Source organism: Pseudorca crassidens, chromosome 3 (genome assembly GCF_039906515.1).
Source record: "Pseudorca crassidens isolate mPseCra1 chromosome 3, mPseCra1.hap1, whole genome shotgun sequence".
Taxonomy (NCBI): Eukaryota; Metazoa; Chordata; class Mammalia; order Artiodactyla; family Delphinidae; genus Pseudorca; species Pseudorca crassidens.
Genome location: NC_090298.1, coordinates 122820746 through 122964924, shown reverse-complemented (window position 1 = coordinate 122964924; position 144179 = coordinate 122820746). Strand labels below are relative to the sequence as shown.

Here is a 144179-nt window from a genome sequence, read left to right as displayed (position 1 = left end):
TAAAATACTGGAAATAACTACTGCAGAGCAGAATAAAGAAAAAAGAATGAAAAGAACTGAGGACAGTCTCAGAGACCTCTGGGACAATATTAAATGCACCAACATTCGAATTATAGGGGTCCCAGAAAAAGAAGAGAAAAAGAAAGGGATTGAGAAAATATTTGAAGAGATTATAGTTGAAAACTTCCCCAATATGGGAAAGGAAATAGTTAATCAAGTCCAGGAAGCACAGAGAATACCATACAGGATAAATCCAAGGAGAAACATGCCAAGACACATATTAGTCAAACTATCAAAAATTAAATACAAAGAAAAAATGTTAAAAGCAGCAAGGGAAAAGAGACAAATAACACACAAGGGAATCCCCATGAGGTTAACAGCTGATCTTTCAGCAGAAACTCTGCAAGCCAGAAGGGAGTGACAGGACATATTTAAAGTGATGAAGGAGAAAAACCTACAACCAAGATTACTCTACCCAGCAAGGATCTCATTCAGATTTGACAGAGAAATTAAAATCTTTACAGATGAGTAAAAGCTAAGAGAATTCAGCACCACAAAACCAGCTTTACAACAAATGCTACAGGAACTTCCCTAGGCAGGAAACACAAGAGAAGGAAAAGACCTACAATAACAAACCCAAAACAATTAAGAAAATGCTAATAGGAACACACATATCGATAATTACCTTAAATATAAATGGATTAAATGCTGCAACCAAAAGAAATAGACTGGCCAAACGGGTACAAAAACAAGACCCGTATATATGCTGTCTATGAGAGACCCACTTCAGACCTAGGGAAACATACAGACTGAAAGTGAGGGGATGGAAAAAGATATTCCATGCAAATGGAAATCAAAAGAAAGCTGGAGTAGCAATTCTCATATCAGACAAAATAGACTTTAAAACAAAGACTATTACAAGAGACAAAGAGGACACTACATAATGATCCAGGGATCAACGCAAGAAGAACATATAACAATTGTAAATATTTATGCATCCAACATAGGAGCACTTCAATACATAAGGCAAATGCTAACAGCCATAAAAGGGGAAATCGACAGTAACATAATTGTAGTAGGGGACTTTAACACCCCACTTTCACCAATGGACAGATCATCCAAAATGAAAATAAATACAGAAACACAAGCTTTAAATGACACATTAAACAAGATGGATTTAATTGATATTTATAGGACATTCCAACCAAAAACAACAGAATACACTTTCCTCTCAAGTTCTCATGGAACATTCTCCAGGATAAATCATATCTTGGGTCACAAAGCAAGCCTTGGTACATTTAAGAAAATTGAAATTGTATCAAGTATCTTTTCCGACCACAATGCTATGAGACTAGATATCAATTACAGGAAAAAATCTGTAGAAAAATACACACACATGGAGGCTAAACAACACACTACTTAATAACCAAGAGATCACTGAAGAAATCAAAGAGGAAATCAAAAAATACCTAGAAACAAATGACAATGAAAACACGACGACTCAAAACCTATGGGATGCAGCAAAAGCAGTTCTAAGAGGGAAGTATATAGCAATACAATCCTACCTTAAGAAACAAGAAACACCTCAAATAAACAACCTAACCTTACACCTAAAGCAATTAGAGAAAGAAGAACAAAAAAACGCCAAAGTTAGCAGAAGGAAAGAAATCATAAAGATCAGATCAGAAATAAATGAAAAAGAAATGAGGGAAATGATAGCAAAGATCAATAAAACTAAAAGCTGTTTCTTTGAAAAGATAAACAAAATTGATAAACCATTAGCCAGACTCATAGAAAAAAGGGAGAAGACTCAAATCAATAGAATTAGAAATGAAAAGGGAGAAGTAACTACTGAACCTGCAGAAATACAAAGGATCATGAGAGATTACTACAAGAAACTCTATGCCAATAAAATGGACAACCTGGAAGAAATGGACAAATTCTTAGAAATGCACAACCTGCCAAGACTGAACCAGGAAGAAATAGAAAATATGAACAGACCAATCACAAGCACTGAAATTGAAACTGTGATTAAAAATCTTCCAACAAACAAAAGCCCAGGACCAGATGGCTTCACAGGCAAATTCTATCAAACATTTAGAGAAGAGATAACACCCATCCTTCTCAAACTCTTCTAAAATATAGCAGAGGGAGGAACACTCCCAAACTCATTCTACGAGGCCACCATCACCCTGATACCAAAACCAGACAAAGATGTCACAAAGAAAGAAAACTACAGGCCAATATCACTGATGAACATAGATGCAAAAATCCTCAACAAAATACTAGCAAACAGAATCCAACAGCACATTAAAAGGATTATACACCATGATCAAGTGGGGTTTACCCCAGGAATGCAAGGATTCTTCAATATACACAAATCAATCAATGTGATACACCATATTAACAAATAAAAGGAGAAAAACCACACGATCATCTCAATAAATGCAGACAAAGCTTTCAACAAAATTCAACACCCATTTATGATAAAAACCCTCCAGAAAGTAGGCATAGAGGGAACTTTCCTCAATATAGTAAAGGCCATATATGAAAAACCCACAGCCAACATCATCCTGAATGGTGAAAAACTGAAACCATTTCCACTAAGATCAGGAACAAGACAAGGTTGCCCACTCTCACCACTATTATTCAACTTAGTTTTGGAAGTTTTAGCCACAGCAATCAGAGATGAAAAAGAAATAAAAGGAATCCGAATCGGAAAAGAAGAAGTAAAGCTGTCACTGTTTGCAGATGACATGATACTATACATAGAGAATCCTAAAGATGCTACCAGAAAACTACTAGAGCTAATCAATGAATTTGGTAAAGTAGCAGGATACAAAATTAATGTACAGAAATCTCTTGCATTCCTATACATTAATGATGAAAAATATGAACGTGAAATTAAGAGAACACTCCCATTTACCATTGCAACAAAAAGAATAAAATATCTAGGAATAAACCTACCTAAGGAGATAAAAGACCTGTAGGCAGAAAATTTTAAGACACTGAAGAAAGAAATTAAGGATGATACAAATAGATGGAGAGATATACCATGTTCTTGGATTGGAAGAATCAACATTGTGAAAATGACTCTACTACCCAAAGCAATCTACAGATTCAATGCAATCCCTATCAAACTATCACTGGCATTTTTCACAGAACTAGAACAAAAAATTGCACAATTTGTTTGGAAACAAAAAAGACCCAAAATAGCCAAAGCAACCTTGAGAAAGAAAAACGGAGCTGGAGGAATCAGCCTCCCTGACCTCAGACTATACCACAAGCTAGAGTAATCAAGACAGTATGGTACTGGCACAAAAATAGAAACACAGATCAAGGGAAGAGGATAGAAAGTCCAGAGATAAACCCATGCACATATGGTCACCTTATCTTTGATAAAGGAGGCAAGAATATACAGTGGAGAAAAGACAGCCTCTTCAATAAGTGGTGCTGGGAAAACTGGACAGCTACATGTAAAAGAATGAAATTAGAACAATCCCTAACACCATACACAAAAATAAACTCAAAATGGATTAAAGACCTAATGTAAGGCCAGACACTATCAAACGCTTAGAGGAAAACATAGGCAGAACATTCTATGACATAAATCACAGCAAGATCCTTTTTGACCCATCTCCTATAGAAATGGAAGTAAAAACAAAAATAAACAAATGGGACCTAATGAAACTTAAAAGCTTTTGCAGAGCAAAGGAAAACAAGACGAAAAGACAACCTTCAGAAAGGGAGAAAATATTTGCAAACGAAGCAACTGACAAAGGATTAATCTCCAAAATTTACAAGCAGCTCAGGCAGCTCAATATAAAAACAAACAAACAACCCAATCCAACAATGCGCAGAAGACCTAAATAGACCTTTCTCCAAAGAAGATATACAGATCACCAACAAACACATGAAAGAATGCTCAACATCATTAATCATTAGAGAAATGCACATCAAAACTACAATGAGATATCATCTCACACTGGTCAGAATGGCCATCATCAAAAAATCTACAAACAGTAAATGATGGAGAGGGTGTGGAGGAAAGGGAAACCTCTTGCACTGTTGGTGGGAATGTAAATTGATACAGCCACCATGGAGAACAGTATGGAGGTTCCTTAAAAAACTAAAAATAGAACAACCGTATGACCCAGCAATCCCACTACTGGCATATACCCTGAGAAAACCATAATTCAAAAAGAGTCATGTACCAAAATGTTCATTGCAGCACTATTTACAATAGCCAAGACACGGAAGCAACCTAAGTGTCCATCAACAGATGAATGGATCAAGAAGATGTGGCACATATATACAATGGAATATTACTCAGCCATAAAAAGGAACGAAATTGAGTTATTTATAGTGAGGTGGATGGACCTAGAGTCTGTCATACAGTGTGAAGTCAGAAAGAGAAAAACAAATACCATATGCTAACACATATGTATGGAATCAAAAAAAAAAAAAAAAAAGGTTCTGAAGAACCTAGCGGCAATACGGGAATAAAGACGCAGATGTACTAGGGAATGGACTTGAGGATACGGGGACAGGGAAGGGTAAGCTGGGACAAAGTGAGAGAGTGGCATGGACATATATACACTACCAAATGTAAAATAGATAGCTAGTGGGAAGCAGCCACATAGCACAGGGAGATCAGCATGTTGCTTTGTGACCACCTAGAGGGGTGGGATAGGGAGGGTGGGAGGGAGGGAGATGCAAGAGGGAAGAGATATGGGAACATATGTATATGTATAATGGATTCACCTTGTTATACAGCAGAAACTAACACACCATTGTAAAGCAATTATACTCCAATAAAGATGTTTACGAAAGTAAAATAAAATAAATGGCATCACAAAAAAAAGAAAAAAAACGATGTGGCACATATATACAATGGAATATTACACAGTCATAAAAAGGAACGAAATTGAGTTATTTGTAGTGAAGTTTATGGACCTAGAGTCTGTCATACAGAGTGAAGTAAGTCAGAAAGAGAATAACAAATACCGTATGCTAACACATATAAATGGAAACTAAAAAAAAAAAAAAAAAAAAATGGTTCTGAAGAACCTAGGGGCAGGACAGGAATAAAGATGCAGACGTAGAGAATGGACTTGAGGACACGGGGAGGGGGAAGGGTAAGCTGGGACGAAGTGAGAGAGTGGCATGGACATATATACACTACCAGATGTAAAATAGATAGCTAGTGGGAAGCAGCGGCATAGCTCAGGGAGATCAGCTTGGTGCTTTGTGACCACCTAGAGGGGTAGGACAGGGAGGGTGGGAGGGAGACGCAAGAGGGAGGGGATATGGAGATATATGTATATGCATAACTGATTCACTTTGTTATAAAGCAGAACCTAACACACCATTGTAAAGCAATTATACTCCAATAAAGATGTTTAAAAAAAAAGTAAAGGAAGAATGCGGAAGCAGGAAAAACTTAATCAAATTGGAGTTTTCAAAAGATGACTCTGGTAGCCTTGCGGAGAAAAATTACAAGAAGAACATGGATGAAGACCAGAAAAATGCAGACAGACCTCTTAGGAGTCTCTCTCTCATAGTAGAACTTGAGGGCGGGCTGTGGGTCACCAGCCAGAGAGTACTCCGTCTTTCAAATTAAAAGTAAGACACCATCCTCACAAGTGTGGAAATAGTTATAGGGAAACAAGGCAGAATATTTAGAAGTCCAACAATCCCACAAAACCTGGAGTGTGTGGTCATTCCTACAGCAGTAGGCTTACTATAAATACTTATTTAAAATATTTTTATTATAGATACTCAGAGTAATTTATTACTGGAAGGAGAATTCTTGTCTAACAAGCAGGTCAATTCCTATCAGGATTCCAAAACAAAAGCTTCTTATCGTCTTGAAATTTTAATCCAGTTGAGACTGCACAACTTCCTCCTGAAATATTAAAGCCACTCTACCTTTGTTGTCTCGACTTCACTCTCCACCCTTTTAAAGAAATACTATGGAAATGTCCTTTTAGAAAAAAGAGACAAACAAGACTGGGCCATTTATAATCCTGGGATCCTACAGATTTTTTTTTTTTTTTTTTTTTTTTTTTTTTTGCCCTGAATGATGCTTTAAAAGAAATTAAGCAATCTTTTTAAATCAGAAAATTTCAGAGAGAAATCTGAAATGTTTTCTCTCCTGAAAAATCAGACCTGGCAACACGAGGGCTTTCTTTCACAAAACAACCATTAGAGAACTGAGTGCAAGTCTGTGCTTTCAGACCTGGAACCCCTCTCTAGCTCACTAAAGTCTCCACCACCCGTACCATCTAGGCGTCTGAATTCATACACGCTACACCTCCTTGGTGTTAGCATCGGCAAGGTATGTTAGCCTCTCGCCCTCTGCTGACGATTCCATGCAGCTGCACAAAACTACCAAATTATTCCAGCCTGTTGATTGGAATAATTCGGTAGGTCAGCCACTCAAAAAACAAAATTCTTTACCAAAACCAAAACAAAAATTCCTGACCTCCTCCCAACATCAGATGATATGTATTCAAAAAAGGCAAACTGAATTTGGTTTTTTCACAGAGCACCATTTGAAAGGTGCACAGGAATGCCTGTGCGTTCATCAAATACAAATCGCTTATTTCAGTTTGGATTTATTTGTGAAGAGAATTCAGAAATACTTCATTTACATAACAAAGCTTTACTTTTTTCCAAAAATAGCGTATGCAATCATTTCCCACTATATTCCTGAATATGATTAAGGCGCATAAATTTCATCCTGAAGTTTCCGTGAGCTACATTGCACTTAATCATCCCAAAGGTTGTGATGCTAAACTAATGTCACAACTCAGTGCTCACAGTAGCCATCACAGGGGTCAAAACAAAACAAGAGGCTCTTTGTCACTGAGCTGCTGCCAAATGCAACCCCCCAAGCAAGGGAAATCACCGCCTCACAGGGCATCCCCATCTGCGTGCAGAGACTTTATAGCCCACTGCAATTTGATGCACTTCAACAGTTCTATTTGGAAAGTCATATATTCAATTAAAGAGATTCCTACTCTACTTTTTACCACTATTCTCTTCTCTCTAAAAGATAAAATATGACAAGAAAGCAATGCTTTGATCATACCCTGTAAGTTAATCACCAATTCCTAACTAGCAGCAGGAACAGCCAAAGAATACAAAAAGTTACAATTTTTGCAGCTGAATTGGAAGTCTAGGGGTAATTGCTAAGGGCACCCAATCAAAGACTCCCATGGAAATATGATAAAACCCACAGGTGTGTATGACCAATCCGAATTAGCAAAAATGGAGAGTTATCATTCTTACAGAAATTCTGTTTCATGCATTTCAAGTACAGCGTGGGATCCCAGCAGAGCTTTGCCCTATTAAGCAATTAATTAATGTAGAAAATAAATACTTCAACTACATATATTTGCTTGCAATGAATGTACTTTCATCTTTTAAATCCCCAGTTTCCTGGGAGTCCCTGAGACATTTTCAGGGGGTCTACAAGATCAAACCCAATTCTTAGTAATACTAAAATATTATGTGCCTTTTCCACTCTCATTTGCTCCTGTATGTATACAGTGGACTCTTCTAGAGGCCACATGATAAGTGATACGTCCACATACTGAATGCAGAAGCAGACCAAGAGAATCCAGCTCTATTCTATGAAGCCAGGCTTTAAGGAGATTTGCAAAAACGTGGAAAAATACCACTCTTCTCACTAATTTTTTCTTTTCTCTTTTTGGCCACACCGCGCGGCTTGCAGGATCTCAGTTCCCCTTGAACCCAGGCCCAGGCAGTGAAAGCCCAGAATCCTAACAAGTAGGCCATCAGGGAACTAAATTTTTTTGTTTTAGAAAGTATAGTTACTTCTTATAAAAGTATTGCTTAATATTAACATGCAGTGGGTTATTATTTCTTTTAAATTAATATTTTAAAATGTTCTCAGCTTTAGTTTCGAATAGGGTCAATTTCGATAGATATAATCACATAAACAAAAAGCTCTGTGGGATCCTCAATAATGGTAAAGGGGTCCTCTAAGACCAAAAAGTTTGAGAACCACTGTTTTAAACAGTTTTTCCTGCTGCTTCCTAGATTAAGCAAACTCTCAGAAAACTGGTTTGACTTTAAACAATCCTTTTTGCATCACGGATGAAAAGTGTGGGTCAAGTGTTCAGAGTTCAGCGCTTCAAGGCTCCAGCCGTCCCAGGATCCACGTCCACTCACCAAACCTACAGTCTTCACTTCTTCAGCTGAGGAATTCCATTCCATCCCACTTGCTAAAGGCCATGCTTTAGAGTGATTATAATAATCACAGCCCATCATTTTTTAAGATTTGATGAGGCTTACCATTTGCCCGGCATGTAGCCTTCCCCATCCCATTCATGAATTCTTAAAAAGTGCTTAGGACAGTGCCTGGAGTGTGGTGAGCCCTCATTAAACATTAGCGATGATGCTGGTGATGGCGGTGATGGTGGTGGTGGCCATTGCCTAACAATAATCCTGTGAGGGATGTACTGGTATTATTCCTCGTTTACAGATGAGGAAACTGAGGCACAGAAATGTTACCTGCTCAAGTTCACCCCGGTAGTAAGTGGCAGAATTGGCATTCCAACCCAATTCTACCTAAGTCTTAAGTCCACGGGCCAAGCACTTCTGCCACGCTGTACACCAGCGTTTCTCACACTTTACCATGCAGATGAATCATCTGCAGTCCTTGTTAAATGCAGATTCCGATTCGAGGGTCTGGAGTGGGACCTGGGATTCTGCATTTCTAACAAGCTCCCAAGCAGTACCCACGTTGCTGGTCCTCCTTCCACAGTTTAGAAGAAGATTGCACACCTCCTCTCATGGGCATCTTTAACCATTTCTTATTTCTGTGTTCATTTTCTTCCGTCTATACTCAAACATGCTTATCCTAAAAGTACTTTTCATCCACGTCCCATTCAACAAACGTCCCTGACCTTCATTCAACTTTTATTTTGTATGTTAGTCACTGATGCCCAGAAACTACCTTTTTTGTTGTTGTTTAAGTATATAGTTGATTTACAATGTTGTGTTAGTGTCAGCAAAGTGATTCAGATATATATCTATTCTTTTTCAGATTCTTTTCCCTTTATAGGTTATTACAAAATATTGAGTAGAGTTCCCTGTGCTATACAGTAGGTCCTTGTTGGTTATCTGTTTTATATATAGTAGTATGTCTATATTAACCCCAAACTCCTCATTTATACCTCCCCTCCTTTCCCCTTTGGTAATCATGTTTGTATTCTATATCTGTGGGTCTATTTCTGTTTTGTAAATAAGTTCATTTGTGTCTCTTTTTTTTTTTTTTTAGATTCCACATATAAGTGATATCATATATTTGTCTTTGGCCTGCTTCAATTAGTATGATAATCTCTAGGTCTATCCATTTTGCTGCAAATGGGAAAAAAACAAACAAAAAAAAACTACCTTTAGAACAAACACCACAATCATTCTTTTCTCCATCAGCTGAACTAGTGTTTTGAGCTGCCCACAAGGGGCACTGCCTGCCCATCTGTAGTTCAGGTTAGGCAGCAGCGTTGGTAGAGCTGTGGAACTGCATGATTACATGAACATATTATTAAAAATAGATGGGAATTGGAAGAATGAAATTGCAGGTGGTGACCAGAAGCATAAGTCTCAAACAGAGCACAAGTGATCCAGCAATAGCCATGATTAAGTAGGCCAAAATGAAATAAAAATGAGAACTCTTTGGCCTTAGTAGAGGCTTCATGACAATCAGCTGTGTTTGTTTATGAAAAACAAGAAAATTAAGACCTTGTCTGATTCCAAGAAACAGATTGAATATTGATTCTAAAGCCAAGTTATTATTGGGTAATTTATAATATTTATTAATTGCACCTTGAACAGAGCTCTGTCTCATCGTAGGTCACCTCCACACACACCTCTGGCAAAAAAGTCTCTAAAGCAATGGTATTGCACATGGCACACAGTAAGAAAGAGTGTATTCCTGTACGATGGAATCTAGTAGGATGCCATTTTAAATCACATACATGTATATAGTTTATTTGTAAATTTGGATAAAGACATATATGGAAGGGTGTTCACCAAACCACTGAGTTATTTTTACAGTAAAGCAGGGCTGCTGTCGAGAGGGGACCCCATGGAGGAGATATCTAGGTTCTGGTCAATATGATGGGAGAAATAACGACTTCATATGAGAAAGAGAGACAGTGTTTATTACATTTGTCCTATTCACCAGGGGCCTCCCTTTGATAACGCATTATCTACTGTTACCATGATTGGAAAGAAAGCCTATTTTGGAGACGGGTTAATGAGTTGGAGTTCAAATGCCAAAGCCAGACTACCTGGGTTCAAATTTTAGGCCTATCACTCACTAGCCATGTAAACTTGAATCCATTACTTCATGCAGTGGAATGCTCAAGATTGGGTGGGACAAGACCTTGAAATAGATGACATGAAGAACTCAAAGCCTCAACCTGATTCAATTATCCATGTAATTCCTGTGCCCACATAACACAGGTAATGCAAACGACGGTAGCAAGATTTAAAGCCAATTCACTGATCTCCAGTGTCATTTGGCATTTATGCACAGGAATAGCTCTTTCTAAAAAATAATTGGCTGGTTCTGAGTAAAGAACATACCCAAGGATCTTGGGAAGGGCCTGGCTTAGGTCAGTGACATGAGATCCTAAGGATTCCCCTTTCTCCCCAACCTATGCCCTGTCCCATACAAGAATAAAAGAGAACCCTCAAGCGCCATTTTAAAGATGCAGATCAGGTGATAACAGAGAGTTACTTATGACATAATAGAAGAAAAAGCAAATTTACAATAGCATCTAATGGTAACCTTTCAAAATTATATATGTGTACAAAATGTATTTGAAAGTATGCATATAGAGATATCTGGGAAGTATCATGTCTCTCCTTTCCATGCAGCCTTCCCTCAGAAACCCAGGAACACTCCTGCCTCTTAGCTTTTAAACCCTTTTCTGGACTTTGTCAGTGACTTATACCCCCTAGAGTTTCAGGGAGGTACCTCAACGGCTACAGCAGTAAAAGAGGGGGCCTCGGAAAATAGGACCACGATTCCACCCAACACTTGCTTCACACAGGACAGCTCCCCTTTCATCCGTCACAGTTATTGGACTTCTACCTACGATTTCATCTGAAAAAATGTTTTCCACAGCTAAAGTAAGTGTGAACATCATTGGCCGTAACATTAACATGGTACTTTCTTTACAACGTTTCCAATGATATAGTCTTATATAACATTACAGATGATCTTTTCACCAAAGTGCATGCTGTTTCCCCAGAATTTCTTCAAAGATCTGACAGGCCCTTCCTACTTCCTTGATTCTCCCACAATTTCTAGACTATCTTCATACCTTTTGTTGAATGATTGAAGAGTTCTTTCACTAGGACATCCATCTTTAGGGGAGACTCTCAACTAACCAACACCCCACAAAGTTCCATCAAAGACTAGGACTCAGTGGTCTACAAATCTCCACTGGCTCTGCCCATGACACCTGAAATCCTGTCTTACTATTATCTCCCAACCCAAAGGCACCTCCTTTTCAGAAGCATTTCCTGAAGCTATCAACAACCATTCTTCAAATGACATTTGATACCAAGGAATTACCAAATACAATATTATGCTCAAAAGTAAAGTAACTACATGGGCCTGGCTAAACTTAAACATCAGATACAGAAGAATAAAGAATGGGGCTGTCCAATTTGGAAACCATTAGCCACATGTGATTATTTCTACTTAAATAATTTAAATCAAATAAAATTTAAAATTCAGTCCCTCAGTTGTCCTAACCACATTTCAAGTGTTGAATAGCCACATGTGGCTAGTGGCTCCCATACTTGACAACGCAGATACAGAACATTTCCATCATCACACGAAGTTCTATAGGACAGCATTGATATAAAGGCCAACAAGCTTAACGTTCCATAAAGTGTTCTGAAGAACACTAGCCTGGTAAGACACCATGACTCTGGGTAAATTAATCTGGAAATTTCTGCATCCTAAACCCCCTGCTTTACCTATTACAATATTAATATTATAAAACTCCAAGATGGGGCGCTCCAGGATCGTGACGAGTTACAGCGGGGATAAGGGAGGATGAGGGTGTCGGCTACTTCTTTTAGATGCTAGGGAAGGCAGCTGGACCTGGATCCAAAAGAGGCTCTCCATATCGACCAGGCCCAGAGGACTGTCCAGCTGGAGGACTGTGCAGAGCACAGAAGGCTGGCCACCCTGTGCCTTTGGATTGGAGAATTTAACACATTTACATGTAAGCCATGTGGCTGACAGGGTCTTGGTGCTCTGGCCAGGTGTCAGGTCTGAGCCTCTGAGGTGGGAGAGCCGAGTTTAGGACATTGGACCACCAGAGACTTCCCAGCCCCACATAATATCAATCGGTGAGAGCTCTCCCAGAGACCTCTGTCTCAGCACTAAGACCCAGCTCCACTCAACGACCAGCAAGCTCCAGTGCTAGACACCCCATGCCAAACAACTAGCAAGACAGGAACACAACCCCACCCATTAGCAGAGAGTCTGCCTAAGATCATAATAAGTTCACAGACAAACCAAAACACACCACCAGACACAGTCCTACCACCAGAAACACAAGATCCAGCCTCATCCACCAGAACACAGGCACCAGTCCCCTCCACCAGGAAGCCTACACAACCCACTGAACCAACCTTACCCACTGAGGGCAGACACCAAAAACAACAGGAACTACAAACCTGCAGCCTGTGAAAAGGAGACCCCAAAAACAGTAAGTTAAGCAAAATGAAAAGACACAGAAATATGCAGCAGATGAAGGAGCAAAGTAAAAACCCACCAGACCAAACAAATGAAGAGGAAATAGGCAGTCTACCTGAAAAAGAATTCAGAGTAATGATAGTAAAGGTGATCCAAAATCTTGGAAATAGAATGGAGAAAATATAAGAAATGTTTAACAAGGACCTAGAAGAACTAAAGAGCAAACAAACAATGATGAACAACACAATAAATGAAATTAAAAATTCTCTAGAAGGAATCAATAGCAGAATAACTGAAGCAGAAGAATGGATAAGCGACCTGGAAGATAAAATAGTGGAAATAACTACTGCAGAGCATAATAAAGAAAAAAGAATGAAAAGAATCGAGGACAGCCTCAGAGACCTCTGGGACAACATTAAATGCAGCAACATTCAAATTATAGAGGTCCCAGAAGAAGAAGAGAAAAAGAAAGGAACTGAGAAAATATTTGAAGAGATTATAGTTGAAAACTTCCCTAATATGGGAAAGGAAATAGTCAAATCCAGGAAGAACAGAGAGTACCATAAAGGATAAAACCAAGGAGAAACACTCCAAAACACATATTAATCAAACTATCAAAAATTAAATACAAAGAAAAAATATTAAAAGCAACAAGGGAAAAGCAACAAATAACATACAAGGAAATCCCCATAAGGTTAACAGCTGATCTTGCAGCAGAAACTGTGCAAGCCAAAAGGCAGTGCAGGACTTATTTAAAGTGATGAAAGGGAAAACCCTACAACCAAGATTACCGTACCCTGCAAGGATCTCATTCAGATTCGACAGAGAAATTAAAATCTTTAAAGAGAAGCAAAAGCTAAGAGAAGTCAGCACCACCAAACCAGCTTTACAACAAATGCTACAGAAACTTCTCTAGGTGGGAAACACTAGAGAAGAAAAAGACCCACAAAAACAAACCCAAAACAATTAAGAAAATGGTAATAGGAGCATACATATCAATAATTACCTTATATGTAAATGGATTAAATGCTCCAACCAAAAGACATAGGCTGGCTGAATGGATACAAAAACAAGACCCTTATATATGCTGTCTACAAGAAACCCACTTCAGGCCTAGGGACACATACAGACTGAAAGTGAGGGGATGGAAAAAGATATTCCATGCAAATGGAAATCAAAAGAAAGCTGGAGTAGCAATTCTTATATCAAACAAAATAGGCTTTAAAATAAAGACTATTATAAGAGACAAAGAAGGACACTATATAATGATCCAGGGATCAGTCCAAGAAGAAGATATAACAATTGTAAATGTTTATATTTATAAATATTTATAAACATAAGGCAAATCCTAACAGCCATAAAAGGGGAAATAGTAACACAATCATAGTAGGGGACTTTAACACCCCACTTTCACCAAAGGACAGATCATCCAAAATGAAAATAAATGAGGAAACACAAGCTTTAAATGACACATTAAACAAGATGGATTTAATTGATATTTATAGGACATTCCAACCAAAAACAACAGAATACACTTTCCTCTCAAGTTCTCATGGAACATTCTGCAGGATAGATCGTATCTTGGGTCACAAAGCAAGCCTTGGTACATTTAAGAAAACTGAAATCATATTAAGTATCTTTTATGACCACAATGTTATGAGACTAGATACCAATTACAGGAAAAAATCTGTAAAAAATACACACACATGGAGGCTAAACAACACATTACTTAATAACCAAGAGATCACTGAAGAAATCAAAGAGGAAATAAAAAATACCTAGAAACAAATGACAATGAAAACACGACGACCCAAAACCTATGGGATGCAACAAAAGCAGTTCTAAGAGGGAAGTTTATAGCAATACATCCTACCTTAAGAAACAAGAAACACCTCAAATAAACAACCTAACCTTATACCTAAAGCAATTAGAGAAAGAGAACCAAAAAAACGCCAAAGTTAGCAGAAGGAAAGAAATCATAAAGATCAGATCAGAAATAAATGAAAAAAAAATGAAGGAAACGATAGCAAAGATCAATAAAACTAAAAGCTGTTTCTTTGAAAAGATAAACAAAATTGATAAACCATTAGCCAGACTCATCAAGAAAAAAAGGGAGAAGACTCAAATCAATAGAATTAGAAATGAAAAAGGAGAAGTAACAACTGACACTGCAGAAATACAAAGGATCGTGAGAGATTACTACAAACAACTCTATGCCAATAAAATGGACAACCTGGAAGAAATGGACAAATTCTTAGAAATACACAACCTGCCGAGACTGAACCAGGAAGAAATAGAAAATATGAACAGACCAATCACAAGCACTGAAATTGAAACTGTGATTAAAAATCTTCCAAAAAACAAAAGCCCAGGACCAGATGGCTTCACAGGTGAATTCTATCAAACATTTAGAGAAGAGCTAAAACCTATCCTTCTCAAACTCTTCCAAAATATAGCAGAGTGAAGAACACTTCCAAACTCATTCTACGAGGCCACCATTAATTACCCTGATGCCAAAACCAGACAAAGATGTCACAAAGAAAGAAAACTACAGGCCAATATCACTGATGAACATAGATGCAAAGATTCTCAACAAAATACTAGCAAACAGAATCCAACAGCACATTAAAAAGATCATACACCATGATCAAGTGGGGTTTACCCCAGGAATGCAAGGATTCTTCAATATACGCAAATCAATCAATGTGATACACCATATTAACAAATAGAAGGAGAAAAATCATATGATCATCTCAATAGATGCAGAGAAAGCTTTCAACAAAATTCAACACCCATTTATGATAAAAACCCTCCAGAAAGTAGGCATACAGGGAATTTACCTCAACATAATAAAGGTCATATATAACAAACCCACAGCCAACATCATTCTCAATGGTGAAAAACTGAAACCATTTCCACTAAGATCAGGAACAAGACAAGGTTGCCCACTCTCACCACTATTATTCAACTTAGTTTTGGAAGTTTTAGCCACAGCAATCAGAGATGAAAAAGAAATAAAAGGAATCCAAATCAGAAAAGAAGAAGTAAAGCTGTCACTGTTTGCAGATGACATGATACTATACATAGGGAAGCGTAAAGATGCTATCAGAAAACTACTAGAGCTAATCAATGAATTTGGTAAAGTAGCAAGATACAAAATTAATACACAGAAATCTCTTGCATTGCTATACACTAATGATGAAAAATCTGAAAGAGAAATTAAGGAAACACTCCCATTTACCACTGCAACAAAAAGAATAAAATTTCTAGGAATAAACCTACCTAAGGAGACAATAGACCTATATGCAGAAAACTATAAGACACTGATGGAAGAAATTAAATATGATACAAATAGATGGAGAGGTATACCATGTTCTTGGATTGGAAGAATCAACACTGTGAAAATGACTAAACTACCCAAAGCTATCTCTACAGATTCAGTGCAATCACTATCAAACTACCAGTGGCATTTTTCACAGAACTAGAACAAAAGTTTTCAGTTTGCGTGGAAACACAACAGACCCTGAATAGCTAAAGCAATCTTGAGAAAGAAAAATGGAACTGGAGGAATCTGACCCCCTGACTTCAGACTATACTACAAAGCTACAGTAAGCAAGATAGTATGGTACTGTCACAAAAACAGAAATATAGATCAATGGAACAGGATACAAAGCCCAGAGATAAACCCACACACATATGGTCACCTTATCTTTGATAAAGGAGGCAAGAATATACAGTGGAGAAAAGACAGCCCCTTCCATAAGTGGTGCTGGGAAAACTGTACAGCTACATGTAAAAGAATGAAATTAGAACACTCCCTAACACCATACACAAAAACAAACTAAAAATGGATTAAAGACCTAAATGTAAGGCCAGGCACTATAAAACTCTTAGAGGAAAACATAGGCACGACACTCTATGACATAAATCACAGCAAGATCTTTTTAGACCCACCTCCTAGAGAAATGGAGATAAAAACAAAAATAAACAAATGGGACTTAATGAAACTTCAAAGCTTTTGCACAGCAAAGGAAAACATAAACAAGATGAAAAGACAACCTTCAGAATGGGAGAAAATATTTGCAAATGAAGCAACTGACAAAGCATTAATCTCCAAAATATACAAGCAGCTCATGCAGCTCAACATCAGAAGAACAAACCCAATCCAAAATATGGGCAGAAGACCTAAACTGTCATTTCTCCAGAGAATATATGAAGACTGACAACAAACACATGAAAGGATGATCAATATCACTAATCATTAGAGAAATGCAAATCACAACTACAATGGGGAATCACTTCACACCAGTCAGAATGGCCATCATCAAAAAATCTACAAACAGTAAATGCTGGAGAGGGTGTGGAGAAAAGGGAACCCTCTTGCATCGTTGGTGGGAATGTAAGTTGATTCAGCCACTATGGAGAACAGTATGGAGGTTCCTTAAAAAACTAAAAATAGAACTACCATACGACCCGGCAACCCCACTACTGGGCATATACCCTGAGAAAACCATAATTCAAAAAGAGTCACGTACCACAGTGTTCATTGCAGCTCTATTTACAATAGCCAGGACATGGAAGCAACCTAAGTGTCCATCGACAAATGAATGGATAAAGAAGATGTGGCATATATATACAATGGAATATTACTCAGCCATAAAAAGAAACGAAACTGAGTTATATGTAGTGAGGTGGATGGATCTAGAGTCTGTCATACAGAGTGAAGTAAGTCAGAAAGAGGAAAACAAATACCGTATGCTAATACATATATATGGAATATAAAAAAAAAAAAAAGGTTCTGAAGAACCTAGGGGCAGGACAAGAATAAAGATGCAGACACAGAGAACGGACTTGAGGACACGGGAAGGGGGAAGGGTAAGCTGTGACGAAGTGAGAGAGTGGCATGGACATATATCCACTACCAAATGTAAAATAGATAGCTAGTGGGAAGCAGCCACATAGCACAGGGAGATCAGCTTTGTGACCACCTAGAGGGGTGGGATAGGGAGGGTGGGAGGGAGATGCAAGAGGGGGGAAATATGGGGATATACCTATATGTATAGCTGATTCACTTTGTTATACAGCAGAAACTAACATACCATTGTAAAGCAATTATACTCCAATAAAGATGTTTAAAAAAAAAAAAGAAAACTCCAAGACTCATGCTCTAGCATGAAATAGATCTGAGTTTGAATCCCAGCTGTGCCACTGATTTAGCAATGTGAACTTGAGCAAGTTCCTTCAATTTGTTTGTTTGTTTGTTTGTTTTATTGGAGTATATCTGCTTTACAATGCTGTGTTAATATCTGCTGTACAAGGAAATGAATCAGCTATATGCATACATGTATCTCCTCCCTCTTGGACCTCCCTCCCATCCCCCCATCCCACCCCTCTAGGTCATCACAGAGCACCCAGCTGAGCTCCCTGTGCTATACAGCAGGTTCTCACTAGCTACCTATTTTGCACAGGGTAGTGTATATATGTCAAAATCCTAATCTCCCAATTCATCCAACCCTAGTTTCTTCATTTGATAAATGGGAACAGAACTCCTTAGTATTGTCATGAGAATGAAATGAGATAATACATGTAAAATTTAGCAAAGTGCTTCACAAATAGTAACGTCTCAACAAGTGTAAGCTTTGGTTATTATTTTTTATTTGGCTATATATTTTTTAAAGTGCAAGAAGTCCTATTTAACACAGCATATACCAAATTTACTACCACCAAACTTTTTTAGAATACATGGAGCAGAGAAAAATAACTTCCCAAAAGACATCTGTTCCTAATCCCAGGAACCTGTGACTATTCACCTTACCTGACCAAAGGAACTTTGCAGATATGATTAAGGTAAGGATTTGGAGATGGAGAAATTATCCTGGATTATGCAGTGGGCCCAGTGTAATCACAAAGGTCCTTTATATAAGGAGGAAGTGGTAGGGTCAGAAGCCAGAGTCAGAGAAGGATATGCGACGAAAACAGAAGTTAGAGAAAGAGAGAGAGAAAGATGAAGATGATATGCTGCTGGCTTTGCAGATGAAGGAAAGGGTGAGGAGCCAGGAACTGTGGGTGACCTCTAGAAGCTGGAAAAGTCTCCCCTAAAGCCTCCTGAAAGAATGCAGGCCAGCTGTGACCTTTATTTTAGGACTCTCAATCTCCAGGACTATTGCATGTGTTGTTTCAAGGTGGTAAATTCATGGTAATTTCAGTAGCAGCAACGAGAAACTAAAACAGAACACCTGAAAACATCTTTCAATATACTGATGTCCCGTTGGGAGCCTGATCTGGTGGGAAGAACTGGAACTAGAATCAGGAATCCAGGGTCTCTCTCAGTTCAGTAACTAACAAGTTTTGTAACTACCAGAAAGTCAAAACCTCTGGGGTGCTTCAGTTTCTTCTACAAAATGATAACATTATCACCTCTTTTACCTAATATTAAAAATTTTTATGAAGGTAAACATTATAGACGTTACAAGAATAAATCAAACTTCCATATCTCAACTTCTCAATTACAACTACTGAATAAGGGCTAAAATAATGCATACAGTGGAAAGTTTTAAACTTTTGGAAGAATTTCCTGAACTTTCAACAAGGATTTGTGAGGGACTGAAAAGTGTTAAAAGGTTTTGTTTTAATGCACTGAGCAGAAAAGCTGATTGACAGTGTTTTGTGCCCAGGTTGAAACATTTGAAATCAAATTCAACCCCTCCTTCCTTTCCATCCAAACATTTTTTCTTTCCAGGATTTGGAATATGATATTATTGAGGATTATTTAAAAAAATTTTTTTTACTTTTTTTCCTCCCAAGAGTAAACATGAAGGGCAAGACCTACAGACACAAGAGCTGCCTCTCCCATTTTAAAAAGGAGGGCAAAGTCGGGGACTTGGGGATGGTGGTGTACTCTCCTTTCTAATAGGCCCCCGGGAAACTGCGTTAGCGTGAGATCTCTGAACACAGCACATTCCCTCCCCAGCCCATCTAGTCCTGGGATGTCTGAGACGTGTGCAACGATGCCACACCACCTGCTGGATTCAGTAGTCATGGAAACAACTCTAGGCAGTGCTGAAGACAGCATCACATCTACACTAGCCACTTAGGATGGGCAACAATGTGAAAAGAGTAAAATACCAAAAACCACTGAATTGTACATTCAATAGGTGAAGCGTATGGTATGTGAATTATATGTCAATAAAGCTCTTTTTTAAAAAAAAAGTGTGAAAAAAATTCACTGTACAAGGTGGATATAGCAATAAATTTTTGTTTTTTGTTTTTTGTTCTTTGGTTTTTTTTGCGGTACGCGGGCCTCTCACTGTTGTGGCCTCTCCCGTTGCGGAGCACAGGCTCTGGACACGCAGGCTCAGCGGTCATGGCTCACGGGCCCAGCCGCTCCGTGGCATGTGGGATCCTCCCGGACCGGGGCACAAACCCGTGTCCCCTGCATCGGCAGGCAGACTCTCAACCACTGCGCCACCAGGGAAGCCCTAATTTTGGGGGTTTTTTTTAACAACTAGATTTTCCTCTAAATGACGGGACACGTCGTTCAGTAAGAACACACAGCAAACTGTACCCTGAATAAACATACATCCAAAGTATGATTTTAACCATTCTGGGCCCATATATATATGTTAATCCTTTACTTGCTGTTCTCCGAGGACTATGGCCTCTACAAAAAGCAGACTGTCATCTTCACTGTGGTGAAATCAACCCTGAGACAGTTCTCTCTAGGGTCATTTTGGACAATCAGTGCCTCTCATTACATTACAACAAAAATCAGAGCTTCAATTACAATTTGCATTCTAACAATGTAAAAAGCAAACAAACTCTTGGAACCAAAAAAAAAAAACGTAAAAGAAAATACATCATCATATTAACCACAGCTGTGTTTTGATAGGACAAGAAATTTGTTTTTTTCAAGAAACGAAAGTTTAAGTTCTACAGAAGCCGGTGCAATGCAACCACCTTATGTTCTCACCATCTTCTTGCTTTCCAAAGGGGCTTCACATCTACATCCAAATTTTATCCTCCATAAAGTCAAAACACAAGTTATTAGCAAAGGCAAAAAACCCAGCAGGAAAAAGTCCAAGACAGTATGAAGAACAAAAGGCAACCACCTAGCAGCTGAGATTCCTGGATCCCAGCAGGTGCCCAGCTACCAAGGAACCAAGTGACCTAGAACAGGTCACTTAACACTTTCTGAGCATCTGTCTCCCAATCTGGAAAATGAAGTTGTGACACGAACAATCCAAAAGGGTCCCTTGCAGATCTAACAGTCTCATTTTGTAAGGAAGGGTTCAGATCTCCTGACTCCCAGTCTGTGGAATGTGAAATAGGCCGGCCATCCAGTGTGGAAACGTGTGCTAACACATAATAAATGGTTATTGATGTTAAATAACATGACAAGATAATGACCTATGTTTCCAGACTTGCCCGCTTTGTAACTAACAGCACAATCCATCTACTTCCATCATCTTCCCCACAGTGGACTTAAGAGCTACCTAACCAACAGCAGAAGCAGGAGGGAGAGGGAAGGGGCTGTCTTGTAGGAGCGGCCACTCAGACCCAGCCAGACTTACCCAACACTTTCCTTAGAGATGGAGTGTCACTCAGCTTTGCACCCGCAGCCTGGAACGACACTCCAAGACGCCGGACACGAAATACTGGGACAGGTCACTCAGGAAGGCCGCACAGCAAAAGATACTCCACAAAAACAAGGAACTGTGGTCCAGAAAGGAGCACCGTCAGAGGACTGGAGAAAGGAAGCTTCAGCAAAGCAAGACTGTTGTCCAAGGAGGAACCACCAACTGTGTATTACTGACCTTGGGAGTGGGAGCGCAGGGTGGTAAAGTGCGTGCATGTCTGAGAGCTCAGTTCTCTACTGCCCACGGAGACGGAACTGAGCATGCTCTACAAGCCAACAAACTGCAGCTGGTCAAGAAGCCCCACCTTACCCACTCTGCTTCTCCCTGAGCTCCGCCTGCAACCTTCAGAACCTGAAAATCCACAGGTGGAAGGAGGTTACTCTTAGAACCCGAAAGCCAGCCAAGCTAACTTCTTTGATGAGAAGCAGCTGTTTACTGGTGTGTTCGCTCCAGGCGCCCCTCGCGCAGGCATCATCAGCTGGTATCTTGTAGCGCAGTCATTGCAACTTCTTGCTTGTTCACCTCTCCAACTACATGGTAACTCCTCTAGAAAAGGGACCCTTCTACCACAGTGGGTTCCCAGGGGTTGGCATTGTGTTTGGCCCAGGGGAAGTGGCTCAACAAATATTCACTGAAAGAAAAATACACGAGATCTGGGTTAGTGCCCCAGGAGCCTGGGTGGGTGAGCCAGGCACATGCCTGCTTGAGGCATTGGAGACAGGTGCTTCCAGGGGTGGGGTGGCCCGAGAGCGAGAGGAAACCCAGGGATCCCCTTCTTCTCTCTCCACTGATGGATTTAGAGCCCCTATTTCTCTTCCAGGACTCATGGAACATCTCCCCTCCAGAACTCAAGGGTCTAGGGCCTTTGGTTCCCTCCTAGGACCAAGGGATCCCAGACTCTAATTCCACACCCCACACCTGCTTCACATAAGGTCCAAGCTCTGATCCTAGGCCCTCAGCTTCTCTCCGGGACCCAGGCATCATCCAGGCTTCCAATTCCCATTCAGGACTGGGAGACCCAATGTACCCATTCCCCCTACAGGACCGAGGGATCCCAGCCAGCCAGCTCCCACTCTAGACCCAGGAATCCCATATACCTATGTAGCTGGGATCCTCTCTTGGACCCAAGTGTCAGAAGCACCCAGCTCCTCTTAGACCCAGGGTGTTCCAGGTTCCCAACTTACTGCCTAGACCAAAGTATATCAGGTCCCCAGCTCCTGTCCTAGACTCACAATGCCAGGTCCCCAGAAAAGCAGAAAAGAAAAATACGTGGACTTTATATTCCCAGTGCCAAAGGGCTCAATACATGCTTGTTGAAGTGACCAATTTCATAATCGCAATGCTTAGAGAACAGTGAGTATCCCACAACGTCCTTAGTGGGGCAGGACAGCACACAGCTTACGAACACCAGCTCTGGAACCCCGACTTGGGGCTCAGACCCATGGGGGTCTCTATACCAACTCTCTCATCTACTAGCTGTGTGATCTACATTCCCACGGGTGAGTTATTCACCTCTTTATGCCCCAGGGTCATCATCTGTAAGAAGGGGATAGTAATAGTATCTCCAGGAGCTATCGTGAAGACTCAGGGCATAGAAAGCTTAGCACTGAGGATTCACTCAATAAATGATGGTTTTCATTATCTCCCCTTCCCTGGAACTGAGCTATAGGATAAACTTTACCTACTTTACTTTAGTTTAAGTAAACTAGTTTACTCTAGTTTAAGAGCTCACACCTAGTTCTGCTTTTATCAGAAGCCACTTAACAATCTTGGCCACTCATTTGCTTTGCCTGGGTTCTTTTGAGGATTAAGTTGTCTGAGGTCCCTTGTAACTTAAAATTAAAAAAAAAAAAAAAAGGCTCAGATTTTCCATTGTTTTGTTACTGTTTCTCAGTTTCCAAGGGTTACCTCTTGGCATCATCACTGTGGGTGGCGTCCCTGTCAGGGAAAGGAAAAGTAGCCTGGAACCCAGCTGAGGTATTTGGATGTGACAGCTGCCCTGCTGCTAGTGTCTTGGCAGGAGTGTGGAAGCAGAGGGGGAAGGCTATGATGAAAGCCCATTTCCAAGCTGGGGGAGCCAGGCAACAGGGGCAGCAAGTTCTGAATCCCAGCATTCTGGGTCTCCCTTCTCCCCACTGCCCTTTCCCACCTAGTACTGTCCTTTGGCTTGGTCCTTCTAGGTCACAATCTCTCCCTGGCTCCATATATATATATTAATCACAGTTTCAGAATGGAATATCCCCTCACACTGGAGGCTACTCAGCATTCTAAGAGCAAAAACATCTGCTCTTTACCTTTTCTCCATCCCAAATAACTTAAAAAAAAAACCAACAGTTTTATTGAGGTATGATTTACATACCATAAAAATCATTCGTTTTCAGTGTACAATTCAAGGTTTTCAGTACATTTACAGAGTTCTATAACCATCCCCACGATCCCAATTGAGAACATTTTCCTCACCCCAAAAAAGGTCCTTTGTGCCCATTTGCAGTCACTCCCATTTCCCACCCCTAGCTCCAGGGAACCACTATTCTACTTTCCATCTCTATAGATTTGCCTTTTCTGGGCATTTCATATAAATGGAATCTCACAATATGTCATCTTTGTGTCTGGCTTCTTTCCACTAGCATAGTATTTGTGAGGTTCCTCCATGTTGTAGTATTTATTCCTTTATATTGCTAAATAGTAGTCCATTGTATGAATACATCCATTTCTTTATCCATTCACCAACTGGTGGATAGTTGAGTTCTTTCCAGCATTTTGGGGTGAGGGTAAGGGGCTGTTTCCAGTTTTCATCCCAAACACTCTCAGTCTTTTTTCTGTATTGTACTTCTCCATCCACCTCACCTGTATCATTTTTCCCCAGGATCCCTTCTATCAAATAAGAAAGAGGCAACTCCCCAAATTAAAAAAAAGTAAGGAAACCTAACAAATGTCCACCACGCATATAATTTAATCCTGTATTTTAAATGAATATGCTATCAAGAAAGATCAAAATAACTTGAATTCATAATGTAAATAACAAAAATTCATATGATGTAATTCTTCTTTTAGGTTGGCTAAGTTACACTTATCCTTTAAATGGAAATGATGTTAAAACAAAGAACAGATACAAGCTACATATTACATTTGTCAAATATCTAGACGCACAAGTGCTGATACATCAAAAGACAAACAGAAACTTGGATTGGTTAATGAGGGTTGCCAAAGGAGAGAATTCCTTTTTGCTACAAGCACGTAGTCTCATTTTGATTTTTATATCTAATGATAATCCAGGAAGAAAACTCAAAAATTCACTTCCAATTCTCAAATGGTTCAGAAAACAATACGTATGTTTATGTGTGTATATATATGCAAGTAAGTGTGTGTGTGTGTGTACAGTGTGCACACAAACTGTTAAAAATTAGAAAATCAGAATGAAGTGTATAGGATAATTCTTTGTACTATTCTTGCTTTTTTTTTTTCCTATAAGTTTGCAATTATTTCAAAACAAAAAGTTAGAATCAAACTTTCATGCTGTTAAAACCTCCTTGAATCATTTAGCTTTTTGTCTTCTGTATCTTCAGGAGCCTTGAGCATGCCAAGTTTATAAGCCCTAATGTAAAGTAGTATTTGTTTTCTGGTCCTGAACTCATCTCTTCCACATACATCAGGTAGGACTGGCTCTGCTGTATCGTATAATTCACAAAACATTCATTTGCTCTAAGTAGTACTCAACGTGTTTCTCTGCATACTGCCCCCCCCCCCACCGTTTGCCTTCCTAGAAGATGGTGTGGGCCTCTTCACCCTCAAAAGTGGTTCTACTGAGGCTTAAGGATACTTCATTGTCCACAGCACTAACTGGGGGTTACCATGAATTGCTGGGACAAGACATTACCCCCGTTTACTGTTTCATAGATACAGCTACTTCCTACAGGGAAAGGAAAACAGAAAAGGTAACCCAGCACCACGGACAGCTTTCCTAATATTCACTACGTTTTTATTGAGTCAATACTTATTTGTTGAGTTCCGGGTCTTTGGGGAGATTTTAAATGTAATCCTTAGTTTCCAGAGAAAAACTGGTGAAAGCAGTTAGAACCAGAGCTCAGTCGTCAGACTCTGAGCTCAGCACACTTTCCATTATATGACACTAAGCATTTCTGATTCAGCACAGAGTAGGACACAAAATCCTTTCAATTCCACAAACCCTTTTCCCTGAACAATTCCAGCTCCTCTGACCTCCTCCAGAGTATCCTTCCACTGCCCATTATAAAATTTCAAGACTGGTTCTAGAATCATTTTATCCAAGAAGATTTTCTTTTCCCAACTTTAAAATGTCATTTTCTTTAAAATCTCGTAAATGTCTTCTGCATAGAAATTATTTTCCTTTTATTTCACTTGTCAGTAAATCCTTTAGGAATTCTCTCTGAAAAGAAGCCTAATTCATCATTTGGTTGCTTTAATCACCATCACTTGTTTAAGAGTCTTATTAGTATGTAAACTCATTCTAATGCAGTGCTCCGAAATACCTCTAAGAAATTCGCAATAGACTAAACTTAGAGTAATCCATAATTAGATTTTTTTAATAGGACTTCTCACCAGTAGCTTTTTTTCATTATCTAGCTCTGTGTGTTTGACCTCAGCCAGCCGTTGATGGGGCTGAAGTGGTGGTGGGGGTTTGGTAAAAGAAGAGGAAGCTCATCCCTGCAGAGGGGAGGGGAAAAGCAGTGTTGGTTCTTCCTTTAAAAATGTGGTTCCCCCAACCCGCATCATCATAATCCCCTGGGAACTTGTTAGAAATGCAAATTTTAGGGCCCTTCCCCAGACCCGCTGGCTCAAGCCACGCAGGTGATTCTAATACGTGCCTAAGTGTAAAGGACTTGGTTATTCAGATGTGGTGTTTGCTGTATTACAGACGGAGGTCTAGCTTTAGAAACAGCTAGTTGAAAATAATTGCCTTAACTGGCTCTAGTGACCCCCCAGGAACATAACTCACTTACATGTATGTTCTCCTCATTTATCATTGATGGGTATATTGGGGAGTTTTTTACTCCAAAGAGCTGACAACCTGATATTAGACTTGCTAATGAGCAGCAGCCACACTCTCCTGCTGCTTGTCACTCAGGGCAGGCAAGAAATAGCACACGCAGCAAAGAGCAGAGAAGAGTCAAACTTCTTCCACAGTCCGCTCTCAGGAAATAAGCAAGAGGAGGGTCCAGAGGTGTCAGTTGACACTGACGATGACGTATTTACTTCCTACACAAAAGAGCCAAGGCAGAAAGACAAATAGAAGCTAACGTCTGCGAGTAGAAGCTGGATGGAAAGGGGTATGCTGACAGCTGCCTTGACAGACTCCAACTCCAGCACCATGAACGGGTCCTTTGCTCACCTCCACTTTGCCGGTGGGTACCTGCCCTCTGACTCCAAGGACTGGAGGACCATAGTCCCAGCTCTCTTGGTGGCTGTCTGCCTGGTGGGCTTCGTGGGGAATCTGTGTGTGATTGGCATCCTCCTCCACAGTGCTTGGAAAGGAAAGCCATCCATGATCCACTCCCTGATTCTGAATCTCAGCCTGGCTGATCTCTCTCTCCTGATGTTTTCTGCACCTGTCCGAGCTACAGCATACTCCAAAGGTGTTTGGGATCTAGGCTGGTTTGTCTGCAAGTCCTCTGACTGGTTCATCCACACATGCATGGCAGCCAAGAGCCTGACAATCGTTGCAGTGGCCAAAGTATGCTTCATGTATGCTTGTGACCCAGCCAAGCAAGAAAATATCCACAACTGCACCATCTGGTCAGTGCTGGCAGCCATCTGGGCTGTGGCTAGCCTGCTACCCCTGCCAGAATGGTTCTTTAGCACCACCAGGCATCACGCAGGTGTGGAAATGTGCCTCATGGATGTACCCGCTATGGCCGAAGAGTTCATGTCAACGTTTGGTAAGCTCTACCCTCTCCTGGTATTTTGCTTTCCGTCACTCTTTGCCGGCTTTTATTTCTGGAGAGCTTATGGCCAATGTCAGAAACGAGGAACTAAGACTCAAAATCTTCGAAGCCAGATGCACTCAAAGCAACTCACAGTGATGTTGCTGAGCATTGCCATCACCTCCGCTATTCTGTGGCTCCCTGAATGGATAGCGTGGCTGTGGATGTGGCATCTGAAGGCCGGAGGCCCGGCCCCACCGCAAGGTTTTATAGCCCTGTCTCAAGTCCTAATGTTTTCCATCTCTTCAGCAAATCCTCTCATTTTTCTAGTGATGTCAGAGGAGTTCAAGGAAGGCTTAAAAGGCTTATGGAAATGGATGATAACAAAAAAACATCCACCTGCTTCAGAGTCTCAGGAAACACCCGCTGGTAACTCACAGGTCCTTCGTGACAATGTTCCATCTCCAGAATCCCCATCATCCATCCCAGAGAGAGAGAAAACTGGCTCTCCCTCATCCAGCAAAGAGAAGGCTGAGAAGGCAGAGATTCCCATTCTCCCTGATGTAGAGCAGTTTTGGCATGAGAGAGACACAGTCCCTTGTGTACAGGACAATGACCCTATCCCCTGGGAACACGAAGATCAAGAGACAGGAGATGGTGATAAATAGTTTCAAAGCAAAACAAATTGCGATTACTGTTATTTATTTGTAATGCTGCTAATCAGTATTGTTGACTTTGCCATAACATAATAAAATTACCATTAGGAATTACAAAAATGCTTCGCAGTCTGCATTTCCAAAATGTGCAATTTGGTAAGTAGGACACCGTATTAGAATAACTATGTTATAACCTGGTTATCCAAAGAACTAACTGTGTTGTTTGAAGATGCTTCTGTCACAAGTGATTAGAAAGGCCAGCTGTTTTGTCACTTGTCCACAATCGCTGTTTTAATGGGTAGTCCTTAGGACCAGCCATGTACTGGCTGGAGTGGAGCTTATCTGTCAAAGGTTCAATCTCTTTACGTTTAGTTTCTTCCTGAACCTGCTAACTCTAACTTCACCTATCAAACCTTACTGCACGTAACCAGAGCTCAAAATCTACTTCTACTTGAGATTTTTAACACATAAATTTTAATGAGTTATCTTCATTTGCTTAAGAAATGTTCATTTACTTGATGAAAATCCATACAGAATTTCCATGACTGAAGGTTGAAGAATAAGGAACATCACCTTATTCCAATTCTGGGCTAATTTCAAACCATGGCTTATTTTGGCTAAGTTTAAGTAAATTCAGACTTTGCCTTATACTAAAATCTGCTTCACTGATCTTTTTAAAGCACCTCTGTGAGTCTTCAGTTTCTAAGTCTGGGGATTTTAGCAGCCTATCATGATATTCTATATTCTGATTTTGAGAAAGAACTTAATAACCACCCTTAATTCTCTTCCCAATTAACTCCTCTTCCAAAGAGTAGCAGGAGACAATCTTCTACAAGCTGAAATCAATGTTTCTCCCAAAATCTTCTTTCTCTCAAGATAAACTATAAGCTATGTTATGGTTAACCATACCATTATGGTTAATGATAAAGGTATTAATTGGTGAATGTAACCCTCAAATATAAAGATGATCATCTTTTTTGTTAAATGAGCATTAAACATAGCCCTAACACTGAACATGAACTGTGCCCAACTTTTAAAATACCTCCGGGTTTTTAAGTTACAAAGACTATCAAGAGTAACCCAAGGTGGGGTGGGGGTAGGGAGTGGGGGACAAGAGAGAGAGGAAGAAAGGGAGGGAGGAAGAGAGAAAGAGAGAGTTAGCATGGAAAAGAGAAAATTCAATGGACACAAGACAGAGAATCTGGGTAATAGAAAACAAGGCAATGCAGAAAAAGCAATAAAATTAAATTCTGTGTTCCAAAACGTATTACCAGTATAATTTGAATAACAAGCAATAACTGTTCAATTTACAGCATGGTAAAGCATACCCAATACAGCAATGATGATGATAACATTTCTTCCCCTATTAAATATAATAAAGACATTTATCCATGATTCTTGGTTACTCTAATGGAATTCTGGGATATTTTCACTGAGGGGTTCTCTCTGAAAAAAAACAAAAAAACTGCATTTAGGGCAAGCAGTGGAGAAAATATAAAAATATGCTGTGGATGGAATTTCTTTTAATGTACAGTCTGTGGGTTTTTTGGTTTATTCTTTATAAATGGTCATGATTTGCTTTTTTAACACAGAAGGTAAGGCTTTTTGCCTTGGTTCATAACATATTTCATTTTAAGGCTCACAAGAGCACATACAGTTAATCCAAGTACCTAAAATACTGTCTTGTGAGACAATAGTTATGTAATTGGATTACCTTTAAAACTGTGATGAACTATTTGAATTAAAGATTTCTATGTTCATTATCTATAGTAAATGCACGATGTAAGCTTTCACTGTGTGACATTTTAACTTGTAAACAAATAAAAACAATTATGTTTTACTTCAGATAGTTTTGGAGACTTAAAGCTGTCTTTGTTTTGAATGCTGCTTTCGAAACCATCATTGCACAAGGGGGCTTTACAGGGAGGTCAGACCTTAACACTTGCACAGGTATCAGCACGCCAACAAACCATGTATTTTTAAAGAGCTTGCTGATAAGCTCCAGATCAAAATGAAGATATTGAAACACAATGTAATTACAATGACCCTGTCATTAAGAACCTAATGGGGGTTAGGGGGGATAAACTAGGAGTTTGGGATTAATATACACACACTACTGTATATAAAACAGATAAACAACAAGGGCCTACTGTATAGCACAGGAAACTATACTCAATATCTTATAAGGTTAAATAAGGGAAAAGAACCTGAAAAAGTATATACATATGTATAACTGAATCACTCTGCTGTTACCTGAAACTAACATGACACTGTAAATCAACTATACTTCAAGTAAAAAAAAAAGAACCTAATATACAAAGTCCTCACTCCCTTTAAGAAATCTGCATAGAAAAGTTTGATTTACACCTTACGGGAAACATTAATCCCAAATACTTTACAGCAAAAGTAGGAAATTAAAATAGGTATCACCAAACCATTTTCTTCACACTTTTCTATGGTGAGAAATGGAACATAGTGAGTATGCAAACAATATATGTGGAATCCAGAATAACAAAATAAAGCATTCTAGAAACTTCACCTTTGTAGGACAGTCCTATTCTATAATAGTTGTGTTCCTTTGGGCACGCATTTTGTTTCACTTCTGACAAGCTTCAAAATCACTCAATGGATTTATTAAAAAAAAAATCCTGTTAATTACCAATTTTATAGGTTAGACTTCAGTCAGATAACCCACTCCAGGTTTCTACATATAGAACTCACATCATCTCTGTGGTGCTTCATCATACATTTAAGCTAAGCACTAAGTCACAGAGATATGACTGTATTTTTGTATGTGTGTGATGCATGTCTGGGTCCGTACGCATACAACAAATACAAATATCGTTGTCGCTTTTTTTAGGTTTTGTTGCAATCATAGCAGGTGTGAGGTAACAGGGAAAACAATTTATCCTGTTAACATATATTTTTCTTAAACATTTTATTTATGTGGTAACTCAAACTAGGAATCTATGAAGGAATGAAATAGAGGGATCTTTTTAAACTGGGGAGGTAAAGCTAGAAAGAGCACTTGGGAATCAAAGGTAAGTTTCACGGTATGATGTGCATGACACATTGAAAGGAGTCCAAAAAGGCATTCATCATCAATATGTTAATATAAAAGACAAAAACAAGAAAACAGACAAAAATCAGCATCTTCTTGCTATGAAGCAATAAGATACTGCTAAGAGACTGAGCACCAAAATGGTTCTTCAAACTCCTTCCCTTTTATGATGCAGGCAATTTATTATATTCAAGCCTTTTAAAATGATGAGATTTTCAAAATTTAAACTTTCTTTGTGCCAAATTACATTTGCTGCTGCTTTTAAGAACAGGTTTAAAAGTATTTATAAATTATATAACAATAATCATATACAATCCATGTATATAAAAAGGGTTGGTTTATTGTAGTTCAAATACATAAACTGAACATTCAAACATCTTAAAATTAAACTTTAGAAACAAAAATTTAACATTCAAATAGGAGTACAGTTTACAGGGAACACCCAAGAAAGGTAATTTGTTGTCTAATCCAGAATATTGATAAAGATCACTTAATGGTGAATAAAATGTTTTTAACCAGCAGTCCTAGTCTGGTCAACATGTTAGTTATGACCGTGGTTCCATACCTGAGAAGAAATTACTAAATAAATCTTCTCTTAGGCTAAACAACAAGACTTGGCCTATAATTCAAAGGGGATAATCAAAGCACATAAGTGAACAAATAAAACTAAAGTGTTCTTTAGAGACAAAGGTAAAAGTATGTCCATTATAATAATCTTAGCCTCTGGAAGATAAGAATTCAATTTTCAGTGTTTTGTCTTTTACCCGCTTTAAAAAACAAAATCAAAACAAAACAAACCCCAACTTAGGTTTTTTTGGAGTCTGTGGTATCTGCATCTTGCAAGTTCAAACCACAAATGCTCTTACGTCTTGCATGTATTATAACACTGCTAGAAAGAACGTCACCAAAAGTCACTGACTTCCACACCTCATAAAAGGATAATTTTTTAGCTTCAAGATTTTAGATTTACTAGAGACAGCCTATATTTGAGTATGCAAGTCAGTCATGCCACACAAAGAAAAGCATAAATATTTCCAAAGTGTTCTCTGTTCAGAAACTGTTCACGGATGCTTCTCCTTCTGTTCATCAGATGGTTTTGCAATAGTTTGACTAATGCACATACATGTAAAAACCTGAAAATTGGCTCATGCAAGCGTTTTGAATTAACAGACACCCCTGTGGAAGAGTATTCAGAATTATTTTGTTGATCGTCTTGTGGGCTCTGATGCTGTGGGAGGTGGGGGTGGACCCCGGCGATCCAGGTCATCCACATATGCCACAATCAGTTTGCGCCTCTCCTCTGGCACACAGTCTAGTACTAGATACCGTTTGTCATTCTGCAAAATTTTTTCTACATCTTTCAGGTGCTGATCAGATTCCTGGATTAGCTTTTTGGATCTGAAATAAGAAAAGAAGTCCAAGAATTACTGACTGCTGTTCATAGGTCTTTCAGAAATGAGCTGGAAATGTCCATCTAGTTCCTAATTGTGTTTCCATTTTTTTTTTTTTTTTTTTTTTAAGAAAAATTCACTGCAGTGGTCACCTTTGTAAGTCGCCTCAGCAAAGACTCCAAGGAGTGAAAGGGCCTCAGAAGCTGAATTACCCTCCCACCCCTACTGGTGGTCCCTCCAGATCAGGGCTGAGGGTGGGTGGGTAAATCTTGCCCGTGCTGTACCTGTTCTGTGGATGAACAGAGGACTTCAGTCTGCGGGGCTGCCAATCCCAGCATCTTTCACAAGCTTTCACTTTCACATCTTTCACTAAATTAACTATAAAAATGTAGAAAGAAGTCTTACTTCACATCTAATTTAAAAGCCCAAGCTGATGCAAAACATTAAGGATCCTGACCAAAAAATCCAATCACAAAATACCTAAAAACCACACCCTCAGCACTATCTATCCTCCCGTGCACATACCCTTCATTAAGATATTTCAAATTTTTCTCTTAAAAGAAGAAAAGCTGGAGCATGAAACAAAAATGGTTTCCTGCATACTGATTGCTAAGCAATGTAAAATTGTTCTCCCGATGACAACTTGCTGGGGGTGGGGAACTACTGGGTATGTTACAGAGAAAATTTGTTTTAAAGCTCTGATTTTATAATTTAAAGTTTTAATTTAAAAGTATCCAGCAAACTGCTTTCCTCTGAGAAAAAATGTTTTTGCTGAGCTCAAATAAGATGATTTCAAGCTTTAGAATGAACACTGAATAGTCTTCAGAGGAGGCAAAGATAATTGATAGTGAAAGATTTTTTTTTTTAAGTCTCTTCATGAAATACAATTCTTATATATTTGGAAATACTTCTAAAAAAGCAGTGAAGTGAAAACAAAAGTATGTTTAAAAACTGGATGGGTGGGTAACACAAAATAAGAATTAACATCTGGGCCCTTTCTTTGAAAAAAAAAGAGAAAAAAGAAAGAAAAAAGGTAAGGGTAGATATGGGCTGTATTCAGTCTTTGATAAAGTTGCCTTCTTCTTATTCCTAAAAATTAATAATGTCAACATGTGTGTGAATGCAAAGTATGCTTTGGCCATCAGAGTAAGGACTAGTAAAGACAATGACTGCTGATATGAAACATTTCATTGCACACACCTATATGTTATAAATTTGGTCTCTTTCAAAAGCGTCCTGAAGTCAGCTTTGGCTGTGATGTATTTGTCTCTGATGTATTCTTCAAATTCTCTTTGTTTTTTCTGCAAAAAGACAATAAGATTAGGGGGGAAAATTCTACTAATTCCAAAATTAGTATCAATTATTTATTAAACAAGTAACCTGTAAGTCACGACATAAAATAATTCAGAAGAGAAAGGAAATAAGGTATGTTCTATCCATGTAACATTCATTAAAAAGGAAAATCTGCAGTGTACATTTTTAAGGGAAAAAGCAAGAATGAGAAACCATATAATATATTAGTAGTAGCTAAAACTTCAGGGCTTGCTATGTGCTACACTGTGCTGAGGGTTTTATAAGATATCTCCTTTACCCTTCATAACAACCTCAAGGGGTAGACACTCTTAAAAATAAGGAAATTAAGGGTTAAATGTGCATTCCTAAAGACTGTATTTATATCTTCAAGCACAAAAATAATGTGGCATAATTTATAAGATAATGCTCAGAACTTTAAAGTTCAACTGAGCGTTTAGCTCAGTAAGGGAGCTTTGTAAGGGAATAGCAAAGTATAAACTCTGAGCTTTAAAAAAAAAAAAAAGACCTTATTATCAATTCTAAAAATCAGAAAAGTTAGAGACTGAGACTGGTTCTCTCAGCTATCCATCTACCACTCTTTTCCAACCACGTATATTTTGTGGTCCACACATCTAAAATTCCACCTAATGGAGTAGGAGGGGGAAGAATATTAGATCATGGGCTATTTGGACTCTAGACCTAGAGAAACCAACCAGGACAGAATGATGGGAAGAAGGAACATATGAAGGCTGAGGGACAAAATGGACTGGAATAAGCTACACTTTCCTTGACATCATTCACTATTTCAGACCCTTGGTGAGTTCTTCTCCTACACAGGAGCCAGAGTGCACCAGAAGAGAGCTCAGCTTCTACAAACCTCACACATCTGAGGTTCCCCTACTCCAAAGTCTCTGGAGCATATAAGAACTAGAGATCATGTTATGTTTTTTTGCTAGCGTGGCTGTAAGAGTCAAGCACTTTGATAGCCTGGTACCAACTGCCAGGCTGAATAATATCTATCTAGTGGGACCTGACTATACAATAAATAAAAACTATAGCTTCATTAGTCTCTTAGAAGATCCCAAAACACAGGCTTAACCCCAAGGATTAAATTTTTAAAGTTCCTCTTGTGCTGTCTTGTTAATATACTGTACAAGAAAGAAAATATAAACTTGAAATTCAGATTTATTTCTCATACACTTAAAAGTTATTCACTTAAAACCATCAACTTCATTTCAGTCAAGATATTAATGCTGCTGATTAAGCACCCAATTAATATTTATAAACTGAAAGCAAATCTCAGACAAAATTTTCTTACCCTGTCACTGGAGGAGAACTTAATGCACCGAGGATCTTCCTTAATGATTTTTTTTACTTCTTTCCACGTGGATGTTAAGGTAATCTTTGAAAGACAAGTGAATAAAAAACATAAATAGAACTCACTTTTATCGAGGGGATCAAACTGCAGCACATATGGTACATAACATTACACTGACCTGCAATCTCTTGTAATGCCCAAGCATAACTGGACTAAGTTAGGGACAGGGAAGCAGCTTTAATGCAATTTCTTTTTGTTGGCTTGCCACAAGAGTTATGTTCATGGCCATACTTTCAAGATGACCTAAGACAATCACCTGCAAACCCTGTATCTCCATGGGCAACATCGTAACTTCTGAAGAAACCATCACCAAAGAGAGATCAGATAATAGGAGCAAAACCTGAACAGAGGGTACAAACTGCCAAACAAGAGGGCCACAGTACCAAATAGAAAATGGAGCAAAAGAAGGAATCTATTAACTCTATCATCAGGAAGCATCAATGATCACACACAGCTAAGGACATATGGAATTACTAAGGGAGCATATACGAACTTAAAAACTGCAAAAGGAAGTAACTTCTAAACAGTGAAAGTACCATCAACATTTTACTTAAGCAAATAAACAAAAAAATCAGAGAAGAAAGTGTCATAAAACCCATGAACTCCAGTAATGGGTCTAAAGAGAATGACATTAAAAGTCATATCAATGTTTTACTTTGGGAATTATTAACAAAGATTCACCTAGATTAAAGTAGAAAAGTAAGAGCCGCTTACTGCAGAAGTTTCATCCAAAAGTTGCCTAAAGTGCTCCCTCTTCTTTTTGGTAAGTGCTTCAATGTGTTCATTAAAAAGCTTCTCTTTCTCCTCTCTTTCCAACAAGGATCCAGATTCCCAGCGGTGATCTTTCCGAAGAGTCCTCCGAGTATCAGACCAGGACACATCTGAAGAACGTACCTAAAAATAGACAATGGTATCTATCACCAAACAGACTTACCTTTTCATTATTTCATCAATAAAAGACTCATGTATTTGGTTTAGGAACAATACACTTAATAAAAGAAGTTTCTGATGACTCCATCTTAGTCAAGCAGTCACTGAACATCTACTTCTTTAAGCCAGAAATCTCACCTCCCAGAGCTCACCTAAGTTATGTAGTATGGGTTTAGAGGTGGCAAGGATGAAGAGAAGATATCTCCCATCAACCGTGGTCCCTAAGAACTTTAAGTACCTAGGTACCTACTGAACATCTTACCAACTTCTGTTAGTAGTAGAAATGGATATAAATAAAAGAGGAAATATACCATCTCACAGCACAAGCAGCTCACCAGATAAAAAAATTTTTTCTTGAGCTCAATCTGGGACTTAACAACATTTATCAAGCACCTAAAACCATGTCAGGTGAACACTGAACTTGGCACTGGGAATACTAAATAAATAACACAGTTATGTCTTCCTTCAAAGGGCTTACTTTTTGTAGGGAAGATAAAGAACTGCACTAACATGTAGTAAGTGCTGCAAAGGCATATGCTGAGCACAAGTTTGGTAAATGGCAACAGTGAGATCAAATCTGCCCAGATGGGTCAGGATCAGCCTTACAGAGAGATACTTGAGTGTGCTCCTCAAGAATGACAAAGTTTGCCACTGTGGTGGGAAATTTAAAAGCATTATAGGGCTTCCCTGGTGGCGCAGTGGTTGAGAGTCCGCCTGCTGATGCAGGGGACACGGGTTTGTGCCCCGGTCCAGGAAGATCCCACATGCCACGGAGCGGCTGGGCCCGTGAGCCATGGCCGCTGAGCCTGCGCATCCAGAGCCTGTGCTCCGCAACAGGAGAGGCCACAACAGTGAGAGGCCCGCGTACCGCAAAAAATAATAATAATAATAAAAAAATAAAAACATTATAGGTGGAGGGATTGGCATGTGTAATGGTAGCATTCATTAAACTAAGTATGGTTCATTAAAGGTTAAGTTCAGCAAGGCTACAGCTTAGGGGGCAAGAGAGGAAACCAGAGGATAAGGTAATATGAAGGTAGGGAGTCAAGGAATGAACAGTTTCTTATATTATGCTAAGGAGCCTGAATTTGAAATGTAGGGAACTTCCAGAAGTAGGGAGGACCTTTACCTTCTTCAAGTAACAGGGAGAGTGACAAAATCATCAGATTTGCTTTTTACAAAGACTTCTGTGATTGCAATAAAGAGGATGAATTTGGGGGAAGCAGAGGCAGAGACAGAAAACAAGAAACAACTGTAATTGCCCAGAGAACAGAAAAAAGTCATTGAAAACAGATCAGCAGAAGCAAGGGAAGAAATCAGAAGAAGCAACAGGAGTGATGAGAAGAGCTTTCTTGAAAGAAAGAAAAGAAACAGGAGGAGAGACAGTGACGAAGAGAAGAAGAAAAAACAAATAGAACAGCAGAGTGGTCTGGGGGCATTCGGTGTAGGGACAAAAAACCCTACCTACCTCAACAACCCTGGATAATACAGGAGGATTTTCAAAAAAATCCCAGGGGTCAGTAAACCTCCAGTCCTACATTCCATACCATCTACATGTACAATAACTGATCATCACAATGATGACCCAAATCATCTAAAGATGAACTCATGTTCAGCACACTTTATCACTATGACATGCAAGTGTGTGATGATTTAAGATGACTTCATCAAGGATAATTTTTTAAAAAGCTTTGAGACTAAAAGACCATGAATTTTTATACAAAACATCAAACCTCTGAAAATTTTAAATAACTAGGGTTTTCCTATTCTAATGGTGTTAATACCAAGTACTCAATTTTAAAATACTTCATAGGTAACTTACTAAATTATATCTCTGAGTCAATTTAAAGAATATTAGAATGTCCACTAATAAGGTAATGTAATAGATTTCTAACATCCAGTACTTCAGAGAAAAAAGCAAAAGAGTAATACCATATCAGACAGAAGAGCCTTGAAATTCTGGATAGCTTCTTCTCGTTTGTGCTGTTCTCTCTCTCGATCTATTTCTTTTGTTTGTTCTGAACGAGCCTTCTGCACCTCTCTTTCTCTTTCTCGGAGGCTTGCCTCAATGCGGGCTTGCCTTTCAAGCTCCTTTTCTTTTTCTGTGTCTAAATTCTGTAAAAGTGAAATTACATTAACCTTCTTACTAACTCCATCAAAATATGCCTCCACAGAATAACTAGTTGGCCAAATACAAAATTTCAAACCTAGTTTTTAACCAATATACCTAAATACTCATTTCAAAGTCAACTACTAGAGAGTATTAGGAATACCAACAAGAAAAATTCTAAACCCAAAACAGTAGCAAATGGCTTTACACTGCAATTAAGAATTTTACTATTCCATGGTTACTATATGAGTAAACACAATGGTTACCTTGGCTATTTTTTCAATGTACTGTTTGAAAAGGTCTTCTCTCATTGATGAACTATCCACTGCTTTGTAACGTGGATCACTTTCTACTTTGTCTTTTACTTTGCTCCATCGAGACTGACTGTCCAAGTGATGATTAGATAATAGTTCAAAGAAATCTGATTTTATCTGTATTTCAAAACAGGTGTGAGGTGGGAGGAAAACAATATGCCGTAAGAAATTCCTCATATATAAATGTTTACAACTAGAAAAAAAGTTCACTTACCTTAAAGATGAGAATAACTTTTTTAATGCAGTTAGAGCAGAATTTTAGTAAAAAAGAATATCAGAATTGCTCTTTTATGAGAAATATAAAAATCAATACACATATAGGCTCTCATTTAAAATCTACCAAATTCAAAATAAATCATATCCTTCAATGAAATTATTCAAATATAGAAATAACTTTTTTAGGTTGTTTATAACTTCTGATCTCAGAACTGTCATGTTTTTATGAAGAATATGAATTTGCCATAAGATTCAGGCTTATGAACTAATGGCAAAAATACTTTAACATCAAGATAGCAAGAATATTTTAAAGAGCAGATGAATAAAACTGTTTGTTAAAATTAATAGGGGAATTTAGAAACAGTTGAGCACAAAGAGCAAGTTTTATTCATTACAAATCTGAAACTATACTGTCAAATGTGTAAAAACAAACAAAAAATAAACTTTTATATTTTGGTTTTAAAAAAGAGCAATGTTTTTACCTTTATATATAAGAAAATTATAGAATTTCTATGGTCATAATTAGTCATTTCTTAAAAAAACACTATATTCAGATTTCCTGTGCTCTTTAGCCATTAAACATGTATGGCTTCACCAGAATATGTGTCAATGAAATTAACGTTCTTAACAAATCAAGTACCAAGCTAGTAACATTATACTAAAGGTATTAAATAATATTAACCTTTTAGTGTCAACGTATACAATACTTAGAACGTCTCTTCCAAATTCTTAAAACTGGAAAAATTTGTTAGAATTGTTAAAAATTTTACTGTAATAAGAGAAAAATTTTACTTTAATAATATTTTTATAAGAATAAACAAGGCATTTGTCTTTATGCACTTTGAGGACCTCTTCTAAAATTCAGTCTCATTTAAATTATTATGTACTGCTACCAGGGAAGACATCCGAGGTAGCTAAAGTCATTTCAACAGAGGATTCTGACCAGGTCAAGAACCTCTCCTCCCCATAGGAAGTAAACATGCTGCCTTCCTACCTGACCAAGGGAGTGAGAAATCAGAAATGGAATCAGAATTTCTGTGTGGGCACAAAATAAATGAATCATTCCTTCTGCCTATTCCAACTCTCTCACTTCTCGCTGTAACCTCATTTCTCCTAATAGAGGATTAAAAGGGAGGTAGATGTCCTTTCTAGAAAACACTTGTAAGGTTATAAAAAACAGAGCTTCTGCATTAGAGAACTTTTTAAAATATGAGCTATTCAGCTGTGGATTTCTTCACTCACCTAACTTGGCTCTTGACTGTTAGGATTAATGAGAAATAACTCATAAGCCCAATATTTCTAGATGGCAATAAAGAAACTATACTTGAGGTAGCGATGTAACACAACTTTTCTGTTCATCTGTCTAACTTTGTATCTGACACAATGAACACCAAATTCCCAGATGCATGGGATAACTAGAAGGCAAAATTTACGTTAAATAAAACATGTAAGCTGCATCAAATAGGAATCTTTCTAAGCCATAAGAATTCACATTAACTTAAAAATATTTCAAACATTAGACATGAAGCCTATAAATATCATATAGTTTAAAAAATATATGATGTATAAACAAAGTGAACTTTAAATAAAGTTTAACTTCTTTCACTGTGGATATTACCATGACAGGCTACAAATGGCTTACTGAAGCTTTTTTTTTTTTGAAGCTGCTTTTTATATGAGAAGAATTATTTAACAACTGCATAAATGTCAATTTCCATTAGCAACAATTCAAGGTCCTACTGTCCATATTTTCTTCTCTCCAAAAATGGAAGTACCTTACCAACTAAGCTGTTTAGTTAAAAAGGGAGAAATAGTTTCCTCAGCCAAATGTACTGAAACAAAAATTGCTCAGCAGCTAATTCAAAAGAGAGGGAAGAGAGAAAAATGCCAACTTCATAAGAGGATTAACTCCATTATATGCAACTTCAAATCTGTTGTTCCAAAAAATAAATCATTTGAAACACAATTTAATAAAAATTGGTTATAATAATAAATTATAATCAAATAAACAAAAACTAGAGGGTAGCTACTTTGGTAAACAAAATAATCCAGTAAAACAGCTTTGGGGGCATTTTTTATTAAACTACCAGTGAAAAGCTACATGAAAATGATGATTGCACCCTTTAGCTTGAAAATGCCTACTAAAGGGAAAAAAGGATTTCACCAAAAGTCAATGCCCTTCACAGGTTTTTGACTCAGCAAGTAATTACCTTTAAATTTTTACTATTCAGCTATTGATTCAACTCTCCCAATGTTACAAAGACCAGTTAGGAATCTTAAGAACAAAGAAACTCCAATATACCAGTTTATTATTCAATTACACACAGCTAAAATGCCATTTTTAAAAAACGTACTGCCAATATACTTCATAAGAATAAATACACAGTGAAAGTCATGAAATGATAAAACTTCACTAACCAGATACTTCTCAAAATGTAAGTATAAAAAGTACATTTAAACCTTTATAAAGATTTCTGCTTTCATAAGCTAGTTAGTAATTGATTTTGTATTCTTTAAACTGGCTGAGAAAGTTTTACTTCGGTAATTTCCTTTTTTTTCAATGTAATAGTACAAAGATAAACCTTTAATTTAGAGAATTCAAATTTTACAATCAAAAGAAAGTAAAGCTGAATATATTAAGTTCATTTAGATGTAATGTCTATTTAATTTCTTATTTTAATTAACACATCCTGGGCACAACTCTCATTACTTCATAAGGAAAAAGACTAAAAAAAATGTAATGTACCGGAACTGTGGGAGGCTAAAGTGACCACACAGAGAGATATCAATTCTTTCCTCACTAGAGAATCCCATAATACTTTGCATAGCAGTGATTGACAGCTGTCAAACCAAACTGATTGACAGGCCACACAGCACAAAACTGTAAAGTCTACCCACTTGTTATAAAACAGAATACATAAAATAATTACCAAAAAAAGTGTTCAGAAAAAGAACATTAGTTACAAATGCAAAGAGAAAAACATTCAGTTTGTTTAAAAGCAATCATACAGTATCAATCATTTATTTACTTGGTTTTCTTTAAAAAAAATAGGTTCTTACTAAAAGTCAAAAGTAGCAAACAATTCATTGACATGATTCTAATTCAACAGTCAAAATGTTTATGCAGAGCTCAACCTTGCACATTTCCTCTGAGAAGCATAATCATTTACCAAAGACAGTCAACAGTGAAATAATTCTCGAAAAATCTACCTTGAAGCATAATAAATCAGATAATCAGGAAATTTCAGTTATTTCTGACAAAAGTTATTTCACCTAATACTGTTGCTATTTTCAATGAAAGAGGCTTCCTCCCAATAAGATTGGTGTTACTTCCATAACAACATTTCTTAATAGAATCTGTAATATTTTAACTTTCTAGAATAAGAGGCAATTTTAAATGTCAAGAATGATAAAGCTTCAGAGGTTCTTTTTCTCTATTCACAAAGCACACAGGGTCACTAAGGACAGTGGCTGCATGTTTTGATGGTTTACGCACCACTGGTGCCACCTCCCTACCAGTCTGCCTCCTCAGTGGTGAGCTCCTCTCCACTCCTGACACCACTGTCAAATGACATTTGGAATTCATTAATCTTTAATAGCTGACCTTTAATTCTGATAAGCAATAATTCATATGTAAGCTATGTTTACTAAAAGATTAGAAAGTCACCAAAATGCTATCTTTTAGAGGGCAAAAAATATAAAGAAGCTTTTTGAAAAAGTTAAATGTTACTACCTATAAAGAACCTTGAAATCTTAGCAGGTAGGCACCAGTGAACAGATAGGCCTAATAACCACTTCTGGGTTTACTGGGCATCCTAGTATTAATAAAATTTAAGAAAATCTATGCAGCTTAGTGACACTACTAAAATGTATGCATTACTGAAGTGAAGTGATAATATAAACAACTGTAAAAGTTAACTTAAAAAGCTAAACAATAAATGTGGGTCCTGTTATGTATGCCCATGAATGAGATTAGAAACGCAGCCCCAGTTCAATTCCTTCCCATTCACACTCCCATCAATCACACCACTGGAACTAAAACCATCTTACCTTCTCACCTCTGGTCTTCGAATCTTCTTTCTCTTTTTTCCTTGCAGCTGCCACAAATTCATTAAACAAGGCTTCTCGATCTTTCATCTTTTCAATTGCTTTGAATCTTGAATCTTTAGCATGCTTGGCTGCAAATTCACTAAAAGTAGCTCTGTAACAAAATGGCAAGTGTGCTAACTTTGGTAGAGCTTTTTCTACTTGTAGAAAGGTATAGCAGACGATACCATCTTCCCAGTAAGAATATGTGCCAACAAGACAATGAGTCCCAAATCTGCCTACAGAAAGGAGTGAAAGGGCTAAAGAGTGAAAATGTGGTTAGAGATCTGTATACTATCAGCATAGTGTTAGGGGGATAGACATCTGAGAGCAAAGAATTTGTGTACTTCAAGAGACTTCAAGAGTCCATCTATTTCCACCCTAAGATGAGGCTGAATTCTTGCTTCCATCCATGGTGGAGTAACTCTTATTGAATTAGCTCTCCTTCCATAAGCAACTATAAATCCAGACAAAATATATGAGGCAACTGATTTCAAGCAGTGGACAACAGGTAGAGTAAGACTGAGGTAAGAAGCCCCGTGGCACTGTGCCTCAGGACAATTTTCCAAAATGCAAAGAGGTAGAGTCCAAGCAGAGTACAGTGGTCCCAATGAGCTAGAAGCAGCAGAGATCAGAGTTTCGGTGCTAAAATGGCAGAGGAATAAGCTATAGAAAGAGGGTACTACCCCAGAAGAATACCATTTCGAAATCTCTCATGAATAAGTAGATAGCCAAGGCCAAGCTATAAAACAGCAGAAAGACCACTCCCGGTACCAAACTGCTACATGCTTAAGAGCAAAAAAGAGATACCAGACACTGAATAGTGCTGGAAAAAGAACAATATTAAGACAACAAAGCCCACAAAAGATCCACAAAGGAGACAAAGTCGGAAGTTTGACAAAAACTCCTTCCATTTTCTGAGATCCACACTAACAAAGCAGAAACTCAAACCTAAAATTAAAGTGACTGGCCTGCTAAAATAAGAATACACACTCTTGAGAGAAAGATAACAGATTCAAGTCTCTACCTATTATCCACAATTTCCAATATTCAATTAAAAATCACTAAACATACAAAGAAACATGGGCTCCATATGAAAAATTATTTTTAAGCCAATAGAAATTATCCCAGGATGCCCAGATGTTGTTTTAGGTACAGACAAATCCTTTAAAACTATTATAATTGGGCTTCCCTGGTGGCGCAGTGGTTGAGAGTCCGCCTGCCGATGCAGGGGACGCAGGTTCGTGCCCCTGGTCCGGGAGGATCCCACATGCCGTGGAGCGGCTGGGCCTGTGAGCCATGGCCGCTGAGCCTGCGCGTCCGGAGCCTGTGCTCTGCAACGGGAGAGGCCACAACAGTGAGAGGCCCGTGTACCGCAAAAAAAAAAAAAAAAAAAAAAAAAAAAAAAAAACTATTATAATTATATTGGAAGAATTAAAAAATATGTTCAAAGACATGATCTTAATGGATGAACAATTAGGGAGTTCCAGCAGAGATATGGAAAATTAAGGTCTATGAGGGCTAATGAAACTAAGTATTAAAAAATTTCTTCATGAATAAAAGGCATTTATAATGCTTTCACATATTTGAATATATTTCACCTTACATAATAAGAATTCACTCTTATAATAAACACTCCCATATTTAGCACATTTTTAGAGGTGAAAAATAAAGCTTACTTTCCCCTATAAAACTACTTATCTCAATTCAAAAATAGAACACCTCCGCTTAGGTATTAACACAAAGATTAAATTACTACTTTAATTATCAAGAAAAAACTGGCTGGTTAACTTTAGAATTTGGAGTTTAAAACATCAGCTGAAGAATAGGCATACTACTCACTGCTAACATTTGCTATTTTTTTTTTATAAATTTATTTATTTATTTTTGGCTGTGTTGGCTGCTGTGCGCGGGCTTTCTCTAGTTTTGGCAAGCAGGGGGGCTACTCTTCGTTGCGGTGCACGGGCTTCCCACTGCGGTGGCTTCCCCTGTTGCGGAGCACAGGCTCTAGGCACACGGGCCTCAGTAGTTGCGGCACGTGGGCTCAGTAGTTGTGGCCCGCGGGCTCCAGAGCGCAGGCTCAGCAGTTGTGGCACACGGGCCCAGCCGCTCCGCAGCATGTGGAATCCTCCCGGACCAGGGCTTGAACCCGTGTCCCCTGCACTAGCAGGTGGACTCTCAACCACAGCGCCACCGGGGAAGCCCTAACATTTGCTATTTTTAAGCTTTGCTAACCAAAGCCAGATTCTAACAATCTTTTTATATGCAACTGGTATTAACTCAAAATTTTTAACAAAAGGATACATTGCAAAACTGGGTATGTAACCACACATACACATACAATGGATATGTAACCATAATAAAATTATATGGTAAAATAAAAATGCATACCCCAGAAAAGGGATAATATGTAGTCCATTAAACCTATTTTCTTTTCATGATAAATTAAGTATACCTTGCTTTATAATTTTAAGACAAAAAAAGCAATTATTACTATGATTAAATAAACTTTTTAAAATGTAAAATCAATGTATAAAAGTGAGAATTCAATTATTTTATACATACTTATATTATTCAGAATAGGTTAAAAAATATGTAAAATATATCTATTTTTTTTACCAGAAGAGACTAAAATGAAGTTTTAGCATTAGATTCCCATACAGATGTTTTCATATGACTCATCTTTTAATTCCAAAAATGCTATTTTATAACAGACAAGGTAGAGAATCTTTTGCAGGAAAAAAGTGAGGTGGATAGTTGGTTGGTGGTAGGGGATGGGAAAGAGTATAGTGACTCGCAGTTGACCATAGGAGGTATACCTGAAATTTCCATTGGAAAAGAAAAAAGAAATAGAAGAAACAGGCACTAAAGTTAGGTAATTCTCCCCAGCCATTCCTTCTCTTGGAATAAACTCCAGTGCTTTATATCTATGAACTGTACTGAAGAACAGTTAGTGGTCTTTTCCCAATTCAAAGTAGCTCTATGGACGGTATTTTCTCAACTTTAAGTTTTTCCTCTTTGTTTTCTACTACTTACTAAAGTTGGTCCTAATCTCTATGCTAGTATTAAAATGCATCAACTTAGCAATACAGCACAATGTCCCAAGTGCTAAGACTTCCAGTTATGTGCCTGATGGTTTTACTTTCTGAAATAACCTGCATAGTAAAGATCACTTCAACAATTCTATCTGCCCCGTAAGAATATCAGTAGGGTACTGTGATACAGCAAGACTTAATTTGTCAAATCCACAAAAGAGAAATCTCATTGGAGTCTCAATTATTCCCAGACCCATAAAGGGTTTTTATAGATATATTTTGCTGAATCATTTGAAAATAACCTGTAGACATCATGAGACTCCATCTATAAACATTTCAGCATACATCTCCTGAGGCTAAATACTTTTTCTTCCATAACCACAATATCCAAGAAAATTACTAATCTCTAATATTATATAATACCAATTCATGTTCCAAGTTCCTCAACTGCCTTCCAAAACGTCTTTTATAACCCAGTCGCAATTGCATTGACCCATGAACTTACCCTTTTGATTAAGAAAAAGCCCAAGACCCCCTGGAAAGTCTGAAACTCTGTTAACCTCTGAAGAATATTACATTCTTTATGGTCACAAATACTCAGCTTGCTTTTATGAAATCTGTATTAATAACACCATTAAGTTTCCCTTCATTTTTCAAATATACACTTCTGAAAAAGTGTACCAAATACACTTTTCCAAACAACAATACTCTTCCCTGTCTCCACTGACAAAAGTAACTGTTTAAACAAGATAAACTTTTATAAAAAGTGCCATTTAACCCAGAGACTCCATGATTCTACCCCATAGTTTTAGAGATTCTCCATGTTCTTGTATACTCAAAGCAACTTAATATCTCTACAAGAAAGTGATTCTCCCTGTCTTGACTATTCTGTGTAATACTGGAACCCAGCTGAAATCCCACATTCACTCAGGGAAGTTACCTAATTTGCATATATCTTACTTTCCTTATCTGTAAAATAGGTAGGATATGAGCACCTGAATCACACTGGTTGTTTTGAAGACTGAATGAGATAATATACATACACATATGCATGTACTTTAACTGCATATATGTGTAAGTTCATACATCTATCTAAAATATCCAATAACTGATGCCATTATTATTATAATGCTAATAAGCACATAAGTTTAAAATGTCTCCTTTTCTTTAGCCCTTTACATATATTCAATATATATTAACAATTAAATGAAAATGTCAGACAAGACAATAATCTAGACACTTCGAAATTTTTGAAATGAAAGGTCCTTCACCACTTCAATTCAATCAAAATAATGTTCCCACTCTGCAATTCATTATGTGTAAAACTTAAAGAAGACAGGGACAGATTTTTAATCATTTACCAGTTTCCAGAGAAGGAAACTTATTCTCAGAGGGAAGCTTTTAAAACAAAGGTACCCTTTCTTGAAAACCAATGCTTCACTGAGCACCAGGGATTCCCTCCAAAGAACGAAGATTCTTAGAAAGGCAGAAACCAATAATGAAACAAGAAGTTCTTCATGTCCAGAAGTCCAAAAGATGTGTGTGTGTGTGTGCGCGCATGTGTGTACACACACATATATATATTCAACTGATCTAGGAGAAAATATATACATACTTCGATATTTGATAGTAATAAACCATATACCTTGGATTAAATTTTGCTTCTTCCATCATTTTTTTGAAATCTTCCTTGGCTTGCATTATTTTGTTTTTCTTTTCCCTGCGTTCTTCCTCTGCCCTGGTCTTTACATACTGATCAAATACCTATTACAAAAATAAACCAATTTGACAAGTTAGTCTTTCATATAGGTAATCTAAATACCAAAGTGTAGAATCTTTGCTTCTCTTTTTTTTTTTTTTTTTTTTGGCGGTATGTGGGCCTCTCACCGCTGTGGCCCCTCCCACTGCAGAGCACAGGCTCCGGACACGCAGACTCAGTGGCCACACGGGCCACAGGCCCAGCCGCTCCACAGCATGTGGGATCCTCCGGGACCGGGGCACGAACCCGCGCCCCCTGCATCGGCAGGCAGATTCCCAACCACTGCGCCACCAGGGAAGCCCCCGCTTCTCTTTAAGACATAATTATTTTCACCCAGAATGTAATCTTGCTTTACACATATTCTATATATTTTTTCCCACTTAATAATGTATAGTCAAGATGATGAACTTTTGAAGTCACAAACCAGTAAGAACAGAGAAATGTGGAAAAAAGAAAACAGCAACTCTGGAAGCTGAAAAGCACATGGAGAGGTGATAAAGGATTTGGCAGACACAAGAAAGCTGGCCCTAAACCAGCAGTCAAGAAAACAAAGTAACCAATTTTGTAAATTAGAGAATCCTCAAACAGCTCCAGAATTGATAGCACCAGATACCCATGAAGTGAGGATAGGGTAATGCTACAATAAAGCTTTTTAAGAAGCAGTTTAACCACTAGATCCTCGTTGCCAACTTTATGTATCTGGGGCACTGCCACTCCTGAAACTCAGTAAGGCAACGGGTTATTCTCTAGAGTAAGGGTTACCAAATCGCAATCTGCTAGCCAAATCTGGCCGGTTGCCTCTTTCTTTACAGCACAAGAATAGTTTTGATATTTTTATATGGTTGGGGAAAGTAAGAGAAAACTTCATGATACACGAAAATTAAATGAAATTTAAATTTCAGTGTCCATGAAGCTTTATTTGAACACAGTCATGTTCATTCCTTTACATAAATCTGTGGGTCTTCTCACACTACAACAGTAGAGTTACACAATCATGACGGAGACCACGTGGCCCACAAAACCTAAGATATTTATTATCTAACCCTTTATGTTAAAAATTTGCTGACCCTTGTTCTAAAAGGCAAAATACTCTCTCTGGTCTGGGGGAACATAAATTAAGAATGAGGCGTACCAGATTGAGAAAACAGGGAATTAAGCAGTTACTTACCACATATCAAGACACAGTTCTTTCAGAACCAATGCAGCAAGAGCAAGGAGACTAAAAGTCCTTATCCAGGATCTAACCAGCCTAAAAATTACTTGCTCTGCAGGATCGCAACAAACTAGCCTAAATCACCTTACAGCGGGGTGGCTGGCGGGGGGGGGGGTTCAACCTCAGCACTTTTGACATTTTGGACCAGATCATGTCCAGCAGCATCGCTGGCCAAAAGATGCCAGCAGCACTCCCTCAGTTGTGACAAACAAAAATGTCCCCTAGGGCAAAAATGCCCTGGTTGAGAACCACTGTTCTACAGTAAAGTCAACAATCATGAGAGACCACCAGATGCTAAGAGTGCCCAAATAGCACCTTAGTGCCTTGTTCTTAATCATCAGCAGTTAGGGTCCACAAAAACATCTAAGGATACTCTCCAACATGAAAAAAGAGACCAAGACAGAAAAAACTTAGGGGAAAGAGAGACTATACAGGAAAATGAAAAATAAGAAAAAAATCCTAAACTATATCATAAAATTAAGACATTGCAACCATGAAACAAGAAAACTCAACAAAAAAAGAACTCCTAAAGCATGACAAAGAAAATAAAAATCTAACTGAAGGGTTATTAGACAATAAAGTTGAGAAAATCATCCAGAAAGTTTTTTAAAAAGACAGAGATAGAAAACAAGAGAGAAAAGATACGAAACTCTGAGGACCAGCCCAGAGCACAAATGCTCTGGCCGAGAATGGAAAAATAAAGCAGCTGGAAGGAAATCAAAAAAGCAATGCAAGAAAATCTAAGAACTGAAAGATAAAAGTTTCTACATTGGAAGGGCCACCAAGTGCCTAGCACAAAGGGCCCTTCCACCAGCCATACACAATCACCATGAAATTTCAGAACACTGAAGACTAACAGAAGATCCTACATGTTACAGAAAAAATAAGGTCCACATACAAGGGAACAAGTAATAAACAGAAGTTCCAAAAATAAGTGAAAACTATATGCAGAGCAATGCCTTCAAAATCCTGAAGGAACAAGATTTCCAACTTCAAATTCCTTAGCAAGCCAAACAATTCCAAATAAGGGTACAATAAAAGTGTTTTCAAATATATAAGGCCTCAAAAATTTATTTCCCATGTACATTCTCTCAGGAAGCTACTACAGAGATAGAATGCATTAAAAGAGAGTAAACCAAGAAAGAAACGACATACAATGCAGGAGACAGGTAAACTTCCCCCTCCACAAAAAAAGAGAGATGAAGGAAATCCCCAGGATGATGATCAAGAGCTGTCATCCTCAAAAATGACAGCTGTACATCAGGTGTTGAGGGCAACCAGTCCAGACTGAAGAAAGTCAGAAGGCTCTGAAAGAAATGTCTTCTGGAAGATAAAACACTCTAATATTTTTCCAAACATATCTTAAAGAACTCTGTGGCTCCTTAAAAATGTGCATGCACGTCTTAGAAAAAGGTAAAACAGAAGAAGTTTTTTTTTTTTTAATACTTAAGACCTTGGGTTCGATCCCTGATCAGGGAACTAGATCCCACACGCATGCCACAACTAAGGAGCCTCCCTGCCACAACAAAGACCCAGCGCAACCAAACAAACAAATAAATAAATAAATACTTAAACACTTCAGACCTCTTTCCAGGTAAGTTCATATATATCCACAAATCTTTAAAAGCTATATAGAAATATATACAATTATCTCAGCAGTCCCCTGCTAGGCATGTAGGTCATTTTCAAAACCTTCTAAATATAGCACTGTAGTAGCTCATGAAAGTATCTGCAGGCTAACAGAAGTGGGGAAGAGTGTTGTTTCCAACCCCTCTCCTATCTCAGTATATAGTTCTTACTTGTAAAAGTACTAAATTATAAATAAAAGCCAAGTGAATTTATATTAAGTTTCCTTTCAGAAGCTGGAAAAAACTTCATATCCTCTCCTCTAGGATATCCCACACCAAGGTTAGGATTCACTCTCTGAGATGAACATCTCATAGAAAATTAGAAATTCTGGTATGCTTCCAAGTTTCTCCTAATTATTTGTGCCATGCCTCCCAATACAATCGGCTTTACGTTCCCTCATTCCTTACACTCCCGTTTTAAAAAAAGATTTCTACTCAAAAAGTATGAGAACCTTTGAGTTTTTATTTAAAACAGAATAATGCTTGATACTTTTTCTCTTTTTAACTGTAACTCTATTAAGGAGTTAATAATACCACCAGCTTATAAAATGCCTTCAAAATTAAAAAAGAATTTTAGTTCTCAATATGCACTTGTAATTTAACTCAGAAACTGCAACACTCAGTGCCATGAAGAGTAAAAGTCATAAAAGTTTTAAAGTTAAGTCTTCAGGGATATTCAGGTTAAAGCACTGTTCCAGGCACCACATACAGAGCAATCAACAAAACAAAGTTCCTGCCCTCTGTGGTAGGAAAAGACAGATGGTTAAGATAATTTTAGATAGAATTCTGAGTGCTACAAAGAAAGTAAAGAAGGCAAAGAGACAGGTTAATCAGAAGGCACCTGGTCAAGTATCTGAATGTAATGATTTAGTCAGCTATGCAAGCACCTAGGGGAAGAACATTCCAGGAAAAGGGACTAATAAGTACGAGAATATGCCTGTATTGGCCAAGGCATATCAAGGCCAGCGTGGCTAGAATAAATGAACATAAAAAAAGAGGCTTGAGAAGTATGCAGACATGAGTGTATGTAGAATCTTATAGGTCATGAAAAAGAGTTTCAATTTTATCCTAAATGAAATAGTATGCAATGCACATTTTTTAAGCAAGGGAACAGTGCCTTAATTTGTCAAACTTTAAAATTAGTCTGGCTGCTGTGTGGAAAAAGAACTTGACTACAGAGGAGAGCAAGAATGGAAGGAGCCAAGGAGATCAATTAGGGGCCACACAGATGACCATGGTACCTTGAATTAGGGTATAGCAAGGGAAATGGTAAATAAGAGGTAAATAAATGGTAAATAATTTAGAAAAGGTTGTGGAGGTAGATTTTGCTGATAAGACTTGAAATGCACAGTGGGGAAAAGTAAAGAATCAAGCTAATTTATAGGTTTTGATAGGGCCATCAACTGAGGTGAAAATGAGACCATCACAAATAGTTTAAAATAAAAAAGACTACAGTGCATGAAACACAGATGCAAGTACATATGGAAAGTCATGTCTTCCTATTATGAGTCTAAAATACATGTTTGGTACACTGTAAATTTCATCTCTTCATAAAATGTCTATGATTAGACCTACATGCATAATGGTACAAACTGTGCAGAGAATTATTACAACCATTAAACTATAAATACGGAAGATGGACACTACTTCTACCAAATGAAATTGTGTAGCTCAACAGCACTATAGCAAGTGGTTCGACATACTCACCATTTTACAGAAATGACTGTCAGGGTGGTCCAGGTAATTCAGGAATTATATAAGTTGGAAGTGTGCAACACTTTAGAGGAAGCAGCAATCACTATGAGATGGTATGTGTCACTGAATCATCGTGGAAATAAATGGCAGCTCAGTAACAAGTTAACTCTAGTTCTTATAATTCTTATTAGTTCAGTAGAGACCTTGAAGCGTCCATTATTACTCTAAGTTTACGATGAAAAGACATTTTAACAGTTGCCACTTAATAGATGTGGAATTTGTGTGGGTAGCATGTGTGAGGTAAAAACACGCTGAGTCTTGTCTATCTACAATACAGACACATATATATGTATATGTATATTAGCACATTAACAGTTGGGAAGGGTCAAGTGTTCAACAATGGGCCTATCAGCTGGAAATGATTGGAGGTAGGTTTTATTCCTTTTTACTCATCTGTATTTTGCTATTTTTCTACATTAAATTTGCATCATTTGACCAGTAAAAACTAAGTTAATAAATGCATGTGAAATGACCCTGAAACCTTGGTATAACATCAGTATGTATGAAGCATAAGGACAAAATGCGCATGAGGCAAAGCCATGTCCACAATGGCAAAAGAATCCAAGTATTTCTGAGGCAGAAATGTCCACACAAAGGATCACTATGTTCTAAGGTATGAAACTGTTCTTAAAGTACTATGTTAGAAAAATAAAGGATCGTACTTTATTCCTTACAATTTAAAAATTATACTGGGGACTTCCCTGGTGGCGCAGTGGTTAAGAATCCGCCTGCCAATGCAGGGGACACGGGTTTGAGCCCTGGTCCGGGAAGATCCCACATGCCATGGAGCACCGAGGCCCATGCGCCACAACTACTGAGCCTGTGCTCTAGAGCCCACGTGCCACAACTACTGAGCCTGCGTGCCACAACCAGTGAAGCCTGCGTGCCTAGAGCCTGTGCTCCACAACAAGAGAAGCCACCACAATGAGAAGCCGGTGCACTGCAACAAAGACCCAAAACAGCCATAAATAAATAAATAAATTTATATTAATTAATTAATTTAAAAAATTGTGCTGGCAAGGGATATACATTACTTAAATACTGTTATTTTCCTTTTACCTGTTTTCTCTCTTTTGGATTAAGCAATAAGTACCGAGGATCAAAAACTATCTTGTGTAACTCCTTCTCCCATGTTGAAAAAGCAGACACCTTTAAAATAAAAAAATGTATTGCCTCATAATTAAGTTGGCTCTAAAAACAGAAAGGTCATATAATTTTGCTTGAAATCTACAGGACATCTGCTTAAAAAGGACACATAATAAAAGCCATACTGCCGTTTCCATCACTAATAAATGACAAGCAGTGGGAGGCTAGCAATAGCACACTTCCACACTAATTGGCTCTGAACATTTCTATATTATATAGAAATAACACACACTTAATTACTCATTAAAATAACCACTACTGTGTGACATTTTAAAAATCAGTACATCAGAAAAAGCCTTGAAGATCTGCATTTTGATTTCCCAAGCTTGCTCCAACCTTGTGAACAATGTTGGGATTTAAAGTTGAACAATTTTACTTACTCAAATGAATCTGTGAATATAATCAAAAGGTTGAAATCCCTTCTCAATTAAGCTTCATTAACAGTAATATCATAAAGTACCAGTTCTCCTTTAACCAAAAGCCATTCTGTAGATATTAAAAGAATCACATACACCTTACCTATTCCGTGTAGTCCGCCATTCTGTAATGTTAATATTCGTCTTATATTACTCACCAAAATTTAATGACCCAATAAATGTTAAATGTTATTTGTACTTAAAAGGACAGTAAAATGGCATCTAGTTAAACATGATATCATTAGCCAGGAAAAAGGCTGTTTGAAAGAGTACAGTGATTTGACAGGCTTCCCTTATCCGCCCCCCACAACATGAGCACTAACCTTAGATTTGACCTTTTAGCAAGACATATTTATATTACTTATACAAAACAGAAATATCTCCCCCAAAGATTGTTTTCTGACCCCTCTCTCTAGCAGCATGTCCTTGAACTGCTTCATTCGGGCCTCCAGAGGGACAATGGCCCTTTCTCGGGCAGCTTTAATTTCAGCTTCCATGGCAGCTTCTTTCTCTGAATCAATGTCTTTATTATCGTCTCTCCTATAAAAAAGAAAATATAGGCATCAACTAACAAAATATTAATAAGGAATCTTATTAAAATCTTAAAATCACTGGAATATCCAAGACTCACTACTGAGCAGCATATTTTTGGCAAAAAAGAATTATATTGAGGGTTTCAAATAAACTCTAAGGGATAAGCAACTTTCACTAAAATAATAATAATAAAGTTACAATGAGCTTCTAATGATGTTACAGTGGCTGCATTGTTAGGAATGAAAAATACCTTTAATGTGCTGTCTCTTCCTGACACTAGCTGATACACAAAATGAACTACCTTACTTAAAAACAAAAACAAAAAACTTATCTAATATTGCATTAAAACTCTATGTGTTAGAATCAAACAGCACAGAATATAGTTTTTAGTTCTTGAAATTATATAGGAAAAACAATATTTTCCAAAATGTTTTACATTATAAATGCATACAATTTTTAATCTAATAAAAATTGGTATAAGTCTTAGTAATCTCAAATATTTATTTTGAAAATAAAATATCTGCAAACCTGGCCAAGTGGATATGTGAGATATATACCTTACCTACCTGACATTTTTTTTACTCACTTTCTGGGTGATAAGTTGAGATTTAAGTTGAAGGACAGGTCCCAGAGAGCAACATAGGCCCCGGAGTAGTTAGGTGGAATTAGAACTGTTCATCAATGACTAAACTACTTCTTGTTTCTCCAAAAATGCACCTCAGGGCTAAGGGCAACCCTGCTGCTGTACGGTACTCAAGTGAGATTGTAAACATGAAATTGAGTCAACTCTCAAACCTCTGCCCTATGAAGAAGGACCATTCATGTGAATAATCAAAAAAAGTAATTCAGTAACATTCAGGTGTGTTTAAGCAGATCTTCCTTCTTAAATTCGATCTGCTAAGTATAAAAATAAAATTGGTTCATATTTCCTGCATAAACTTAAAGAGAATTAGGAAAACAGAACATCAGGAAATTCAAAAGCATGCTATATAGGAAAATGAAGGTAGCCCAGGAGATGAATGGAACTAATAAGGCCAGCCCACAAATATAGTGAGAGGTAACTGGCAATTTAGGGAATGAATCAAAAATAGAAGATATAGTCCGTGACCTGCAGGAACTTAGCGAGATAGTCTGTGACCTAAGATATGCACAAAACAAACAGGTAAAAGCAATTTGCCAAACAATATACCCTCTTATAATAATTCACTTAAGAACTATTTAAATAAAGAGTTAAAAGACATCCAAGAAATACAACTAATGAAAACAAATAACCTTTATAGAATTATACTAAATGAAAATGTCACAATACAAACTATCACTATCTATCTCAATAAAAGAAATAAAGAAAAACTAAGCCAGGAAAAATAGGCTTTTAGCTTTGTACCTAAATAGAGAAGCTCGGGCAATCCACATAAAGGACTTCTTTGACATTCTCCTGATAAAAGCAGTTAAAAACCTTACAGAGTTGTCTATAAGAACAAACAATTAAAAACAACCTAAAAGTTTAACATTGTAGGAACATCCAAAATTATGGTACATAAACAGAATGAATACAGTCATTTATAATAATTAAGAAAACAAACATCTTATTCTACATTTTTTAAAAAAAGAACACAAATTCAGTTGATTACAACCAATAAAAATACTTATACATTTGGTCAAGAACTAAAAAAGTCAACTGTAAAAATTCAAACAGCTGTTGTTACTGTGGTCAATTGTGAGTGACTCTTTAATATCTTACTTTCTTTAACATTGTTGCCAATAAAGAAAATTTTTTAAAAAAGAACCACCCTTGACAGGGGTTGTCTTACTGATGTCTTTGCCGTAATTTGGCTGCATTCAATCTGTCCTTTTCAGATAAGGACTATGATAAACCAGTCCATAGTAACGTCTTCAAACTTTCCTTTTTGCTGCTAAATAATGGTCCCATGCCTCCCCGGCCCATACACAAACACCTTCTACCCCACCCTTTCACCCCCCATAGTTAGTAACATTCATTTTACCAAGCACTGGTCAAGCTAATACTTCCACTTATACCACTCTCTTTCTCTCAGAGCACTTTCTAATAAGCTTATGGGTTCCCTCCAAGTAATGACCACGGACACAAGGACTAGTGAAGTGACCAGTATATAAAAAGAGAGAGAAATCTGGGTCTACATTTATCAGATTTTTGGAATGGTGTCTGTTGGGGTCTACATTAAGGAGGTAACATTTTTATAAAATTCAGGCATAATGAATGTCTGAAAATAATTTATCAGCTAACTCCTAAAATGTCATTTGACTTCATAATACATATTTAAATAACCAAATCTTTTGCACATCTAGCAACAGAAGGGACACCATTTCTACATCCTGAAGCAAAGCTTTTTAATAACAGGCCTAAAGAGAGCAATCATGACTTCTGTCTCCTAACACACACATTACCTGTCCCAATCATGAACTGACTGCACCTAATCACAGCTTTTAAAAGGTAAAAATCTACCTAAATTACATAAACAGTAAGTATTACTTACTTCCGTTTTTTGGCTTTAACAGGTTCATCTTCATTCATTTCTTCCATTAATTCTTGTTCTTCTTTAACTATAAGAAAATTTAATTAAACTATCAGAATAAAAATAAGCAAGCAGGGGCTTCCCTGGTGGCGCAGTGGTTGAGAGTCCACCTGCCGATGCAGGGGATACGGGTTCGTGCCCTGGTCCGGGAGGATCCCATATGCCACGGAGCGGCTGGGCCCGTGAGCCATAGCCACTGAGTCTGCGTGTTCGGAGCCTGTGCTCCGCAACGGGAGAGGCCATAGCAGTGAGAGGCCCGCGTGCCGCAAAAAATAAAATAAAATAAAATCAGTAAGCAAAAATTTAAATATTTAGGTATGAATCCTTCCACTAACCACTACTGGAACACTGGTGTTAGCAGCATTTTTTTAAAGCTGCAACTTATAGTTCACTCACTTGCGCTCATAGAGAACTGCCACTTTTGGATGGACAGCATTGTCGGGGTTGGGTGCCCTGGCAAAAAAAAACATTTCAAATATTATGAATAGTATATGCACATGGTACACAATCTTTTCTTTTAAAAAATTACTGTTTATATATCTATCTCATAACACTTCTTTATAAAACATTAAACAAAGCATGATAATTCTAAACCTCCTCTATTCATCTTCCCTTTACATTAAATCTTTGATTCATTTTGAAATCTTTATTAACACATGTATTTATCAAATAAATGAATCAAATCCTTGTATCTTCTGCACCGGGTAGATGAAGTTTCACTAATTTGGAAATCACTAGTAAGCAGAAAATGTTAGTACCACGTATACATAATCCACGAAGATTTCTCAATTATTATTAAATGACATACCAGGATTTGTTTCAATTGAATTATTAAATGATTCATTTATCATGCTTCTATACTACACAAGGGGGTTCTTTAAAAACACAACCATATCAATACAATGGCAAATTACCAATAAAACACATGCAATAAAAATATGTACAAATATTTCTATTTATTATATATCATATATACTGAAATGCTATCTGAACATAAAGTAGGTTAAAAGATTATCTCTTAATAAGGTGCAGGAGTCTCCCTAGTCTCAGGAATAAGGCTTACCTTCCCTATATTTCATCAAGTTTAAAAGACCTTTGCATTTTTATTTTACAAAACTTTAGTAAACTTTATTTTAAAAATACTCTGTACAGTTTGATTATTTCAAAATATATATTACTAATCACAAAAGGTGCTAAAAGGCTCACTGAGGAGCATTTTAATAAGCATGGAGCAAGCATGAGCAGTACCTACATATCTTGGACTGACAACCCTGAAAAGGACAAGAAGTTAAAAAAATATATATAATATTTTACAAAACATAATTTTACCCAAATTCTCTATTTTTTAAATTATTGAACTCAACCTAGAAGAGCAGTCTATTTTCCATTTCTCAAATATTCCTTTTCTTATATTCCTTGAAAACAGAGAGGATTTCTAAGTTGCCTCACATTTTCCATAAAAATATTAAAAGAATATTAAAATTAGAGGGTAACTCCTAATTTAAAACTTACTTAGTTTCTTCACTTCTTCCATTCCTTTTTTATGAGGGGGCTCCTGAATAATTTTGTCAACATCCGCCCTTCCAATCAGATCATCAGGTCGGTCCCACATAGAAAGACGGGTGGTAGGATTATAAAAGAAGACCCTCTCATCACCAGTCCAAACAACACACCTATGAATTGATTCAAACATTATTTTCTTATGTTATGGAACATTATTTTATAGTTAGGTCTTTTACTACCATCCAACCAGAAGGGGAGGTGGTGGTGGGGAAGGACACACTAATATTATTAGTTACTTATAGAGAGCAAAATATGATTTTTAGAACAGAACAGAGCTGACTGGCTATGGGTAAAATAGCAGCTCAACATACTTATGGAGAAAACCAGGAAAAGCAAAGCAATTTGTGATCAGAATTTAGAGTGCTCAGGAACTTAAGTCTGGCACACTCAATTTTAACCTATCACAAAAGATGAATTTACTAGCGAAAAATAATGCTATTAAGCAGTTCTGAAGCTGAAGAACAGACCATGGCACCCTACGTATTACATAATACTTCTTAATGTTTCTTACCAAACCAGATTACAAACTCAAATGCAATCATTTATGAAGGCTTTAATATCTGACTATATCAAATATTAAAAAAGAAAGAGAAGTCCCTATCGTGTATGGCACTGTAGCCCACTACAGCCCACTGTTCCTATTAATTACAACTAGAAACTCAGCAACAACATAGAAAAGACAAGTACATGAGAACTCTGTAAGGTTTTTTTAAAAAAATAAACAGACATATGGAGTCAAAATTTAGAGAAGCAAGGGTATAAATTTCCCATCCTCTCTCAAACCTCTGCCCTGAGGTGGCCCCTAGTTGCACAGTGATAGTAGCACAGGCAGCTAAAACTCTAAGAGAAACCAGGTCTTTATGACCAGATAATCAAAAGTTAATCCACAGCTGCCATCAAGGTGACCTAGATGTTGAAATTATCAAAGCTTCTATTGTTGAAATAATCAAAGACTTTACAGCAGCAGTTAGAAAAACAAAAACAAAGATAAGCAAAAACTTGAAATGAATGAAGACAGAAGTTCTCAGCAGAGAAACTGTGAAAAAAAAGAATGAGGAGTGTCTCAGAAACCTATGGGACTGTATCAAAATGCCTAACAGACACGTCTTTGGGATCCCAGAAGAAGAGACTATTGGGGCGGAAAAAATTTGAAGACAAAATGGCTCCCAAAAATCTCCAAATTTGGTAAAAGACATAAATACTAAGGAAGCTCAGTGAACCCCAAACAGGATAAACTTCCAGAAAATCATTTTTAGACACACATAATCAAACAGGTGAAAATCAAATAGAAAAATCCTTGATAGCAGCTAAGAAAAATATGGCACAAAACAAACAGGGAAAAAAGTCCAATGATCGTGAATTAATTACCAGAAATCAGAGGCAAAAATACAGTAAAACAACATCCTTAAAGCCCTGGAAAAAGGAAATGCAAACCTAGAACTCCATATACAGCAAAAATATCCTTCAGGAACAAGGGAAAAGAAGACATTCCCCAATGAAGGGAAACTAAGAGATTTCATCTCCATCAGAATTGCCCTATAAGAAAGTTTTTCTGAAAGGAAATGATTCTTCAAAAAAAAAAAAAACACAACCCCTGGATCTTTAGTAATGAAGGGAAAACAACAGAAATGGTAAATATCAAAGATATTTTTTCCTCTTAAGTTCTTCAAAATATGTATGAAAAATTACTCAAAACGAACCTATATGGTAGCAAGGTTTCCATATTTTATGTGAAGTGGTACAATAATAACTCTAAGTAGGCTATAATGGTTAGGTATGTATACTGTAATCCCTAGAACAACAAAAGTTAATGCAAAGAGATATCACCAGAAAGCCAACAGATAAATTATTAAATGGAATGTTGGAAAATGTTCAAATAATTCAAATGCAAGTAGTAAAGGGGGAACACAGGAACAAAAATAAAGAAGACAGAAAAAATAATAGATCTAAATCCAACCAAAAGTTACATTCATGTGGTTGTTCTTTCTGTTTATTTTTCTCAGCCTTCTCAAATGTTTCTTCTTGTTCTTGACTATGTACCAAGCAGAGCCTGTTCACCTTTTTACTATTTCTAATGTGGCTTTAAATTCTGTTATTATATTCTGTTATTTCTGATTTCATATTTCTCTTTCATTTATTTCATGAATTGCATCAGAATTGACAGTGAATAAAAACACAAGACACTACTATAAGCTGTCTTAAGAGACAAACTTTAAACATAAAATCATAGAAAGGGTGAAAGTAAATGGATGGAAAAAGATGCACACAACATTAAGGCAGGCATGGCTATTTTAATAACAGATGAAGACAAAGGGTATTATGAGATAAATAGGGTCATTTCATAATGATAAAAAAAAGACAATCAGGAACACATAACAACTGTAAAATGTATATAAGCCTATTTACAGAGCTTAAAAATAGATGAAGAACGGACCAATTAGAGAGGAATACGCAATCCCACTATTGTAAAAGATTAATAGAACTCTCTCTCAACAACTGACAGACAAACCAAACCCCAAAACTAAGAGTACTAAAGGCCATCTGCTGAACAATAAAAAAAAAAGACAGTGAATTTTAAAGTATCAAAACCAAAGAAAATGCATTCTTTGACCACAATTAAATCAGTAACAGTGAAATATCTAGAAAAACCCCAAATTAAGGAAATGAAATGACAGACTTCTAAATAATACATGAGTCAAAGACAAAATCAAAAAGTAAATTTCATAATAGTAAGAACTGAATGGTAACGAAAATACAACATATCAAAATCTGTAGAGTGGTGCTAAAGTAGTGCTTAAAAGGAAACTATGTTAAGCTTTAAATGATTATATTAGAAAAGAACTAATACTAATGACCTAAGAGGACATCATAAGAAGCTAGAAAAAGCATAAAGTAAACCCAAAGTAATTACAAAAAAGGAAATAAGAGCGGGAAAAGGGGGGAGGGGCCCAACCACCCCAAAGCTGGTGGTCTTTACGAAAGACCACAAAATTGGCAAACCTCTGGTTTGACTGATCCAAAAAAAAGAACACATCACCACTATGTGGAAAGAAAAAGGCGTTATCACCACAGATCATAGACATTAAAGGATATTAAGAGAATAATTAAGAACAAAGACATTTAAAGGATATTAAGAGGGGACTTCCCTGATAGTCCAGTGGTAAAGAATCTGCCTTCCAATGCAGGGGACACAAGATGGATCCCTGGTCGGGGAACTAAGATCCCACATGCTGTGGGGCAACTGAGCCTGCATGGTGCAACTACAGAGAGAAAACCTGCTAGCCACAACCAGAGAGAAGCCCATGTGCCACAAGGAAGACCCAATGCAGCCAAAAGAAAAAATAAAGAAAATATTTTAAAAAATAAAGGATATTAAGAGAATAACTAGAACAAATTCAACCTAGATAAAATAAGCAAATTTCTTGAAAAACTTACCAAAGCTGACAGAAGAAACAACAAAAATAACTGAATAGTTCTATAACTATTAAAGAAGTTTAATTTGTTATCAAAAACCTTCCCCTGCAAAAAAATTCTGATCGCAGAAGGTTTACTTGTTAATTCTATAAAACCTTAAGGAAAAAGTACTATCATCTTATAAACTTTCAGTAAACAGAGGAATGGAAATCACCAATCACCACCCAACTCATTTTTATGAAACCAGCATAAGCCTAATACCAAAACCTAACAAAAACATTACAAAAGAAACTTACAGATCCATATCCCACAGGAGTATAGATGCAAACATACTTAATCAAACATTAGCAAATCAAATCCAACAATATACTAAAAAGGTTAATCTACCATGACAAGGTTTATTCCAGAAATGCAAAGCTAGTTTAACATTCAAAACTCAGTGTAATTCACTATATTAAAAGAATGAAGGAGAAAAACTCATTTTGAAAGATGCAGATTTATGATAAAAACAGTAGCAAATTAAAAAAGAAACCATATAGCTAGTATTATATCTGATGTAAAAGACTGAATTTTCGGAATTCCCTGGTGGTGCAGTGGTTAAGAATCCGCCTGCCAATATGCAGGAGACATGGGTTTGAACCCTGGTCTGGGAAGATCCCACATGTCACGGAGCAACTAAGCCCGTGTGCCGCAACTACTGAGCCTGTGCTCTGGAGCTCGCGAGCCACAACTACTGAGCCCGTGTACCACAACTACTGAAGCCCGCGAGCCTAGAGCCCATGCTCTGCAGCAAGAGAAGCCACTGCAATGAGAATCACGTGCACCACAATGAAGAGTAGCCCCGCTCACCGCAACTAGAGAAAGCTCACGTGCAGCAACGAAGACCCAACACAGCCAAAAATAAATAAATTTATATTAAAATAAAATTTAAAAAAAGATTGAATTTTCTCATTCTACATGGTGAATAAGGCAGGGATGTTCACCTCTTTTATTTAGCATTGCTCTGATATGATAGTCCTAGCAATAAGAGAAAAATAAGTGGCATTAAAGATCAGAGAATAAGAAATAAATGTGCTCCCATCTGCAGGTGATACGATTATTTATGTAGAAAATCCCAGAGAATCTACAAAACAGTAATAAATGCATTTAGCAAGAGTCAAGTCTACAAAATTAATATATGTAAACCATATTTACAGCTTCTAGGTTGTGCCTTAGGAAGCACCCCATTCCTTCTCCAAACAGGCAACTACATGGTCCTAGTGTTTTTACAGTCCATCTGAATACGCGAAAGATAACCACTTGTCCAAATTATCTTCCAAGTTCTCTCGATGAAGGAATGTACTATCAGTGTAACCTTAATTCCCTAATTTATTTTCTATTTCTTATAAGATGGGTAAGTGCTAACTCTAAGTTAAACAAATTGTTCAGCTAAGCAAGTATGCTACTTCATTTGGATAATCACACTTTATTAGTTTATTTTTTTGATATCTTTAGATGTTGCTCTTCAAATTATTATTCCTTTAGAGATAAGAAGCTAAATGTAAAAAACATGAAGTTCCATGTTTTCCTTAACTATACTAGAATTCTTTTCCTGGTATTTCAGAGCATCAATCTGACTTTTTGTTGTTGTTGTTTTAAGAATAAAGAGAGGTCAAAATTAGAAGCACTTTATATTTCCTAGATCAGTAAGCTTTAGTTTCTGGTTCTAAGAGAGTTTTTAATGTTTTGACAAAAATTTTTAAGGTCATTGAGAACTGTAACTTTTTCCATTGCTTACTAAGATTGCATCACAAAGATTTAGCCTGCCATAAATTTTTTACAGTCCCGTACAAAGTGCAAATTGAGGGCTGCCTGTATTTGCCATGTTTTATTTGTCTGTAATCTGTGTTGGGTTTTAACTTATGAAAAATTTATCTTTGAACTTATAGTATTTAAACTTTTGTATTTACCTGTAGTGGCACAGGGACTTTATTTTTATTTATATATACATTTATATCAATCAACTGCTGCTTTTCTAGAGTTCCTTTTGTTTCCATAGTTTTTTACCCCCAATATTATGAAAAAATTGAAACATACAGAAATATCGAAAGAATGTTTCTAGAACAATGAATACTAGATACTGACCACCTAGATTTTACATTTAACATTTTATCATATATGCTTTATCACTTATCTATCCTTCCATCAATGCATCTGCCAGTCTTACTTTTCTTGATACATTAAAAAATGCAGATTATCAGTACATTTCACCCCTAATCACTTTAACATGCATATTATTAGCACAGGGTAGTTTTGCGACACAAGAATTCTTTGTCCATAGTTTTTCTATTAATGCTGAAATGTCCTGACAGCTTCTCACTCCACATTTACCGCTAATACCATTGGAGCTGTATTAGCACACCTAGGTATTTTGAAGCCAACATGAGTTAGTAGAATAGCACCTCCACCTCAAAGTAGTTATTGCTATTAATATGGATCAAACAGTGTTTCAGAAATTGGTATTGAAAATTTAGGCTTAGTTTTTTCCCAATAAAGTTAAACATCTAAGATCTAAGATCTTAGATCATCTAAGATCGCTTAAGTGTCTCAGGATGGTTCTAATGGAAATTCTTGAAGAGGATTCTGCACTGAATAATTGGATGAAAATGTATTACACTCACCCCCCCCCAACTCCTGCCTTTAAATTAATTATAAAGAAAGATCAAAACTAGAAGTACTTTGTATTCCCTAGGATCAGTAGGCCCTAGTTTTTGGTTGGATTCCATGACAAAAATAATTTCCACAAAAGATTTCACCTAGCAATAATGACTTCGATATTCATCTATGTTGTTGAGTGCATCTATAGTTGTTCCTTTTTATTGCTGAGTAGCATGCCACAATTTGTTTATCCATACACCTGTTGATGCACATTTGGGGTGTTTCTAGTTTTGTATTTTTCCACTCCTAGATACTTGCTTATTTGTAATAGCCAAAAATTGGAAACAGCCCAAATAAATTACAAATAAAACTGTTACGAACATTCCTGTAAAAGTATAGACATATGTTTTTGTTTCTCTCGAATAAATAGAAGTGGAATGGCTGAATTATTTATTATATATTCTTCCTAGGAAACTGCCCAACTGCTCTGCAAAGTGGTCCTACCATTTTGAAATTCCCATCAGCAGTGTATGAGAGTTTCAGCTGCTCACCATCCTCTAAAACATTTGGCATGCCCAGTTTTCAAAACTTTTAGCCATTCTAATAGGTGTGGTTTTTTGTGGGGGTTTTTGCAGTACGCGGGTCTCTCACTGTTGTGGCCTCTCCCGTTGCGGAGCACAGGCTCTGGACGCGCAGGCTCAGCGGCCACAGCTCACGGGCCCAGCCGCTCCACAGCACGTGGGATCTTCCCAGACCGGGGCATGAACCCGTGTCCCCTGCATCGGCAGGTGGACTCTCAACCACTGTGCCACCAGGGAAGCCCATAGGTGTGGTTTTAATTTACATTTCTCTGAGTACTAATGACAAGGAGCTTCCTTCACACGTACTGCTTGTAAAGTACATGTTCATGTCTTTTGACTACTTTTTTGTTGGATTGTTTTCCATATTATTGAGGTGTGCGAGTTCTTTATGTCAGCGTTAAAAGCAGTATACATACAAAGCTCCCACATACCAATAAGAAAAAGACAAGTCCATAAAAAGATGAGCAAAAACTGCAAAGAGGCAATGCACAGCCAACAGACATAAAATAGGTTCAATTATACCAACATTCTGGAAACATACAAGATTTCTTTTCTTATCAGGATACTAAAGATTTAAAAGGAATATCCCTACACTGGTGAGAGTCAGAGAAAACTGGTACGCTCAGGCTGTTGCTGGGAATATTAACTGGTACACCCCCTTCTTCCCACAAAAAAAAACCCTTTCTGAGGTCTATTTAGCAATATTCACCAAAATTTTAAATAGCTTTATCACTTGATTCAACAATTTCACTTCTAGAAATAAATCCAACAGAAATACTTGCATGTGTTCACAAAGAAATATGTATGTAGAAAGGATGCCCTAAACAGCAACTTTCGTAATGCCAGGGCAAAACAAACAAAAAAACACAAACAATACAAAAACAGAAGACCACCTAATCACCCATTTGTAGGCAAATTACCTATTTTCATACAACAGAAAACTATGCTATCACAAATAGATTTACAAGTACTAAAATTGCAAAATGTCTAGGACACATTTACTAAAAAATTCAGAAATAATATACTTTCTAAAGACACTGTAATGTGAATGTATAACACACACACATCTCCACACACATGTGCATAAAACACAATATAGCAAAAGGTGCAGAAAGCATATGTACCAAACTTTTACTAACGAGGAAGGGCTTGGTGACAGTGGAATTCTGTAATTTTTTACTTCATATAATTCCTTTATATTGTATGCTTTCTTTTGTATGCTTTCATCTAATATCATATCAGATCAATGAGAAAATAACAAAGCAAAGTACAGGAATTATAGATATAAAGCGTAAGAGAAAAAGTAAGAGATTTAGCATAAGTACAAGATACTCAACAAGCAAGTTACAAATGTTCCAGAAAGGGGAAAAGAAAGATGAAAAAAGGCATTACTTAAACAAATTCCAAAAGAAAATTTTAATAATCTGAGAAAAGACCCAAGTCTGAAAACTGGTAACGTCCACAAACTCCAGACTGGTAGGGTTTGGAGCTGGTTACCGGCTTTTCATGTACAATTCTCAGAGAAACCACAATCTAGAAATACATTCTTTTTTTTTTGCGGTACGCGGGCCTCTCACCATTGTGGCCTCTCCCGTTGCGGAGCACAGGCTCCAGACGCGCAGGCTCAGCAGCCATGGCTCACGGGCCCAGCCGCTCCGCGGCATGTGGGATCTTCCCGGACCGGGGCACGAACCCGTATCCCCTGCATCGGCAGGCGGACTCTCAACCACTGCGCCACCAGGGAAGTCCAAAAAATGCATTCTTTTAAACAAATTGTTTTCATAACTTTGATTCTAGAACTGGGTAAATATTTTGCACAATTATTTTTGAAAGGGAACCTGTGTACCAAGTTGGTAGAATAACTACATAAAAAACAACTATTCCAGGGCTTCCCTGGTGGCGCAGTGGTTGAGAGTCCGCCTGCCAATGCAGGGGATGCGGGTTCGTGCCCCGGTCCGGGAGGATTCCGCATGCCGCGGAGCGGCTGGGCCCGTGAGCCACGGCTGCTGAGCCTGCGCGTCCGGAGCCTGTGCTCCGCAACGGGAGAGGCCACGGCAGTGAGAGGCCCGCGTACCGCAAAAAACAAAAAAAACAACTATTCCAAAATGCTTTTAAAACACAAATGATTTGACTATACATCCCTAGAGTAATATAACCTAAACATAAAAATAACTGGAAAAAAAAAGCTTAAACTGTCTTCCGTAATCACACTGTTGGTGATAGTACTGGTCTTGCCTGTGAGAAAAGCAAATGAATAATTATGTTGCTATCACTCAAAGATGGTTTTCAGAAGAAAAGGAGGTACTGAATTAAGATAGATGATGAGAGTCAGTAAAAATCTTGTAGTAGACTTGAACTGCAAGTAATGGTGTGAACTTAAGATGTATCTTTAAACATATGTATCTTCCACCTCTGTCTACCAAAGAGGTCTAAAAATAATGACTAATTCAGTAGTAACAACTATCCCTAGATCCCACATGGTGTAAAAATGCCACTTCTCACAAAAAGAAACCAGGGCTCCTTGGAAAATGGCTGAATCTAGGTCTGAAATAGGAAATATATGAGATAAAGATCACAAATGAATCCGGCACATCTCTGTAACTGCCTGCTAACTTGCAGGAAATTCAGGAATGGAGGGTTCTATTAAAGAGTACCATGAGAATGCAATAATAAAATCCAGACTGTGGGACTCTACAGAACACACACATTTATTTTTTTCAATATAAAAACAAGGAGGAAAAAGCAAGGAAAACAAGTTGGAGGGGAATCTGTAGATTATAAGACTTAAGAAACAAGCCAACTCATTGCCATGTGTAGACTGTACACGGATTAAGTAAGTTAGAATAGGAACAGGAGAGAAAACCCTCATGTGGGGAGAGGAAGAAAAGGGAAAACCAAACATAAGAAGAAAAGAAAAAAAATAGACTATTCAATGCTAAGATAAAAAGACATAATTTTACAAAGTTCTGTAAACATAATCACATATGACGAGATATATACAAAAGCAATTTTAAAACATTTTAAACAATAAAAAAGTAGATTCAGGATCTTAGTGGTTCAAATCTATAATTTTAAACAATAAATATTAATGGAGAGTTCCATGAAGGGAGGAAGACACTGCAGCAGTTGAATTCTGAGCACCCAAAATACAATGAACAAGAACCAAAAAATATTCAGTAGATAGAAACAGGTATTTGAGGACTTCCCTGGTGGCGCAGTGGTTAAGAATCCACCTGCCAATGCAGGGGACATGGGTTCGAGCCCTGGTCCGGGAAGATCCCACATGCCGCAGAGACACTAAGCCCGTGCGTCACAACTACTCAGCCTGCGCTCTAGAGCCCGCAAGCCACAACTGCTGAGCCCATGTGCCACAACTACTGAAGCCTGCACGCCTAGAGCCTGTGCTCAGCAACAAGAGAAGCCACCGCAATGAGAGGCCCGCACACCGCAGCGAAGAGTGGCCCCTGCTCACCACAACTAGAGAGAAAGCCCATGCACAGCAAAGAAGACCCAACGCAGCCAAAATAAATAAATAAGCAAACAGGTATTTGACACATGCTTTTTTAAAGTACTTTTTCTTCCTATTGGATAATAATGTAATAATCAAGCATGGCAATCAAACCGCTTAAGTCAAGTACATACCATGGAGTACCAGGAATAGGAGTAGTAGCCACTGGTTTTGCCTTCTGGGCAGCCTTTTCTTCCTCAGTCATCTCCTCTTCTTTGGGCTCCTATGGGAAATGATATTACTCCCATTAAATTAATATTACAAAACTATACCTGAATATCCCACAAATACAAGAAAGATTGCAAATACCTTAAAGTACAACCAACATAAGGTGTGTTGCTAGCATACAGAGGAGAGACTCTGAGTCAGAATTTCTAAATAAGTTCTCAATCCTCGCCCCCTAGACAGAGCCGAATTGCACAACAGTAGACCCGATCAGCAGCAGGTCCTATCTTACAGACTCACTAACCATCTGTTTAAGAGTAGAAATAAGGAGAAGGGTATAGAAGATGACAGGAGACCACTTCATCTAAGGCTGTTTCTTTTTTCTGCGAAATTCCTTACTTATAAGACAAGACTACCATTGGTCCCTCATTGAATAAAAAAAGCTTCCAAAAAGCAGAGCTCTTTTAGTGCTGTACAGAGATTATTCCATGCCACGAGAGGACAAATAAAATACAACGATCATTCCCCAATATGAAGTCGTACTTCTAATTATAACATGTACCAGTCTGTAAGTCAGGAGGGGACATCAGCTCTGGTCCAAGGTCCTTTCTTTCTAAGGGGGTCTTGGTTTAGTATAAGAAGTAATTTAATGAAACTTTCAAAGGAAAAACTGAATTAGAAATTTCAAAGAACCCTAAAATTGCAGAGGTCAGATTTTCAGCAATTATCTAAAACTACAGCAAATGGGTTTCCCTGGTGGCACAGTGGTTAAGAATCCACCAGCCACTGCAGGGGACTCAGGTTCGAGCCCTGGTCCGGGAAGATCTCACATGCCGCGGAGCAACTAAGCCCATGTGCCACAACTACTGAGCCTGCGCTCTAGAGCCCGCGAGCCACAACTACTGACCATGCATGCTGCAACTACTGAAGCGTGTGCACCTAGGGCCCGTGCTCCGGAACAATAGAAGCCACTGCAATGAGAAGCCTGCGCACCGCAATGAAGAGTAGCTGCCACTCGCCTCAACTAGAGAAAGCCTGCGCACAGCAAAGAAGACCAAATGCAGCCAAAAATAAAATAAATTTGTAAAAAATAAAACTACAGCAAATGGATTTTCAGTTACAAGTAAACTGTACCCAACAATCAATGGTGGCTCCCAGGTAAACAGGTAATGGCCCTTTACCTCTTTTATCTCCTTTATTGGCTCTTCTTTAGGATCCTCCTCCTCCGTTTCCATTGGCAGAGGTTCTTCAGAAGGTTCTTTAATTGGCTCTTTAATCTTCTCCTCTAATTTTTCTATTAAAAATTGAGATAACATCACACAGTGGTTCTGAAGTAACTTCTGATGAACTTTCAGAGACTAGGCAGTTAAGATATTCCATTTCTAGTTATTAACCATAAAAATAAAATGTTCTTCCTTGTAATATCATTGATTTGCATCTAATATAATGTTCAACTTCAAATACCTTGCTATACCAATCAGGAAACTGTCAGTAGAAAAGAACTACTGATTTCAGAGGGACATAAAGTCGTTCAGGTCATTCATATATCATTTGTAGCAATCATTCATTTTGCTGAAAGTGATAACATACTAAAAAACACAAACAGGGACTTGTGAAATAGAAAATTATGAGTCCTCTTCCTCCAAGATTCCAACAGCCTAAAGTTTTTCTTCAGAACACATACAATAAACACATTCCTTCCTGACCATTACTATCAATCTCAATAAGGATAACGATAATTATTCAGTAGAATAATATTGCAATTCCTGACCAGAGTAAAAAATATATATTAGTGTGTACATATAATTTAACTTCTCCAGATGGTAAAGTGATGGACAAACATGTAAGTAGAAGAACTGGCTTTTTAAATGAATACATATTTAACAATTCAGAGGAAATAAATAATCCAACACTATGTAACTAAAAAATCCCTCAAACGTTTTAAAAAAGGAATTAACTCAGAATTTCAAATAGCATTTCTATTTATACTATGTCCCACCAAGTCATTAAAACTATACCTTTTTCCTTTAGCTCTTGGGGTTTTTCCCAGGTTGATTCTAATGTTCTATTATTATAATAATATGTCTTCCCATCTGCTGTTTTATATTCAGTCCACTCAGAAACTGCTGTTGCTCCAGCTAAGGTAGCAGGTGAAGCTGCAATAGCAACCTGGGGGTGTATCATGGGTACAATAGGAGGGGCCATTCCTGGCAATACACCTAGAAGAAAAAGAATAAAAAAATTAGATCCAAGTATCAAATTGTGATATAAAATAAAACTTTGAAATATGAGCTAAATCTTTCTACTAAACATTAATAATGAATGAGCCAGTTGAAACAAAAAAAATCATATAAATTATGATTTAATTACTTAAATCTATATCCCTGGTTTACTTCTAATGCCTAAATTCAATTAGATTCAGAAATTGAACCCAAGAAGTACCTTAAGAACAGTCAGAAATTTGGGTCACACCTATAAGTGAAATCTTAATAAAATATAACATAATAAATTATAAAAATAATGGTACATTCTCTACTTATTAATAGAAATATATTTTTATAAAGAATTTCCTGGGCTTCCCTGGTGGCGCAGTGGTTAGGAATCCGCCTGCCAATGCAGGGGACACGGGTTCGATCCCTGGTCTGGGAGGACCCCACATGCCGAGGAGCAGCTGGGCCCATGCGCCGCAACTACTGAGCCCGCATGCCACAAATGCTGAGGCCCGTGTGCCTGGAGCCTGTGCTCCGCAAGGAAGGGCCCACCACGGTGAGAAGCCCGTGCACTGCAGCGAAAGAGGGGCCCCCGCTCGTGCAACTAGAGAAAGCCTGTGCACAGCAACAAAGACCCAGCACAGCCAAAAATAAATAAATAAAATTTATTTGGAAAAAAAAAAGAATTTCCTCAAATTCTAATGAAATCAAGGCAACAAGCACATTTACTAAGCATATTTCCTGAGACAAAATTGTTTTCTTGTTCTAAGGTACCTAAAAAGGATATGAATAAAATTCTATTTTAAGGTAAATGATTGAAAAAATAAATAAGTAAAAATAAAGTAAATGACTGAGTTTACTATCAAATCAACTTTAATATACTAAGTGATTAAGTGAGATATCCCTGTAAACTCTTTGACAGTTTATTCTTTTCCGGAAAGAGAGCAATGTTTCTTTTTTTTTTTTTTAAAGATAAGCCAAGATCTATATTTTTCACCAGAAAACTAAACAAGCTGGTATTATAAATAATCAAAAACGTGAATCAAAATTGAAAAAAAAAAACCTCAAATCCTATACCAGAATTTAAGTTTCAGGTAGATAACTTCAGTAACTTTAAAATGCAAATTTATACTATACACACAAATATTCACACACATATACTCACTAGCATGCAAGCATAATCACATCACTTTACACATGGAAATGATTTTTTTATATTTAACTTAAAAACACACGTCAAAAAATAAAATTAAATGTTATGAATATGAGAATGAAGTTGTTTACACTTATTACAAAAATTAAGATATAAAGTGATTTGACCTTATTTGCTTTTGTGAACCAACGAAGCTAATACTACAGGCAATTGGGAAAATTAAGTGTTGGCCAAATATGACAACTGCATTTATACTGCTCATTAAAAAGAAAAATATAAAAAAATCCACTCACTTGGGCAAAATAAATAAATAAAAGGATAAACAACAACATTCACTACCATGCCAACTTACAGACAAAACAAACTAAGATGGTTTTAAAAATTACCGGTCTTGGTGGTAGCGACTGTCTTTACATACGGGCAGCTGACTATTTGCATCATTGCTACACCTGTAAAATGGATAAGCAAGCATACGTTGGAAAGCTGCCATTGTATGTCGGCTACCACTGGGATTCAGGGAAATAATTTACCACTACAATTTAGAATGTTATTTCCAATGAAAAAGACCAAGGATGGAGTAGAATTTCTTTTTGTTTGACATTTTGTGGGAAGTGGTGCCAAATTCAATGATAACTAATTCTAAATTATAGCATCAATTACCTTTTTATCAAACCAGCTGATAATATTTGAAGGAGTCTCAAGAGTTTAAATTCAACAAAGGAAAGCCCCTTCATTACGTATGCATAACAAGTTTTCATGTTTTCATGTGGGACATTTTCCCACAGGACATCAAACCCATGCTGCTTAAGACACCAGTGAAAGGCAGACGCAGCATGACACTAACAAGACACTTTCTCTGTGCTGCTGCTAAGTGGGAACTACATGCAAAAGCAGAGGCATGGAGCATAACCATGCAGAAGTAGAAAAAGAGTAAGATAGGACAAAGAGGGGTGGGAGGAAAAGGAAGAAAATAAAGTATAAGACAGATCCCAATTTACCACTGCAAATAATACTTTAAATAAAAGGGCAAAGATGAAGAGGAGGGGAGCATTCAACTGACAAAATATCCATGTGTAGTGCCTGCTGTATGGAATGCCACGGGCTTGGAACACTGTGGGGGCAGGCTAACAAATTAAGAAGAAGACAGCCCCTTTAGTATCATTAATGACTACCTGGGCTGATTACTTTAGAAACCTCAATCGTTTAAGCCAGCTAAAGGAGTAGCACTTGTATTAAAGAATGGAAATTACGTACAGTTCTTAGAAGAATGAAGACTCATCATGATGCATTACAATGGTGATAAAAAGGGAATGAAACGAAAAGCTGGAAAACTAAGACTGATTAATTGAGGAAAATCAAAATTAAGAGTTTTTTAAAACTTTTAAAGGAAAAGGCTGAAGGCAAAGGGTTGGGAAGTTAAATTTTATTTTCTATTTGTTTTGGCTAAAAAAAAACACTAAACCTATTTTGGTACCGATAAAAATTAAAAGTAATAAATTCTTTTCCCCACTAAAGTACATAAAAATAAATTTTTCCTAATTCAGAGACAAAAATTAAATTAAACCCCTGCATTTGTAAATAACATACCTATGTTCACGCGCACACACACACAAAATACTGCCAATTTTTGAAAAGTGCCTTAATTTCTTAATTACTATTTTAAATAAAAATATTAAAGCTAAACTTTCTATTAACAATGAAACTAAAACGCACTAGATCAAAAAAGTATGCTGAATAAAGTTTATGTATAGTTTTATTTTCCATAATGTTTAAAGAAAGCAATGGAAAAATTCATTTGATTAAGGAAGTTACAGCATATATTAGGTTTAAATTAGTATAAATACTGCTATCTGCAGGATCACTGAGCCTACTAAGTCAGCACTAGAAATTCAATTCTTAGACTCTGAACTTTACTCTCAAAGACTGTTCTCCAAAACCATCTCCTAATAAGTAATTTCAACTATACAACTTAAACAAAAGAAAGTCAAATATACTCATATTCAGGCCTAACTGCCATTGCTAAATATCAGCTGGGCCAACACAGAACTCTTGTATTTGACTATCAACATTATAGGCCATAATAAAAGGACGTATTTGTTTCTTCTCATGTTAAAAAGACCAACTTAAGGTTTTCTAAGGGTGACTATATGCATATCATGAAGACTCACAAAATAACCAAACATCTAAATTTTTAACCTTCTTTTAAAAAGGAGCATTTGTTCAATTTTCCTACAACTCTACCCTCAAATTATATTCTACCAGGAAATTAGAAAATTCCATTTAGTATTCTGGATAATCCTGATGTCACTGACCATAAGCTTCTTAAAATTCCAAATAAGATTTTACAGACTAAGAAGTAGAAATCCTGTAATCCTAATCCAATTCACTATCCCCAACTCCACCTCTTACTCCTATATTTTACCTAACTCTTCCACTCCTTTTCTTCATCTTCACTATCCCTTCTTTAATCATCCTCATTAGCACCATACATTGCTATTTCAAATAGAATATAAGGCTCCAAGATAAATTACATCCAAATTCCTCCTGCTTTACCTTACTGTTGAATTGATATAAAAAAGGAAAAACAGAGATAGATGGCATTATACATAAAACCAAAGATTTGGGGAGGAGAAAAACAAGTCTTCTTTTCCATTCTTTTTTTTTTTTTTACTAAAGTACCTTAGATGACTGAATTAAAAGGGGAAATGAGAAAATGAACGAATTCTAAGATGCCTTACTATATAAAACAAATATTACTTTCTATAAAACATTACTTCCCTCTCCAAAGAATCTCTGGTATCTTGCATAAAATTTTACAGATTATCTAACTCAGGTTCTCTTCCAACTGACCTACAAAGTATTATTAGTGGCTCCCATTTATTAAATGCCTTTTACTGCCAAACTTCATAGGTACTACCTCATCTGGTAACACAAACGGTTACCACCTGTTCTAAAATTTAACGGTGGGATGAGGACCAGAGAAGACCAAGACATCCAAAGACAGCTATAACTGAAGGGATTTTACTGTGACAAAATTTCACTTTCTACAGAAATAAATTTTGCTACTCTTTCACCCACTGGTCCTATTAAGAACCTCTAAAGCAAAACCAAAGTTCTTTTAGACAACAGCCTTTCCAATACCTCATATATGTTATTATGCTACCTCTCAATCTTCTCTCTACAGAATTAACAATCTCAGCTCCTTACGATCGCTCAGAATCCAGGATCTGGTCTTAACACTGTCCCTGACCCTAAAGCAGACCAAGATTGCAAGAGGTTATGATGAATATCAAGCTTTTATCCATTCATCACTTAATTTTCTACAAAGAGTATATCCAAAGAGGAAAGTATCAGCTGCTTAATCTTAAATTTAATTTTGAAAAAGGGTAATCCCTAGTATTAGAGACAACATTTTTTATTTTCTTCTTACTTTTAAGTGATTTCGGTTTCTTAAACATCACATACTGGTCATTTAATTATCTAACACTACATCGACAACATGTAAAAAGGTTTTCCAAAAAACCCACTAATTCTTAAATTTTTGGTTTCTTTCTTGCTAAGGTGTAATATATGAAAGTGTTCTTTTCGAAGTAGTTACAAGGAAATAGTGTGATAATTAAAATGTTTGCAAATCTAAGAAATAGCTGTATCACAACCCTATTCTTACACAAAAACTAGTACCATAAAGCAGCAACCATAGTGAAAGGAGTGTGAAATTAGAAGACAAGAGGCCTAGGTTCTATTCATCTTTGCTACAAACTAGCCTTGTGAGCTTGACCTCTCTAAGGCGTCAACATTTTCAACTATAATTCTAGGAGAACGGACCATGGATTAAGGAGTAAATATGTTTGACAACAGCAAACACACTCAAATTACAATGCCAAACACTACCACTGTTCAATCCCTGTGGGAAAAATTCTACTGCACAATCTTTTAATTCCTTCTCTAGTTGAAATGATTTCCCCTAAAAAAATAAAACACATGAACTCACCATAATTAAACGTTAAAATGGTGCCTGTTATACTTCACAATTGTTACAAGGGAAACTTATGCTTTCTGTTTTAGATGAATTTTTTTAAGTTAAGTGACTCACATTTTCTTCTCAGTATAACGTAATTATTACGAGCATGATTTTTGGATCTGGAGTGCCCAGACTCAAACCCCAACACCATCACTTATTAGCTACGTGACCACGGGCAAGTAACTTAACCTGTGTATCTACCTCGTAAGACGGTTGTGAAAACTAAACGAATTGTTCCATGTAAAGTGCTTAGACCAATGCATGATACAGAAATCACTTAACTTGTTTTACCTATTGTGACCTGTGATTTCTTAACTTCATACACTTAGTCCCTTAAAATATTGCATTTAGAACATATTTACACAAAAAGATGATCATTTTTAATTCATTGGGGCCATTATCCAAAATGAGTGTAGCTTTAAATGTGGCTCTAATTTTAAGACATGTAAACAACAACAGAAAAGGACATTTACCAAAACTGAAGAGAAAAATACTGCAGTTAGCCATGAATCTTTCAAAAATGTTTCAAACAAGTGAGATTCAAGGCAAATTTCAAATGCAACAGACACATGAGAACAAACTAACTGACAATATGAAAACATAGCTGGAAAAACTATTATTATCTATTGGTTTACCTGGAAGTGGAATTGGCATGCCAGGAAGGGGAACACGAAATGGAGGTACCATTACTGGTGGAAAAGCAGGTATTGCTGCTGCTGGCTGAGGTACTGAATGAGGAACGGCAGGAGGTAACGCCTGGGGGTGTGGCTGAGGAACAGTTTGCACAGGTGTGGCTGTAGGAGCAGGAGTTGAAACACTAACTGTAGGCGTGGCAACTGAAACAGCAGAACTTGGGGTCTGATCTTGTGTTGTGGGTGCTGATAAAAGATAAAACAGAAATATGTATCACTCCTTCATAAACCATTTTACTATATTCATTCATCATTCACTCATTCAGTATGTAAGTATTTAGGGCCCATTCCATGCACTGCAAGGAATTTATAACAAGGTCTCTGTCTTCCAAGAAGCTTGAAAATAGTTAAATGAAACATAAACAATAACTAAAACACAAAGTGAAATGGGATAAATGTATAGGAGTGTAACTCAAGACCCAAAGACCATTTCTTACTGTGAGACAGTACAGAAAATTTTATACTGTGGTGATAGGCCTTGAAAGATTAGGATTTCAACAAGGAAAATGACAAAGTGAAAGGAGTAAATAAGCAAGTGGTGAGAAAAGTGAGTAAAAGCAAAGAGTAGGGGACAACAAGGTATTGTTTAGAAAACAGAAGACAAGCAGTCAACTAGTAAAACACTAGGCATACCAACAGAACCAGTGAGTTACAGCTGGAAAGGCAGGCCAGAGGCATAAAGTGGGAGGCCTTGAACAGACGACTAAGGAGTCAGCACTTGACTGGGTAGGGAAAGGGAAGAACTTATGTAAACGTAGAGAAATGATCTAAAAGAATGAACACCAAAACGTATGTGTACACCTTTTACTTTTTACTACACATGCTTCGTTAGAGTTTGATTTTTTTTTATAAGAATGCATTCACACGTTATTTATGTGACTTCATGAATGTAAAAGGGATGTGGGGGAGGTAGAATGAAGGCTTCTGTATGGAAGAGTAACAATCACTGTTCATTTGATGAATTAACCTGGCGGATGCATAGGAAGAAAAGGAAGAACAGAGGTGGGAAAATCAATTTCAACGTATCTGGAGTTGTCCAAGCAAGGAAGAACAGAGAGAAAAAGGTATGCAATAACTAATGACTGACTGGATATGAACAAATGGAGTCAAAAACGACTTGGGTTTCTCTATAATTATTTCAAAATAAAAAGGTAAAAAAAGAAAAAAAAATAACTCAGGTTTCCAGTGTGAGAGACCAGCAAAATGTGAAATTCAGGATAATTTGGTTCTGCTAATATGTTATTTTTAAATATCAAAAATAAAACATTTTATCCCTAGTAATCACACTTTGTGACCCCCAAAATATATAAAATTCATATTTCCTTTTTTTTAAGTTTCAGTTCTCAAATATTACAAAACATTTTTTGTTATTTATTCACAACCCATCTAGTTCCAAAACAAAATTCATTTTCATAATTCATTGGTAACTAATACTTCATCTTTATCTTGATATAAAGAAAAATGCCAAACTTTACCTATACTGGAATAAGAATGAAATTTATCAAATTAAATAAAACAGTGCTTTCCTAATCTTTATGCCAATTTTATTCTAAGGGAAAGCACACTGTTTAATGCAAACCACCCAATAATCCAACTGAAAAAATTTCTCACTGTCTTTCCTTCAGCTCCTAACAATGAAAAACTCACTTAGGCTGGGAAGATGTCAGCAAGTTCATACTTGTTAATGAGGGACTCACCTTGGCTAAATAGACAGCAGGGCCAAACAAGTATCTTCAGGGGCCCAGGAATGAATTGGTGGTCTAGCATAGACCTAGCCTTAGGGTACAGTATCATATTAATATAATTTTATAACAGTATGAAAAATACAAATTACATGCAACATTTGCCCAGTCCCATACATATACCATTTAGCATTTGTAATCTACTGCAATGGCTGAATATATATCAAGTTATTCTTCCCAACTTCCCTGAGGAGGAGGATTTCATCAGCATTTTTCACAAAACTTGCATAGGATAAAATGAGTTTATGCTCAACTGAGGTTAAAATATAAATTCCTTAATTTTTAGTTCAATTTACCCACAGGTTTACACTGCAGTTCACAGAATTACATTTTTTAAAAAATCATGGTAATAGTATTTAGTAATATTTGCTAAACTCACAATACAAAGTACTGAGTCAGGAAGATAAAATGAGTTACAAAGGCATCAAATTTCAGGGGGAAAGGAACACGAAATGGAGATGGCAAAAAGTATTCACTCAACCTATTCCTCTTGCTGACACAGGATTTTCTGAATTTGATTAGTTGCCATGCGTCATGAGAGAAAAGGGACAAAGGCAACAAAAGAATTAACTGGGAAGCTGGGAGAATGGTTAGCTAGGACTTTAGAGCAGGTAAATTCCTACTAACTCCATTTGCTAAAATAACTAGTGTAACACTTGATCTCAAAATATACTACTAATCCAGCCTCAGATCTTAACTAAAAAAGACAAGTGACTATCTCTAAGAGATGGAGAAATATTAAGACTGATAACACTTCTTGACACTCAATCAAGCGAAATAAAAACAGCTATCAGGAATACTCAGAAAGACAACATCAAAATTGATGTTTAAAGGCTGTAAAAAGAACAAGATTTTGCTATTCTGTTCTTAGAATAAAGGCCTCCCTATCACTGAAGGGTAGTACAAAAAATGAAAAACAGGAATTCTGAATAGAATGGTTGGTAATGGACAAGATACCTATGGGCCTACTGATAGACCACTCCGATATGGAAATGAAATACAAAGAGAACAGTTAAAAGTTTTTGGCTACCCACCTCCCTTAAAACAAAGTACTACTATTTTTCCTTCCGAAGAGGCAGGGAATAAAACAGAAGCAACACAGAGCCTCCACATGGAACCACACTGCTTTTAATTAATCTCCTTCTCCCATCACCACAAGTACCCCATAAAAACTGACTGTTTTCTGCCTTGCCCCACAGGTTTTAGAAGCATTTGCCTATAAAAAGGCAAAGACCTTCAACCAACTAGCTAGTATCACTGTTAATCTGTATTTTCAGAATTCAACTTAGCTACAAGAGACCTGGTAAAGCATTATTTACATCTTCCTATTAAGTACATTTTCTCCCAAGCCCTCTAAAAAATATCAAATAGGGCCTTTAAAAAAACTGTCTCCATATCACAGGTACCTTACTTCTTCGGTTACTACGCACATCAGTAAAATAAAATCAAATTTGAATTTAAATTCAGTAGGATGACTAAATTTCTCTCATGTACATATTTCTTACAAGGTAATATACACTAATAATTCCCTAGTCCCTGAAGCTACTGGGGGAGAGAAGAGAGACAGTTTTTTTTTTTTTAAATTCTCTCCCATTATCCAGGTAGCAAAATAATCTAAATTATAATCGCCTTGTAGGGATAATTATGTATCTTCATGCCAGTATCATAATAAATAATCCAATAAATAAAATTATGTAAATATTTGGGGGCTCAATCTCAGCCTGTAGAAAAAGCAGCAGCATACTTATATCAAAAAAAAAAAGAACAAAATAAAATCCAGAACTAGTAGCATAAATATTAATGACAATCTTTCAAGCAAATTAATATTCTTCTCTCCTCATCCCTGAAATCTATTAATTGTCTCTCATCTTTATAAAAAAGATGTAACCTTTGGGCCTCTGTGTCTTCATACCTGAAAATTCTCTTACCTTTCAAACTGCTTCTAACACAATTCCACATTTCATCTGCCTGCATCCCATTCTGGGACCCATCTACCTCTCAACAAGGTTACTGAAAAGTTCCTAAGTTTCCCTGATTTCAACACTACCCAGAGAACGAGTGCCATAAAAATCTTCCAGAATACTGCATTCATATAGACCGCCTAGTGCCTGCCTGCCTCATCCATTTGCCTTGTTCTTAAAACTCTTCATAACCTGGTCTCTTATTCAATATATTAACCAATATAAATCCTCCCACCTAACAATTCATAAACTACATTTATCCTCATTTCCTGACCTACGTTTCCCACTACCTGAAACACCTCTCTGAAACTTTGAACCTATTCAAATCCTATCACACATCCTTTATGATAAACCTCAATACCCATGTAGTACACTCACTTGTCTCTCCGTTTTCTTGAATTCTTATATCTTCTATTTTCGCTGCATAACTTTGCACGCTATTCTCTAATTGTTTCACATGCATTATTCTTGCCTCCTCAATTAGAAAAACTGGAAACTCTGCAAGATAGGGGCAGGGGCCAAGACTTACACTTATTCTGCAAACCCCACATCACCCAGCATTACTGTTGGCCAAGTTGAATAGCTAACTCTACACTTCCCCAGTTTAGCTTCATGAATTTCAACTGGGCAAATAATTTCTTCTACTAATGTAAATTTCTGTTCTTTTTAGCCAAAAGTCTTAATGTCAAAAACATATTTTAAATAACATCAAGGATAATACCTAAAACACTAGGATCATTTTGGAATGCATTCCCACTTGTCCATTTCTCTAGCCCCTAAATGAAAACACATGCTGACTAGTACTCACTTGATACTGTCTGCGAAACTGAAGAGGCAGTTGTTGTGGTAGAAGTGGTAGAGGATGGGGTTGATGATGACGTTGAAGTGGATACCGCAGGTGCTGGGCTACTGGTCGTAGGGGTGGAAGCTCCCACTGCTTGTGCTTGCACTTGCGCCTGCACCTGGGCCTGGGCCTGGGCCTGGGCCTGGGCCTGAGCCTGAGCCTGAGCCTGAGCCTGTGCCTGTGCCTGCGCCTGCGCCTGCGCCTGCGCCTGCGCCTGTGCTTGAGCTTGAGCTTGAGCTTGAGCTTGAGCTTGGGCCTGGGCCTGGGCCTGGGCCTGGGCCTGGGCCTGAACCTGGGCCTGGGCTGCAAGCATAGGTGTCAGTTCTGACTGCTGAATGACCTTAACTCCATCTGGCTTGGTCCATGCAGATTCACGTGTCCGAGCATTGTAATAATAAACCTGCAGAGAAAGCAAAATCATCAGTATCAACGAATCTGTCAACTATCATTTATAAACCATAATACAACTATATTTTGTCTTAAACAGTATTAAAAAAACCCTTACAAAACAGAAAGTACACCAAAATTGGCTGTTTGTATATGATGAGACTAAAGGTACTTTTTCACTCCTTTTTTCCTCCCCCCCCCCCCCAGTTTTCTATAATGAGCACACTATATTTTTAACACACACCAAAAAAAGGAGAACCAAGGTTATATTTTGTGCACAAAGTTAACACAGCGGGCCTGAGACTGCTATCCTTAGAAAGTCCCGCCCACAATGTTGGTCCTTGGCTGGCATCTGGAAACTTAGATTTCAGGAGGGTTCCCATCATTCCCTAACTGATAAGAATGGCTCATTATGTTGAAACTGTTTATGCAAACAATGCAGTTTATGCTGAATACATGCCTTCCTTCTGGGAGTCTGGAATGTGGTATGTGCTGGGCAGATGTTGCCAGATATAGGACCAGTCCCCAATGAAAACCCTCGACTCCTCAGCTCAGGAGAGCTTTCCCAGCAGACAACACTTCACCTGTGTGTTCACAATGCCAAGTCGCAGGAATTAAACACATTCTATACGATTCCACTGAAAGGACTCCGGAAAGCTTGTGCGCGGTTGCTCCAGACTGCAGCCCATGCACCTCCTTCTCTTTGCTGGTTTTGCTTTGTATCTTTTCTCTGTAATTAGTCTTAGCTGCAAATACAACTACATGCTGAGTCTTGTGAGTTCTCCTAGCAAACACTAAACCTGAGGGCTGTTTTGGGGACCCAAGGCACATATTTAAAATACAGGCTTCCAGAATCATAGGCAAACCTATGTAAGTGCTCCAGGCCACCTTATGTCTGTGCATAAGTCCAATCCAATGAGGCTTTCCAGGACTCCTGCCCCACCCTGGCTTACCCAAGGCTCATTCCTAATTGGCAAAGATATAGTCACTGATCTCAATCTGCCAGAACTCCTGTTTTACTCTTCTGTTACTAAGAAGCTAACAACCTAAATACATTTTATAATTTACCTTCCCATCTGGAGTTTTATTTTCAACCCATATCTCCTCAGTAGGAGGCAGCGCTGGAGTACCAGGAGCAGTCACAGGAGGCATTCCTGGTGGAAACATCATACCCGGTGGAGGAGGCATGGTTCCCATGGGTGGAGGCATGAAAGGTGGTCTCTGTTAATTCACAAGAAGTAATGTCACTTGTGTTTATCTTTTTTCCTTCAAATTATTACTAAATTCTACCCAAAAGTAAAGCACTGTAAGAGAAACTAGTTTTATAGTCAATTCAGATACATTTATCTAGGTTATGTAAGAGAAGTTTCTCTGTAATAAAAATGATTACTAAATAGACTAGAAAGAAGTACATCAAAATACTAATAGGGCTTCCCTGGTGGCGCAGTGGTTGAGAGTCTGCCTGCTGATGCAGGGGACACGAGTTTGTGCCCCGGTCCGGGAGGATCCCACATGCCGCAGAGCGGCTGGGCCCGTGAGCCATGGCTGTTGAGCCTGCGTGTCCGGAGCCTGTGCTCCACTACGGGAGAGGCCACAGCAGTGAGAGGCCCACGTACCGCAAAAAAAAAAACAAAAAAACAAAAAAGTACTAACAATAGTCATCTCTGGGTTACAGCATTATGGGTGAGTTTTGCTTTGTTCTTTATACCCTAACTGCCTATTTCATACATTGGGCACTAGATTACTTTCAAAAGAAAAAAACTGATTCTTATTTACAAATAACATAGCAATAACTAAAAAGAAAAAACCAGATATACCTAACCCTTTGTTCTCTTTTCCTAGAAGAAAAAAAAAAATTAGCCAGGAAAATGGCTAATTTAAATGAGAATTTAAATGGTATATATTATAGTTAAAAAAAAAAAACAACTCCTGGAACCATTCATTACTGATTCAACACTATCTGATAATTCCTTCAACGACTGCTGACCCAAGCCAAGATCCTGAACCAAACAATTTAACTGTAACTGCTATATCTTACTCACCAAACCAGAAAAGAGGTCTGCCATTTTGAAAACAGATTTTGAACAGGGATTAAAAGATTTCCTCTATAATCTACAAGTAACATTAGAATTCAATTATCCAAAGCATCTTAATCTGGATAATGGAATTGACATTATGCTAATAATGTGCAACTGTATTTCATTTTCCTAAAAATGTTTTCTTTTCCATACTCCAGTCTTTCTGGATTCAGCTCGCTGTCTTTCAAGCATCAGCACACAGGCCCATGTTCTATAAAATATCTACCCCAAATATATCTCATGCACCAGGAGCTGGAAATCACTTGGATTTACTGTAAAACCACACAATCAACCATCAAGACCAAGAAAAGCATCACAACATTAGAAAGTATCCCATTATAACATCTGATATACTTCCATTAGAGGGTTACATTAATCCATTACATTTTATAATATTCTGCAAGGACTTTAACTATTAAAGGCACAAAGTAGAATAAACTCACATGTAACAAGTTATACCAGTCAGTAGGTCAAAAAGTTACTTCCTATTCTAATCCTGAAGAAAACATAAAACCATTTAACAATTTGTTTAAGGGGGTGGGGGAAAGGGGGGCTGCTCATTACTAGGAAGGCAACAAAATTACTAAGCAAAGTATTAAAACCTGGTGTTTCTTCCATAAATATAACCCTATTGAAACAGAGTTAACATCATTTAAACAGTAGCTCATTATCTCTTTCTATTTTTAGTAAGTTCATTCTTGATTATCCAAGCTAACAGAAGGGAGATGATACTACTGTATTTATTTCGTTTCAGAATGGTACAGGCTGAATAAACTAAGAAAACATAGAAACATACTCAGTCAAAAAGAATATAATCTCAAAAGTAGATATTTTTGAGAGTTGATACCTTCATAACCTCATTTCAGACAATAACTGGGTCTATTTACACTAAAGAGGGATATATGCCTCAGGTTAAAACACCACAAAAGTTTTTATTTAAAGAAATCCCACAATTCTATTTCTAAAATTGTAAGATAACCGTATTTTTTTTCTGGGGAAGGAAAAAAATCCAAATATTGTGCTTACAAAATGTGTTTGTTGTCACTTTCTAGATTCTATACTAGGCATCATTTCTGGGGAGAACTGCTCAGGAATATACATACATATATATTTAAGTTTACCTGCAATATGTATCACTGAAAACAAATTTCCCCTACTCTATACATAAGATTTCAAACTTCATTTCCCATAAAGAAGATGGATTACTAAAGACAATTTTCAGAGACTAAGGCAGGTTAGAACTACCCTATTCAATCCTAACTTAACACGTTTTTCTATCACCATATACATTTCCAGTCTGAATTTCCATACTAATTATTGTTACCAGTGCTTTTAGAGCAACACATTAATATAAGGATGTTCTCTTTAGTTCCCATTTTCCTATAAAACCAAGAACACAGGTTTTAAAGGCAAAACCCATATATAATATTGACACTAATGCCAACAAAGAAACAGCTACCTCTATATTCTTTACCTGGAGGTGTGGAGGGCCCATAGGTGGAGGAATCCCTCCTGGGGGAGGCATTGGTGGCATATTAGGATCAAAAGGAGGACGTCCAAATGGGGGCCGAGGTGGTGGAGGAGGGCCTCGCATCATACCAAAAGGTGGAGGAGGTCGCATGAGAGGTGGTGGGCCTCGCATCACTGCATTTGGTGGGGGAGCTGGGCCTCGGAACCTCAAGGCCTGCTGTTGAGCCATCCTGTGTGGGAAAGCCATGAATAAATTTTTCTTTCTCAACGTAACAAAAATGTAGCTACTAATCTCTAATTACATCAAATTTTTAAAGCCCTTAAGAGCAAGTAGAGTTGGAAAGTCATATTGTACACTGCAATAGAGTGCATCAGTAAGAATGATCAATGGACACCAAATCTAGGAGGAAATTTAGATGAGGGAGGTTATTTGGATAGTCTTAAAGTATCTTCCCACGTTTCTTACAGTTGCAAAGAAGGATGAACAGAACACCTATGCAATAGAGAAACTGACCTAATGTGACTGAGAGGGACACAACATCACCTATTCCAGGCAAGAATGCATAACCTCAATCTAATAAGGAGCTATTCGACAAACACAAAATGAAGAATGTTCTATTAGAAAGGGGGCAGCAGGGAGTATACTCTTCAGAAATGTTGATGTTATACAAAAAAGACAAAGGAAGGCTGTGGAAATGTTCTAGATTAAAGAGGCCAAAGAGACATGACAACACAATACCAACTCTAGACAGGATCCTAAACTAGAGAGAAGAAATGCTATAAAGGACATAATGGATTAATAGACAACACTGGAATACGAACAACAGATTAAAGTATTTTATCAACGCAAATTAGTAGACAACACTGGAATACGGACAACAGATTAAAGTATTTTATCAACGCAAATTTACATTGATGCCTGTGCTGTAGTTAAGTAAGAAAAGATCTCTACCCTCAGAAAATAAATACTCAAGTATTTAGGGGTAAAGAGCCGTGTGTGTGTGTGTGTGTGTGTGTGTGTGTGTGTGTGTGTGTGTGTGTGTGTGTGTGTGTGTGTGTGTGTGTGTGTGTGTGTGTGTGTGTCTTACCCTCAAATGGCTCAGAGAAACAGAGAGCATGTATGTGACAAGTAATAAAGCAGAACAGGTAAAATATTAACACTAAGCATACTATTTGTTTTTGCAACTTTTTGGAAGTTTGAAATTACTTCCAAATACAAGGTTTTTATAGCAGGGGAGGGGAGCAGCTTAAGAGATCATTAGTATTCTCTAACTAAAGGGAAAGCCCTCTGTACACTGCACCCCACCCCACCCTTCAATCTCTAGCTAAACACCCTATTTTCTCCACGGCACTCAGGCACATAAGCAATATCATGTAAGATGGCATTATCTATCTCCTCTCATAAGTGCTTTTTTAAAAAAATTATTAACTCTTAACAAGTGCTTACTATGTGCCAGGCAGTAATCATAAGCTTTTTAAATTATTTAATCATCACAGCAACCCTGAGATAGATTTTATCAAACTCATTTTACAGATTAAGGTGCACAAAAGTAAGATAACTTGCCCAAGGCCACACAGCTGGTTCAGTGGTAAAGCCAGAATTCAAACACAGGTGAATGGCTCTTAAATGCTATACCATGCTTTCTATCTAAGCCCCTTTTGAGCAACAATTGTCTGTCCTGTTCACCTTTATATCCCCAGCACATAGTTATGCCTGCCCATAGTAAGGCTCAATAAGTATTTGCTGAATGTACCATTGAACACCTAGGTAATACTGTATCTTACAAATAGGGTATATAGAATGTTAAAAAAATCTTTACTATAATTTGCCAGTCAATTTACTGAGCACCTATCACAGTCTTCCCAGTAGCTATGATAAATCTCTCCATTATACATGAAATTTACATTTCAGTGCTCAAGAGAAGACTAACAATTATATTCCTCATGTACATTTGATGGTAATCATTCTTATACTCTCTCCTCACCAGGCTCTTCCAACTTTCCTACACTTTTCAATCCTGTGCTTAAGACTACTCCCGTTTCAATGTTCTCTAAGTTTTCCACATCGTAATTCAATTCTGACACAAAAAATCCTAATAAAGAACCAATTTGCCTTCTAGGAGAGCACTAGGATTGTAAACACATCCAGAACTACCATACCAAATATATTTCACCAAATCTGCAAATGATCCTACACTCAATGTTAGAAAGTATGAGTTTAAAAGTGATTGCAAAAAGAATAATCAGTCTTTTTCAAATTATATGCACTCCCAAAAGACAGATGGTCACTGTTATTGAAGCAATGTCTTAACCTTTAGGGCAGGAAAAAACTTAACCACCAAGAAAAGATATTCCATTTCAGCCTTCAGTTAACAATGTATCTTAATCTAAGATTTCCTGAATCTGCCTCTTCCTTTTCAAAAAATCTATACTATTTCTCTCTTTAGAATTTCACACTTCCTAGTTATAACTTGAAGTTAAGCATTTTAGGTTCTAAAAGCATGAAGAGTCAAATCAGGGCTCTGCCTTTTGCTGTCAGGCTGCTCACATTTTTTCTGAGCCTGAATATACTCACATGTAAATGAGCGGGGAGCGGGGTGGGGGGGGGGAATAGAAATAAAACCTCTCTGTTCAATGAGATAATCCCCATGAAACATTTAGGATAGTACCTGGTACACAGTAAACTATTTTAACTATCATTACTTTCATTCCCCCACAAACCTAGCATAGTGCTCTACCTGAAAAGCACTTGGTGGCCAATTTGACTAGATGGCTTTCAAAGTCTGCCATGAAAATGGTGGCAAAATTCGCATAATTTCCTCTATCGACAGCCTCAAGTTGCCATTTTCTGATGTCAGATATGTATAGCACATGTGCTGAGCTCTTTATATACACTGCTTCATCACAACAACCTCACCAGACCTGCACTGAGGATTAAATGAGCTAATAAAGAACTTGGAACAGCAACCAGCACGTTAAGTATTAGCTATTACTGCTGTTGCTGTAACATCAGTATAGTAAGAGTATTAGTAAAATACTAATAATTTAGTAAAATACTAAAATTACTGTTAAACGGTTTTAATATTAGTAGTGTTAACTATTACTATAATTATTATTAGCAGGCTCTACATAACCTGGCCCTTGCTGACCTCTCTACAGACTCTAGTCTTTCTGATCAACTACCTGATTACCCTGAAGCCTCTGCAGTTGTTCCCTCTGCCTGGCATGCTTTTCCCCAGATCTTTATATAACTGACTCACTCTTCAGTCTCAGCTCAAAGTTCACCTTAAACTCCTTTCTCACCCTAGTCTCTCCCAGCCCCTCTCTATTTCATTACCCAATTTGAGTTTACAATTATGGTAAATGCTATGAAAAAACATCTCACTTATTTGTTTACTTTTGTATTATCTCTACCCACTAGTACATAGTTTCTCCTTATTATAGTGATGCATCTCAGTGTCCAGGATGGTAGTGTTCAATTATTGTTTTAATAATGATAGTGAACCCTGGGTACTTCCTATATACTTGGTACGGTTATAGGGACATTATTTGTACTAAGTCTTTCAATCCTAACAACAACCCAATGAGATAAGTTTGGCACCATTTTTACAGAGGAAACTATGGCACAGAAAAAGAACTTGTTTATGGTAGTTAGTCAGTGGTAACACCAACATATTCTTATTCCCATTATACAGCTGAGGAAATTTAGACTGCCAAGTACCTTATCATAAGTCATAAAGCATTAATAAGTAAATATAGGCCTTGGGTAAAGGATCTATACAAATATAACTCTAAATCTTAATGGCCCTAAACCATAAAGGAATAGAAAGGCATTTGGAACTCCAAATAAATTCTGTCTATTGTAGGTTATTTGCATTCCTACCACTTTCAATCTTTAGGAAAACAGAAGCCTACTTGCATGAACAGAAACCCAAAAAATTTTTTTACAAGAACAAATGTATTTCCCTAGAAGTACTAAATCCAGATATGCAATCTTCCCAATGGTGAAGACAAGTCTGCATATACTTTAATATAACAGGAAGAGCAAAAATTTTTTAAATGCTGATATATGGCAGGCAAATTAAAAGGAAGACTAAGTGAGGAGACCTAGGTTTTAATCCAGACCCTGCCAATACCTCGGTGACCCTGTGTAAGTCTCTTCACATTTGCAGGCTGATTTCCTCATTTGATGTGGTTAGTTTGGAATTTAGATCAATCTTAATTAGCATGGAAGGTCCCCGAGGAAAAAGGTTTTTAGTCTGGTTCAAGACTCTACTGCCAGCACCTAGGTCAGTGACTCTCACACTGCACACACTTAATTAATGTGGGTCCACTATACGGACCATCTCTAAATCTCCTCTATTCATTTATTTACTATATATATACACTGAACACCTTATTCTTCAGGCACTATGATAGTGACACACCATGACATGCGTTCAGAATACATATACAAAAATTAAGCCCCAATTTCTGCCATCAGAGGCCACAAAAACAACTAATTTCTCTTAAACCGTGACAAATGTTAAAATAAAAGTCTACAATATACTCTGGAACGAACTTCCAACCCAACAGGCTAAGGTATAAAACATTTCCAACAGAACACCTAATTTAAAGTCCTATTCAAATCAGTTTTGCAACAATGTCTAGACTACTATTAAAGTCTAAAAGGCTACTCATTGTAAAACTGAAGAAAAATACTCTCTAAAACGCAAAGTAATGTTCCCAAATAAACCTGTAAGACTAGTAACCTTCTCTTAAGGTCAGAATCAGGAATGAACCGTTCATCACGAAAACTGAACGACCCTGGCAATGCACTTTGATCACTCATTACTGAAGTGTACACGTGGGGTTTAAAGGATTTGAGATACATCCCTGAAATAAGACTTTATTCCTACCAGAGTAAGAATTTTTGTGACCATTCAGAATCTAAAAAACATGACTTTTTCTTTTTCCCTGAAAACTTAAGTAACAATACCCGTTTTCCTTATACAATTTCATCTGGTGCTCTAGACAATACTAGAGTCCTCATAACTTATTCTGCTCTTTTTCATTCTCAAAGACTGACAGTGGCACAATTCAGAATGGGAGCTGAACATCTGACATGACATTTTTCCCACCCAGAAACATTAAAAAAAAAAAAAAGTATCAAATACACGCAAAGCTCAGTACCTCGTTTTCCTTAAAAACCACTGACTAAAGATTTTTCTCTCCAAGAAACTTAATTACAAATTCCAGAGGCAGGGAAAAACCAAGGCAAGAAAGGTCACTGCCATCCTTAGGGCGATGGCGTGAGCAGACAAACAGAAGGAAGAGGAATGGAAGAGTGCACCGAGTCTGGCTGCCTGGGTTCAAGCCACTTCCTGGAGCCACGATTCCACCAAACCGAGCCGGTTCTACTTCCCCAACCTCTACGAGGCTCAGTTTCCTCACCTGTAAGATGGGCAAGTCACTTAACTGAAGCTGGCTCTTGCACTGGGGCCTGCAAAATGAGAACAGCAACTACTCCAAAGGATGGGTGTGAGGATCACAAGAGACAAGTCTAAGGAAAGGGTCCTCTGGCCCCTGGAAGCACCTAACAAACGGCTGCTGCTATTGTTACTACTCACAAATACGGGGTAAGAAACCAAAGGATACGAGAAAGGAAGGCCGCACGAAGTTAATGAAAAGCAAGCAACGTGGGGAAGAAAGAACAGGGCAGACGTGGGGACCCCAAAGGGCGGCGGAGGGCGTGGAGAAGACCGAGCCGGGGAGTTGGCTGAGGCGTGGAAGGCTTCCGGGAAGAAAACTGGGCCCCCGCCGGCGTCGCGCCGGGAGCAAGGCTGAGGCGGCCCGCGCCTGAGGCGGGGCCCCAAAGCGAGAACGCCGGGTCCGGCCCAAGGGCCGCAGGCCGCGAAGGGCGCCGGGGCCCCGCGAAAACCGCAGGAAGCGCCCCGAGAACGTGCAGGAGGCCGCGACCCAGCCCCGGCCCGGCTCCCTCATTCAAGCCGCCTTCCCTTCCCCCTTCTCCAATCCCATGCGGTCCTGGCCCCCAGCCACCGCGCGTCTTCGGCCCACCCTCCACCCCGGCCCTCCGCGCGGCGGGCCGAGCCCCTGGGACGCCGGAGCGCCAAGATGTAAGGTAGAGCAGCGCCCTTACCTGAGCTCCCCCGGGTTGAATCGCTCACCGTCCCCCCCGTCCCCGCCACGCTCCGCCATTACAGAGGGCCGCGTTCTTCCACCCGCCGCCTCAGCGTTCCCTATTGGCCGGGCGGATCGTCAATCTCGCGCGAGAGAGGCGGAGATAGCAGAGATCTGTGAAATGACTGGTCAGACTTTCTATCAATCCTCGAGCTGAGGATGGTATCTGCCTTATTATTGGTGAAAGGGCCCGCCGACTTTGAAAGCGGTATGGAGACAGCCAGTTGATTGGTCGCTCGGAGGCTTTATGGTAAACGAGACTTCAGCAACGGGGAACTGCCGGCGCCCTCTCGCGGTAAGTGAAACTGGGTCCTCCCACGTACTCCTGGGCCTGCGGTAGCCACGTGTCTGCCGGCTTCCAGAAAAGTCAGTTGTGGAGCCATATTGGCCTCATACTGGACATATTGGCTCGGGTGGAGACCATTTCCATTGCGTGAGCCAATCAAAAATCGACCTGGGTCGCCGGTAAACCAATCACAGAGTTGCTGTGGAAATGAGCCATTTCCCAGCTTTTCAGAATCAGGAGTCTTAAGGCACCACTGGATTATACCCGTGTTATTAAATAATATATTACTAACTACAAGAATACCTCAAATTGTATTAAATAATTAGTCGCAGGCTAAGAAGTGTTGTAAGTTGCTGTATTAAGTAAGTTGCAGGAGGCAAGCCTCAGGCAATTTACAGTTTAAACCATCTGTCCTTCAATTTCAAAATACACTTGTCTGAAATTAGCATACCCTGATACCCAGAAGGAATTCTGAATATTTACTTGTCTTTTTATTAAAAAAACAAAACAAAACAAAACTTTAGGCACTGGAGTTTCAAAGTCATGATGAAGATGAATTCTACCATTAAGGAACTCAAAATATTAAACTAATAATAGATATATTTTACTCAGACCTAAGCATATATACCAAGCACTGTCCTAATTACTTTCCATGTATTATCTGTTTTAGGCCTCATAAAAAGGCCTTATAAGAGGTGAGTACTATGAATAGCCACAGTTTATAGATGAGACTGAGGCAGAGAGAAGTTAAGTAACTTGGCCAAGTTTACACAGCTAATAAATGGCAGAGCCTGGCCTTAAACCTGAGACAGTATATCAGCAAATCTCCATTGCTAAACACCGTGATCCAAGAAAAACTGAAAACATACATGTACACAAAAACTTGTACAAAAATATTCATAGCAGCATTATTCATAATAGCTAAAATGTCCAAGCAATTGGTGAATCGATTTAAAAATAATGGTATATTTATACAAAGGGATATTATTCAGCCATAAAAAATAATTAAGTACTGATACATGCTACAACATGGATGAACCTTGAAAACGTTATGCTAGGTGAAAGAAGCCAGACACCAAAGGCTACATATCATATTGAGGCAAGAGATAGGTGGGCCCCCCTGCAGGGTAAACAACTGGAGTTTCTGTCCACAGGGAACGAACTCCAGTTGCTTACCCTGGGCAGGGTGGGTGGCCAACTATGTCCTGCCTCAATCTTGGCTGATAGAGTTGTGCCCTCGTGGTAGTTTACAATCACTTATGTGGGGTATTTCTTCCGGGTTTTCTTTGGCCAATCATTTTGACTTGCCTGGTTCAGAGTCCGTATTTGGTATATCTCAGGATCTTCCCATGTGTGTGCGTGCATCTCTCAGTCAAGATGGATTCCAGCAAAGAGGCCTATGGGTATACTTGATATCATTCCCCTTTTGACCTCCAAGGAGCTTTCTAGTCGAGAAGGTCTCCTTGACTTCAAAAATGAGAAATATGTGGTCTCTTATCTTTTATCTGGGCAGGGCCCAGCCTCCTCTCTCAATTGTCCTGCTGTTGATATTTTGGAGTTTCTGTTCACAGGGAACGAACTCCAATTGCTAACCCTGGGGGGGCCCATCTACCTCCTGCCTCAATATGATTCCATTTAATGAAGTAGCCAGAATAGGCAAGTCCATAGAGATGGAAAGTAGATTTCCAGGATGGGGTGGGGAGTGACTGCTAATGGGTATGGGATTTCTTTTTGGATGATAAAAATATTCTAAAATTAGATAGCGGTGATGATTGCACAATTTGGTGACTATACTAAAACCTGTTGAATGGTACACTTTAAAGAGTGAATTTTATTGTATGTGAATTACAGTATTTCAATAAGTACCATGCTATACTGAATGTCAGTTAAATATTCAAAATCAACGAAGTATGATAAAATGTGATAAAGGCTGAACACAGTTCTGATCATGATCGTTTGGAAAAAGGAAAGTATGGTTAAAATTTCACTAAATACGTAACATTTGAACAAACTGGAGCTTGAATGAGAGTGATGGTTAGATCCCTTTTTCAACACCAGCATGTATCTCCAAGTCCTGGCAAACTATTCCAAAAATAATACTTATATAGATGGCTCAAGACAGACTAATCCCCACTGCTGGAAAACAAAACGAAACAAAGAAAACCCACCTCAAAATGGATACCTTACAGAAAGATAGTCACTGGCATATTATAAAAGATGACAACAAACTGTCAGTTTGAATGGATAGAACAATGCCTTGTGGGGCAGACATATATACATATGTAGACGTATCACACGTATTAGATATAGAGATAGAGATAGATATAATTCGATAAATATAATTAGATAGATATAGATAGATATAAAATCATTTCATTGCTTCACTACTATAGTTTACTCCCATAAACATGTCCTTGAAATTCAGGTATTTTACACTCAATAGTTATTAAAAACATAATGCAAATATGAGCTGTGTCTTCAGTGAACCATTTGATTAAATCAATGTAAAAAAAGAATTAAAGAAATTCAGTGAATCTTTTAAGAAACCAAATAGACTTCCTGTAGTCAAAGCTTGATAACTCTTAAGATACTACAGATGGGCATAGCTGTACAGAACAGAAAATCAAATACCATCTTTGCCCAATTGGCAGCAACTGAGTTATAGATCCTAACATTTAGTATATCAAAGTGAACTGAAGAGGCAGTGTTGGCTCAAAACTGATTAATATCATCAGGGCTCTAAGTCTTTGTTATGAAGTCACTCTTCAGAAGTGACTCTTGAGAAGTGTTTCCAACGCTGAGTCAGTTTTTTTTTTCTTAATAACTACCATTTTTGAACACTTACCTTAAGCCCATGGTAGGTACTTTGCATACACTATTTTTAATCCCCTGCAGGGCAGGCATACTGTCCCCATTTTACATATGGGGACACTGAGCCTCAGGGGTAAGACTCACCCAAGGTTGTATTGATAGAATCTGCTTCTGAGTTCACTCACATGATTGTTGGCATATGTCACTTCCTCGTGGGTTGTTAGACTGAGGACATACCACATGGGTCTCTTCATGGGGCTGATGACAACATGGCAGTTTGCTTCTCCCAGCATGAGCAATCTAAGAAAGAGAGGAAGAGAGAGAGACAGAGGGAGAATACCCAAGATGGAAGCCACAGACATTTTGTAACCTAATATTAGAGTGAAATTCCATCACTTCTGCCCATACTCTATTCATTAAAGCAAGTCAATACATCCAGCCCACACTTAAGGGGAGCGGATTGCACAAGAGCTGAATACCAGGAGGTGGGATCACTGGGGGCCATCTCACCTACCACACTTCCTTTCAGGTCTCAACTTACACAATTACTTCCTCCAGGAAGCATTCTTCAGAGAGAAAATCTGACCGCTAGCCACCCCCATCTAGGTAATTTCCCCTATCATATTCTCCTATAGCACACAAGATGCCTTTGTAACATTCCAAGCACTTGTTACTACCTATTGTAACATTGAGCATTATGGGTATAATGTGTTTTACATATTTTACCTTATTTCTTTTCCTGTCAACTCACTTTATTGTTTTTAATTCTGAAGTATTTTAAAGTAAATTATAAACATCATGACATTCCATCCTTCAATACATCAGTATTTATCTCTTTTTAAAAATCCCATAGTTTTCTACAGATCAAAAATAACATTTTCACTTCTAACATAATTAGCAGTAATACCAAATCCATATTCAAATTTCCCCAACTGTCGCTAAAATGTCCTTTTCAACTGGTTTGTTCTGATCCAATCAGGATCCAATTCAGAACCATACAATGCATCTGGTTGCTATGTCACTTAAGACCCTTTTAACCTAGAACAGTCCGTTTTTTCATGACACTGACTTGCTGAAGATCCCAGACCAGTTCCACCTTTTGGATCTGTCTGATTGATTCCTCTAACCCTTGTATTTTTTATAAGTTAGAAGTTAGATCTGAAGACTTGATCAGATATAAATTGAACATTTTTATCAAGAGGACTTCATAAGTAGTACTGTGTATTTCAGTTACATCATACCAGGAGACACATGAATATCTTAATTTCCCACCCTTAATCACTGACATTGGGTTAAGGTTATGACAGCTCAATCCTTACATTGTAATCAGAATGTTATCTGCACTATTAATGATTACTTTTGGACAACAGTCATAAACCAAGACCATCTCCAGCAAAATTGAACAAATGGTCACCCTACCTATCCACCATGACCTAATGGTTTAATGATTTTATCTTTTCCTGAATCAATACTTTCCTTAGGGCAAGCAAAATAATGATTTTCTAATTACATGTTACTTTCTACATTTACTAGCTAACAATTCTTCTGTAAATTAGAGATTTCCTTCAACAACAGGGGCTATTGCCCCCAAATACAGTTTCTATGCTAAAAGTGGATAAATGCTTAGTCCTTCCCCTTCATTTATTAACTTTCAAAATAAAATGATGGTTTGATAGTCATCTCAACTGGGAACAGATTCCTTTTTTCTGACTTCTTTAAGTATTATTACGGACACACGGGTTTTCAGTTATTCAATCCATTTCAATTAGCTACAATCAATAATTTTTGATGCTAGAATTTTCATACATTATCCATTTTCTTTTCACAACAATCATCTAAGTAAGGTAACATCACTGTCTCTTTTACATATCAAGAAACTGAGACAAAGAGAAGTTAGGTAACTAAGAAATTTACTAAGGTGGCTCAGATTATAACTTCAATGTGCAGTTGAATACAGACTCCAAGAGAGTAGGAATGCATTCATGTTTTTTAATCAGGTTCTCCTGAATATAGCTCAGTGCCATTTAATAAATAAGTCAATGAGTAAATTAGTTAATGATTATCATTTCTAGTTGACACCAAAAAAAAATTCTAATACCTACTAAAGACTTTCGGATAAAATAATATCTGGGATTAGCTTCAAAATAAACAAGAATGGGGAGCAGCAAGGTCAGGGAGAGAATGTGAGGGGAGGGCAGCAGGTTATAGATGAAAAAAGGTTGACTATACCTTTATAACTGTTGAAGCTGGGTGATGGGGAGATGAGGGTTTATGATACTATCCTCTCTACTTTTTTAATATTGAAATCATCCATTCATAGAGAAAATATTCTAAGCCCTTGAAACATTCAACTATAGGAAGCTGCCTAAAAGTACTTAAACTGATACACAGCAAAATGTGTCTGCTTACATTGTTAGTTTTTAGTTGCACAGTCGATGAGAAAGTAAAGGAGATGATATGAGGTACCCCAACACACGTAAAGAGTAAAAACATCTTCATAAGGGAGATTAAGGTAACAAAAATCTCATGTTTGACTTCTTAAAAATTGAGATATAATTAACTCGTTTGACCTTTTGTTGGAAAGCCAACAATGCTGTATGCTTTTTTTTTTAATGCCAAAACTTGTAGAAAATCTGATGACTACAAAAGGAAGGGGAAAAGAAACTTGTGAATCTGTCTTCTAGAAGAAAAGATATCTTCAAGAGAAGGACTTATCCAAGTTGACCAAATTGAGAAGCCAGATAAAAAGACACCAGGTCACAAAACACACTGGGGTACAAATAGATATCCATTTACAACCTTGTTTGCAAATAAACATGAAAGGAATGAGGAAAACAGGAAATTACCATTAGAACACCACAGTAATCATTGCTGCAGGCAAGATCTACTGATGAGTGCTAAAATGAGTGGGTGAAACTTTAAGGAGAAACAGGATATTGCATTACTCAAAGTATCTCCACCCCAAATTTATAAATCACTGTGGTGGTTTTAACATATGTCCACAAGTTCTTTGGTAGTCCTCCCTTCAGAAGGTGGAGTTAAGTCCCCTCTCCTTGAGTGTAAGTTAGACTTAGTGACCACCAGATACAGCTTACATTTGCAGTGGAGAAACCCAACAGACATCATCTTAACCAAGTGATGGAGATTAACATCTTCAGTGACAGCATGCACCCCTAATATGACATGATGAGAAGGGCTCTTCACCTCTGTGCTATTCTTCCGCAAAATCTGTAACCTCCATCTAAACTTGAGGAAACATTAAACAAACTCAAATTGAAGAACATTTTACAAAACACCTGATCACTATTCTTCAAAAGTGTCTAAGTCATGAAAGACAGGTAAAGACAGAAAAACTGTTTAAGGCAACAAAGGAAACATGACAACTAACTGCAATGTGGGATCTTGGCTTGCATCCCGGAACCAAAAAAGGACACTAGCGGGAAAAGCCATGGAAATCTTAATACAGTGTGTAGTTTAGTTAGTATTGTACCTCTTAGGTTTGTTTGTTTGTTCGTTTTATTTTTGTCTGCGTTGGGTCTTCATTGCTGCGTGTGGGCTTTCTCTAGTTGCTGCGAGCAGGGGCTACTCTTCATTGCGGTGCACAGGCTTCTCATTGCGGTGGCTTCTCGTTGCAGAGCACAGGCTCTAGGTGCACGGGCTTCAGTAGTTGTGGCATGCGGGCTCAGTAGTTGTGGCATGTGGGCTCAGTAGTTGTGGCTCGTGGGCTTAGCTGCTCCACAGCTTGTGGGATCTTTGCAGACCAGGGCTCAAACCTGTGTCCCCTGCATTGGCAGGCAGATTCTTAACCACTGTGCCACAAGGGAAGTCCCCTGTACCTCTTAGTTTTGATAAATGTACCATGGTTATGTTGACACTAAGGGAAGCTGGGTGCAGAGGACTTCAGTATTAACTTTGCAACTCTTCTGTAAATCCAAAATTATTTCAAAATAAAAAGTTTTTAAAATATGTTTTCAGCTTCCAGATAGCTAACTCTCAATGATGCCAAGTGCAGAGGGTGGAAACCACAGCCATATTGTGATGTATGCCTTATTATCCATCTATAAAATGAGAGAGTTGGACAAGATGCTCATCCAATGATCAGGGCAAGCAGTACACAGAAATGTCCCTAGTAAAGGCTCAGTTACCTGACTGCCAAGAGAGCACCCAAGGTACCCTTGACCTTGGGAAATACGTGTGGTTAAGGATTGTACTCCTAGCTTTACTGTTCTCCAAATATATTTTCTTGGCAAAATAAGACTAGAACCAGGGACTTCCCTGATGGCACAGTGGTTAAGAATCCACCTGCCAATGCAGGGGACACGGGTTCAATCCCTCATCCAGGAAGATCCCACATGCTGTGAAGCAGCTAAGCCCGTGCACCACAACTACTGAGCCTGCACTCTACAGCCCGCAAGCCACAACTACTGAGCCCATGTGCCACAACTACTGAAGCCTGCGCACCTAGAGTCCGTGTTCCACAACAAGAGAAGCCACCACTATGAGAAGCCCGCACTCCACAACGAAGAGTAGCCCGTGCTCACCACAACTAGAGAAAGCCCACATGCAGCAACGAAGACCCAACACAGCCAATAATAAATAAATAAATATATTTATTAAAAAAAAGACTAGAACCAAAGATCCAATTTGATAAACCAGAATGCCAATTTATTTACAGAGAATTACACCTGTCAGATGAGCCAGACATTCCTATCCTCTCTGTGGGCAGAATTACAGAGCAAGCAAAATTATCAGAAAGCAGTTCAATGTGATTGGAAGCAGAACAAGGGCAGTAAGTTATTTGATTTGAATCTTTAGTGGGATTGGGTCATGATAGTCTGAAAATTCACTATTCCAAATAGAGATATACTTTCCACTTAGAGCATCTTTGCCTACTCTTGCATTGGGAAACTCTCTGTCCCACCCAAGAACCTCTTCCTTGCATATATAGCTAAGCCTACTTCTCTAGCTAAGAGGAGATTTAAAAAGAGGTGTGTTCTTTTCTGTTCCGCTCTATAGGAAGCAAACAGAAAGGAAGTCATTTTTATTATTAACATCACTGGCTGATTCAGTCAACAAACAATAAATAATTAGTGAGCTCATGAATTTGCAGTCCTTTAAGATAATTTCATGGACCTCCTGGGATCTGCAAGCCACAGGGTAGAGTACAGTACTCTGGGATGACCATCTATGTTTCGTTTCCACAATTTTTTCCCAATAGAATACCATATAATTATTTAGGCTTCCACTTATTAAATGATAATCACATTCCCTAGGATTACCCTCATTTGGATTTGTCCTAGAATAATCAACCACTCATTTGCAATCCCTTGGTTTATTAACATAAGTGTCTATACCTAAGTCCATTGTATTATATATGCATTTTACTAGTTTAACTCCAAGAAACTCTGGATTTGTTCCAAAATACTCAATGACACATTTATAATTTCTTGGTTCATTAATATAAACTGTTAATCAAATGCATTGTTTAAAGTAACTGCTATTTATCTTACTAAATTGGTGAGGCATTTCTCTTTCCTTCTTTTAGCAACAACAATTATGTCTTTCGGGGTTCATTCCAGCTCTAAAATCATACTATTAAAATTTTTCTGTTTTTCTTTTTTTTTTTTGCGGTACGCGGGCCTCTCACTGCTGTGGCCTCTCCTGTTGCGGAGCACAGGCTCCGGACGCGCAGGCTCAGCGGCCATGGCTCACGGGCCCAGCCGCTCTGCGGCATGTGGGATCTTCCCGGACCGGGGCACGAACCCGTGTCCCCTGCATCGGTAGGCAGACTCTCAACCACTGCACCACCAGGGAAGTCCCAATTTTTCTGTTTTTCAAAATTAAAACAACATCATCTCAGGAATCATCACATAATGGTTATTTTTTTAATTAGGAAGTTACGGATTTTTTTTTTTTTTTTTTTTTTGCGGTATGCGGGCCTCTCACTGTTGTGGCCTCTCCCGTTGCGGAGCACAGGCTCCAGACGGACAGGTTCAGCGGCCACGGCTCACGGGCCTAGCCGCTCCACGGCATATGGGATCTTTCCAGACCGGGGCACGAACCCATGTCCCCTGCATCAGCAGGCGGACTCTCAACCACTGCGCCACCAGGGAAGCCCCGGATTTTTTTTATTTTAAGAGTCGTTATGATTGAAAGTGGTGAAAGGACAGCTCTAAAAGATAACATTATTTTTAAAAGACTTTAATTAGCTAGCTAAAACAACAAATACTTTCCCTACACATAGTAAAATGAATGGGTTTACTGTCCAAGGAAGAGGTGTGTCCCTAAAGCAATCCTGGGACCCAAGGGAAAGGGTTCAAGTTGGCTAAAGAGCATTCTTAGTCTTTGTTTTTTTTCATAAAAGTAATATTTAAGACTCTATTATAATGCAATTGTTTTAAATACTGTCATGCACAATTTCCCCAAATTGCCAACTTGAGAAGTTACAAAAGGAGTTAATTGGAAAGCTAAAAAGAATCTTTGAGATCATCTAGTCCAACATTCTTTGCACAAATTTGATGAGGAAGCAGAGACCCTGAGAGTTTGATTATTAACTTTCTCACAGTCACATATCCAGTTAGTGGCAAAAACAGGACTAGAACCCAAGTCTTGACAACATTGTGCTTCCTCAGTTCAATTTGAAAGCTCTGTCTCTTAAAATTTACAAAACTCAACATCTGTAGTGTATCATTAAGCACCACACCAGTCTCAGGACAAAGTAAAGTAATAATTTGTTATTGCTGTAGCAATAACTCCATCTTAGAAGTTACATGAACTCCTCTCCATTACAAAAACATATCAGACCAAGTGTTCTAATTTCGAATTCAGAAGATAATTCATTTGTCGATCTGGCAAATCCATTCATTTGTCCATTTGGCAAACATTTGATGAACACTTACTGTGTGCCAGGAACTATCACAGTTGCTAAAGAAACAAGACTCGCTGTCCATGGAGTACACAGCCTAGAAGAGGAAGTAGATAAACCAAATCATAGCCATGGCAAATGACTAGTGTTGACTAAGCGATTACCACATGCAAGCATTTTATACGGAACTTCCCAGTTAAGTCCTCATGACAGTCATATGCGGCAACAATTTATCCCCACTTCACAGATGAGGTAGCTGAGAATTAGAAAGGTTCATCGAGTTGCCCAAACTCATACAGTTTAAATGGTGTAGTCAGGTAATTCCACACTATTGCATTTGCCCTGAATCTTTATGCCATACTGCTGGGAATTCAGGCAGAAACACAGAAGCAGGGGCTCTGATTGGAGGGAAAGTCCACTGTGAAGATGGAAACTGAGGAAGCAAACAAGGACCAGGAAAGGATGCATTAAGGGATAGCATTTTGGAAGCAATTTTAGGAACTAAAGCACTGATGTACAGGGGAGTGGCAGGAGATGAACTAGAAAGGTGGGTGAGGTTATATTTATTCCATAGGTAATAAGTTTTGTGGGGTTTTTTTGCGGTACGCGGGCCTCTCACTGCTGTGGCCTCTCCCGTTGCGGAGCACAGGCTCCGGACGCGCAGGCTCAGCGGCCATGGCCCACGGGTCCAGCTGCTCTGCGGCATGTGGGATCCTCCTGGACCAGGGCACGAACCCGCGTCCCCTGCCTCAGCAGGCGGACCCTCAACCACTGCGCCACCAGGGAAGCCCGGTAATAAGTTTTTATTCAGGGGTTTCAAGTACGGAAGTGACAGGATCAGATTTGCTGACTACAGTCAGTATGATGAGTTAGAAAAGAGTTAAGTTTGCAGTCAGGGAGACAGTAGAAATTGTTGTGATTGACCATAATGAGACTTTGAGCTAAGACAATGACAGCAAGACTGGAGAAGAGGGGACAGGTTCAGGAGCTTTTTTTTTTTTTTTTTTCTGATTAGAAGTTATTTGATTTGAGTTGGTCAAAGACCAGAGATATGAAATGTTGCAAATACATCATCAAAGATAAGCTCTAAACAAACGGTTAAGTGTAACTGTGAATTTGTCATCTTTTATAGATTCGTCCTTATTACATGTAAGTGTGTATATATATATATGTATATAACTTTTCAGAAATATATTTTGTAAAACAGGATGGAATCACCTGTAATTAAACAAGGAGGTTGCAGGTGTAATATCAAAAGAGAAGACTTTAGAAACTTTTAGCTATTTGTCCACTTTTCTGCAAGTAGCCCTTGCTTGAAATATTGGCACATTCCATTTGGAACCTACTTCTATTCTCTTTCTTCCACTCAGGTGGAAACAAAGTGAGGGGTTTTTTTGTTTTGTTTTTTCCTTTTTCTTTTTTTTTTTGCCGCACCTGTGCATCTTGAGGGATCTCAGTTCCCGGACCAGGGATTGAACCCTGGCCACCGCAGTGAAAGTGCCAAATCCTAACCACTAGACCACCAGGGAACTCCCGAGGGTTCTTAAATCTCAATGAGATTATGATGATTGTTGAAACGCAAAATGGTCAGTTATACAAGCCTCAGCCCCCGAATATCCGCGTTGCTGAAGCTAATGGCTAAGTGAAGACAATTTAAGAGAAGGGAAGGCAGCAAAGTGACACATGTTGAAGGGAAATGACTAGCTTTCATACCTAATCTATTACTTCACCCCTTATGTCAAAGGCCATGCCGACAGTCTCCCTTCGCCGGCGCTGTTTTCCGCCAGCCCTCTTTCATGCCTGACCTCGCGAGATGCACATGTGCTCTACCTCCTCCGGGGCACCTCACCTGACAGATTGCTGGTTCCCCGCACTGCCCCAGAGCAGGAGCTATTTAAAAGGTAGGATCAACAAAACTAGGTGAGTGATTGGATTTGAGTGTGGGACAGGTGGGGAATTTTAGGCCACATTAAGATTTCTAACTGGGGCAGCCTGGGTTACATAGGGATAACTTCTCCAACCTTAAAGATCAAGTATATAGTTATAGTCACAGACATAAATTCTAAATAGACTTGCTGGGTTTGGACTCTCTGTATCATATTCAAATTTCCTTGTTTACCAGATACTGTAGGACTTTTAGAACGAAACAGAAACAGAGGAATGTGGAAATTAAATGGTTTACCCACAGCCCAGTTACTTGCATCAGAACATCAAAACTTCATGAGATTTGAATTAGGAAGTTTCCAGAACTAACATGAAAGGTCACAGGTCCCTTTATACAGAAGAACTTGTTAGGCCAAAGTAATCATACTAAAAAGTAAATAATAAAGCAAATCACTTTTAGTGGAATTCACTATTAGTGAAATGACACATTCATTCCTAGCCTTTCTAACTTATACATTTCTACACTTGTAAATGGAAACAGTATAACGAGACCCAGCTCCTGCCCTCAAGGAGCTTATGGTCTAGTTTAGGAAGACTAAGAAGCAAAAACTGCAGCACAGATGATAAAATTTCCAACAGGATTAGCTCAGATGCTGGGAATCCCAGAAGAGGGTAAGGAGACCCAGCCCTGCGGGCAGTGGCCCCTCCCCGCTGAGGTCAGGCCGCCTACCCTGTAGGAAGCATGTGATTGTATTAGGCACAGACAATGTGGTGAGCATTTCAGGTAGCAGCAAAGCATGGGATGGAAGAAGGACATTTTGACTCACCCCACCATTTTGTTCCAGGGGATGTTTCAATGCTGCAATACCAAGAAGTAAGCAAGCAATATCGAAGGACTGCTGCAGCTTCTGTGTCACAGGTTGCCTGGGTTTGAATCCTGGATCTGCCTTTTACCTGCTGCATAATTTGGGACAATTTATTTCCACTCCTTGTGCCAAAGTTTCCCCATCTTAAAATGGGAATAATAATTGTATCTCCGCAGAGTTTCTGTGGGGGTTAAATGAATGTAAGCCCATTTAAAGTGTTTAGAACAGCGCTCATAGTAAGTGCTCAATAAAAATTAGCTATTACCATTTCTATAAATATAATATTTTTTCTTATTATTTGACCTCCTCTTGCTGTCTTTATCTCTCATGTCTGAATCTTTCTCTCTGTTTTACCTGGCTCTCTCTGTTGCATATACTGCTCTCAATTTTCTCATAGGTTAGCTAAGTAATAAATACAAAGTATCAGTCTGATGTCCAATTCATAATGGATATTTCTGGTAAAAATAACCAATACAAATTGAAACTGAAAATAGCTATCATTGCATGTAGTAAAATGTGATATTGACTAAAAATTGACTGAAGATCAAATCTTAAAGTGCAAATATGCAAAATTTGAGCCAGCAAAGTTGAGCCTGGTAGAAATAACAGTCATTGAAGAAACTTCACACAACTATGTAACAATTGATAAAATTTGATGCAGACAGAACTGCTGGATGACTCAAATCTTCACTCTGAAATTTAAATGAAGAACTAATTCTGTCAGAAATAACCCTGGTAGAGCAGTGGTTAAAAATCCGCCTGCCAACGCATGGGACACAGGTTCAATCCCTTGTCCAGGAAGATCCCACGTGCCGTGGAGCAACTAAACCCGTGCACCACAACCCGTGCGCCTGCGTGCCACAACTACTGAACCTGCACTCTAGAGCCTCTGAGCCATAACTACTGAAGCCCGCGCGCCTAGAGCCCGTGCTCCGCAACAGGAGAAGCCACCGCAGTGAGAAGCCCGCGCACTGCAACGAAGAGTAGTAGTAGTAGTGGGGGAAGAGTAGCCCCCACTCGCAGCAACTAGAGAAAACCCGTGTGCAGCAATGAAGACCCGATGCAGCCAAAAATAAATAAATAATTTTTTAAAAAAAGAAACTTTAGTAAATAAAAAAATAGCAAAAAATGAAAAAATACTGTCTAATACGGAAAACTGATCCAGAAAAGTATTGGTGTTTTGGGGGAGGATTATTTATTGGGGTTTATGATTTATTGGACTTTGATCCTGAAAATGCTTTCTCAATGAACCTGTAACAGTGTTGGTATAATTTTGATTCAATGTCAAAAATGCCATTAGGGTCCAAAAAATTAGGGTCAGGATGGGGGTATGGATCAAGGGGTGTACGTGTGTGTGTTTGTGTGCACAAGTGTGTAGAAGTTAGGGAAAAACAAAAGGCAGCATGGCCTCAGAAATGGAGTGGCATGCAGATTATCCCCCATGCTATTAGTAATCTCCTGTTAACCTAACTGATGGGCCAGAGACAGAGTAGTGCACAGGCTTCAGGATCAGGCAGACTTGGGTTAAAAAAGGGTTCCATCACTCACTAGCTGTCACCCTGCAAAAGTCACCACCTCCCCGAGCCTCAGCTTCATCTGAAAGCAAGAATGGCAATAGTACTCACCTCGTAAGGTTATCATGAGGACCCCTTGAGACAATGCCCCTGGCAGGTACCTGGCTTTCAGTCTGCCCTTGGAAGAGATGTTAGCCACCATTACTTGTTATTGTTCTACTTTTTCAGTGTGTCTGTGCTCCCGGAAGTTACTCATACAGCTGGCAGCCAGCTAGATGAATAACTTCTTCTGAATAGGGTCTTCATATCATATTTCTTTACTCACCCTCCCCAGCCCAGTTTCCAGGACCCCAACACAATGCCATGCTTATCATATGATCCCAGTGATTTTTAGCTGTATGTTGAGTGCATATTAAAGAAAGAGAGAAATGAAAGGGGAGAAAGAAAGGGAGTTGGGGGTCAGGGCTGTTAGACATATGCGGTGCATCAAAGGACCGCCAGACAGCTGGTGAGCAGGGGAACACTCCTAGGTGCTAGGTACTAATTAGCTGACAGGTGGGTCAAGGGTTGGAAAAGGCGGGAAACAGTACGTTGTTTACTTCCCAGAATGAGAGGCTGCCCCGAGGCCAGGTTCCCTAACATCGCCACTCCTCCTGGCTCAATTGGTACAAGTGAAGACTATGCTCCTCTCCACCTTGAAGAAGCCCTGGGCTGAGTGAAGAGGAGCTTTGCAGACAGATTGGATACCTAAACTTACAAGAAAGGCTCTGGGCCACTTTGGCCTCAGCTAGCACTCCACTTCCTCTGGTCACATCTTCCCTGACACTAAAATACAGCTTAGAAAGACAGCTTAGTGCCCTTACAGTCACTGTAGCTTCCTCAAGCTGCAGCCCCCTCTCTCTTTGATGAGCCTGCGGGGCTGTAATTCTCATCCCCTGACATTTATGGGAGGCTGCGTATTAGCAAAAGGCTTTACAGCCATTTTTATGAGGGCTGCCTCCCTGAGACCTGTCAGGTAAGCAGAAGGAGAGAGCAAGGGCTGGCGAGTAATGGTCCTCGCCCCCCGGCCCGCAAAGAGCCCAGATTGGAGCCTTGCAGGTGCCACATTTCTTCAATCGCGTGTCATGGCTGATCGGCTTGCCCTCGTAGCCTTGGCAGCTGTCAGTCATCCTCTGCCACGTCTGACTCATCAGTGGGTCCTGAAGGTGCAGCTCCCAAAGGCATCTTCTGTCCATCCATTTCTGCCCATGTCCACGGCACCACTCTGGTCCAGCCTACCTCCAACACAGCCCCTGCCTGGCTCTGCCTCCTAGGCTTGTCCCCTGCCCTACCTTCCATGATCCACACAGGAGACAGAGTGATCCTCTAGATGTTTACTTATTTCTTTCATGTACGCACCTGTAAACTTTCTGATACTTCTGGGAAAATCTTTATGGAAATCATACAGCGAAAATGTCCTACTGAAAGAATAATCTCTTTTAACTTTTATTTATTTATATTTTTGGCCGTGCTGGGTCTTTGATGCTGTATGCGGGCTCAGTAGTTGCAGGGGCTTAGTCGCAGCATGTGGGATCTTAGTTCCCCGACCAGGGATCGAACCTGGGCCCCCTGCACTGGGAGTGCAGAATCTTAACTGCTGGACCACCAGGGAAGTCCCAGAATAATCTTTTAAAAACAAAAATAGCGACCTTTCAACAGCTTCCTCTATTGGGTCAGATTTATTCAGAAGAAAATCTAAGTTCCTTCGCAGACTGCAGGGTCCCTGCATGACCCGGCCCCTACCCGCCCCTCTGGCCTTCCCTCCACACTGGTCCCTGCTCCCACGCCAGGTTCAGGGACCCACTTCTCAATCTGCCCACAGAGCCCTGGGCTCTGCTCTCAGCTCAGCTGAGTTTGTCTCAACCTCCCAGTCTCAGCTCACGTGTCACCTCCCAGCCCCCGAGTCTTAAATTGCCTGTTAAGTGCTTTCAGAGCCATCTGAACAAACTTTAAATGTTTCTTATTTGTTGACTTACACATAGTCTGTCTCATTTGCTAGAATGTACATCCCAGGAGAACAGGGATATGTATTTTTTACCGTTGCACTAATGCTTAGCACAGCACCTGCACAGGGTATAGGCAAAGTATACTTATACACAGTAAATGTGTGTTTGAAAATCAAATGAAGGAATGAAGCAATCCACAGACACCGTTCTCCATCTCGAACCCCCTGCTAGTCTTCATCATAATCAGTAGAGGGCAGCAAAGACCCTAAGTTATCTAATTTCTGGGGTTTCCTCCAGAAACTTTTGAAAACTTATTCCCCTTTGCCAAATAGCAGCGTCGTGTTTATCAGGAATTTCAGGGCAATGTCTTGCCTTAAAATTTCTTTCTTCTCCTTATTCCTGAAGCCTTCTCCTCTCTGAGTCATTTACAGGTTCTTTGTTTTGTTTGTTTGTTTAAGATTCCAGGGACAGTGCTCCTTAGGAGATGATAGCAGATGTTGTATTGACTAAGCCAAAAAGAAACCCAATGGCCTGGAGCCTGTACCTCCCTGCCAGACAAGTTAGTGTGGCAAAAAAGATGCCTCTGTCATCACCGACAGCTGTTCGGGACATAAGGATTTACGGCACTCCCTTATGGTGTTTGGGGAGGAGCAGGTACCAGCCAGGCAGCTGTTGTTTATGTTTTGAGCATTTGTAAGAGCAAGTTGTGTGTGTGTTTCTAGTTCTGTCTCCTGCTTGGATCTGTTTCTGCTTATTCCATCTTCCCTTTTCTTTTTAACAATCCCCCACCCAGGGCAGGAACCTCGGCATCTCCTGCCTTTGTGGGCTCCTTCACCAAGAATGCACCCTGAATCCAGGTAATCAGCAGTAGAATCAGCATCCACAGAATCCCAGGATGGTGTTTTCATTTGATCTCTGCCCTACAAATACTTACTGAGCCCTGTGACTTACCAAGCCTGGGTGTGTGCTCTCTGGGTACAGATGCTCCATTTGATTGAAAGAACAGTTACTAGAATCAAAAGGGAGGCAGAGTTTCTCAACCTTAGTGCTATTGACACTTTGGATGAGATCATTCTTTGTTGTGAGAACATTCTAGGATTTTAGCAACATCCCTGGCCTCTCCCCATTAGATACAGGTAGTACTCATCCCCTAAGTTGTGATGACCAAAAATGTTTTCAGACATTGCAAAATGTCCCCGAGGGGCAAATTCCCACTCCCCAATCTTTTTTGTTTTTTTAATTGTATTTATTTATTTAATTTTGGCTGCGTTGGGTCTTCATTGCTGCACGCGGGCTTTTCTCTAGTTGCAGCGAGCGGGGGCTACTCTTCGTTGAGGTGTGCGGGCTTCTCATTGCGGTGGCTTCTCTTGTTGCGGAGCACGGGCCCTAGGCTTGCAGGCTTCAGTAGTTGTGGCGCACGGGCTCAGTAGTTGTGGCTTGCAGGCTCAGGAGTTGTGGCGCACAGGCTTCAGTAGTTGTGGTGAGCAGGCTCAGTAGTTGTGGCACACGGGCTTAGTTGCTCTGCAGCATGTGGGATCTTCCCGGACCAAGGCTTGAACCCATGTCCCTTGCATTGGCAGGCGGATTCTTAACCACTGCACCACCAGGGAAGTCCCTACCCCTCAATCTTGAAAGCCATTCTTTTAAGGATCATGGTGGAAATCTTTTGGGGTGTCTTTCCAGCCTGAGTCAATGACCCCTTTTTCTCCTAGTTCTGCTCCTCACTATCCCATGCTTGTGTGTTGTGACCTGAAGCCTATGGACCGGGCAGATTGGACATCTGACCCAACTTAGGTCTCTCAGCTTCTTTCCTTTGGGAATTTGAAACTAGGACCCAGGGACTGAGTACCAGCTGGGTTCTTCAGGGGGACAAAACTTAAACGCAAATTTAGAAGATGTGGGCGGATGTATGATAATGTGGGGAACGTGAAGCAGAGATATACTACTGCAGAGATAAGAATGAAATAAACTACGGGGATGGGGAATAAATTAGGAGGTAGGGATTAACATATACACACTACTATATATAAAATAGATAACCAACAAGGACCTACTGTATACAGGGAACTATACTCAATATTTTGTAATAACCTAAAATGGAAAAGAACCTGAAAAAGAATAGTAATAAAATAGTAACTAAATCATTGTGCTGTACACCTGAAACTAACACAACACTGTAAATCAACTATACTTCAAAAAAAAATGCAATAAACTACGGAGAAACACAGAGGAAGAGGCAGACAGAAGTCACCTCAGTGACTGGTTCCTTTCTGGTTCCAGTACTTCCTGCCTTGGGTAGGAAAGACACTGATAACTAATTCCTCTTTTGTGCTAGGAGAGTTTTTGTTTGCTTTTTTCTGAGTCCTAACTGGTACATTCTCTCTAGCCTGGAAGTGAAATCATAACCAGAAAACATCAGGGATCTAGGCAGTTTAGGGAACTGTTTCTAACCCTCAGGGCAGTTCCACCCACCTCTGCAGATGCGCGCCATTCTCCTTTCTCTACCAAATGGCTTCCTCACCCTCTCTATAGAATTTTTCTTGTCATAACCTTAGCTTGTACATGGCCTGGTGTGTCATGGCCTCAGCTCAACTTCTGGTTTGCTGTCCATTCACTAACAGCAAACCCAGGCTGGGTTTCTTGGCTCAGATTTCTGAGCAAGAGAGTCTGATTGGCTCATGTGGTAAAACACTATTGGCTGCCCATCCCACAATCATCCCTCCCAATCAGTTTTGTTCAGGTGAACAACCCAAGGTGATGAACCAGAATTGGTTTGTTAAGGGCAATGAGACGTAAAAGGAATCTTCTTGGGAGGCTTATGGAAAGAATTTTATCCTTGATACAAGAAGGCAAAGCCCAAGGAGGAGCTAGTCCATCCCCTTCCTGCCTACTTTGGATATGTCATGTGAGGACATGATATATGAAGCCATGGCAGCCATTTTGCAACCATGAAGTAAAGCCAAGAGACTTAGAGAGGAACTGGCAGAATCGGGCTACAAAGCCTTGAGCTGACAAATTAACCAACCCCAGAGCCATGTACCTTTAAACTTCTTGTTACATGAGCTAATTAGGTATCCTTACAGTTTAAGCTACTTTGACTCCAGTATCCTGTTACATGAAGCCAAAAGGATCCTGACCGATACAGTATAGCTCATCTTTTCAGGCCAGGTCACTCAGGTTCCAGGTCACTAGCAGGCTATCCTGTCGCACACCTACCTCCAATCCATGTGTTTATTCCCCTGCCCCAAACTTTTATTATGAAAATTCTTACACCTACAGAAAAGTTGAGGAAATAATACAGTGAACACTGAAATACCCCTCACCTAGATTGTTAACATATGCAGCTAAATGCTGTATATGTTCATTGTATAATATTCATATATATATGAGGTTATTTTTTTCACTGAACCATTTGAAAGTAAGAGAGTTTATGAAGCTTCACCCCAAAGTACTTCAGCATTTATCTCCTAAGAAACAAGAACATTTTCCTATATAACCAAACAGTCATTATAGTAGATTTAATACTGATTATTCTCTAATGTAAAAATCTTACTAAATTCTTCAGTTTTCTCAGTAATGTCCTTTAGAGCATTTTTTCTTTGGTTTGTTTGGTCCAGTCTCCTTTATTCTAAAACAGCTCTTCTGCTTTTTTTTTTTTTTGGTCTTTCCTGTCACTTTCAGGCCAGTTGTTTTTATCTGGTTGTTTCTTCAGAATTAGATTTCGTTAAAGATTTCTAGCAAAAACTCTACAGAGGTGATGTTGGGTCCTTCTTAGCACATCACAAGAGGCACAGGGAGCCACTGTGTCCTATTATTGGTCGTGCTAAGTTTAATCAGTTGATTAAGATGCTATCTGCTAGAATGCTCCATTATAAAGAGTTTGAAAAGATGTCTTTACAATTAATAAGTAATCTGTGGGATAGTACTTTGAGAATATCTTGTTCCCCAACGACTTTCACCCAAAGTTTTAGCAGCCATTAGTAAACCTTGCCTGAATCAACTATGTGATTACAAAGATCACATTTTTTTGATTTTATCATTTCCTCTCTACATTTATTAGGTGGCATTCTACTGCTTAAGGAAAAGAGCTTTCTCTTCCCTCACACTCACTTTTTAATTTTCTTGAGTATTATTGTGAACTCAGATCTTTCATTACCACTCATTTTCTTTTCAATTTTCAATTTGTCCCAAATTTGGCCCCTTCAAGGTGGGAGCCCCTTCCAGCTGGTCTCTGTCCTTCAGACATAACCCCATCATTGTTTGAGCACTTCTTTGCTCTCTAGCAGAGGAAAGCCCAAGCGCATTTTGTACTTTCCTTTGATTCAGACCTAGAATCAGCCATTTCCCCAAGATAACTTGATTACTTTTAGTGAGAAGTAGTTCATAGAAAGCAAAAACTGGGTGGTAAGAGTGCTCATTGCTATCGGGATGTCATTGTGTCTAGGTCCTTTCAGTGGACAGAGCCAGGAAGTATGTTTGATTTTAAATCATAGATTTATCTTGATCCCCCAACTCCAGTCCAACACCACAGGATTCTTCCTCTTTCCCTCCCAGTGCATATTTTTTATCTCTTTTCTCCCACAGTGAAAACCTGGTTTTCAATCCAACATCAATATATTTACTCATTTGCTCCTCCTCACAATACACCCAATAGTATCAGAATTACTGTATCAGTACCACTACCAAGAACAAATCTACTAATAAAGTTCCAGATTGTTTGCAGTGCTTTTTTTTTAATCCCTAGAATATAGCCCACTAAAGGTAAAAAGATCTGTTAAAAAAACTTTTAACCTCAAAATAGGTTCATTTGTTTCTCTTTATATTCAGTGTTAGAGTTTTCCTTTCCTTGTTGACGTAATTTTTTTCTTTGTGATAGTGGGCTTCTTAATTTTTTTCCAGTTTTATTGAGATATAACTGCTATATAAGATTTGTAAGTTTAAGGTATACAACATAATGATTTGGCACATGTATATATTGATACAATTACCAAAGTTTAGTTAACATCCATGACAAAAATATGGAATGCTTCACAAATTTGCAGGTCATCCTTGTTGAGGGGCCATGCTAATCTTCTCTGTATCATTTCAATTTAGTATACATGCTGCCAAAGCAAGAGCTAATTTAATTTTTTGAATATGTAAAACAGTAGCATAGTTAAAAAGTCAAAACTATATAAAATGTAACTCAGAGTAGTTTTCTTCAATCCCTGTGTGTAAGTTTCTGGTTTATCCTTTCTTAATTGCAAAAATAAGCAAATAATATATATGTATATGTGCATGCATATACATATATCCTCATTTTTGCCTTTTTTATTCAAATAGTAGTATACCGCATATACTCTTTTGCACGTTATTGTTTTCACTTCATATTGTTTTATGTTATACAAATGCAAGTGTTTTATAGCACTGGTGTTTCACTTATTTGTTCTCTCAAATGTATTTGGTATTTAGGAAGTTTTTATTTTAATGGTTACTTTTATAATAAAACTAAAATAAACTCCATCCTCCCATCTTATTTTTGTTATTTTCTATTGGTTCCTCAACAATATTAAAATTAATTAATAATTTCTTCTATCCTCTCTTATCCCTATCCAGCAGTATCTCATTTGAATAAATATCCTTTTATCCTCATCAGCAACAAGTATATTCTATATTTCATCCCTCTTACCATTCTTCCCTTTTAATTATTATATAATATCTACTTTGCCTGGTCATGTACTCTTCTTATAACCATTGTAGTTTTATAGGTAAATACATATTTTATGCTTACCATCAGTCCTTATGCCAATGTCTTTCCATTTTGGTTGTCTAAAAAACCTTTCTTCAGTAAATTCATGGGAGCAGTAGTCTCTGGTTCTTTCATGTTCATCATTTGTGGCAATGTTGACTAGATATAAAATCGATGGTTCATGTTTTCTTTCCTTGAATATCTTCAATATGTTACTCTCTTTATTTCTTTATTTGGCTGCATCAGGTCTTAGTTGCGGCACGTAGGATCTTCGTTGCAGCGTGTGGGATCTTTTGTTGTGGCGTGCAGGCTCCAGAGCACAGGGGCTCTCTAGTTGTGGTGCATGGGCTCTAGAGCACGTGGGCTCAGTAGTTGCAGCACGCGGGCTTAGTTGCCCCGTGGAATGTGGTATCTTAGTCCCCCGACCAGGGATCGAACCCGCATCCCCTGCATTGGAAGGCGGATTCTTAACCACTGGACCACCAGGGAAGTCCCTGTTTCTCTACTTCTTCTGGAATAAAGTTCAAAGACAATCATTTCTTTCCCATTTAGGTGACTTGATATTTTGACTAGATGCCCAAAAGAGTTTTTTCTTTTCTTGTAAAGTCCAGAAGTTTTCTGAGAATATACCTTGACATTGGTCATTCTGGATTGATTTTCCTAGGTACTAGTGTCAAATCTTTTTTTACTTCAGGAAAACTTTTCTCAAATGTTTGCTTTTTAAATTTAAATTATTTTAAAATTTCCTCTGCCTTTTTTTTGTGGGTCTTCTATTATAGTTTGTTCATTTGTTTACCTTTCCACATCTACCACTTTCTCACAGATCTCTTTGTTGGAATTCCCTCCTTTTCACCTACTGTTATCTGATATATTTATTCACTCTTTTTTTTTCTATTTTAGTCTCCATCTCTCAAATGATTAATATTAATTCTGAGTTCTCCTACATCATTTCTGAGCTTCTCTAATTCTGATTTATATAGTCCTTTCCTCTCTGATATTATTTTATTAGTTTTTTATCTCATTTTGAAATAATAAATTTTTCATCTGTTTTATAAGCATGTCTTTCTGATATGTTTTCACTATTAAAATGTTATTCTGCCCTTTCTTTTTCTTTTATTTTTTAAAATTAATTTATTTATATTTGGCTGTGTTGGGTCTTCGTTGCTGCGCGCAGGCTTCCTCTAGATGCGGCAAGCAGGGGCTACTCTTAGTTGAGTGCATGGGCTTCTCATTGCAGTGGCTTCTCTTGTTGCAGAACATGGGCTCAAGGCGCACAGGCTTCAGTAGTTGTGGCATGCAGGCTCAGTAGTTGTGGCTCACGGGCTCTAGAGCGCAGGCTCAGTAGTTGTGGCGCACGGGCTTTGTTGCTCTGCAGCATGTGGGATCTTCCTGGACCAGGGCTTGAACCCATGTCCCCTGCATTGGCAGACGGATTCTTAACCACTGCGCCACCAGGGAAGTCCTCTTTTTTTCTTATAATGACTTAGTGTTGGATTTTTTTCCAGCTTTATTGAGATATAATTAATATATAACATTGTGTAAGTTTAAGGTGTACAATGTAATAATGTGATACACTTATACATTGCAAAATGATCACCACAATATGGTTAGTTAACACATCTAACTTAGTGCTGGATTTGAACACAATCTTATTCTATTGTTCATTTTTATATGGATTTACTTTTTCTTTTATGAAGGAAGGGTGAATCAGGATAACTTTTCTGGCTTCATTACTTTAGATTTCCTTCTTCTGGTGTCCTTACCAAGAACTTTTTAATGGCCTGTACTTTCTGAGATGTAGTTCCTCTGCTCTTTTATCTAGACTTTCTTTTTCCTTTGCTTCTATTACCCCATCCTTCTTCATTTGGATTCTACTCTCAGAAGTATTCTTTTGGTGTGAGACTTTCTTCTGAAAAGGAGCTTTGTAATTTGAAGTTCACAGAGCCAAAAACCACACCAGCTCCTTTAGGCCTTATCTTGGACCCCACACACCCACATCTTTACTGAAGTGTAGAAAACTCCCTCCCAGTTTTAGTAGCTGTTCTCAAATTGGTCTACCCCGCTTTTCAGTGAGTACTATTGCCAGTTTTAGAGTTCTGTTCTCAGGTCTATCAGATACCTCATGGCTCCCTCCTGCGCAGACACTGATACCATGTGGTTCTTGAGCTATTGGTAGTTTTCCTCCACCTGCTCATATTTTGAGGTTCATGAGAATATCTTGTCCATCTAGAATAAAAATTTGAAGAAACAAATGTCAATCAAGGAGGAACTGGCTTAAAAATTTAGTGATATCATTGTAGTTTTTAGTAAGGTGAAGTCAATCTTGAATTTTATATAACAATATGGAAAGCAGTATATAATATGTTAAGTCAGAGAAGAAGCTTACAAAGTTTTTATAGTATGATAGCATTTATATATTTTTTTAAAACATTAAAAATATATGTGTGTGTACGTTACTGTAAAAGTTGCCTAGAAAAAGAAACACCCAACTTTTTATATGGTAATTTATTCAGGTACCTAGTGGGGGTTAGCTATTTCCACTTTATACATATGGGTTGCACAGATAAGTAGTGTTGAATTCTTTTTTGTTGTTGTTGTTGTTGCGGTACGCGGGCCTCTCACTGTTGTGGTCTCTTCCATTGCAGAGCACAGGCTCCGGACGCGCAGGCCCAGCGGCCATGGCTCACGGGCCCAGCCGCTCCGCGGCATGTGGGATCTTCCCAGACCGGGGCACGAATCCGTGTCCCCTGCATCGGCAGGCGGACTCTCAACCACTGCGCCACCAGGGAAGCCCTGAATTCTTTTACTGAGCTCAGGATGACCCTCAGATCTGGTCAAGAGGGGCTCCTACCTTGGCCCTCATGTATTAGAGAGTCTGAAAATTGCAAACACACAATGAAAAGGTAAGCTTATTAAAGAACCTATGAGATTGGGTACCCACTGCTGACACAGAGCAGCCATCACCCTAAACATCCACACTGATGACTAACACCATTCAGGCCACAGGAAATGCTTCTCCACAGCTCTTGCCCTCTGTCCTGAAAGCAAAAGGTGACTTGATTCAAATGTCAAGAAGAATCATTGGTTGTCTTGCTGCCAGCATTGTGGAAGGACACTGCTTAGGAGTGTAAGGAGAATTTAAGCTGTGGAAGCATTTAGGTAAGAGAAAAGACAAATTAATTCACTTGTCAAATCCTTCCTTTCAGATGTCATGAATGCTATAGATTCTTGCATAATAAAGTATCATTTCCCAGGAGTGCTGAGCATCTACTTTCTTCCTTTCTTCAAGTTCCAGTTTCTAGACCTGTATGCACTCGCGAATTACTGCAGTATTTGCAATAGTTACACGAGGCAGCCAGAGAACATTTTGCAATATTAAACAATATTATCCTTAAATCATTTTTATGCATACCCTAGATATAACATGTTTGAGGCATGAAGCATAATACCACTTTTTGGCATTAGCAACTGATGGATATTGAATGCAAGAATTGCAAATAATTTTGTTTATGAGAATATTTTATAGGATATAATTACATTTTAAAACTAAAAACTAAGCTTTATTTGAATTTTTGTTTAAATTTTAATGATCATTAATTATCATTTTTATTTTGTTTTTTAATTTTAGTAGATTATTTTGGATATTTTAGAAAAAAAGTGACTTTCTGAGGAGAGGAGGTCCCTCTCCTCAGGGATCCCTATTCTGTGAGACACAGCAAATAAGAAAAATAATTTTAATTTTTCAATATTTTAACATTTACTTTAATTATATTTTTGCTGACACATATTCAGTTTTGGAATCTTTTGAATATGATTACATTTTATCTTTTAATTCTACAGATCACTGAGAATGAGAACAAGTTGAGATTGGGGTAGAACCACAAAATATGAAAGTGGGGCTCAGGATACTAAGGACTGAAAAGATATAAGTAAAATACATTCAAAGAGGTGGTCTGCTTCAATTTTTTAAATTGCAGACATTGAAAGTAAACAGACTTTTGCTGAGCATGACCCACACACAATTCACAAAGAGGCATGACAAGTTCTTTATTTAATGTATTTTAGTTACTGAGCAAAACAAGGAAAATACGCAACCAAAGTATTCTTAGCATCCACGACTCGAAAAGGTTGAATGAAACACCTGTTACCTTATGTTCTTTACTAATGAAATTTTTTTCCTGATCAAAAGAAAACAATGAAAAATATACTTTTCCTATAAAATTCACAACTCAGAAAAAACACATGCAATTCTGGCCTGCTCATCAGAAGATAAAGAACTTGCAAGAAAATTGGCAAATTGGATGAGAAATATGAAAACTTTGGCTCTTTACTGTTTGTTGGAAAGTATCCTGGAAAAAGTCTGTCATACCCTTCTGAAATCATGAGACTACTTCAGGAAAAATGTAAGATGACTCAAATTATTGGCTATGAATTTTCCATTGAATAAACATGGCAGAAAATTTAATTATTTTAATTATTTCACATCAAAATAAAATGTTTTTCAAATAGAGAAAGAAACCACAGAAACTTTTTTAATATTTTAAGTTGAAAAAGACCGAAGTATTTTGTTACTATTGTTACATATTTCACAATTAGCTTTGGCCAGTGAAACTATTTGTGACTGGAAATGCTGAGGTTCTCAACTAAAAGAATACAAAATGTTACCTGTACCAAAAACAAACAAACAAACAAAAACCCCAGCATATGCAAATACTAGAACTGAAAAAAAAAAACCCTAAAAGAATAGCAAATAGTAATCAACCAAGAAACCAGTAAACATGTAAATACTGATATAAAATATTGCTATGATATTCTTAAAGAATAGTCATAGGACTCAATATTTTGTAATAACCTATAAGGGAAGAGAATCTGAAAAAGAATATATATGTGTGTGTGTATGTATATGTATGTATATATGTATATACGTATATATATATGTAACTGAATCGCTGTGCTGTACACCTAAAACTAACACAACATTGTAAATCAACTATACTTCAAGTAAAAAAAAAGAATAATCATAGGTGTTCCATATTTAGCTAAGCCTTGTGTGGCAACAGTACAACATCGATAGAAAACAATGGACATTTTCTAGTTTGGTAGAAAAAATTACTTTCAAATTTGATGCCAGAATGGCCAAGAAATAAGATAGATTAAAAACTAATTTAAAAAAATCATATAAAAATAGAGAATTCAAAATAGTATTAAAAGTGAGAAAAGAAATTACACATACAATTTTTAACATTAATGATAACTAATTTAACTAGTGTACACTGGGACAAATCATATTGAACAAATAACATTCATCACATGTACTGTCAAACTATCAAAAGATGAAAATCGAGGAAGTCAAAATTAATGAACATTTTATTGGTTTCATGCTAACTGTAAAATGTTGAACTGCAAAAATAACTTTGAATTTCAGGTATTGATTGAAAGACTAGTGAGGGCAAGCTAACAATAATAGCCATTAGGAAGGAACAAGCATTTTTTGTGATCCATGGACAATGCATCATTTGAATTCCTTATTCAGAGACACATTCTCAACTGTACTAAGTATGGCATATTTGGAGCAATTCAATGATTACATAAGATATTTTCTATATTTGCCCAAATATGAAATATCTTGATAAGAAAAACATGTCATATTTACCACTACAACCACTTTCAGACACACAAAGGGAATGCTGACTAAATACCATTAAAGCATTAAAAGTTAATTTACACAAGATGACAAGATGCACTAGAATTGTACAAGAGAGAAAAGATGATCCTTAAGTAAAGAGAATGGTGATCTTTGACAAAAAATTATTTTTGAATTTGCACTACCCACATTTATCTGTGAACTCCTGCTTGCTATAATAATATTAGCCAAAGCTTGCAGAAACTCCAAAAACTCAAACTGATACAAGTTTGGCTGTTTTGCCTTTTTAAGATGAATTCTTTTTAATTTAGAGAAACTATTTTCCCTAAATTGAAATAAACAGTATGTGAAGTAGGTAACAAATGTGACATTCTTATAAAATATAAGAAAATCAAAACAAGTAAATAAAAATATTTGCATCACTCTAAAAGAGTATTCACATATAAATAATCTCCAAACTAACTTCTAATGAGACTATTTTTGGGTTACTATGGATCAAGGTACAGTGTCAATTAAATAGAGATTTGAATAAATCGTAGAACATATTACCAATTTTTGGTCTCCCTTATAATATTTCAGACTTGAAATTTTTAAAAAAGGACTTCAATATTTTATGGATCTAGATACTGCTTTTACAGAAGGTGAAAATTGCAATACAAGTGATGATTTATATGATGAACTTAGAATATTTTATAATATTTCTATGATAATAATTAACATAAGACCCCATCACACTACTTGAACTTTATGTGTAAAATTCATTGTTGATTTCTGAATGCAAATGTTACTACAATAATTTTATTGACTATTTCAGTTGCTATTGACTAAACAGCAAATTTTCTCTATAGGAAAATTGATTTAAAAATAAAAATACAATGACTTAAGCAAGGTTGACTAATTTGGCATTACTATCATTGGAACACAAATTATGTAAAAATCCTAATTATAACAACATAATTAGCAATACTGCTAAAGTGAAAATAAGAAAAAAATTTTTTACCATCTTTATTAGAGTGTAATTGCTTTACAATGGTGTGTTAGCTTCTGCTGTATAACAAAGTGAATCAGCTATACATATACATATATTCCCATTTCTCCTCCCTCTTGCGTCTCCCTCCCATCCTCCCTAACCCACCCCTCTAGCTGGACACAAAGCACCAAGCTGACCTCCCTGTGCTATGCGGCTGCTTCCCACTAGCTAGCTATTTTACATTTGGTAGTGTATATATGTCCATGCCACACTCTCACTTCATCCCAGCTTAACCTTCCCCCTTCCCGTGTCCTCAAGTCCATTCTCTGCGTGTGCGTCTTTATTCCTGCCCTGCCCCTAGGTTCTTCAGAACCTTTTTTTTTCTTTAAGATTCCATATATATGTGTTAGCATACAGTATTTGCTTTTCTCTTTCTGACTTACTTCACTCTATATGACAGTCTCTAGGTCCATCCACCTCACTGCAAATAACTCAATTTCATTTCTTTTTATGGCTGAGTACACATATATCATAATGTATGAACTACATATGCCTTTGTCAGCCAAACAACAAAACTCTCAGATATGTGCAAAAAATTAAAGATCAGTCAAGACAAACTAGAGAACAGTTATACCACAGAAGTCCACCCACTGGAGCGAAGGTTCTGAGCCTCATGTCAGGCTTCCCAACCTGGGGGTCCGGCAATGGGAGAAGGAATTTCCAGAGAATCAGACTTTGAAGGCATCCACCATTAGCCCACCAAAGAGCCTGTAGGCTCTAGTGCTGGAGCCTACAGGCCAAACAACCAACAGGGAGGGAACTCAGCCCCACCCATCAGCAGACAAGAGGATTAAAGTTTTACTAAACTCTGCCCACAAGAGCAACACCCAGCTCTACCCACCACCAGTCCCTCCTATCAGAAAGCTTGCATAAGCCTCTTAGATAGCCTCATCCATGGGAGAGCAGAAGGAGAAACAAGAAGAACTACAGTCCTGCAGCCTGTGGAACGAAAACCACATTCACAGAAGGATAGTCAAGATGAAAAGGCAGAAGACTAGGTACCAGTTGAAGAAACAAGATAAAACCCCAGAAAAACAACTAAATGAAGTGGAGATAAGCAACCTTCCAGAAAAAGAATTCAGAGCAATGATAGTGAAGATGATCCAGGACCTCGGAAAAAGAATGGAGGCAAAGATCTAGAACTGTTTGCAAGGACAAGAAATGTTTAACAAAGGCCTAGAAGAGTTAAAGAACAAACACCTAGAAGAATTACAGAACAAACGGAGATGAACAATACAATAACTGAAAGGAAAAATACACTAAAAGGAATCAACAGCAGAATAACTGAGGCAGAAGAATGGATAAGTGACCTGGAAGATAGAATGGTGGAATTCACTGCTGTGGAACAGAATAAAGAAAAAAGAATGAAAAGAAAAGGACACAGCCTAAGAGACCACTGGGACAACATTAATCGCACGAACATTCACATTACAGGGGTCCCAGAAGGAGAAGAGAGAGAGAAAGTACCTGAGAAAATATTTGAAGATATTATAGTCAAAAACTTCCCTAACATGGGAAAGGAAATAGCCATCCAAGTCCAGGAAGCGCAGAGAGTATAAGGCAGGATAAAACCAAGGAGAAATATGCTGAGATACACAGTAATCAAATTGACAAAAATTAAAGACAAAGAAAAATTATTAAAAGCAACAAGGGAAAAAAGACAAATAACATATAAGGGAACTCCCATAAGGTTAACAGCTGATTCTCAGCAGAAAGTCTACAAGTCAGAGGGGAGTGGCACAATATATTTAAAGTGATGAAAGGGAAGAACTTACAACCAACATTACTCTACCTGGCAAGGATCTCATCAGATTCGACAGATAAATCAAAAGCTTTACAGACAAGCAACAGCTAAGAGAATTCAGCACCACCAAACCAGCTCTACAACTAAGGCTAAAGGAAATTCTCTAAGCAGGAAACACAAAAGAAGAAAAGGACCTACAAAAACAAACCAAAACAATTAAGAAAATGGTAATAGGAACGTACATATCAATAATTACCTTAAATGTGAATGGATTAAATGCTCCAACCAAAAGACAAAGACTAGCTGAATGGATACAAAAACAAGACCCATATATATGCTGTCTACAAGAGACCCACTTCAGACCTAGGGACACATACAGACTGAAAGTGAGGGGATGGAGAAAGATATTCCTTGCAAATGGAAATCAAAAGAAAGCTGGAGTAGCAATACTCATATCAGATAAAATAGATTTAAAATAAAGAATGTTACAAGAGACAAGGAAGGACACTACATAATGATCAAGGGATCAAAATCCAAGAAGAAGATATAACAATTATAAATATATATGCACCCAACATAGGAGCACCTCAATACATAAGGCGAATGCTAACAGCTATAAAAGAGGAAATCGACAGTCATAGTAATAGTGGGGGACTTTAACACCTCACTTACACCAATGGACAGATCATCCAGACAGAAAATTAATAAGGAAACATGAGCTTTGACACAATAGACCAGATAGATTTAATTGATATTTATAGGACATTCTATCCGAAAACAGCAGAATACACTTTCTTCTCAAGTGCACACAGAACATTCTCCATGATAGATCACATCTTGGGTCATAAATCAAGCTTCGGTAAATTTAAGAAAATTGAAATCACGTCAAGCATCTTTTCTGACCACAATGCTATGAGATTAGAAATCAATTACAGGGGAAAAAAATGTAAAAAACACAAACACGTGGAGGCTAAACAATACCTTACTAAATAACCAAGAGATCACTGAAGAAATCAAAGAGGAAATCAAAAAATACCTACAGACAAATAACAACAAAAACACAATGATCCAAAACCTATGGGATGCAGCAAAAGCAGTTCTAAGAGGGAAGTTTATAGCAATACAATCCTACCTCAAGAAACGAGAAAAATCTCAAATAAATAATCTAACCTTACACCTAAAGCAATTAGAGAAAGAAGAACAAACAAAACCCAAAGTTAGTAGAAGGAAAGAAATTATAAAGATCAGAGCAAAAATAAATGAAATAGAAACAAAGAAAACAACAGCAAAGATCAATAAAACTAAAAGCTGGTTCTTTGAGAAGATAAACCTTTAGCCAGATTCATCAAGAAAAAGAGGGAGAGGACTCAAATCAATAAAATTAGAAATGAAAAAGGAGAAGTTGCAATGGACACTGCAGAAATACAAAGCATCATAAGAGACTACTACAAGCAACCCTGTGCCAATAAAATGGACAACCTGGAAGAAATGGACAAATTCTTGGAAAGGTATAACCTTCCAAGACTTAACCAGGAAGAAATGGAAAATATGAACAGACCAATCACAGTAATGAAATTGAAACTGTGATTAAAAATCTTCCAACAAACAAAAGTCCAGGACCAGATGGCTTCACAGGTGAATTCTATCCAACACTTAGAGAAGAGTCAACACCCATCCTTCTCAAACTCTTCCAAAAAATTGCAGAGGAAGGAACATTCCCACACTCATTCTACAAGGCCACCATCACCCTGATACCAAAACCAGACAAAGATACTACAGAAAAAGAAAATTAAAGACCAATATCACTGATGAATATAGATGCAAAAATCCTCAACAAAATATTAGCAAACAGAATCCAACAGCACATTAAAAGGATCATACACCATGATTAAGTGGGATTTATCCCAGGGATGCAAGGATTCTTCAATATATGCAAATCAATCAATGTGATACACCATATTAACAAATTGAAGGAGAAAAACCATATGATCATCTCAATAGATGCAGAAAAAGCTTTTGACAAAATTCAACACTGATTTATGATAAAAACTCTCCAGAAAGTGGGCAAAGAGGGAACCTACCTCAACATAATAAAGGCCATATATGACAAGCCCACAGCAAGCATCTCTCTCAATGGTGAAAAACTGAAAGCATTTCCTCTAAGATCAGGAACAAGACAAGGATGTCCACTCTTGCCACTGTTATTCAATACAGTTTTGGAAGTCCTAGCCACAGCAATCAGAGAAGAAAAAGATATAAAAGGAATACAAATTGGAAAAGAAGACGTAAAACTGTCATTGTTGGCAGATGACATGATATTATACATAGAAAATCCTAAAGATGCCACCAGAAAACTACTTGAGCTAATCAATGAATTTGGTAAAGTTTCAGGATACAAAATTAATGCACAGAAATCTCTTGCATTTCTATACACTAACAATGAAAGATCAGAAAGAGAAATTAAGGAAACAATCCCATTCACCATCGCAACCAAAAGAATAAAATACCTAGGAATAAATCTACCTAAGGAGACAAAAGACCTGTACTCAGAAAACTATAAGACACTGATGAAAGAAATCAAAGATGACACAAACAGATGGAGAGATATACCATGTTCTTGGATTGGAAGAACCAATATTGTGAAAATGACTATATTACCCAAAGCAATCTACAGATCCAGTGCAATCCCTATCAAATTACCAATGGCATTTTTTACAGAACTAGAACAAAAAAATCTTAAAATCTGTATGGAGACACAAAAGACCCCAAATAGCCAAAGCAATCTTGAGGGAAAGAAACTGAGCTGGAGGAATCAGACTCCCTGACTTCAGACTATACTACAAAGCTACAGTAATCAAGACAATATGGTACTGGCACAAAAACAGAAATATAAATCAATGGAACAGGATAGAAAGCCCAGTGATAAACCCATGCACCCATGATCAACTAATCTATGACAAAGGAGGCAAGGATATACAATGGGGAAAAGACAGTCTCTTCAATAAGTGGTGTTGGGAAAACTGGACAGCTACATGTAAAAGACTGAAATTAGAACACTCCCTAACACTATACACAAAAATAAACTCAAAATGGATTAAAGACCTAAATGTAAGACCGGATACTATAAAAGTCTTAGAGGAAAACATAGGCAGAACACTCATTTTTACATAAATCACAGCAAGATCTTTTTTGACCCCCCTCTTCGAGTAATGGAAATAAAAACAAAGATAAAAAAATGGGATGTAATGAAGCTTTTGCTTCATTAGGCTTTTGCACAACAAAGGAAACTATAAATAAGACAAAAAGACAACCCTCAGAATGGGAGAAAATATTTGCAAATGAATCAATGGACAAGGGATTAATCTCCAAAATATATAAACAGCTCTTGCAGCTCAATATTAAAAACATAACCCAATCAAAAAATGGGCAGAAGGACTTCACTGGTGGCGCAGTGGTTAACAATCTGCCTGCCAATGCAGGGGACACGGGTTCAAGCCCTGGTCCGGGAAGATCCCACATGCCGCGGAGCAACTAAGTCTGTGTGCCACAACTACTGAGCCCGTGTGCCACAACTACTGAAGCCTGTGCACCTACAGCCCATGCTCCACAACAGGAGAAGCCACCGCAATGAGAAGCTCGTGCACCACAATGAAAAGTAGCCCCTGCTCACCATAACTAGAGAAAGCCCGTGTGCAGCAACGAAGACCCAATGCAGCCTAAATTAATTAATTAATTAATTTAATTAATTTATTTAAAAAAATGGGCAGAAGACCTAAATAGACATTTCTCCAAAGAAGACATACAGATGGCCAAGAGGCACATGAAAAGCTGCTCAACATCACTAATTATTAGAGAAATGCAAATCAAAACTCCAATGAGGTATCACCTCACACCAGTTAGAATGTCCATCATCAGAAAATCTACAAACAACAAATGCTGGAGAGGGTTTGGAGGAAAGGGTACCCTCTTGCACTGTTGGTGGGAATGTAAATTGATACAGGCACTATGGAGAAGAGTATGCTGGGTTCCTTAAAAAAGTAAAAATAGAATTACCATATGACCCAGCATCCCATTACTGGGCATATACCCTGAGAAAGCCATAATTCAAAAAGACACATGCACCCCAATGTTCATTTCAGCACTATTTACAGTAGCCAGGTCACAGAAGCACTTAAATGCCCATCGACAGATGAATGGATAAAGAAGATGTGGTACATATATATAATTAAATATTACTCAGCCATAAAAGGAACAAAATTGGGTCATTTGTAGAGACGTGGATGAACCTGGAGACTGTCATACAGTGTGAAGTCAGAAAGAGAAAAACAAATATCGTATATTAACACATATATGTGGAACCTAGAAAAATGGTACAGATGAAGCGATTTGCAAAGAAGAAATAGAGACACAGATGTAGAGAACAAACGTATGGACACCAAGGGGAGAAAGTGTGGGGGTGGTGGCTGGGATGAATTGGGAGATTGGGATTGACATGTATATACTAATATGTATAAAATAGAGAACAAATAGGAACCTGCTGTATAGAAAAATAAATAAATAAAATTAAATAAATTTTAAAAAAAGAGCAGTCAACTTTAAAGCCTGCTGATATTCAGTCATATAAAACTTGCTCTGTAGGGACTTCCCTGGTGGTCCAGTGGTTAAGAATCCACCTTCGAATGCAGGGGACGCAGGTTCGATCCCTGGTTGGGGAACTACGATCCCACATGCCGTGGGGCAACTAAGCCCGTGTGCCGCAACTACTGAGCCCACACGCCACAACTAGAGAGAAGCCTGTGCGCCACAAAAAAGATCCCACATGCCTCAGCTAAGACCCGATGCAGCCAAATAAATAAATAAGCAAACTTGTTCTCTAGGTCTCATGTTATATGTTCTTATCACACACACAAAAAATTTTTTAATGTTTAAGGACAAAAAAGACCTATTTTCAATTTTGTTTTAACTGTAGGAGGATAGGACATATTTTACTATTATTTAACAGTTGTTAGCTTGTTTATAACTTTAAATATTTAGACATATGTTTCTCCATTTATATTTTTGCCCAGGTCCACAAATTCAGGGGTGGGTCTAATTCAGCACATGTTCATTTTATAAGCAATGCTGACAAGAACTACCATTAAGTGCTTATCATGTACTGGGCACCGAGCTAGGTACTTTTTATACAGTAGGCTCACAATACCTCTACAAGGCAAATACTCTCATTTCATTTTACAGCTAGGGAAACTGAGGCTTTAGAGGGGTTAAAGTCGCTGCTCAAACCATGTCAAAAGTGAATCAAACGGACATTTACTGTACCCATCCTGAACTGGGACTAACTGTTAGGGCTGACAGAGTACTAGGGAATGGGCTTTATAAACGCAAGACCTCTTCTGGGAAATGTCTGTCACTCTATCCCAATTCACGCCGCCTGAAATTCCACCATTATATACAGTGATTCCTTTTAGTTCTAAAGCCTTTCCAGTCTCCAAAAGAAACCAATGGAAATGCAAATCCTCCCAGGGGGTAAAAGATGCTAACATGTGAAGCCAGGAGTATTTCTCATATTTTTTCCACCAAAGTAACCCATCAGACCAAAATTGAATTCTTAACCCACAGGAGTCTGAAGGCTCAGCCCAAAAGATTCTGATCAATTTCTTTTAAGTCTTGTGTTATTTCTTTAAAATCATGCATATATTTTTCTCCATAATATATATATATATATATATTTTTAATATAAAAATGTTTCCCTCCAGATCTCCAAGTAAAAATGATGCTTCACTCCATGTTCTTCTTAGAGCTCAAGAACTCCTTGGCATAGTGTCCAGCCCTCTGGCTTAGAAAGCAGAGCCTTAAACTGCTATCAGTGGGCACGTGGGTGGGGTTTACTTGACCTCCCCATTGAGATAAAGGTCCAGCAGAAAAATGAGAAGCTGGATTAACTACTTCCTGATTTAGCTCAGGACTGGTCATGCTCATCTTTTATTTTACTCATCTTCCTAAGTCACTCAAAGTCTACCTCTATTTTGAAGGAGGTGAACTCCTTGTCATTAGAAGTGTGCAAGGAGATTGAACAACTGCTTGCTTGGAGAGCTATGACAGGTAGGGCATGGAGCACTGAATGGAGGAAACTTTCAAATGTGATGCCATATGATCCTGCAATGTTCTGAGTCCTCTGCAGCAGTAATTTCCAGACAAATGTATTCAATTCCATAACTATTTATTCAGCACTTTTCAAAGTGCCAGATACTATGCTAGGCAGTGGTGAACGGGACAGTCTTCCTGAAACCCAGCTGGCTACAGAGAGCTAGAAACCAGCATGTAACTATAATACAGCCTAGGTGCTCTTGCAGGAGAATCACAGTAGTTATGGAAGCTCAGGGGAGGGACACCAAGCCTGAAACAGTGGAGATGGATCCTGGTAGGCTTCCAAGAAGAGGTGACATTTAAACTGAGGTTTGAGGAATGAGTAGGAGTTTGCCCAGGTCCTTCTGGAGGCCCCTACAGTTGCAATTAATTTCAGCTATTTTCAGACCCCTTCTCTGCCCTGCTACATTTTGTTCACCCATTCTACTTGTCAACTCAAGCTACTTGGGAACAAAAGTGCTGACTTTTTAATTATCCATTGTAACCATGAATGTGTGGAGAGAATAAGTGGTCCATCTCATTATGTAAAACTATATCAGACAGGGGGACCAGATTCCAGGTTTGGGGCATCAAAGTTACTGGGCAGACCCTAAACTCATTTTAGATATTCACAGCTGTTTAACCAAGGGGAAGGGAGGGGGTGAGTCATGCTGCACTTGCCTCCTGGGCTGTGAACAAAAAGGAAAGAAAATATTGTTAAGGGAAGAAGCAGGCTCCTCCTTGCAATAGTATGTTTTTTGGTTGTCACGCAGTAGACAGCAGAGCCAATAATCCAGTCTGTGAAGTTGCCAGCTAAAAAAACCAAACCTTTTGAAGTAGCTAATGAATACACTCTTTTTAACTTATTCCGATCTCATCGCTGAGAGCTGTGCAGTTGCTCCTGGGCAGAAGTTTCACTAATGTAGGGATGTTGACTGGCCACTGCATCAAATATTTATCAAGTCACAGATGGGAATCTACAAAGAGTTTGCAGAGAGGTTTAGTGTCTCCCTTTGGTTCTAGGGGAAGCACGTCAGCACTGCAAAATGCAAGTCCACAAATACATAACTTTAAGCTTAGGCGTATGGTTGCTGACCCATTTAAACAGGTTAAGTGGGGCCCGATTTAAAGAAATCACCTTTTTTTCCCCCTTAAAGTAAAAGTAGTACATTTTCACTGTAGACGTTTTTAGAAAATACCTTTACACTAAAAGAAGAAAAGAGAACTCACCCATAATGTCATCATCCAGGTAAAATGTACCAATCTTTTAAGTCAAAATTAAATCATTCTGTATCCGATGTTCTGTACCTGTTTCACTCTTTTGCTTTTCTCGTTTAACAATATATTCTTAACATCTTTATACAACATTTTGTATTTTTCTACAGCATACTTTTATATATTTCCACTATTCTAGTCTATCGATGTACCATGACTTACCCAACCAATCTCCTGATTTAAGTTGTATTTAGCTTTTCACTATTTACTGTAAGTGATGTTTTTGATGAGTAGCCTTGTAATTAATTACTTGTGCCTAATTATGATATTTTCTCAGGCAAATGAGTGGAAAAGGAATCACTAGGTCAAGGAGTTAGCCTGACACACCAGTTTGCATTTCCATCATCAGAGTATGAGAGGGGGTGGGGCTGCCATTTTTAATGGGCTATCAGCTTGCCCATCTCAAGTGAGATGGTCTTCAAGGCCACTGAGAGCTACATATTGGTCTAGGAGTTTGGGGGTTGGTTTATTTGTATATTTGTTTGTTTTTGTAACAGCCTCCTTGAAACTTGAACTTTTTTCCTCTTTAATTTAACAGCTATCTTATTTCGCTAATCTCCCATCTTTATTTAGTTACACTGGAGAGAAAGAATGATCTCTTCAATGATAAACAGCAGCTCCTGGGTTCAATAAGGATTTATGGCTTGCTTTTTTGCATTGCTATTAACCACAATTATAATGGTGGGTCTATCAATACCTTTTTCCTCTAACTATAGAAGGCAAGCTGTTTCCTGCAATTGAAGTCTCCTAGAACAGAGATTCAGTGATATATAGAAAAAAAATAGAGGAGGAGATTGTTAAGATAAGATTGCCGGCTTTTTGTTTTGCCAAGTAAAGCTATTGAAACAATCACAAGAAACAATGGCAATCTATTATCATCAGGCAACCACTAAAGCATGAACATTAACACACATGTACTCATACCAAAATAAGAACATAATTCCAGAATAAAGTACATTCTTACCTAAGAAAGAACAACTGGCATTCCTGCCCTGACATACACAGCGTCCTTATTTTTCTTCTCACAAAGGATTTGGAAACAGCATCTTGGATTGTGGACCCTGGCTTGAGAACCACTGTCTTCCAGGCTCATGACCATGTCTTCTATGGGGAGCGGGATCTGACCCAGTCCTCTTCCACCCTGGAAAAGAGAGAAGTGAGAGAGACCCTCTAATTCCTTCCAGGTGTCTCTTCCTACTTGCTTGGTCTATGCAGTGTTCCCAGGTTGCAGTAATTTGGGTATCGTTTTCACAACTTGCCCATCTCCACAAATCATCTATATATTGTTTATTTAGCATTTGTTTTAAATCAACACTTGTCTTAACTTCAAAAATAAATTTATTTCAAAGGGAAACTGAGTACCTCAACCATCAATGGAAAAACCAATATCGCTTGTCATAAATAAAGCAAAACAATGTTATTAGATTCTAGATCGAATTTATCTGCCAAAGGTTCTGAGACAGAGTCCTGCACTTTCTTGGTTTCTAAAGAGAGAGGGAGATTAGCAAGTAAAAGGAGTTAAAGATATATTAGCACGACAGGAGACTTTGCCCTTGGCAGAACTAAAGAGCAACTAAGATTGAAGGAGAAGTGGAGCGGAAATAAACTTCTCACCAGGTGAGGTCATGTACTTTGATGTTCTTGCCTGTGTGCCACTGGTAGCGGTCCCTAGTTTGGAAAGTACCAGTAAAATGGAAGGAGAGTTGGACTTGGTTTCTAGCCCTGGCCTGGCCACTTGCTGATTATAAATCCTCGGGCCAATCACTTCACCTCTTCTTAAAACCTCAGCTTCCCCAGCTGTAAAATGAGATGATAATAATCTCTGTAATGGGGATGTTGTGAGGAATACATGAGAATACTTAAAACATTTTGTAATCTCTGAAATGCTGTACATGTCATGAAGGATTAGCCTCGCTTGTAGTGCTTTTATTTATGGGTATCAGATTTCTTTTCCCAGTGGCCCAGGATATACTTCCAGGCCAAACATCTCACTGTAGCCTAAAATAAATAAGTGTATTAAAGCCTTTAAAAATGAATTGTTGGATCCCAGATCACATAGAATAGGTCCTAGTAGGACAGAACGAAGCAGTCTTAAGAATTCTAACAGATTTTCCTGGTGGCGCAGTGGTTAAGAATCTGCCTGCCAGTGCAGGGGACACGGGTTCGAGCCCTGGTCTGGGAAGATCCCACATGCTGCGAAGAAACTAAGCCCGTGTGCCACAACTACTGAGCCTAAGCTCTAGAGCCCACGAGCCACAACTACTGAGCCCGCGCGCCGAGAGCGCATGCTCCGCAGCAAGAGAAGCCACCGCAACGAGAAGCCCGCACACCACAACAAAGAGTAGCCCCCGCTCACCGCAACTAGAGAAAGTCCGCGCACAGCAACGAAGACCCGATGCAGCCAAAAATAAATAAATAAATAAATAGATAAATAAAGTCAGCACTAAAAAAAAAGAATTCTAACTATTTGATCAATGGCTCTAATTATCGGGAGGGCAGAACCATGCCTGGTTTGTTCACGTCTGTGTCCCTTGCACCTAGTTCAGGGTGTGGTCCATTAAAGTTGCTCAGTAAATGCTGTGTGAATAACTGAATGAGTGAATGAATGAATGGCTAAATCAATGAGACGACAGCCCTATGTTAGACCTTGGTTTTCATAGTACATATCTGTGGCTTTTTATCACCCCATACTGTATTCATCATGTCTTTAACTTTCTATATTTTGTGATGCTTTGACATCTTGAGGCCCTGTGGACCCCGAGAAGAACGGCCCCTCCCAGGGGTAGCTAATTCCTAGAAATAGCAAACAATTTACCAGCGAGTGCATCTTTAATATGCAAACCAATCAATCCTGAGCCCATGCCCCATATCTACCTCCTTTTACTAGGCTCCTGCCTTCCCGGACACCATCCCCCTACCCTAAATCACCCAGGGCTAGGTACCAGGTAACTAGGGACCACCCCTGCAGTCCAGAGCCCTCCAAAATTATTCAAATTATTCAAACTCTAAACCTATTCAGCTGTTTACCCTCCCTAGCCCATTGCTTCCTGTGGAAACCACAGTAAAGGCTTTTTCTCATGCTCTGCCCTTGCTCCGTCTGACTCCTGGTGCTTCCCCTTTGTGGCCCTGCATGGCGTGGCATGCCCCCTCCTCTTGGGAACTCTGAGTAACAAACTATCTTTTCAACAGCAGTCACCTCCTGATGTGTCGACCTGTGCATATCTGTATAAAAACAAAATCCTAGGTACATTTCTTTAAATGAATTTATTTTTTGGCTGCGTTGGGTCTTCATTGCTGTGCGCGGGCTTTCTCTAGTTGCAGTGAGCAGGCTTCTCATTGTGGTGGCTTCTCCTGCTGCGGAGCACAGGCCCTAGAGCGTGTGGGCCTCAGTAGTTGTGGCGTGTGAGCTCAGTAGTTGTGGCTCGCTGGCTCTAGAGCGCAGGCTCAGTAGTTGTGACACACAGGCTTAGTTGCTCCGTGGCATGTGGGATCTTCCCGGACCAGGGCTCAAACCGCTGTCCCCTGCATTGGCAGGCAGATTCTTAACCACTGCACCACCAGGGAAGTCCCCTAGGTACATTTTAAAATAAGTATCAACCCTGAAAACCCACCCCAACTTCAATCTCAATTCATGATTAAAGGGGAGCTGTTCTCACCTCCGGCTCAGGGAGGAATATAGAGCTCAGGTCTAAGCCAGTCAACCTGTCACATCAAGAGTGTCTCAAAGATGGGCGTATGACCACAATAAAGCTGCACACGTCTCCTCCTGGGACAAAAACTGTTGACATTTTTTTTTTTCCTGCTGGATTAGAGACTGGGGAAGTTTTAGGTCTGGAGCTAAGCAGCCATTTTGCTAGCTAGAGGCAAACAACCTGTCTGAAACAGAGCCAATCGAAGAAAGCAGAGCCAAATGACAGAGGAAGAGAGAAGTCAGTTCCCGGTGGCATCACCTGAGGCAACCCAACTCCTGGACTTCACAGTTACCTGTGTTTAAGCCCATTGAAATTGGGCTTCCTGTACTTACAAATAAAAGAATCCTAACCTACAAGGTTTGCTTTCCCCTTTTCTTGCCACCCAAAGCCACATGTGGAGATATTTAAAACAGCAATTTGAATTAATCCAGTTCCACACTTAGTGTGTGCCAAGCACTGTGCTGGTTCCATATTGATACCACATCTAAGACAACCCTCCAAGAGCTTCAGTTTAGATGGGAAGACAGACATGCAAACAGTCAGCGGAGAGTGGAGTAAGAGCTTCCCCAGAGGCTCCAGCAAAGGCTGTGGAGCAGGGAAGGAGTAGCAAATCTGCCTGGAGGTCTACCCTCTTCAACCCTGTACGAGTTACAGCCTTGACTCGGCTGGATCCTTTGTGAGTGTGTGTGTGGGGGGGGTCTTTCCACTTTGAGGAGCATCAACTAATGAGTGCTGACATTGAGTGAGGATTTCCTGTGTCACTGTGTCCATGCTTATTTCATTCTCTGTTCCCTTACAGGGCAGATATTACTATCCCCATTTTAGAGATGAAGATTCCTCTATTCAGAGGCTCAGCTAGGGTAAACAGTCTTACTTCACTCAGTGGTAGAACCCAAATTCAATAGAATGCGTGACCCCAAAGGCCAGGCACTACATTGCTAAGCCACTCCCTCGTATTTGCTGAGAGCTCCTTGTGTGCCAGACTGCACCCCATAATTGTAGAAGAGAGAGCAGCTCTCCAAAAGCACTCCTTACAACAGAGTTTGCTTTAGGATTCTTTTACTGTATAGTACATGGAAAACAATAGTCAGCTTAGAAAAATCTGTTGAACACGCAAGTGATTTTAAGGGCCACATCTAGTGAGTAAAATGACGTTTACCTGTGTATGTCCACATCCTAGCTCAGGACCCCAGCCTCTCATTTGAGATGTCTCCACCTGGCAGTCCTCTGAGAGGTGGAGCGGCCAGGTGCAGCACCAAGTAGCAAAGAACCTCCTGGGTCCCAAGATCAGGATTGCCTGTGGTTGGAAGGGGCTAGGCGAGATCTCCAACTGACACGCTCAGTGAATTGCGCCTTTACTTCCAGCAGAGCATGTGGGGCTTCTGAGAATTTCATCGTGCCTGATGGACACACCGCAGGCAGCCTGAGCCCCAGGTGTATCAGCCACCGAGGCAGATTTCCTTTTTAAGCTTCCTGTTGCCTTGTCAACCTCATCATCCCAAACGAGTTAAACAAACAATTTATTAGGCTGGCAGCCCCTCTGGATGCTGTACCTTTTCTTTAAGGGACTGTTGGCTTTTCCATTTTCCACTACACTTTCCTGATTTTCTTTCCAGAGGAAAAAGGGTGCATCTCTCAGCTTGGGTAAGAAGTGTATTGTATGAATATTCATAGGCTGTCCGGGACATATCACATCAAATCTGTGTGAGGGAGTAAGTGTTTCATTTTAAAATCAAAGCTGAATAGGACGCTTTTAAATCATCATTAGGTTTTTATTATAAATGAATGCATTTATATTAAATTGGATTAGAATTAGATATAATTCACACAGTACATAATTAGATAACTAGCTTGCTTCCCTTAATGGTATTTCTCCAAGATCTTTTTATGATCATTTAATTTTGAGTCTTTTGAAATAGATGTGAATAGACACATTGGGTTTTGTAACACATTACTGCCTCCTTTATTTCAAAATTGCTATTTTAGGCTTCTTGACAACTAAGAATGGCCTTAGTTTTTTCTGGCACTTTTTAAAATAATCGGTCAGGAAAACGTGGATGTCACTGCCCTGTTTTACTTTTCTTATTCACAGATCTCCTTTGCATTCAGTTTTCACTCCTAGAAAATTCTTTTGCTGTTCATTTGTCCTATGAAATATACAAGGCTTCATAATGACAGTCACTACCGCTTGGCAGTGCTTACCCTGTGCCATCCGCTGTGCTACGTACAGCATAGCTTGTTCAAACCTCATCTGTAACCTAGGAGGCAGACAGTATTTTTTCACGCTTTATAGTTGAGGAAACCAAAGCTCAGAAAATTCAAGATAGCTTGCTCAAGAAACCTGGCTCATGAGAAAAGGAACTGAGTGGTCAATGACTCCCAAGTCAGTACACTTATCTTGCCCATTTATTCTTTCATTCCACAGGCATCTGTTGAGCCCCTTCTAGGTCCCAGCCACTGTTCTGAACACTGGAGATACTCCGGGGAACAAGACAGACAAAAGCCCCCTGTTCTCAAGGAGCTTGCAACCTTCCCAGCGTCCCGATCGAGGCTGAATCGTAAATCTGGACTCCTGTCCACAGATGTGGTGGAAGATGCACATCTTCAGCACGACTGGATTCCCCGCTGGTTTGAATCCACCACTGAGCATGTCTCATTTTGGGGGGCTGGGACTTGTATCAATGCCTAGTTCAGTGGCTACATCCTTGTAAGTTCTTAATAAATATTAGTAGTTGTTGTTTGACATTTACGCTTCCAAAAGGAGTGGGGGGGGGGTGGCCAGGTTGCTTCATATGAAAACACTGCATTTAAATATCCCTTTTAAAATGTTCCCGCTTTGATTTTACTCTTGACCTGAATTCACTCCCATTCTTCCTTGGCTGCAAGTGCCTGACATGACCCTGAGGACGACTGGGAAGGGAATGTCATCTTACGCCCCACACGGGCATTGTTATTGCTGATCCCCCGCAAACCTGAGGACCAGGGCGAGACTCCCCAGACCTGGTCTCTCCCCTTCTGAGGCTGCCACCTTCCTGATAGTTGGGGCCTGGCTGGCTTCCCACGCCTTCCTGTCTCCAAAACACAAGAGGGGAGATGAAAAGAGGTTTGCTACCATCTCAGTCCTTGCCATCCGATTTACAGCGCCTGCCTCTTGATCAGCCAAAGAGAGGGGAGATGCAAAAGACCCATCAGCCCCGCCCTCAAACTCCTGTCTGTGTCAGAACTGCTTCTTCAGGCTCCAAAGCATGTGGAGCTTTCTCACGGCAGGAAACTAAAACGCTTTTTTCCCCAGACATGATTGCTTAGGTCCTCCCCAAGCAGTGGGACCTGTGTGTCTTCCATTGGAATCTTTCATCTTCGTTTACAATCCCTCCTTTTCGGAGCTTCTTCCGTAACTGATGGTGTTCTCAGTGGCACGTCCGTGGCATCTCAGGGTGGAATCGGGGTGGGAAGGCTGGGGAAGAGGAAGGTGATACTGATGTGGCCTCACAGAAGCCTCAGCGGTGGCCTGTGTCCTCTTCTCTGTACCCCCTCCTCCAGCGCCCTCGCCCAGCGCCATGTCCGTGAAAGAAGTTTGTCTTAAATCAGGTTCTCTAGATGCAGGGGCCCAGATGGCGATTCTTGTGCAAGTGATTTATTGAGGGATTACCCTCAGAAGAAGCCTTTATTGGGTCAGGGGAGAGGGGATAGAAAGAGGGAGAGAAGGAGAACGGGGCAGGAAAAGGAGCTGGGCAAAGATGGGATTTAGGAAAAACCTAGCATAGATCCAATCTCCCTGGGGCCTCTGCAGGATGAATTGCATCTCCACGGATGTCCTGCCCAGGTAAAGGGGCTGGACCGTTATGTTCCCCCCATTAAGAAGCCAAATGCCATGTCATTCCCACCCTTGGGGTGGGAGGTAACGTCCCAGGCATCTCCCACCATGAGGCTCTCTGCAAGCATGGATAACCCTCTAGAGAAGAGTACAAGTATGTGAGCCGGTAGCAGCCAACATCTGCAGCAGCTGGGGGATGCGTGCGCTGGCCTGGTAAAGGGATCCAGGTTGGGTACCAACTGCGTCTGCTATGATGCTTAAGAAACAGTTTTTGACAATGTGAGAATGACTAAGCAGTTCTGTTCACGTTGACAATATCTGTTAACGAGGCTCCCTCCCTCCCTTCTTTCCTCACTCCCTCCAACAGATACTTTAGTAAACTAGTCCTCAGGGTGCTTAGAGTCTAAGTAAGGAGTCAGGCAATGAACAAGGAAATAAATAAACACACAAAATAATTCCAAATTGTGACCATTGCTCCGAAGGAAGAAGAGTACCGGGATAGACGATAACAGACAAGGGGGGAGAGGCACCTATTTTCGTTGAGGTAGTCACAGAAGGCTTCTCTGAGTGGGTGACTTGTAACCTGAGGCCTGAAGAAAGAGGAGGACGCAGTTGTGAGAATGCAGGGCGAGGCACAGTCCAGGGAGGGAAGCAGCAGGTGCAAGTCCCTGGGAGAGAGGTGCGCATGCTCTCAGAACTGACGCAAGGTCAGACGTGAGTCGGGGGAATTTGACCTGGCGCAGATGGTGCTGAGCTCTGTAGGCTGTGGGAAGGAGCTTGCATCTAACTTACCTGCAAGTGGAAACTTACTCCACTGCATTCAGATGTGCAAAGAAAATGCAGTCTCTATTTTCTCACGTGGGTCCAATCTTAAAATTTTCCTAACTCCAGCAGGAACTTGACTTTTCAGTATTCATCATATCTTGGTCTCAGAAAATGCCAGGAGGATCTGCCCCTTTTTCTTCTCAAGATGGCCCCTGGGGTATGGGAGCTTACACACAAATCCTTGTGTTGGCGGGGGGAGGGTCTTGGACCTAATGCGGGTCCTTGTGAGGGTCTCGGAGTCTTTCTAGACTCTGCAGCAGGAATGCGCCCTTGCTTTCCTCTCCTTACCTCCCTGCTGCAGAAAGGGTGTAAAGAGTGAGCATGCCTCTTTGATCCATAGTGGTGTTCCCAACCCACAACATCCCAGCCCAGTTGACCCAGTTTTGATCTTGCTGGTGCTACAGACCTGCAGCCTGCCCTCAACTCCCATTCAACCCTGGGCTTGGGGGTCAGCCTTCTAGTCCTCAGTTATTCCACAGTCAGTAAGCTTTCCAAACAGCTCTGCTACATCCCTCCACGGAGCACACGGGAGCTTCTGGATACTTTCCATGCTTTCCATAAGGAGCCAAGGTTGGATTTTTTTGCGATTTAACTCTACTGATGCCGTGCCACTGGTTTTACCCTGAAGTGGCTTTTCCACATTTGCCCAGATAGCACCAGCAAGGCAGTCTCCTCCCAGAGTCCAAATCAGAGTCAGGAAGCCAAGTAAAAGTCTCCCCTCACTCCACCTAACAAGGGAGATTGGGCACACGTGTGTCACCATCTCTGTCCCCTAATCTTACCTCCAGCCCCCTGGGGTAGAAGGATTCAGCCTCCCTCTTCTTCTTCCTCTGGTCGGGACTTCCTGCATCACTTTCTCCTTCCTCCAGAAGAGACATCACCATTCACTCTTACCAGAGGCTGCTGTGGCCAATCAGCTGTTTGAGATTCTTCTTCATGGGGAAAAGAATGGTATATTAGTTTAAATTTTCCAAGTTACTATTACTGTTACAAATGATATAAAAATATCTCTGCAGTTGCAGTGTGGAAATTGAAGAGAAAGTTGGAAGCTGGTTTATTGCTCTCCAGAGGAAATATTAGCAGCTTGAACTGGAGTTGCAGTGGAGCTGGAGAGACGTGGACAGACTGGATACATATTTGGGGTGTCGATCGGGCCAAGAGTCTATTTAACAAGACTTTATTAAGCACATGCTCTGAACAGGCCCAGAAAAGACACAAAGATGGGGAGGACATGGTCTCTGAATTCAAAATGCTTATAAAACAATAGGTAAGAAAAGACATGTGACAACGATTTCATGCTAGGTGAGCACTAGAATTATGTATAAGGAAAACCAGAAGTAGGAATTACTAAGGGCAGACTTCGTAGGTCCAGTAAATGGTTAATGGGTTTCAATACCATCATCCCCATGATAGTCATGTGACCTTGGGTAAGTTACTTAATGTCTCTAAGCCTCAGTTTTCTCACGTCAAAAAAAAAAACAAAAAAGGGATGCAATAATAGAGTCCACTTCACAGCGTTGTGTGAGGAGTCAGTGAGATTATATGTAAGGCGCTTCGGATATGCACTGACTCATAACATATATTTTTTAGCCATCAACTTAATTGAGCACCTTTATTAGCCATGTACCCTTACTTCACTTCCCTGAAATGCACTTGCCTGACTATATACTTCTCTACATCGCTAGGAGGGCTTCCAGACCCTGCAGTCTTCCATGGCAAAGACGATGTCAATTAGCTGCTAACATCCACCCATCACTCCTGCCTAACACTTGTACAGCGGATGCGAGCTGACCCATTATGGAGCCTCTGAGCTGATTGGAAAGATAAGGCTTTAAATGTGTGAATAAGGAACAACACAAGGCAGCACCAGACTTAGTGATTTCATTCAACACTAACTACTGAAGGCATATAGAGTGATAACAGGCTTATTCAATCCTCCCAGCTGCCGTCCCAGGAAGGCATTATCAACCCATTTCACAGATGAAGAAACTGAGGATAAGTAATTTACCCAAGATCACACAGCTAGTAAATGGCAGATGTCGACTTGACTCCAAAGCCCACAGTTGAATATGTGTTTTCAGCCAGTCAGTAGCTGCCTTTAAGTTCCCACTATGGACCAAGACACTGCTGAGCTCAGGGTACTCAATTTGGGCAAACTTCCAGACTGTGATATAGATGCACAGAAGATCAAAGGTTAAACGTGTGCCACCCTAGCTGGGAAGAGCATTGGACAAAGAAGGGGCCCAGAACAGTTTTTATGACTCTAAAGGAGGCTTGTAGCGTGGTTTAGAAGCAAGGCTTTGGAGTCAGACAAACCTGGGGTGAATTCTAGCTCTGCCACTTAACAAGCTGCATGCCTGTGGGCAAGTTTATTTTACCTCTCTATGCCTCAGTTTCCTCATCTAGAAAATGGGAGGAAAAATCTACTTCTTAGGGTAACTGAGAGCGTTAAACGAGATGATGTATGTGAAGTGCTTTGTCAGTGCCTCACCTAAAATCAATGCTTTAAAATGGTAGCTGTTCTTACATGATATTGGATAAAACTGGGTATAAATGATGGTGAACATCACAGGTTTGCAGCACAGCATTGCTTCTTGGTGCCACCCTGACCTCATGAAAGCTTATATAATCATTCTGTTAAACAAGCACATCTTGTGGGGTGTAATCACAAAGAAATTTAATGTTAGACCCCTCTGTCCATTTAAATCTGCCCTGTGGGGAGAGTTCTTCTGCCACAGGATAAAAACTTAGGCAGGTTCCCACGACTACGCTGTTTACTCTTAGGCAAATTTTATTCATTTTAATTCATAAAACATCATCTCAGTTTGGTAATTAAGATGCCCAGTCCCCATGTACTAATAAATATATCTAATATGACGTAAAGTTAAATGTTCAGCTCTCCTGCCTTAGAGCTGGAGTTGGGGAATGGGATGTGACAGACTTCTGTCTTATTCCTAACTCCCCCTAAGTCCTGCAGGGCCAGGTGGGCTGAGGAAAGAGGTAACAGGATGTTGGGCTGGACCTCACAGGCCTGCAAGCCCTGCACTTACCCAGCTTTAAGACCAAAGAAAGAGCTCAGAGTCAGTGACAGAGACATCAGTGGTTTAATGGATGGGGGATCTTACATGTCTGAAGCAAGGTCCTGGAGCGACACCCCACTGTGTGCAGCGGACAGTGGGCAGGCCACGGCGGCAGGCTTCGCTCCCGGGGGAGGAAGAGATTGCCAGTTATAGGGGGAACTGACATCAGGTTGGCTCATTAGTTACCAGGGAAACCAGCAGAGCTGCACGCCCCTCACCGCCCCTTTGATAAGAACAGTCACCAGCTGGGCCTGGGGCAAGTATGTAGGAAGGTCAGTCGTGTGCATAGGCTGTAGGTGAAGCGGGCACTGGTCGGGCGGGGGGGTGTACGGAGAGCAAGAGAACGGCCATCTTGAGTGGCCTGACCATACACAGAAGAAGGAAAGTTCTCCCTGAACAATGCTAATATTAGACTTGGCAGAAGGATAAAGCTCACCCTTTCTCTTGAGGCGCCTTCTTGGGTTCTTTGGAGACCCCCATCAATGCAGATCACTTGCTTCCATTTCCTTGATGTGAACGACTGCGCGCCTATTCTGATCATTGCTCATGCCTCCACTCATCACCCCTGGGCATCTTGGATTCCACTTCCATGTTCTTTCTACCAAGACCCTTTGCCTCTTGTGGTGGTCTTCTTGGGCAGAATCCACAATGACCCCAGGCTGACTTTCTCATGCACATGGTCCACACCTGATCATGGGAAATACTCACGTATCCTTTGCTCCATTAAACTCTAGGAGAGCAATTATTTCCCAAGTTTCAGGCCTCCATTCAGTGCCAGAGGCCACTCCAGCCAACCTCATCTTCCTTAGATTTCTCGGACACGGCTCACACCCGTCCACTGTACACCAGGAACAGCAAAGGACTCATTTTAAGCTCTTTGATGGTTTACTTGAAGTCTTTTTCCCTGAACTTCAGGTGAAGTTCAGCCTCCACCCTCTCCCTGGGGTGAAGAAATCCTCTTCGAAACTCCTCTCATCTCCAACTAATGGCCCTTTTATGCCCTTGAGGTAAGTGAGGGGTTTCTCAGCCGCCCCCTTTGAAAATGTTTGTTTTGTTCAAGCTCCTCACTTTAGAATGTGCCTCAGTGAAAATTTCCCTTTTAATGTCCTATTACACTTATGCTCAGTGACTGAGCTAATGACTCCTTCTCCCTCAAGGTGGGTGGGAAGGCGCCCTTAAACAGCCATTACGAGCCCTCAGTTCTTCTCCTAACCTCGGCCCAGTTTTTCCAGGTGACCTTGGAGCAGCCCTTTCATCGCTCTGGGTCTCAGCTTCTCCTCTCAGTGAAATGGAAATCAAATCTCTCTTCTGGCCCTCTCTCGGGGGAGGTATTGTGAGGAATAATAAGGCAATGCCTATAAAGTGCTTTAAGTACTTCGGGGAAAGACGTTGGCTAAATACCAAATGATAATAATAACACCGTCATCATCATCCACATTATTATTCATGGGTTGAGAGGAGAAAGCGGTTGCTGATGGTATCTTTGCTCTGTGGGAAGGAGGACTTCAGGCCCCAGGATGTTCTATCGATAAGTCAAAGCCAATAAATACAGAGCACTGGAAGTGGAAGTTATCTAGCCATAAAGGCTGAATGTACATGCCCATTTGTGTTTGAAATGACAACAACCGACTCCGTTTCTCATTTAGTATTTTTACAGTTAGCGCCCAGGGCAGCTAGAATTGAGGGGAAATTGCATTCCTTTTCTGGGAGATGGGGGAGCAAAGGGATTACGTTTTTTTTTAATATCTTAGATTTGACTACTCACCCCTCTTCTTAGCATATCTTATTTTCTCTACTCCCCATACTTCCCTCACCTCTACCCTCCATGCCACCTACCACCAAGTCGAAGCTCTAACCAGAGGCAGGGGAGGAGTCCGGTACGGGATGAGAAGCAGAGACGATCAGAGGTGAGCCATGTGGGGAAGCCGACTCAGAGCTTGGGACAGAGAAGGAAGGGTCTCCCTCCTCTAAAGCTCTGATTCAAATTCATTCATTCTTTTGTTCATCAAGAAAGGAGTATCACATTGTGTCACGCGCATGTTAGGGTCCAGAGCTAAAGCTAGAACAAGAGGCAGCCCCTGCCCAAATTTCAGTCCCTTAAAATCCTGCAAAATCTTCATTAAAGGCCAGGTAGGACAGCACAACTCCCTGATCATCAGATCTGTTTCCAGTAACGCAACTAACTGGGGTTGCTAATGTATTACCTTCAGAAGTCTTCACCCCAAGTGCCTGCCAAGTTGACACTTGTGATTCTAGAGGAAAATTTTCTCATCACCACCCCAAATGAGCAGTGTATGGTTCGGAGTTCACGAGATCATTCCCAAATGTGCACACATCTTAAAATATGTGGTGGTAAACGCTACGGACTTCAAGTCCCAGGCTACTACTTACCTTCTGCATTTCTGTAGCCTCAGTTTCTTTATATGCAAATTGCCAGTAAAAATGGCTGCTCTGTATATTTCCCAGAGTTGCTGTGGGATGGAATGAGATGATGAAAGAGTGCCGTGCTCTGAAGCTCTATCCAGATGGACCCTATTATTACTGAACTCTGGTTCACGCTGCGCCAGGCACTGTGCTGAGTGAACTTGCCCCCTGAACTCTATACACCTGGAGATTTGAGTGCTAAGCTGCCTGCGCCATTGAGAACTTGCTGGTTTCTGCTCTAGGAGTCTGTGGGCACTGAGGGGATAGGCATCCAGCTTTGTTATCTTTTTTATTTTCAAATTTTATATAGATAGCATTTTTGTGGTTATAAATGTAATACATTGGGTCTCTGCACAAAAAAAAAAATTCAGAAAATAGAGAAAGGTATAAGGAAGAAATTCTAAATATTATACAATCTTAGAACTGTGAATTTTAGGGAGTATAGCTTGCCAAAATTTTTGCTATATATTCACATAATATTTTTCCAAGGATGGGGCCTTTTATATGCACTGTTTCTCAACCTGCCCTTTTGATTAAAAATATACCCTGGAAAGCTTTCCACCTGACTTCACTTAAAAGGCTCTCTGACCAGATCTGCAGGACTCTTTTTTTTTTTTTTTTTGTGGTACACGGGACCGGGGCACGAACCCGTGTCCGCTGCATCGGCAGGCGGACTCTCAACCACTGCGCCACCAGGGAAGCCCTGGAGGACTCTTCTTGAGACATAGCAGCCCCTTCGAGTTCTTCCAGCATCCTTTATGGTCCCTTTGATAGCATACAGTCACTTTCAATGGCCACATTGGGCCATTGAACTCCCCCTCACACACCTCCCTGCTCAAAGCAATCCAGACTGAGTACATTTGCAAGCCCTGCTTGCTGGGTTCCGAGACTTTGACATCTTGTCATTTTTCCCCCTCTTTTTCAAACTTCAAGTTGAAGTTTGATGTTGAATTAAAAATGTTGCCAGGGGCTTCCTGCAGGGCCTTCAGGCTAAAACAGTGGCAGCATCTGCCAGGGGAGACCCACAGGTCCTTCTTCGGACCATGGCAACATACAGCTGGCATCTGAGCCCAGCAGAGAAGGGGAGAAGTGTGCCTGTGTAGGGAAATTAAAGGATCACTACTTTAAAAAAAAGAAAAAAAAACAACCTGGCAAGTGCTTATCCATTTTACTTGGGTTTTATGACTAAATACCTGTGGGACATTTGTGTTCAG

The 144179-nt window shown here is 38.9% G+C and overlaps 2 protein-coding genes, 2 long non-coding RNA genes and 1 other non-coding gene across 15 annotated transcripts; 2 read left to right on the top strand and 3 right to left on the bottom strand.

Annotated features, from left to right (window-relative positions):
• The first annotated feature begins 26692 nt into the window (after positions 1 to 26692).
• On the top strand, positions 26693 to 27964 carry GPR151 (G protein-coupled receptor 151). Its single transcript, XM_067730117.1, has one exon. It carries the CDS (start codon positions 26693 to 26695, stop codon positions 27962 to 27964), a length of 1272 nt encoding a protein of 423 aa, XP_067586218.1.
• A 3369-nt stretch (positions 27965 to 31333) lies between these two features.
• Positions 31334 to 91464, bottom strand: TCERG1 (transcription elongation regulator 1). 11 transcript variants are annotated; one of them, XM_067732156.1, is made up of 25 exons: positions 91335 to 91464; positions 85200 to 85425; positions 82716 to 82868; positions 81529 to 81660; positions 81225 to 81450; positions 80795 to 80914; positions 76657 to 76899; positions 72387 to 72449; positions 70656 to 70856; positions 69819 to 69931; positions 68607 to 68695; positions 58282 to 58442; positions 57166 to 57222; positions 56731 to 56797; positions 55602 to 55652; positions 54088 to 54223; positions 53181 to 53270; positions 47412 to 47530; positions 42696 to 42846; positions 38382 to 38546; positions 37938 to 38120; positions 35790 to 35969; positions 35016 to 35099; positions 33605 to 33705; positions 31334 to 32411 (listed from the first exon to the last, which is right to left on the bottom strand). In XM_067732156.1, the coding sequence occupies exons 1-25, from the start codon at positions 91391 to 91393 to the stop codon at positions 32210 to 32212; spliced, it is 3372 nt and encodes a 1123-aa protein (XP_067588257.1). In that variant the 5' UTR covers positions 91394 to 91464; the 3' UTR covers positions 31334 to 32209. The 11 variants fall into 11 exon arrangements, 10 of the variants coding, with proteins under 10 accessions (XP_067588257.1, XP_067588254.1, XP_067588255.1 ...); XR_010942166.1 differs by adding an exon at positions 32689 to 32782 and having other exon boundaries at positions 32275 to 32411; positions 81225 to 81660; XM_067732153.1 differs by having other exon boundaries at positions 81225 to 81660.
• LOC137221839 (uncharacterized) lies at positions 91047 to 104356 on the top strand. The gene is made up of 3 exons (XR_010942167.1): positions 91047 to 91670; positions 103082 to 103238; positions 104067 to 104356. It is a non-coding gene; the product is annotated as an uncharacterized lncRNA (long non-coding RNA).
• Positions 104357 to 112598: 8242 nt separating this feature from the next.
• On the bottom strand, positions 112599 to 112700 carry LOC137222819 (U6 spliceosomal RNA). The gene has a single exon (XR_010942610.1). It is a non-coding gene; the product is annotated as a U6 spliceosomal RNA (small nuclear RNA).
• Positions 112701 to 114784: 2084 nt separating this feature from the next.
• On the bottom strand, positions 114785 to 138385 carry LOC137220827 (uncharacterized). The gene is made up of 3 exons (XR_010941810.1): positions 138244 to 138385; positions 130095 to 130271; positions 114785 to 115540 (listed from the first exon to the last, which is right to left on the bottom strand). It is a non-coding gene; the product is annotated as an uncharacterized lncRNA (long non-coding RNA).
• Between the last annotated feature and the right edge of the window lie 5794 nt (positions 138386 to 144179).

What these genes read in the sequence shown, in the direction of transcription:
- GPR151 (XM_067730117.1), top strand. Translation starts at nt 26,693, where the DNA reads ATGGAAAGGGGTATGCTGACAGCTGCCTTGACAGACTCCAACTCCAGC.
- TCERG1 (XM_067732153.1), bottom strand. Translation starts at nt 91,393, where the DNA reads ATGGCGGAGCGTGGCGGGGACGGGGGGGACGGTGAGCGATTCAACCCG. An exon ending in GTTAAAGCCAAAAAACGGAA is followed by an intron (nt 55,653 to 56,730) that starts GTAAGTAATACT and finishes TGCTTTTATCAG; the next exon opens with GAGAATGTCAAAGAAGTCCT. An exon ending in ACATGCTGCTAGAGAGAGGG is followed by an intron (nt 53,271 to 54,087) that starts GTCAGAAAACAA and finishes TTTATTTTAAAG; the next exon opens with GTGTCTGCTTTTTCAACATG.